The sequence below is a fragment of the Lytechinus variegatus genome, chromosome 6, assembly GCF_018143015.1.
Source record: "Lytechinus variegatus isolate NC3 chromosome 6, Lvar_3.0, whole genome shotgun sequence".
NCBI lineage: Eukaryota > Metazoa > Echinodermata > Echinoidea > Temnopleuroida > Toxopneustidae > Lytechinus > Lytechinus variegatus.
The window spans coordinates 12,410,093-12,531,988 of record NC_054745.1 but is presented as its reverse complement, the minus strand read 5'-3'; the positions used below and the strand labels follow the sequence as shown (position 1 = coordinate 12,531,988).

Sequence of the window (121,896 nt, the reverse complement as noted above, 5' to 3'; positions counted from 1 at the left end):
AGTTATATGCACATCCTGGTTTGTATGCAGATGAGGAGACTGATGATGTCATCCACTCACTATTTCTTTTGTATTTTATTACCGGTATATGAAATATTCTGATTTTCTCCTCATTGTCAAGTGAACTGGAGATCAATTCCTCCCTGAACATATATTAGCATTGCTTAATACAATAAGATTCAGTCAAGTCGGTCCCTATGGTCATATCTGTAAAAAGATTAAATATTGTATAATTCAAATAATAAAAAACAAAAGAAAGTGAGTGATGGACATCATCAGCTGACTCGTTTGCATGTCACTGAGTTGTGCATATCACTGTTTTGTGAAAAATAGATGAAACTTAAAAATGCCATAACTTACTTATTTTATATCCGATTTTGAGGAAATTTTCAGCATTATGCAAGTTTGATTTTTCTCTATTTATTCAAATCAACATTTTGCTGGGGTGGACAAAGAAATGGAAGACCAAACCACCTCAATGTGACCACAAACTTGCTTAGTCGATTGCAATTGACACACTTATTAATGAACAAAGATAACCATGTTTTCTTTTTATTCTTTTATTTAATATATATACTGCAACCATACGAGACAGGTATCCTATATTACAGACACATACAATGTAAAACATACAGGAAATATCTTGAAAAGAGGATCATCACCACTCTCCTTTTCTCCTCCATCTTTGAATTATAAGGAGAGAAAAGCTAATTAATTAAATTACATTGTTTTGAATCACGATATACATCAGAAATCTCCATGATATTTATAAGGGAAAAGTGCAATCACCATTGTATACATGTATTAGATTATCCAGGAAGTAATTTGACTTTCTTAAATAAGCATTTCTGGTTGTGAGAGACTCTTTCTGTACAGTCATGTATGTAAAAAAAAAAATGCTCCACTAGTAGCAGTCATAAAAAATGTCGATGCCAGACTGTCACGCAGAGAGTTGCAACTGATATGATCACTCACTACAGAGCCAGCAAGGTCAAAATGTTCTCTAGATATGCTGCAATATTCATGTAATATACATTGTCTTTGAAAGCTCAGTGTGCTTCTCTTCAGTTTAAGGCCTGGTCACACCGCCCGAGCGTTGTTGGAGTGGTAGGGAGAGAGGGTTGAATTTCGCTCACAAAATTGGGGGCAAAAATCGAAAAAAAAAAAATACTTTCGAAATCGAAAATGGTGAACGGTAGCGAGCGGTGATTATTTTCTCTCCGCTCCACGACCGCTCCAACAACGCTCGGGCGGTGTGTGACCATGCCTTTACAAAGGACATTGTACAAATATCCTGAAGAAAATTGTGATATCAATGGATTTCCAGTTGATGTTAATCGGATCAATCGTGAGTCTTATAAAAGACGGGCCCATGAAATTGCCTGACAAATCGATTTCAGGCCTACCACCCAGTTAACAGCCAAAACAGGAGTGATTCTTTTTTAAAAATCACCCAATTATAACCCCAATTTCTCCTTTTAAAAAGGTGAAATTGGCAGGCCTGCGATATATATTCAACTTCCATTACAAATTTAGAGTGGAATCAAACCACAAAATCTTGATTTCATACCGATAGTCATTTTCTAAAAAAAAATATATATACTTCAAAACATTCAGGATCCTGTCTTTGTCTGGAAAATAAATTTTTTTGTTTTAGAAATGGAATCAAAGGATTGGTATCCTTTCCTTTAAGGCCACCGCACACCTTACGACCCGATTGGTCTGCGACTGAGTGAGGGGAGATAAATCGCTAGGTGGTCATAAGCCTCGACACGGTACACCTTGCGATCCGACTACCACACTGTCTGCGACTCACGCATGCGTGTTTTGCTTTTTTCCATAACTGAAAAAATGCGCTTACTACTGCGTATGCACGTTATTTATCATATACGCGTAGTGCAAATCTGCTGTCTGATTGGCTGGAGGTTGGATTGAGCTTGCGATCCAGTCATAAGGATTCGACACGTCAAATCCTTCTGATTTTCCTTGCGACTTGTCTCTGACTGGTCTGCGACTCTCAAGCTGACAAGAGCTATGACGTCACATCTTCCCTCACTTAGTCGCAAGCCAGTCGCCGACCAGTCGGAACGTAAGGTGTGCGGTGGCCTTTACAAATCTCGGCTCTCGCTTTGATGAATTGTGAATCATTCAGTTTAAAGATAAATTCCAGTATTGGTAACGATCTCAAAATGACTTTTTACAGAATCTTATATAATGACCACCCAAGTGTCTGTTTGTATGAATAAAAAATATGTGCCAAAGGATTCTGGAAGAAATTGTGTAATTGCTGAGAAATAAGCAAAACAAGCGCGGATTCGGTCACTTCCGTCGGGTCTTTATTCCAGCAATATTAATACACTGTCCCACGTGTGCCTATATGTGTTGGTGATCTTCAGTGTGAACATTTTTCAGCGTAGATTTTAAGAACTAAAATAAGTTTAATAACGAATGAGATCATGTATTACAGCAGTTTGTACGTCTGACTTTACAAGTTTTCATGAATTTTGCCTGAACGTGTGATTAATAGAAACAATATTTTTGCACTATAAAAAAAAAAGACAATCACAAGAAAGAAAATAAAATGAGAGCCTTGCCACATCTAATGTAGTGAAGGGGGGAGCATTACATCAACATTTCAAGATGTCAAAATCTAAAAATTTTCCTTAAATTTAATTGCCTGATAAGCAGTTTCAATGATGACTGTTGGATAAAACACACTTTGTCGAATAAAACATGCAACAAGAACGTTCATGAAACCCTACCTAGGTTACTGTGCCCAAAACCACATAGAATAGCCTGGGAGGCATTTCACAAAGAGTTTAGTGCGACTTAGAGTCGCACTTAAATGCTGACGTGCACATATGTAACACATTACACAATAACAAATTCACACTAACAGTTACAAGCTACTGAAATCCTTCAATATGATTGGCTGATGGTAATTTGTTAGAGAAATTGAGCATTTTTTAATGAAACGGGACCCTGTTGATGACTAGACACAAGCGCGCGTCATAAGCATGATCTGGACCCCGTCTTACAAAGAGTTGCGATTGATCTGATCAACCACGACTATGGAAAGCTATCAACCCCAATATCTAAAATTCATGTTTGTTCGAAACATTTTCTAGATATGAAGGTATATTCATAAATCCATTGTTTTCTTGACAATTTGGTGTGTTTGCCGTTGATTACAAAGGACATTTTGCAAATTTCCTGTATAAAAAATTATGACACTGATGGATTTCCAGAGTTACCATTGATTGGATCAATCGTAACTCTTTGTAAGACGGGGCCCAGATAAATGCAATAATTATTTATTGACTGGCCTTGAGGGGAACATCAAATATATTGCCTGCAAAAGAATCATATTGACCCGAGTCTTTAGACGAGGGCAATATGGGTCATTTAAGGGCAATATATTTGATGTTCCCCAAAAGAAGAGCTAGTCAACATTTTAATTATCATCCAAATCAGATATCTAGAGCAAAATCATGATAATGGGGATATTTCTTTTAAAAATAGAGTTCTATTGTGTCATGTTAATATCGGTCTACGCTCTGCACTTTACCATTATGACGTACTTGCAAGAGCTCGGATCCAGCATTGTCTTTATTATAACGTATATTGTTGGTGCGCTGATGCTTATGAAGCGTATCTCTTTATAAGCATCCTCAAATGCCCGGATGTGAGACCAGGGAAAATACAAAGGTATATTTTGCGTCGTCTGTGCATGCAAAGTAAATACGCGCATTGAGACCAAGGAAAATACAAACAATATACCTACCCTTCCCGATATTCAGAAAATGTAGGGCAATACGGTTTTGTAAATGACCAGCTCAGATGTCTGATACGGGTAATAATGCGTTATATACCACACAGTGCAAACAACTAGTAAGTCACACCTAAATCTTTGTGACATACCCCCTCGTGCAGAGTGATCTGGAGGTGCCATGGTGTAGTGGTTCTGATCCCTGTCTCTTAATGAGAGGATTGTGGGTTCAAAATTCTACTTTGGGAATTGATTTCCTTCAGCAAGAAATTCATGCGCATTGTGCTGCACTTGACCCAGGTGAGGTAAATGGGTACCAGGCAGGAATTCATTCCTAGAACGCACAGCATTGAAAGCAGCAGTGAGCCAAAGCTGGGCTAACAAAACACAATGGAATAGATTATTTTTTGAAAGATGATAGCTATTAATTATATTGATAATTAATTTAACAGTCAATGGTGCATGTTTGAAGAGAAAAAAACAATCGGAACACACACAAATGGTTAATGTCCAATGTATCCAGGAATCATTGTGCCAAACGTTTTTGTTTTGTTGTTAAATAGGTGCCTTGAATCAGGTACTGGGGATTTCACTTTAGTTTCACTTTGTGGAAATTAAAAAGTTAAATTAGATAAGAAAATATCTTTTTGGATGGGTCCATACTTGACTTTATATATACATATCACTTGACCAGCTTGATAAATTATCTGGGGGGGGGGGGGGGAGAATGGGTCAGCATATTAGAGGAATAAAAAAAAATTAGTATCAACTCTCACTAGAATTAACTCACCAAGTACCAAGAGAACATTTCTGGTAAATGTCTCTTCTGTTCAGCAATATCTTTGCAATGCGTGCTTTCCTTTGCTCAACAATATACATGCATTCTGCTTAAATATTACAATAAAAACTTCACAGACTCCTGAAGAACTTCACTGTCCTGTTCTTCCTAATTCTTCCATTTTACTGAAACATATTCAAAGGACGTTCAACTTTGAGAGGGGATCATAATCTCTGGATGATGAAAAGGTCAAATTTTAAAAAGCTCCCATGGTCTATCATGGAAGATTAGTCATTTATCTAGCCTCCCTAATTACAGAAGACAAAGTAATCTCTGAGGGGCTGTCCCATTCTATGTCTCTATAATGAAGTTGGCCCTACACTCGCTTCTCTGGGATAACTATCTCCGTCTAGAACGTCGAGTTGAACGAGTTGGCTTTTTAATCACGACTTCCTCATCTTCATTTTGCCCAACCCTCGCTTCTCTGTGATAACTATCTCCGTCTAGAACGTCGAGATGAACGAGTTGGCTTTTTTATCACGACTTCCTCATCTTCTTCCTCCTCTTCTTCCTCCTCTTCTTCTTCCTCTTCTTCTTTCTCCTCTTCTTCCTCTTCTTCTTCCTCCTCCTCTTCTTCCTCCTCTTCTTCCTCCTCCTCTTCTTCCTCTTCTTCTTCTTCCTCCTCTTCTTCTTCCTCCTCTTCTTCTAGATATTTCTGCCAAAGGTCACGACCTGCCGATAGATGCCACTTGATCAAGTTTGAGAAGTAATCTTTGGTCTTCTGGACTTGCTGTAGGACGTAGTTGTCCTGAATAACAGAAAAACAAGATCATTTAAGTTTGTATTTCAAGATTTTGAAAGTTTGTGTCTTACGACTAGTACAGGGTTGAATAATGGTTATCTTGGAACAATATAATACTACTGCTACTACTATTCAGATTCAGATTTATTTCCAACAGACATGACATAAATATTTTTCATACATTATAACAAATATTTACAATACATTAATGATAATCATGATAATTAACATATAAAGATAATACAAAACATTTTGTAGACAAATTATAATATATAGTTTAGATAAAAGAAAGGTATCTGTGGAAATGGGGGATTCACTAATTGGGGGATTCACACTATTACTACTATAATACTACTACTACTCTAAGGGGGTGTTGCAAGAAAATATTTGCGATCAATTGCAAATATTCTGTTGCAATTTTACAACTGACAGATCAATGTTAGCTATTATAGCAAATCAGATTAAACTTCTCGTTTCAAGGAGCAGATTGGCAATCAATCACTAATTTGCAATTAACTGCCAGACATATGATTGATTTAGGGACCAAAAATAGACTTCAATTGATTGCAAGTTTCTTGCAACACCCCAAAAGACCACCACAACTACTAATGAACCACCACTACTACAACTACACCACCACCACCACTGTTATTACTACTACTTCTACTACATGCATATATCCATATTGAGGGGATGAAAACAATGATAATTTCATGACAGTGCCAAACACAGAGATCAACTTACATCATACATCTTGGTAGCATTACTGAACATCAGCTGCACATCATCAAAGAACTGATGATACCTAGAGTAATCCTCGCTCTCACATTTCGTTTTCATAACCTGAAGGTCCATTGGATTCTTGATCAACTTCTTGTAGTTTGGAACCTGAAAAAAAAACCCAGAAAATTATGAGTTGATTATTCCCAAAACCAATCAGAATATGGTACTTTTGATCATCCAGTCTGGTCATTTTTTTTGTGGGGGGGGGGGCAGGCGTAGTCTGGAACCTCAAAACACAGAAAAATGGGTTTCAATATAGTGATATTGATTTTTTTTTACACTCCTGGGGGCCCTTTCATAAAGCTGTTCGTAAGTTAAAGATAAAGTCCAGTTGTGGGAACGATCTCAAAATGACTTTTTACAGAATTATTATAATGATCACCAAAGTGTCTGTATGAATAAAAAATATGTGACAAAGGATTCTGGAAGAAATTGTGTAATTGCTGAGAAATAAGCAAAATAAGCGCGGATTCGGTCACTTCCGTCGGGTCTTTATTCCAGCAATAATAATACACTGTCCCACGTGTGCCTATCTCTGTTGGCGATCTTCAGTGTTATCGTTTTTAGCTAGATATTATGACTTCACAAAGTTCAGATTATGTAACTGTACCAGATCTAGATCCACTATGACATATCAATACTTTACCTTGGTTTTACAGACTTTTTCACGAAATCAGTGTTTTACTGCAACTACGTTCATTTAGCTTTAAGGTGACAGGTGCCCTAATACCGTGCGGAAACGACTACGGGTATATAATCAAGCATAGGATTCTTACTAAGTACCTGTACCCCAACAAACTATATATTTTTGAAAAGCTTATGAGCTGATCTACACAAAAATTTGCACTATAGCATATTAGCTTTAGGCATAAGCAAAATATGGTCATTCAAAGTCATGACTTTAAAAATCATGATTTTTCTCTATATGAACTTTCTATGGTTATAACTTCACAACATAGAGTGTAATTTAAGTTTTGATGGAGGGCAATTCCACGATAACACCGTGACATTTTGGAACACCTATTTACTCATTAAATGTGGAATACCAACAAACTATTTATCTTTTGAAAAAAATTGGATTGTGTAACTATGACTCTAATCACAAGTAACCTACAACAACAACAAAAATGTTTAACTTCATGCTAATTAATGAATTATGCATAATTAATTACAACTGTAACACCGTGACTCAAAATGGACATGCATTTTCTCGTACTTGATTCATTTAATAAACTCTGTGAAGTTACTGAACATTTTAAAAAGAGATTATGTTGTTGAGATTCAGTAGAGACTTGACAGTAATAACCAAGTAGTTTATAGAAAAATAATCAATAAACATGACAATGATGATACATATTATAAACAAATGCACTGTAACACCGTGACTGTAACACCGTGACTTCTGGGGAGCGTTTCATCAACATTTTTGTACGATAAGTTGTCAGATCTGACATCTTTCCTTGATTTTGATTGGCTGAGAGGCAGTGTTACCATGGTAACTGTCGGATAAAACAGCACTTGTCGGATAAAACGTCCGACAAGTCCTTTCATGAAACGCTCCCCTGAACTGCATGTACAAAACGTATGTAGAATTTTCACATCATACTTCCTTAACCTATAGTAATCTAAAAGGTATCATTGAGCAATCTTTTATCAATAAAATTTATGTCATACATCAGAGTACATGTACTTAATGAGGATGAAAAATCTAGTTAAAAATTTTTACTAACAAAAACAACAAAAAATAAAACTATATACACTGTAACACTGTGACGGTTCTTGTAGGCCCCCATGTTTCATTCATAAGATACGGGAAAAATTTTTACTCAAAAAAGTTATGAACTCTCTCTAATGCAGAAAAACTTTAATGTAAATATGCAGATTAATTGAAATACAATTTTACAAGAAGACAAAGAAAAAAAAGCTTAATAGAAACACTCAGCAAACTGATATATACTTTTAATTGCAACTTTATGGTAATTATGCATGTACATGTACGTATACAAAGATAAGTTGAGCCCATAACAATTACAGGAAGAAAAATTAACACACAGCATCTACAGACTTGCATGTAGATATTCGCTCAATTTCCAAGATGTTATAGAAATTTGTAAGATTTCTTGAAGTCCTTTTTAGTTTGCTTCCTGGATTGGCATTGCAAAGTGGTACCGCTCTCTGTTATCCATAACAGGTGCTGGCAACTTTCTCACTATTTGTTTTTCTTCAACCCAACCATACTTGTCAGTGACATCCTTTGCAACAAAAAGAGTACCCCTTTCATCACTCTTATGATAGTGTATGACATGAAATTCACCGTCTTGGATATCAATCAATTGTGCCACATATTTGAGCGATTTCTGCCGAGCACCTTCATACTGCACCAAGATGCAGTCTCCGATCTTGATTGCATCCTCAGATGGTGGTGCATCAGTCATTCTTGTCGTTGATGTATCCAAACCCGGGGGGGGGGGGGGGGGGCCACTTCCATTTACGAGTGGATACCATGCGCGACCATGGGGTCTCGAAAAGCACCCTAAACACGTAATTTCCATATTCTGAAAATGCACCCCTTAACAAGTATTGGCGTATGAAACCCTACCCTTAACAAGTATAGGAAACAAATCGATACTCTTGGCAAATATTCCTGAAATGAACCCCTAAACAAGTACAGGAATGTTTTATTGTTACGGGTCCTTCGGTCGTCGGCTTTACCTTATTTGGTTTAGTACGACCCCACCTTTTACACCTCGCGCAAAACGGACTCTAAACACGAAGTGTTGGGGCAAAAAGGACATCCTTTATAAAACATGTTAATTTTGTTTTATCATCCCCGCAAATTCGACCCTTAACACGTAATTTTCCTAGCGAAATAGATACCCTTTTTTCATAATTTTCGTGTTTTTGACACCCTTATCACGTTACGTACGTAACGTGCCCTATCGTGAAAAGGACATCCTTTTTACATGTTTTTTTGGTCGCGCATGGTATCCACTCGTCAATGTAAGTGCCCCCCCCCCCCCGAATCCAAACCTGCAATAAAAGCATGGGTTTCATCTTCTTGTGGTTTTCTCCATGGTCTCTTTGTTTATACCTTTCCTGGAAACAGCCAAGCCTCCATCCCAACTGACAGAAATCAGCTGGTCACTTCAACAAACATCATTTGGCAGGAACCTACTATGCTTTCTGTGCAATAGCAATGTAGGTCACGGTGTTATAGTCACGGTGTTACAGTTATTGTAACACCGTGACATGATTTAAGTAACTTTTAATTAATTAACAAACTGACTAATTAACTTGTAAGTACTTGTATATGATAGTTATATGTGAGAATGATTTGGGCACTAAAAGATTTTTATATTGTTTGTGTAGTTTTCATAAAATTTAAAAAACATCAGTTTTTACTGTAACACCGTGACATTATTTATCATGAGAGTTTAAATGTTCGCTGAAGCATAACGCAGAGAAAATTTTGAACTTTGGTGAACCTGTTATGAAATTCAGCCCTAAAACTCAGAAAAACACATTTAGATTTTTATGAATCTTTCAATGGAACACTTGCTACACATATTTAATTTTAATGCATTTTTCACACATTTAAACAAAAATTAATTATGCTAATTTAATTTGCATATTTGGCATCTTAAGGACCAAATTTTTCGTTATTATGGACAGAATTGAAAAATTCAGTCTTTTAGCTTTAATATGATACCAAACTTGTTCAGGTTTGACCATTTCTAAAATTTGATGGTCATGTCCACTTTATCATGGAATTGCCCTGGAATAATTTTATTCTCTGACTGCTTTGTGATGAATTTATGATGGCTTTAAAAAATATTCAGAGTAGAATTGTAAAAATTATGGATTAAACAAGCAGTCAGATAATGAGAAATTCAGAAAGGACTTTTATACACAATTCCACCTGTGGGGGTACCATGCACAAAAACTATCATTATTTTGTTGTACTCTTCAAGATACACAATTCTACAAAATTTCATGCAAATCCAATGATTAGAACTCAAGTTATTACATTTTTCATTAAAAAAAACTCAATTTTGTATAATATCATGATAAAGAAAGGGCTATAATACTACTAATAATGGAAATTTGTAACACGCCATGTCTGTCACATAGTGACACTCCTGGCATATACAGCTATTAATCCTTTGATGGTAAGACACAATATAAGAGTTCCCTATTTGGCCAACAGAGGATGGTAGTCCACTTTGCTACATGGAATATCTGGGGCTTCATCCCCAAAAAATCTGGGGATTTTCTGATTTTTTTTAAGGCAGTATCAAAGGTTTTGGGGACAGATTTAATCAATTTCGGTGTGTAAAATACTACTTCCGATTTTATGAAAATATGTTTAAACCCCCCTCTTATTAAAAAGAGGTAGAATGTTGAGATAAAACAAGCTGCATGATGAAGTACACACATGAAACTAGCAAAGGAGACAAAAAATTAAAATCATTAAACAATTTTTTTTTAGGGCACCTGTCACCTCAAGAGTGACTAAAAGAACGACTGGTGATCCTTATGGTAAATGATATGTTCATTGGTGATTACTTAGCGTGTAAGAAATGTTCACCAGTCGTTCTATAAGTCACTCCTAAATTACAAACAGCTTTATGAAAAACCCACCTGGTTCAAATATATTTTTCTATTTTCTTGTAGTTTGGAACCTGAAAATGGGTTGGGTGGATCAAGTGTTTCAATATAGAGAAATCATATTTTTTTACAATCCCAATCCAAAAATAGAATTTTTAATCATATTCTTGTAGTTGGGAACATTTAAACACACAAGAAATGGGTTGCTTAGATTTAATATTTCAAAATAGTGAAATAGGGACTGTGATTTTCCGTTTACAGGTTAAAATCAAAAGGGAAAATCTCTTTTTGGTCCTTTACTTTTCAGGTGAAAATTCATTCAATTTTTAATAACTTGGCAAAACAGAATTCACGCTTTTGCACTGCAAATTTTCTCTGACAAAGGAATTTTCACTTTAGATATTTCTGAATGAAATTAAAGGTAAATGCAAGTTTTGGTAACAATATCAAAATGAGTTCGTACAGAATCCAATGAAATGACCACCAAAGTGTCTGTTTGTATAAATAAAACGTATGTGCCAAAGGATTCTGGAAGAAATTGTGTAATTGCTGAGAAATCAGCAAATAAGCACAGGATTCGGGTAGAGCGTCAGGCCCGACATTCAAAGCAATAATTATACACTGTCCCATGTGCGCTTATCTGTGTTGGGATCTTCAGTCTGAACATTTTTCAGCGTAGATTTCAAGATTTCACAAAGTTCAGTTATGTAACTGTACAAGATCTAGATCCTCGATGATACACTGACAATTAAGCCTTGTTTTACAGACTTTCTCATGAAATCAGTGTTTACTGCAACTACTGGAATTTCTCTTTAAAGATTTTCAACTGGGGAAAACAAATAAATGGAAAATCATGTATACCAAACAAACCCAACACAAGGTAAACTAACCTCAGATTTAGTAGGTGGTTGTCTGAGTGGTTTGCTGTCTCGGTATTTTAACATCTTGGATATCACACCATCCGCTGCCTGTACAGAATAATTAAATATAAGAATCCTTACTTTCTTCAAATTGGCAACATCAACTTTCACTATTGCATCTTCCCATGGCATAAATGTAATAATTCAATATCACTTAAATTCAGTTTGGTTTATTTTTTCCATATCTCATAAAATATCAAATACAATGTGGCATCCATCAAAAGACCATAAATCATTAATGATAAAATAATACAATACATCACAATAATTCCATATAATTAAGACAATGGTTATAAAATTGAACATACCAAATTGGGGAAAGATATACCAATAAGATTAGGATATGAAGGGCAAACTATTAAAAAGCTAATTTATAGTTTCCCTATTGATAAATTATAATCATAATCCTGACGCTTTCAAATTTCTCTGAATTACTTTTTAGTCTCATAAACTTTTGAGACCTAATTTTGACGCATGGCTATGCGATTATGAAATTATGCAACATTATGTAAGTGTGTGCAGTCTCAAAATTGCTCAAAAATGGGATTTCATGTACAAAGTAAATATAAAATGTGTTTTAAGCTAAAATTCATAAATTTTGCTTTTATTGACAACAGTCATTTGATGCAATTGGGGTGCTGGAAAATTATATTCGAACAAAAAATTAGCATTTCAGGTGCTTTATTTAGTGAATTGGAGCAAAAAGTATGATTTCATGAATAAATTAACATAATTAATTCATACAAACTAAAATATATGAATTCAGTATACCTCAATGTCTAGTTTAGGTAATCGCTTCGGAGGAGGGGCCTTCGCAGCTGGCTGTTTTTTAGCCTGCTGTCGGGTCCGACCTCTCGTGGATTTACTCTGCGACACCCTTTTTCTTTCCCTCTGACGCGCCCTCGTCTTGCGCAATCCTGCATTGACCCCTCGCAATGACCTCTTAAAGTTTGGATTATGGTAATCGGAATCATCATCAGACTCGTCCTCCTCACTATCTTCCTCCTCTTCTTCCTCCGAGCTTTCGGATTCCATCTCAGCGTAATTTCGGTTCCTCACGGCTCGCACTGTGCTAGGCTGTTGAGATATGATGAAAAGTGGGATGGGACGTTCAGCACTTAAAAGTTGATTACAAAATAATCAAAGTTCTTGAATGTATTCCAGGAACTTGAACTTCAACAACTGGGCCCCATCTTACAGAGAGTTACGATTGATCAAATCAATCTCAAGTTATGGAAACCCATCAATGCCATAATTTTTTCTTTAGAAAATTTGCACAATGTCCTTTGAAAACAAAGAGAAACACACTGAATTGTCAAGAAAACAGTGAATATATGAATTTACGTCATTTCTAGAAAATAATATTGAACAAACATTTATTTTAGATGTTAACGTTGCTGGATTTCCATAGTTGCGACTGATCAGACCAACCTTAACTCTATAAGACATACCCCTGTTATGGGGAGTGCTTGTAATCAAAGCTAGAAGGGGGGAAGTTATGAATAGATGAAGATTTGAGCCCTGGGCCCTGTTGTACAGTTATGATTGATCCGATCAATCATAACTCTATGGAAATCCATCAGTGTCATAATTTTTTCTACGAAAAATTTGCACAATGTCCTTTTTATGCAGAGAAGCACAGTGAATTTTCAAGAAAACAATGAATGCATGAATATACATCACAGCTAGAAAATATTTTGAACAAACATGCGCTGCACCCTTGCGGCCGGGGTCCAGGGCCCGCCTTAGGGCCCTGGAAGCTCTGGGTTTCTAGATGCTCTCTGGTGCAATCTGACCCTTATTTTGGGGCATTTCACATGTTTTGAAATAAACATTGTTCCCACTTTTTTAACATTAAAAATATCAAATATGCATTTTCACATTGTAAATAAAAAATGAGGGGACAAAAGAAGTACCTGTTCAACAACAATAATAAGGATGAATTATCACTATCGGCTATCATGGCTATAGGCAGGTTATGTTCCACTATAAATCCAGTAAAGAAAAGCTCAGCGCTGGTCCCTTGCTTGGTGAAATAAAGACAACAGGGTACTAGTGGAGCTCGAAGATCTTGTCATCGCAATGTCCGTAGGCCTATGCCGTTTGCTCCCGAACGAAAGTGCTTCCGAATTATCATCACGACCTCCCTGCTAAACTGAAATGTCCACGCTGCAAATTGCGCAAAATGCATGGTAAATTCCTCTTTCCGACTTCCGAACACACAGGTACTGGAGACTGTATTCAGTCTTATACTTCTGAGACCATTTCTTGGTCTTCTTTTGTTGATTTTCTGCCATTTCGTGTCAATATCAACCCATCAATACGCTGAAATCACACACCGATATTCCACCGCACGACTCGACAAATCCAGTGGCCACGAGCGCACACGCCTCGCGAAGCTAGCCGGGCCTATCGGCCTGGTGCACAGTGGATTCCCGTTGGGCATATCACATGCACCAGCTTTTCGCTGCTCCTTATTTGTCTACTTTTCACACAGAATTTAGTAGCAGCGAACGTAATGGAGTTACTACATGCTAAAGTTAGCAGACGATACATGTCCTTCCAATCCAATTTGATCAATGCAAAAAAATCGTAATTTCGGGAGGATAAGGATGGTAATCGTAAGGGCAGGAGTTGGGATGAATTTTTGGGAGCCTCCCGATGAAATCAGGAGGGTTGGCATTTCTGTACTTACTGCGCATGGTGGATGCATCCATTCTCTATGAGGGAAATCAGCTGGAGCACTATCCATTTTCAATTTTCATATGGGCTGATCCTCCCTAACCCTAATAAGCATACTAGAATAGTCCAAACAACTTTGCTTACTGCACAAGCTGGACACATCCATTATTCAGTGAGGGAAATCAGCTAGAGCATTAGTAATTTATTTATTTATTTTATCATTTATTTTTATACGGAAAGATTTTTCCTACCCCTATCAAACATAAAGGAACAGTCCAAGCCACTTTACTTACCATGTATGCTCGACATTTCCATTCTCCAGTAGGGAAATCATCTAGCCCACTATTCATTCCTTAGTATCATATGGAATAATCCTCCCTACCCCTATCAAACATAATAGAATAGTCCAAGCCATTTTACTTACTGCACATGCTGGACACATCCATTCTCCAGTAGGGAAATCATCTAGCCTACTATTCATTCCTTAGTATCATGGAATAATCTTCCCTACCCCTATCAAACATAATAGAATAGTCCAAGCCATTTTACTTACTGCACATGCTGGACACATCCATTCTCCAGTGGGGAAGTCAGCCAGAGCAGGACGTAGGCAGAACAGATGGAATGGCTGATTACACTTATCACACATAATGACCTTATCCTCGTTCCCTTTCCGTCTGCAGATCTTGCACTTCGCGTTCGCGGCCGACTTCTCCCACTTGACGGAGATCTCGTAGATGCAGAGTAGGACGTGGAGGCGCGAAAGAGTGGTAGCTTTGTTGACAAGCTCACGCCACTTCACGACTTTCTCAGACTCGCTTGGTTTCTCGTCTGCAAAAAGAATCAATCAGTAAAGTAAGGAAATGATCTTTCGTCTATTATGATTCCTTGACCTTTGCTTTCCGAGGTAAATGACTAGTTCACTTTCTTGTGCCCATTGCAATCAAATGCAGAATACAAAATGACATTCAATATTTAAAATAGAAAGGGGCTTGATTTTCGACGAGTCTTATGATGCCTTAAAATGCATCATCATCATCATCATCGTCATCATCATCATAATTCTCATCATTATCACCATCATCACCGTTATCATCATTCTCATCCTCATCATCATCATCAATCATCACAACCTCCACCACCATCATCATCATTCTCATCATCATTCTCATCATCATCATCCTCATCATCATCATCACTATTATCTCAAACAGGAATATTTGAACTCTGACCTTCTTCTTGGTTTCCGTCTTCATCTTCATAATGGTATCCAATCTTAGGTTTAGGTTTGGTGGGAGCCATCTTGCCTTGAAGGAACTTCAGATTCACGCAAGCCTGACTCTCAATCAAGAGTGGTTTCTGAAATAAAAGATAGAAAAATTAAAACTCCATATTTCATTGATCAAAAGAGACACCTGAGAGTAGCAATATTCCAAAAATTTATTTTGCTGATTTGATCGTGGGCCCGGCAGCCACTGTGCAGTGCCAGATCGACGAGGCTCTATCCCTTTAATGTTGGAACACTAAACAGGGTAGCAGCAACTCCCATCTTTAAACGTCTTTTGGTCTGACGAGGCTGGGTTTTGAACCCCGATCTCCCGGTTGTGAGACGGATGCTCTACCAACTGAGCCAACACACCGGGAATAATTACGCAAAAAGATATTACAAGGCATTTCTTAAGGCACTCGGATCTTTCTCAACAATCATTGAGACGGCCTTCACCTCTTATGTGTACTACGCACTAATGCTCACTCAGTGCCGCGCGAACTTCGCATTCCACACTCAAACAAACATTGTTTCACCGTTTTACAATAATTGTTTTACCATTTTACAATAATAATACAATATATGAGAGAACTTAGGCATTATTTACCAAATTTCTGGTCATTATAATCCAAAAACAATCTATATAGTCAGAAAGCTTGTGAAATTCTCTACAACTTTGCTGTGAAACATTTCTCCTCGGAATGTTGCAGTGATAAGTTACAGCAAGTTGAACAGAGCAAGTCCATTTTGTTTACCGCTCGTGATCCCTCCCTCAAAATAATTCAACTCCGAGTTAATAATGAAGAGGGCCAATTCCAATGCACACCTCACTCATAATTAAGAACGGTTTCTGAAATGAGAAATCACCCAGTAGTTTGAATACTCAAATCGTGATCATATTGGCCCGAATTCTGAAGTCAGGTTTAATTAGACCATGGTCTAACACTGCTAACATTATGGGAAGCCAAAAGTGTCAAAATTTTTATCAAGTTTTATGTGTCTTATGTTTACTGTGCTCTTTCCTGATTCATCGATTGTGAAGACAATTATCTATTTATACTTCCTAGACAATTATGAATGATTTGAGAGCCAAATGAGCTGAAATATGACATCTCTACCGTTAGTGATTTATGTAGCAATTGGCTATCCATACTTAAACCACAACTTTAAACCTGAGTTTAAAGTACACCAGACTTCAGAATACGGACCATCGAGTTCAGTATCATATGTATCCCATGATAGAAAACCATGAATTACAATAAAAACATCTTACCAGTTCCTTTAGCTTGGTAGCATTGTCCAGCTGTTTCTCCCACTTTTCAAACTTGGTGACCCCTCCAAGGTTCCCCTGTCTGATGTGAGTCTCTATGTCCTTAAGATCTTCTTTGAAGGAGTCTAGGAGTTCCCTGGGACCATCAGAATCACGAAGTTGTTGACTAGACCTGGATAAAACAATCAAAACAGAGATGATATGGCTCAGTGAATAAATCTGGATTTCCAATCACAAAATCTGAGGCTCATATTCATTTTGATCTCTTTTAAGAGTCTACAGGTTCTCTGGGAGGGTTGGGTTCGCAAACTCTGGACCAGACGTTGATCGACTTACAATCAAAATGTTTAGAGGTTTTATGGCTTAGTGGATAAGTCTCCAGACTTTGGATCACAAAGTCTGAGGTAAAAATTCATAATGATCTAGATAAAATGATCAAAACAGAGCTGTTGTGACTCCATGGATTTTAAATCACTAAGTCGGAGGTCCAAATTTATTGCAATTTTCTTTCAAGGAGTCATAGGAGTTCCCTAAGACCATCAGAATCACGAAACTTTTGACCAGACCTAGATAGAACAACCTAACCAGTTAGAGATGATATGGCTAAGTGGATAAATATGGATTTTAAATCACAAAATATGAGGTCCAATTTCATTTCAATTATCTTTGAAGGAGTCAGAGTTCCCAAGGACTGTTGGAATAATGAAGCTGTTCACCAGACCTTGATAAAAACAACCAAACATCTAGAGGTGTTGAGGCTCAGTGGATAAGTCTCTGGATTTTGAATCATAAGGTTTGGGGTTCAAATCCCACCACAGCACTCACGTACATAAACAGCGCAGTTAGATAATGATGAAAAAAAAAACAATCAAAATGTTAAGAAGTGTTGTGGGTCAGTGGATAAATCTTCAGGCTTTGAATCGAAAGGTTTGAGGTTCAAATCCCACCACATTGAAACAGAATTTTGACATTGATGGTCTTCCATAATTGAAATTAATTGAATTCATCACACGTACTTGTATAAGCTCTCCAAATAAATTATCAATTTTATCAGTCTGCCTTTCTTTGCTGAATTTGTAACCTATTCAATATTGCCACTTTTTTCTTCAATACTGCTCATCAAATCTGGGGCAAAAATATAAACTAATTGAAATAATGAATTTTAATGGTGATTTCTCTTTTCTTCAAAACTTACCTCCGAGCAGCTATGACAAGTTTTGAATACTCGCTGTAATGTTTCTTAATCTCAGCAAAGAGGGCGCTTTCTCGAATTCCTCTGTTGTCTAGAATCGTCTGTAAGTTTTCTAATTCCTTGACGGTGTCATACTGGAACCACATATTCTGACCAATCTTTGGAACGCTGTTCAGAAAAACAAAATATTTAAGGTCAAGTTCACCTCAGAAAAATGTTGATTTGAATCAATAGAGAAAAATCAGACAAGCACAATGCTGAAATTTAATCAAAATCGGATGTAAAATAAGAAAGTTATAGCATTTCAAAGTTTCGCTTATTTTTAACAAAGAAGTTATATGAACGAGCCAGTTACATCCAAATGAGAGAGTCGATGATATCACTCACTCACTATTTCTTTGTTTTTTATTGTTTGAATGATACAATATCTAAATTTTTACTAATTTGACGATAAGGACCTCCTTGCTTGAAGCACAAAATGTAAAAATAATGGAATTCCACGTGTTCAGGAAGGAATGAAACTTCATTTCACAAGACAATGACGAGAAAATGAAAATATCTCATATTTCATATAATAAAATACAAAAAAAATAGTGATGTCATCAGTTCCTCATTTGCATACCGACCGAGATGTGCGTGTAACTGTTTTGTGAAATGAAGTGAAACTTTAAAATGCCATAACTTTCTTATTTTACATCCGATTTTGATGAAATTTTCAGTGTTATGCTTGTTGAATTTTTCTCTTTTTATTCAAATCAAGTTTTTGTTGGGGTGGACTTGTCCTTTAAGTTACAAATACATATTCCGTTAAAGACAATAAAGCTGAACTGAAATAGTTCATTTTTTTTTTAATCAATGTAAATTCCAAAGGCCTATTAAAAACCTTTGTAATATTTTGCAAAACAGTTACAGTGGAGCTCAAAAGTTAGTGAACCCCACAGTAAAATGAACATAGTCAAAGTTCTGCCATGCTTTGGATATTTTAATGTGAATTCGGGTGATAAAATAAATGTATTACATTTAAAAAATTGTTTTTCTGGGCTTCTTGAGTGTTGTTGTCCACATTCAACACAGCAGACGGAAAGGGAACGAGGATAAGGTCATTATGTGTGATAAGTGTAATCAGCCATTCCATCTGTTCTGCCTACGTCCTGCTCTGGCTGACTTCCCCACTGGAGAATGGATGTGTCCAGCATGTGCAGTAAGTAACACAGCACAAGCACAACCGTGTATGTAAAACACAGTGAAATGGAAATGAGAGAGTTGATGACACTTTCTCACTATTTTGTATTTTGTTGTTTGAATCAAACAACTTTTCATATCTAATAGATTTGAGAATAAGGAGACTATTCATACATCATAATAGGTTGCAACGGATAATCCACATATTTAGGAATCAGACTGTACACCATGGCCCCATCTCACAAAGAGTTACGATTGATCCAATCAATCATAACTCTATGGAAATCCATCAGTGTCATAATTTTTTCTACAGGACATGTGTAAAACGTCCTTTTTAAAGAAAGGAGATCACACCAAATTGTCAAGAAAACAATGAATTTCTGGATATGAATTCCTATCTTGACTAAAATATAAAAAATATAAACATGCATTTTATATGTTGACTTTGCTGGCTTTTCATAGTTGCAATTAATTGGATCAATCGTAACTCTTTATCATAACACTGTATCTCAGTATGCTGTTTCATTCTTTAGAACATTTAGCTACTTTGAGAACACTTTGACTGAAATGAGACTCACGTTTTCTCTTTCCAAACCGGTTTCTCCTCGTCTCCTGAACCCTCATCGACCTCCATCGCATCATCGTCATCATCGTTAGTCTCGCAATCGGACTGAGCGATGGAATAGTCCATGTCCTTTGCGGCCCACCCCTTCTCTACGAATAGTCCAGGGACGACTGAAGAGAAGATCCAGTATCGACTGTGATTCCTGTCGTAGCCGATCGGTTGTTTGCGTAAGACCAGTTTGGCAGAGTCCATTCCCTCCTGAAGAATAAAGGGAAAAAGTAATCACATCTCATTTAAAAAATATCCACTTCTAAAGAGGCACTTCATGCTGAGAATTCTTAATTTTCAATCTATAGACAATTCTAAATCAAACAAACAAAAAGTCTGAAAATTTCATCAAAATGGACAAGAAATAAGAATGTTTTTAATTTTTCATCATTTTGCATTACTTGGGTGAAACAGCTCTATGCAAGTCCTCATGAATATGCATGTCTTCATGAATATGCAAGTCCTCATGAATCTGCTTGTCTTCATGAATATGCAAATCCTCACAAATATGCAATGAGCAAGCTGATCATGTGATCTCTCCACCAATTCTTTTCTTGCGTAGACATGAAAGCTAAAGCCGTGGTAATAATAATAGCAAGGCCTGCCGGGAGAACAGTTTACAGAACTGAAGTGGCTTCCCTGGGTAAATATACCTATATTATTATTATTATTTTTATTATTATTATTATGAAAGAAATTAAAAAGTCATGAAACGACCCGACAACTGCTTTCTCCTTTTCAAACATATGACACGAAACATGAAAGGGTGGATTTAAGTCACTTTAAGGACAAGCCCACTCCAAGTTGTTATGAATAAAAAGAGAAAAACCCAACAGCAATCCTGGTTGGTATGCAAATGAGAAGACTGATGAAGTCACCCACTCACTATTTCTTTTGTATTTTATGATATGTAATATTCTAAATTGATCCTCATTGTCCTGTGAAACAAAGTTTTCTCCGCACTGAACATGTGGAATAACCATTGTTCTATCATTTTATGGTTCAGTCAAGTTTGTCCTTATTGTCAAATCTGTAAAAAAAATGAAATATGGTATAATTCAAACAATAAACAACAAACGAAATAGTGAGAGACATCATCGACTCCCTCATTGGCATATAACTGCGTTGCGCATATAACTGTTTTGTGATAAATAAGCAAAACTTTTAAAAATGTCATAACAATCTTATTTTACATCAAATTTTGATGAAATTGTCAGCATTATGCTTGTTTGATGTTTCTCTATTGATTCAAACCAACATTTTTTCTAAGGTGGACTTGGCAGGAGTAAAAATCCTAAAACTGGCAACATATGAAATATGTACCTTAAATGTCTTTTCAAACTGCTCCTCTTCCTTCTGCTTCCTGAGTTCCTCTTGTTCTTTCAAACGTCTGGGGAAAGAAAGAAGGATGATATGAGAGGTGAAAGAGGGAAGGAAAGACAGTAGTAGAGGAAGAGAAAACAAAAGAGCAAGGGAAGGGATAGAAGGAGAAAGGAAATATTTAAATACATATATATAATCTCTATGCATGTGGAAGGTTTGTTATTAATTTTTTGTTGGGCTAATACAACTGTTTCTTTAAAAGGTATGTATTTTAACACAACTATGAATCTGTCAAAGTTTGTTTTTGATCTGATAACATGAGGTGGGTTGTTCCGAAATTGTGGTGCCATTTTCCCAATGGCTCTATATCCTGATTTATACAACTCGCTTTAAAGATAAATTCTAGTTTTGGTAATGATCTCAAAATGACTTTTTACAGAATCTACTATAATGACCACCCAAGTGTCTGTTTGTATGAATAAAAAAATGTGTGCCAAAGGATTCTGGAAGAAATTGTGTAATTGCTGAGAAATAAACAAAATAAGCACGGATTCGGTCACTTCCGTCGAGTCTTTATTCCAGCAATAATAATACACTGTCCCACGTGTGCCTATCTGTGTTGGTGATCTTCAGTGTGAGAATTTTTCAGCGTAGATTTCAAGATTTCACAAAATTCAGTTTATGTAACTGTACCAGATCTAGATCCTCGATGATATACTGACAATTAAGACTGGTTTTACAGACTTTCTCATGAAATTAGTGTTTACTGCGACTACTGGCATTTCTCTGTAAGATTATAAGCATCTTACCTCTCCTTTTCGATCTTTTCTTGGACCTCTTTCTCTGCTTTGGTTTTTGCTGCAAGGAGTCGTCTCCTCTTGACTACAGAAGCAAGGTCCAGACACTCCTCTTCCTCTTTCTTTGGTTCTACTTTCGGCTTCTTGCTGGCCTTGGAAGCTGGCTTATAAGACGCATCTGAAAAAGATAAGGTTTTGAATTTTGTGTTCAACATATCAATTCTGGGAAAGAGAATGGTATGGTAAGTAGAGTCACAAGCTTAAAACATTTGCAGGATGTTTTGTTTGAAATTATCAAATCATCATCATCATCATCACTACCAAAATCTTCACCACCACCAGCACCACTACCATCATCACCATTGCCACCACCATCACCACCATCCCCTCCACCGCTATCACTACCACAATCACCAGAATCACCCCAACCACCACCATCACTAGAATCACCATCACCACCTCCACCACCACCATTACCAGCATCACCACTATCCCCACACCACACCACCATCATCACCACCACCACCATCACCCCCACCACCACCACCATCACCACCACCATCACCCTCACCACCTCCACCATGATCACCACCATCACCACCACCACCACCATCACCCATCATCATCCTGAAGTCATCTCCTACCTTGTTTTTCTTCACTATCTTCATTCTTCTCAGCCGCTGCTTTTGCTTTCTCCTCTTCTTTCTTCTGCTTCTCCACCTCTCGCTCTTCCTTCAGTTTCTTCTGCTCTTCCTTCAGTTTCTTCTGCTCTTCTTTCTTCAGCTTATTCTTCTCCATCTGAGTCTTGACCCTATCATTCCTATTTGACAAACAAAACAAAGAGAGATAAAGAAAAGACATGATTGATATAGGGATACAGCTGCAGTAATGCATGTCAATTAAGGTGACACATTTTCTCTGGCGACAATTGCTCCAGGCTTTATTTTGTCTAAGATATAGGGTTAGGGTTGCAATAGGGTTTTATGTTAGGTTTAGGATAGGGTATAGTTTTAAATCCAGGTTCAAGTTGGTCATTCCATTAGTGCATGGACTTAATTATTGCCATGGCAAATGTCATGGACATGAGGATGCCAAAGGAGGGGAGGGTGCATTCCAGACAGCTCAAGGGACGGTTTAAGGAAGAAGTGATGGTAAAAGATACAGAGAGAACATCTCTCTGATGCTCCAATGGATAAATTTTAAGTTAGAAAGGGCCTTAAATTCTCAGGAGGCAGAGGGCAACTCTCTGTAGCTTATTCAGAAGCGTGAGTACTCTTGCTGAAAGAAATAACGTCAAGGCTGTGATTTCAACCCAAAACCTTCAGATCCTGTCGGTTCCAACTTAGGAGGCAGAGGGCTATTCTCTGTAGTACATTCAGAAGCATAAGCGCTCTTGCTGAAGGAAATGATGCCACAGCAGGGATTTGAACCCCAAATCCCCAAGTTTCAGGTCAGGAGACTAACACCCTGGCCCACAGTGCTTCAAATTTTTACCCCTTGTTTGGGGCACGATATTTCTGAGACCTACACAAAGATGAATAAGGGCCTGTCACATAAAGCATAGCGATTGATTATGATTGATTATTTTACAATTGATCATACACAATTAATGGATGCAATCAATCATATGAATCAGCCCCAAGATCGATCGCTAAGCCTCACTGTTACTGGGACAAGTATATTCTTGTGGAGCGTTGTGGCCCAGTGGATTAGTCTTCTGACTTTGAAACAGAGGGTCATGAGTTCGAGTCTCAGCCACAGCATAATTTCCTCAAGCAAAAAATTTATCCATATTGTGCTGCACTCATCCCAGGTGAGGTGAGTGGGTACCCGGCAGGAATTTATTCCTTGAAAAGGCCACCGCGCTGTAAAAGGCCACGGGGCTAAAGCCAGGGTAATAATTTCAAATTGAGCGCATAGGGACGCATTTGGCAGTGATATGCGCAATATTAGGAAGTTGGTATTAATATTTGTTTAGCGGGATTAAAACAAATAATCAATTAACTCTCCCAATCAGTTATATTGGGAGGATAGACCTGCGGGTCAAAGTGATTCAGCTCGCTTTTAGCCTCACAGGTATAGGTGACGCCAAACAAACAATAAAATTAAAAATCAAAACCTACCATAGAGTTGCTGCCTGGCGCTGTTTCTCGTCCATGAATTCAATGACGGCGTAAGAGGCCAGGATTCGATGACATAAGCAAACCATGATCGTCAATTTCTCTGTCGGTTCCAACTCAAAGAATTCGCAAGATTCCAATTGTTCAATCAGATCTTGAGGCTGGAAGGGAATGTAATCAAATCAAAATCAGAATTGCATGGATGTTGAAGTTTACAAATATCGGTTTGTAATCAAAGTTGTGCCATCAATGTGGCTGACAATCAAATTATATTCTAACCGCATTCAAAGGCTGCAAATGATGTTATTAAACATAGAATTCCATTCAAATTTGTGAACTAAAATAATAATTTGCAATCAAAATCCTGCACTCAAATTTAACTTGTAATCAAATTATCTACCAATAATTGTTAAAACAGACCCTGAAGCTGTAAAGGAATGTTATCCAAATTGGAATTGCATTCAAAGATGTAGTCACAAATATTACTTGCAATCCATACCCTGCACTCAAAAGATGCAATCAAATAATTTTTCACTCACTTATAATTCAATCAAGTCTTGAGGCTGCAAGCAAACACTATCAAAATAAGCATTGCAATCATAATTGCTCCCACCATCCTGCATTCAGATGTAATTTGCAATCATTCATAATCTGCACTCATTGAAATAAATGGAATTGACAGAATGCGCTCCATACAAACTTTTCTCCAAACATTTTGCATCGCATGGATATTAGATACCACTGCTGCATTTATCACTCAGAATGCCATCAAAAGAACTTGCATTCACTCGCAAAATGCAGTCCAAACTTTGCACTCACCACATCGACGTCATCGTTGTCTTTGATGTCACTGCTGCACTTACTACTCAGATCATCATCACTTGTATCAAACTCGTCAGACTTTCGCAGACTCAAGCGGAGCAGCTCGCTGCACGTATGCATATTGACTGGAATCTCGGAAAGAGATATGTCCAGTTCTGTGTAATCCTGAACGGTATACATGACAAACAGGTAAAAGAAGGTTGGAACAGGTACATGGCAATTAGATAGGTTGAATTAAAAAACTAAGTACATATGGAGTTGAAATGAATAGACATAACCGTGTATAACCCAGAATATCCAAAATAATAAATGAGTACATTTAAAAAAATAAAACAAATGTATTATATAAGATGATGTAAATATGACATTCTTTGCCTTTGCATAATTGGAGTCAATGTAAGAAAACTTGTGTCCAATCTTGTTTAACTTGAGTAAGCAAAGACAAGAAACATTAAGAGAAGCTCTTGCAAGTCGAGGAAAAATACCCCTCTTCTCCTCCTCTTTTTTCTTCTTCTTCTTCCTGATCTTCCTCTTCTCCTTCTGTCTTTCTTCTACAAGATAGAAGATACAAGATTTTTTATTTCGTCTTTGCAATATAATCATAAAGTTGCTTTCCATTGGTATAAGAGCAAGACCTATACAAAAAAAACAAACAAACATAAATTACTTATAAAGAAATATTTAATTTACAAAGAAAACTGTCCAAGTAGTCCAACAAAATACTTAACATAATAATTGTTAATCTTCTTTTACCACTCCTTTCTCTTATCCTCAGCCTCTCTTGTTCTTCCCTCCTTTTTCCCCCCTCCTCCTCCATCTTCCCCTCCTTCTATTCTCCTCCTTCTCCCCTCCTCCTCCTCCCCTCCTCCTCCTCCCCTCCTCCTCCTCCTCCTTCCCATCCTCCCCCTTTCTCCTCCTCCCCCCTTCTCCCCTCCTTCTCCTTCTTCCCCCTCTTCCTTCTTCTCCTGCTCCTCCTTCTCCTTCTCCCACTCCTCCTTCTCTAGATTTGATTTGATTTCTATTACTTCCCCCTTCTTCTTCTCCTCTAGATTTGATTTGATTTCTTCTACTTCCTTCTTCTTTCTTTCTTTCTTTCTTTCTTTCTTATTTCTTTTGCTTCTCCCCTTCTTCTCCTTCTCCTGCATAGAAACAATTCATCAATGGAATATGGGGCACTACAAATATTATCATCATCATGATTTTTACCTCAGCGATTTTATCCTGAAGAAGTGTCTTCAGTAGTATAACAAGAACCCTGGCAAGATAAGCAAAACCTTCCTTTCCACAAACGAGAGCTTTCATCAGAGAATCTGCAAAAAAAATGTTAATTTATATTTGATTAGAATATGAGATGAGGAAGATAGCATCGTTAGCCAAAGATCAAATATATGTAACATAATTTTTGTAACAATATGAAAATGAAGTTTAACAGAATACACCATATTAAAGGTATTGTTCAACTTTGTGAGCAGCAGATTTAAAAAATTCTCAAACCAAGATGAAATATGTGCACAAGTGCATGTATTAGAACTAATAAACCTTGAAAGCATTAATTATCGAGAATGAAATGCTAAAACTACAAGGCAAACCCTGATTTTGTAAATAGGCGTCTTATAGACACCTAAATAGTACACATAAGTGTATGGAATGAAAGTAAGATGGTGTTTCCGGTCACTTAATATTTCAATTTTTGAAGCACTTAATAATTATTTTCAACCGCAATTTTTCTGGGCTTCATTTTTGTAACATATCACAGACACAGGTGACTAGTGTGACCTTCTAGCTCAGATTTTTTAAAGTCAAAACAATGCTAACCAATCACTTTAATGATGTGCCAAATAAAAAGAAAATAAAAGTATGTGCCAAATCAGACCTGTCAACCTTCTACAGCCTTCTACAACTCAAAGAAGTATTCTTCTAAGGGAAAAAAGTATTTTTTTGACAAAAAGAGTATTTTTTAAAATTTATCTCGACATAACAATGGCCAGCCTGTTGTAGTGAGATCGGTGAAAAAACAGGTGAAATGGCTCTACTTGAAAACTTGATAATTCACCCTTTGGAACATGTGCTTGTAGGCAAGAATTTACTTGTTCTTTTCATGCAACAGGTTACTGGCCCGACAGTGATTTTTAATGGTCTGGGACTGTCGGACCGGTGCTAGTGTCACATGCTGTGTATAATACATACTCCCATGATTGGAAATTTAGAAAAATTAACAAATCATACAAAAAAGTATTGGTGTATTTATAGCAAAAATGAGGAACAAAAGATGTGGTTTTTAACTATGGATATGCGGAGCGCTGTGGCCCAGTGGATAAGTCTTCTGACTTTGAAACAGAGGGTCGTGGGTTCGAATCCCAACCATGGCGTAATTTTCGTCAGCAAAAATTTATCCACCTATGATTTAAGCTTTCAATACTACCTCCAGATTTCCCATATAACATTATAGTAAAGAGAGACAGATGTTTTACACACTTTTTCATGACCATAACCATCTTTCTCAATGGACAAATTTACAGCCCATAGGGTGTATACAAGAGTCATTAGCTACTTTATTTCCTTCAGGATTGACTTCTGCTAATTATAGAATGCGATAAGAATTCATAAATTGATTCATAAAATAGCGAGTTTTCGCAATTGCAACGGGACGGATTCTATGGTGGAAATGCCCATTAAATCACAGGTCTTTGACGAACACTGGTGAACAGGGAAAGATGATCGTCGTAAAATTCTTAGCTAACGAAATATCGCAAAAATGTTGTTTGTCCAGAGTCCAGTGGCGGCCACATAGAAACGTTGATAGCCTAACAGAGCACTAAGAGCAAGCCCAGTCAAATCTTTTGGATTGCTAGGTTAAAACATTTATTTCAACATGTAAGCAATGCATTAGTACAAGATTAGGCATTGCTGCCACAATACCGGTTGTTGCAGGGCCTCTGTTAACGCTAACGTTGTTTCTGTGTGGTCAGTAGTCAGTACAGGACGAAATTGCCGTTTTGATACACCAATGCTTTGACAAACATTGCTGTGTCATGAAGGGCTTTAGACCATACATTATCTATGTTGCAGAATCTGTCCCCATTACAATTTCGAAAACTCCAAGGCCCGTATTCTGATAGCAGGATTAACTTAAACTCAGGATTAAAGTTGTGGTTTAAGTATCGATAGCCAATTGTTACATAAATCACTAACAGTAAAGAAATCATACTTCAGCTCACTTGGCTCTCAAACCATTCATGATTGTCTAGGAAGTATAAATAGATGATTGTCTTCACCATCGATGAATCAAGAAAGAGCACAGTAAACTTAGGAAACATACAACTTAATAAAAATTTTGATACATTTGGCTTCCCATACTTTAACTACAACTTCAAACCTGAGTTTAAGTTAAACCTGATTTCAGAATAAGGGCCCAAATGTTCATACCTGCAGTGACTGGGTAGGGATCGTTGGGCATGAGGAGACCGTTGAAACAATCAAGGAATTCAACAACCATTGCCAAGTCACCAAAGAGAGGGTTTGGTATCCCATCAGGCATCGGAACAGGCTTCGGGACCGGGAGGGGTAACAGGTCTAAGTCCTGGTCCTCAAAACGCTGTGGGTGTGGGAGTAAGTTACATTTAATGGTTGATATTCAAGTACACACTTCTTTATTTCTCTTTTTTGTTTTCTTTACAAATTCAACAACCATTAGTGACTAAGGGGGTGTTGCAAGAAAATATTTGCAATCAATGGCAAGAAAATATTTGCAATCAATTGCAAATATTCTGTTGCAATCTTAGAACCGATAGATCAACGTTAGCTGTAGCAAATCGGATTAAACTTCCTGTTTTAAGGAGCAGATTAGCAATCAATCACTAATTTGCAATTAACTGCAAGACATATGATTGATTTAGGGACCAAAATAGACTTGCGATTGATCGCAAGATTCTTGCAACACCCCATAAAAGAGGTAACAGGGTCCAAGTCCTGGGCCCCGTTGCACAAAACCATTAACGTTGCCATCCAATTGTAACTACTAAGTTAACAATCAACAGCCAATCAGAACCAAGGATTCCATGGAAATTTCCATTGGATGGCAAAATTACAATAATGGTAACTTTTATGCAACAGGGTTCTGGTTCTCTAATGCTTTTTTTTTGGGGGGGGAGGGTTGATCAGGAGATGAAGAGGGAAACATATTGTGAGGTATGAATCTCACTTTTGATGGTTGTTTGATGTTCAGGTACAAACTTTTAAAATTTCTATTCTTTGTTTTTCTTTAAGGCATGGTCACACCGCCCGAGCGTTGTTGGAACGGTCGTGGAGCGGAGAGAAAAAAATCATCACTGCTCGCTACCGTCTACCATTTTCGATTGTAGTTTTTTTGTTTTAGATTTTTCCCAAATTTTGAGAGCGAAATTCGACCCTCTTTCCCTACCGCTCCACGACCGCTCCAACAACCCTCGGGTGGTGTGACCAGGCCTTTAGGAATGATAGTTATTCAAAAAACAAAGTAAATACATGTAAAGTATTGCTTCTTTTCCTATACAGTTATGCAAAATGTTACACCCTTTCCCATGCATCAAAGATAAAAATGCATCCTTCCCTAAACAGAGTGTGAGTCAATATAAATGCGTTGTATTGTCAATTGTGGCGTTATATTCACTAAGGTGACGTCATTCGCTGCTTACAAGCTGCGTAATCAGGTACTTGTAGTTTGATGTATGAGCTAGTGTCAACGTGTCGATTGCATGAAGAACGCGCTTGATGTATTTTCAAAATATTTTCTACTAATACGTACATGGATCAGAGCTGTAGCAAGAATTTCGGGTTGGAGCCAGATGATGAATGCAATCTCTGATGGCGAATCCACATCGACTATATAATATAACAGATATTGCCTGGTCTGTCTTTTTAATAAATAACATTTCAACTCTCCCCTCCGATGCTATATTTTTCCCTCAGGAGAATATTTTCCCTCGGAGAGGAAATGTTATATTCAAACTCTAGGTAGACAATATCCGTATAATATCCCATCCATTCATATGCATCAAAGACAGAATTTGCCTCCATCCTTCTACCACTATGCGTGGAAATTGCATTGTTTTCTGTACAACATTAGTCCGCATCGCATTCTTCCCTTTTCCACAAATTCTGCCTATCCCAGGGATGAAATCATCTCATACCTTCGCCTCTTCCATCCTGAGTTTCCTCTCCTCCATCCTCTTTTCCCTTTTCCTCTCATTTTCCCTCTTCTTTCTCTCTGCCTTCAGCTTCTTCCTCTCCTCTTTCTTTGCATCCAGCTCCTTCTGTCGTTCCTCTGGAGTCATCTGCTTCCTGCATGTAACAGAATATATTTCAGTGAAAAATTGAGTGCAATTATTTCAGTGCAAAAAGAATACAAAATAACATAAATACAATATCATTGGCAAAAAAAAAACATCAAAAAGACATAGAACAGCAAAATACAATACAATCCAATACAATACAATAGGACAAAGAGGGATTACACAATATGACAAGACAATACAACCGGAAAATATTACTTCAGATATAAAAATGAAACTCACAAACATATATTTGTTTAATCACTCCAACGTTTGTATCAAAGAAATATATATTTTTCAGCATGAGCATATCAAAATATCATAACAAATTATTCAGATACAAACTTAAAAGTGAATTGAATACGAGTTAAAGCATTTTTCTTAGCCATGTTAAAAGCAAGTAATTTGTTATTCCATCACGGCCCTGTTGCATAAACCATTATTGTGACTTATCCATGCAATGGTATCTTGCATGGAATCCTTGATTTTGATTGGCTGTTGATCAGTGTTACCATGGTAGTTACCATTGGATGGCAAAGTTACCATAATAGTAACTTTTATACAATGGGGCCCAGTACTTTTAAAGCCACCGCAATCCTAACGACCGTTCGCGTTCCGATTGAACAAATCGCATTTCGCTCATTTTCTGAAAATGTGAATGGAATATATTTTATTTGAGGTTAAAATCAATTGAAAGAATACTAATACAACCATTTTGAAAGATTGCAAGCATTTATTTTCGAGTAAAGGCCAAATTAGTTTCAAATCGTAGCCAATCTTACGACGGCTATGACTTCATCATGACTAGATATTGAATTTGCTTTTATTCTAAGAAGGATGTTAGCATAGTCACAGATTTGAACATAGGTATTCGTACGATGATTTCGAACATTACACAGAAAGATATTCCAAGTCTCAATATTAGCATCAAATTCTACTACGTTTTATTCCCAAATTGAGTCGCAGACCAGTCGTAAGGTGTGCGGTCGCCTTAAATCGTAGAAGGGCCAACTTACCATCGCCTCATCTCCTTGATTTTACAGAACTTCTGCCAAACATCGTATTTGATCTCCGATCTAAGATTCTGACACTCCTTCTCAGAGAGAATCTTGGCTGCTTTCAAGAGTAGAGCGCTGTACGTCGGCTTATCATTTAACTTCTTGGCCCTGAGTAGTCTAAGAAAACATTCCAGCAAAAACAAAATTAAGGATTCGTGGAAGTGCCATGGTGTAGCGGTCCTGACTCTCACCTCGTAACCAGAGGGCCGTGTGTTCGAATCCCACCAAAGCCTAGCGTCCTTTGGGAAGACGTCTATCCACAATTTGCTATTCTCCACCCAGTTAAATGTTTACTCGGAAGGATGCAAAGCCTAAGTAGTATGCCTAGCAAAATTGAGTCTTGAAACTCTTGTTGGAATGCTCCCCAGGGAGTGGAGAAGGTGCAAACATTGTATGTGGGCATGCAAGGATCGGATGACGGGGTAATGATATATCTGTAAAGCGCTTAGACGTTCCGATGTGTAAAGCGCTATACAAATGCGGAATATTATTATTGATTCATTTTATTTCTTGAATTCAATTGGCATTTCTGGATGTAAGAGAAAAGCTGATGTTCTGTACACTCATTAGTCCTATGTAAGAAAAAAAAATGCATTCAAGGGACAATCCAGCCAGGTACCCATTCACCCAACCGGGTGGGCGTTTCATAAACCTGTTCACATGATACTTACTTTATTGCGATAGGTGGCTGCTTTGGGCTTGATACTGTCTGTGAGAGACGATCCCGAATCTGTGAGTTATCTTTGTCATAGATCGGCTTCTTCTGCCCAGATTGCGTCTTGGTGATATCGAAGAGCGTTGCCTGCTTCAGGTGTTTCTGTTTCAATCAAGAGGCAACATAAATGGGTTCATGACATTGCAGTAGCAGGCAAGAAATCAAAGCTTTTGGATCTTGGTGATATTTCACCTACACCCTTTGGTACAGAAACAAGGCGTTTACAGCATTTTACTAGATAAACCCACTAAAATCCTCAGATCACACAGCTTAATACAGTAGAGGATCAGGGGGGGGGGGCATTTCCGACCCGAGCCCCCCCCTCCTCCCTTGAGTCGTGTAAATATTTTTAATGAAAATATGTTGTTCATACACTCCCCTTTCGGAATCACACCAACTATTTTCATTGGGAATGTGTACTTTTTATGCGGAACATGGGACATAATGAGTGTCACTTTTTAGTTAAAACCATTTTTAGGCTTGTCAAATTTTCCTTGGAAAATCTGCCCCCCCTTCCCCCCTGGAAAATCCTGGGTCCTCCCCTGGCTTAATGCATACTCCTTCGAACTAGTTTGTGAAGCTTTTCATTAGTTACACATGATTTTGTGCAAAATTAAAGACCCTATCTTGTGCTGAATTATATGCCCCAATGGACCTAACTTGCACCTAAGAACATTTTCGAGTCATTCACAAAATCGCATGTAACTCATGACCAGCTTTGTGAAACATGACCCCTTCAATAAACTTTTACCTTTGCTGATGCTGCAGGAGACTTTGAAGCTTTGGTCGGTGAGGTAGTCTTTTTAACAGGAGTTTTCTTGGTTGGCGTGGCCTTGGCTGCAGCCTTGACAGGTGTCTTCTTCGGAGAAGCCCTAGGAGAAGCCTTGGGTGAAGCCTAATGAGAGATTCAAATCAAAGATTGTCCCCGTCAGAATCTAGTAAAGGTTGGTATTCTAAAATCTTACATCAAATGAATGAAATGGAATTAACCGGTGAAACACACGATAGAAGGGGCTCTTACTTCACAAGTCAATATTCCTAGGTAGTCTTTCACTTAGGCCGGTCTCGTACTGTGCGATCCAATGTGATGCGATTTTTCAAGAAATTGCATTTTGCATTAAATATGAAAGTTCCAAAGAAGTAAAATTATTCTATTCAAAGTTTGGCATATTGTGAGGAAAACTAAAATCATGTTTTTACTTTGCGGCAAGCCCTATGGTCAGAACAAGTCCAAATCGGCCTCAAATCGCAGCCGATGATCACGCCATTACGATTTGGAACTTAATTTGTTTTTATTCATTCTGGGAAGCTATAACTGGACTGAATTCAGATCTGTAATACATTATTAGTTGGAATATCCACATCAAATATTGTCACTAATTTGAAATTCGGATCGCAACGAATCGCATAGTGCGAGACGGGCTTGAGGATCATGCTTAAATGGCGACGTGCACATAACGCATAATCTTGTTGATTAATACTCAATAGCGCACGTCTTCAGCATGATTTGGTCACTGTGCTGTGATGCCTTTTATAATGGATGCAACTGGGAATCTAAGACTGAAGACTTAGACCTTTGGGAAACAACCTCCTCCCCCTTGCAGAAAAGGGATTCAGTACACTGCTTAATACAACTTCCCATGAGTCCAATAATCACCAAATTTAAGCATTTTCAGACCAGAATATGCAACTTGTCCTATTTACATCTTCTAAGTCAAATTAAAAAACAACAACTGTATTTCCCCCCCAAAAAAAGTGTATTTCATTATAAACTGCGGGGCGCACTTGCTCATCGTGGCGCTCAAGCTGCATGCAAGCTAAAATGAGCATTGCTCTTGCAGATGAAAAAAAAAAAACAAGTTACCTGAAACTGCATTGATCTAATAACCATATTTGTGTAAGTTTTATGAAATGGAGACATATAGAGATGATTTTTCTCAATAAGTTATGATTTTATAAAAAATTTATTATTTTTTTTACAAAAACCTATTTTTAAAAAAAAAACATGTACTGTCGTATTATGGTTGCAAAAACGTACTAAATACGCCAAAAACGCACTAGTTGGCAGGTCTGATTATGTCCAAGTAAAAAAGTATTTTGTGATCCAGAAAGACTTGACATGGGCTAACTCGCATGCATTTCTCTGTAAACTAATCAGCATACTTTGAAATGCACACATAACAAGGCGATGAAAGTGAATGCCTTGAGAACTCACCTCAAATGCCTTAATTTAAATAAAAGAACGCAGTGTGAGGGTTACCTAGTGCATTACCACTGTTCTCAACATTATTCCAGTACCTTTCAAGACAATGACACCAAAGTCACAATGTCTTGACCCAAAATACAAGGTTCTTTGCCAAGGCTGAGGTAACTAAAACCTGTATAACAATGACAACAGAAGCTATGTAGCATTGAACAACAAATCACCCACTATCAATGTAATTATGTTTCATAAAACTCCATCAAACCATATTTCGGCAAGATGATTATTTTAAAGATAACATACACTGACCTTGACATTAGTCTTCTTGAGCTTGACTGCTAAGGTTTTCTTAGCAGGAGTCTTCTTCAGAGGCGCTTTCTTTGGTGTTTTCTTGGGCGTGGCCGCGGCTTTCTTGGGAGTGGCCACATCTTTCTTGGGCGTGGCCGCAGCTTTTTTGGGTGTTGCCAAAGCCTTCTTAGGCGTGGCCGTCTTGCCAGAGACACTCTTCACTGGACTGGATTTCCTTGGGGTTGCTTTCCTTGGGGTTTCCTTCTTAGGTGTAGCCATTCCCTTTTTGGGCGTGGTTGCTTCCTTTTTAGGCGTGGCCACCTGCTTTTTAGATGTGGCAGTTTCTTTTTTAGGTGTGGAGCTGACTTTGACCTCCTCCTTTGATGACAAAGTGGTTAGTTTCTTTGCAACAACTTTCACTTTCGCAGTCTTTACACTAATCTTCTTCCTTGGGGTCGCCGTCTTCTTCTCCGCAACCACTTTCTTTACACTTTCTTTTGGGACATCATTCTTTGTGGTCTTTTGTGCTTCAGTCTTGACCTCCTTAACAGGACTTGCACTTCTTTTCTTTTCACTGTCTCCAACCTTCTCTTGGCTCTCACCAACTTCACTATCCTTTCCAGAGGAGTCACTTTTTGGCATGGGTTTAAAATGATCTGTTAACTTCCTTTTCGCGGGAGTCTTTTTCTCAGACTTCTTTGGAGACTTAGTTGGTGAAGTCTTCTTGGAGTTCGATGTTGGCGTTTTACTCTTGCTCGCCGATTTACTTGGCGATTTAATCTGAGACACTAATTTGCTTAAAACAAAATCATCCTCATCATCGCTGTCTTTGCTTGATTTGTGCTTAGTCCTTCCACTATTCAATTTCTGCTTCTTGTCCTTCGATTCTGAGGAAGACTTTTCTTCCTCGGAATGTTTCCTCTTCTTAGCTTTCTTTTCTCGATCCTTTTTCCTCTCCTTCTTTTCCTTCTTCTCCTTAACATCCTTTTCTTTCTTTGACCCTTCTTTAGCCTTCCTGTCCTTCTTTTTGTCTTTCTTATCCAGGGAGGGGGTCATCTTTTTAGGCGATTTGCTTGATGATCGCTTCGCTGAGGCATTCTGTTTATGAGGAGGTGAACTATACGAGTGATCCAAAAAGATCTTTTCCGGTGAAGGGGTAAACTGAAGTGGCGTGATCTGGACAGTGGGGTTTGGTCCCTCCCTGATTGTTGATTTCTGCCTCTTTAATGGTGTCTCCGGTTGCTGGTTTGCTGCCGACTCGCGTTTGACGGCAAGCTTAAGACCCGTTGCAGATATCTATGGTGGGAAAAAATGAAAAGATGATGTGAGCTTTAAAGACTTGGATGGTGGTAGGACCAGGCAATATCATTAGTGGATACATGGCAATGACCCTGATTACACTAGTTACTTCAGGGTACCCTTTTACAAAGAGTTGCGATCGATTTAAATCAAAGTCAAATTGAAATTGATAAAGATCCTCTATTAAAGGTCAGGACCAACCAAGAAAGATGTTGACTTGAATAAATAGAGAAAAATCAAACTAGCAAAACGCTGAAAATTTTATCAAAATCGGATGTAAAATAAGAAAGTTATGGCATTTTAAAGTTTTGCTTATTTTCACAAAACAACGATATGCACAACTCCAATGAGACAGTCGATGACATCACTCACTGTTTCTTTTTTTTTTTTTGAATTAAACAATATTTCATTTTTTATAGATTATTCCCTATTTCATATAATAAAATACAAAAGAAATAGTGAGTGGATGCGTCATCAGTCTCCTCATTTGCATACTGACCAGGATGTGCATAAAACTGTTTTGTGAAATTAAGGAAAACTTTAAAATGTCACAATTTTCTTATTTTACATCCGATTTTGATGAAATTTTCAGTGTAATATGCTTGTTGGATTTTTCTCTTTTTATTCAAATCAACTTTTTGTAGGGGTGAACTTGTCCTTAAAAGGGGCATTGAGCTCTGGTTACAGTGTATCTCCTGCCATAGACCAATAGACATTAGGGTGGTCTTATGAGTATTTTATTTCTATGAAAGTATTATTGCACGAATCAGGATTGTGTTCGTAATTTCTGTTTTACAAATAAGATGGTCATTCAATCTCTCACGCTCTGAATATTTGATTTCTTTGAACGTGCTAGTGTATCGATGTCATGAAGAATACATGGAAAGTGTTCATCTGGATAAGGCACTATGATAGATATGATCCAAAAGCTGGATAGAGCTACGATGCGCTCTTTTGAGGCAAATAAACAGTACTCCAAAAAGCCAAGCATGGACAAAGTTCCACACTTTTTTCTCCTGTGTGCGCCTCCCAGGCCCCCCTTGAGACACCGGCCGTCGACTGAGCGATCGTGCCGAAAATTATAATCAACAAAATTGTATAGTAATTTATTTCATGCGAATCACTATTAAAGGGGAATGAAACCTTTGGAATAATTAGGTTTGTGTCGAAACAGAAAAATCAAAGACTAAGAAAAAAGAAAGTATGAGAAAAATCAGACAAATAATGAGAAAGTTATGAGCATTTGAATATTGCAATCACTAATGCTATGGAGATCCTCCCATTGGCAATGTGACAAGGATGTGTGATGTTGCATGTGAACAACTTTCCCTTTGATGGACTATAAAATGCCCCCAAAATGTTTCTTTTTGTTATTTCTTATGGTGATACAAACTCTTTATCCATGATGTATTCTTTAAAAATCTGTATTACATGCCCTCCTATAGAAAGAACACATGATCTAATGACAGATGTGATAAAAGAGGCAAAATATACTAAAGTAAATGGGAGGGTTGTTCACAAGTGACATCACACATCTTTGTCACATTGCCAATATGAGGATCTCCATAGCATTAGTGATCGCAATATTCAAATGCTCATAACTTTCTCATTATTTGTCCGATTTTTCTCAAACTTTCGTTGGTCTGTTTCTTTCATGTTTCTGTTTTCACACAAGCTATCTTGTTCCAAAGGTTTCATTCTCCTTTAAGCGATTACACTAACTTGTGAGTAATTAGTATGCGAAATCATACTTTTTCCTCTAACTCCCTAAATAAAGCTCTGAATGTTCTAATTTTTGGTATAGAAACTCTTTGTGGTGTTCTTAGCAAGTGTACATGAACAAAATTGTGATATAAAATCTTTTCCTTATGTATTAATTGTTTTTTGCACTTCCGTATGCATTTCTTTTTTTTCACTGTTTTTTTCAATGAAATTTGTTGAGGAGTCTTCTGAGATCATAAGAAGCATAAAATAAATACATTTAGACTAGCAGAACTAAAAATAATCATACATTTATTATTTTTTTTAGTTCTTCTTTTTATTGAAAACACAATTTGCATTGATATGACATGTACTTACATCATGTTGTGTAATTTCTGAACCACATACCCGGGTGAAAGTTGCACAAGACTTGAAAGTAATGAGTCAGCGAGCGGCACGATCAAAAAAATTTTGTGCAGCGAAAATTTTGTGCGAATCATTGAGGGGGGCCTTGGAGTCCCCCCCCCCCCGGCCTAGATAGGGTTAAGTTGAAGAGTAAAATATCTTATTCATGCCTACCCTTGTTGGGGAAAGAAGGGATGGAATAAGTCGACCAACGAGGGCGTGCTTCCTGACCAGATCATCGTGAACGATCCATGGACTGTTTGGTTTGTTGCCTGCTTGAAGAGCGCTGCTTCGTATAAAGATTTCCAAGAGATCTCTCGGTGGCAGTGGGGTGCAACGTCTGTTGAGATCAGCAAAGAAAAAAAAAGTTAAACCTGTCTTAGTGGCCACCAAAATTGTCTCCCATTTGAAACAAAATACATGTTCAAACTAATTGCTCAATCACATTTCCGGTAGGGCGGTTCAAAACAGCTGTTTTATTCATTATTATTCAAACCACCGAAATGTAGCTTGTTAAAAAAATGTAAAAACGGCCATTTTCGACTCGCCGTACGGCCGCCGTAGAGCAAATGTGACCAAGGTATAACTGAAGGATGCATTGTTGCTTTCCACATGATCTAATGAAAAGCATAATTCAAAAGCATACATGTATGTGTACATGATTAATCAAGACCTAAATGTTGATGCTTATCTAATGCCTCATTACATGAAACCCCCGTTTGGATAAAGATCGCAGTTCAGATTGCAAACTGCGGTGTTATACCCCTTTTTCGTTTGGATCTCCCAAATATCATTTTCAAGCCCTTATTACCGCGCTTGGCAAGGTAATCCAGGGGTAATCCCCGCTGTCTCAATTTCACCTCCACAGGCCAGTATATGAGCGTTGAGCAAAGGACAAAAAGATAAACAACAGCTGTGCTATTACGTAAGACTTCTCTGCCTTTAGTAGGACCTTCGGAATGAAATTATTGTATTCGATATTTAATCACGTTTTCAAAGGCATATTGTATTCAGTAATCCAATGTTAGTCCATTTTCAATTTCGAACGAAGAAAATTGACCTTGAAATAAGGAAAGTAAGCGAATAAAAATGACAGCATGTTTTGCAGAAACCGAGATCAGCGCTGCGCATGCATCCCACCGTGTGTGGCCCCCTGCTGTGACTGTATATGCCGGGCTCTTGTTTTATCTTCGACCAACGTCAAGAAACAGGTGTTTTGATACTTAAATTGCTTGATTGGGGCATGTTAGGGTTTTTCGTACTTCGAGAAGAGAATTGATGAGAAGGGAAACCGGGGTATAGTGATCTCAAATGGAAGTTTTTCGTCATGTTGTGCTCACTGTTGCGAACGCCATGATTGGCTTTCGTAACTGATCTCATTTTTTTTTTAACATTCACAAATTTTCTAAGATCAATACGATATGACCTGATTCGATCACTCTGATTACGCCATGTTTCACAAAGATTTAAGTATGACTTTGAGTCGCGCTTAAATGCCGACGCATACATGATATGCAACACGCCATCTTATTGATTAATTGATACGCAGTAGTACGCGTCCTCTTTGCATGATCTGACCAATGTGGTCATGTCTGTTATACTTCATGAAACTAGGCATTTATGTGCAACTCTAAGTCATACTTATATCTTTGTGAAACACCCCCCTGGTTTATAAACTGGGGTTGGACTCACATAAGATCAGAGCCAGGAATCGAGCTGATAATTTTCTCCTCATTCTCCAGCTGGATGCTGTACCTGTATAACAGGCTCTGAAAGAAAAATTTGAAAAAAAAAAAACAAACGTTGCCAATTTGAATGTCTCAATAGTGATCAAATATTCACTGCATTGCAACTTAACAGCAGACAGTGGTGAAAATACATTCTAACTATGCCGTAGCTTCTACTTCATTCTACAAAAGAATGTTGTACTTGTACACTGCACTCTCAAAATAATACAGCCAAAAAAGGAGATAGCAAATTCCGAGGGCACAGAAGGATTTGTCAACTGTCACTTGAAAGGAAAGCTCTTAATTTTTCACCTCAGCCTCAGGCACATATGGTCACCAAAAGTGAGATGATTATACCATATGAGGCAATGAGTAACACATTCAGGGCTCCGTAACACAAAGCTTAGCTATGAATTGCAAATATGAAAGAACAAATTGCAAATATGAAAGAACACTTCTGATTGGTCCCTGGTCAGTATTTTAAACCTAATGCGCGTATAACATTGGTATTGATTGGTCAGTTCATAATTGTGGGGAGGAAATCTAAAGATAACAAAAAATATTTGAACTCCTTCAAATGGTAACAAACTGGAAAATCAGAATCATTTTTTTTCCATGTCATATTTATCTTCTTCAATTAATTTCTCAAAATAGCAACAATCTGGAAAATCAATTTTTTCATGTTATATTTATCCTCGAATTATCAAATTGGCAACCAACTGGAAAAACAATCATTTTTCTTTCAAATATTATAATTATGTTCTTAAAGTAGTTAAATTGGCAACAAATTGCACAAATTTAAAAGGAGTGTGACTGTTGCCAATTTTAGGAATATTGGGATAAAAAAAATGTGTCAAAAGTAATGATTCTACATACTTGGTTCTTCTTCTTGGTCTTGGATGATAGTCCCTCATCAGACGAGTTTCCATGGTTCTCCTTGTCACTAGAGGGCGAACCACTGACACTTGCTACCTGAAATTATCAACATATGAGAAGATTTTATGTATTATATCATTTGGAATGACATGTTTTTTTTTTGTTTGAAGAATCTGTCATGACCACCACCATCTCCATCATGATCACTACCAACACCACCATCACCACCAACTATCATCTACACCACCAATTTTATGATCACCACCAACACAACTACCATGATCACCAACCAACACCACCACTATCATCATCACCACCAACACCACCACTATCATCATCACCATTAACACCACCACTATCATCATCACCACTAACACCACCACTATCATCATCACCACCAACACCACCACTATCATCATCACCACCAACACCACCACTATCATCATCACCACTAACACCACCACTATCATCATCACCACCAACACCACCACTATCATCATCACCAACACCACCACTATCATCATCACCACTAACACCACCACTATCATCATCACCACCAACACCACCACTATCATCATCACCACTAACACCACCATCATCATCACCACCAACACCACCACTATCATCATCACCACCAACACCACCACTATCATCATCACCACCAACACCACCACTATCATCATCACCACCAACACCACCACTATCATCATCACCACTAACACCACCACTATCATCATCACCACCAACACCACCACTATCATCATCACCACCAACACCACCACTATCATCATCACCACCAACACCACCACTATCATCATCACCACTAACACCACCACTATCATCATCACCACTAACACCACCACTATCATCATCACCACTAACACCACCACTAATCCACTATCATCATCACCACTAACACCACCACTATCATCATCACCACCACTATCATCATCACCACCAACACCACCACTATCATCATCACCACCACTATCATCACCACCAACACCACCACTATCATCATCACCACTAACACCACCACTATCATCATCACCACTAACACCACCACTATCATCATCACCACCAACACCACCACTATCATCATCACCACCAACACCACCACTATCATCAGCACCACTAACACCACCACTATCATCATCACCACCAACACCACCACTATCATCATCACCACTAACACCACCACTATCATCATCACCACCAACACCACCACTATCATCATCACCACTAACACCACCACTATCATCATCACCATCAACACCACCACTATCATCAACACCACCACTATCATCATCACCACTAACACCACCACTATCATCATCACCACTAACACCACCACTATTATCATCACCACCAACACCACCACTATCATCATCACCATCAACACCACCACTATCATCATCACCACCAACACCACCACTATTATCATCACCATCAACACCACCACTATCATCATCACCACTAACAACACAACTATCATCATCACCACCAACACCACCACTATCATCATCACCACTAACAACACAACTATCATCATCACCACCAACACCACCATCACCACCAAATTTATGATCATTACTAAATATTTCCCCATTACCATAACCAGAATCATGGCCACCATCACCACTATCACCACCATAATCATCACCACCACTATCATCATGGTATTCATGACTACCACCAGCACCACTATCACCATCATCATACCGCCATCACCATCACATTCAGTACACTTACCCCAGATGAGCTGTCTCGTTCTATTTTGACAATATCCCCTCTGAATCTGTACAGAAAAACGAATAGGAGAAAGCAGTATGAATGAAATGAATAGTTGGAAATAAAAATGAATTTAATAACGATGCACAACAAATATTTCATTTATCTAATCTCATCAACACTCTTAACCAAGATGTTAAATGATTTGTTTATCGTTAAACACCATGTTTGATTTTAAAAATACTTTCCATTGACCCTAGAACAAGAACAACCCAAGGAACAGTTCTACATGTATTCATTGGAATTCTACATTTGTTTTGGAAATATTAAGTTTATCATGATAAATCATACAAGTACTGAATGTTACTTACAATCGACCCTTCACTTTGACCTTGAGCTCGACCTTCTCTCCAAGAGCAAAGGTTGAATTGAGGATATGTGTAGTCTCCTGCACCAGGCTTTCAAATGAACTTGCACCTGTGATGAAACCATAAACAGATCATAATCAAACATTTTGTGATGTGAAGTTAATATAATAAGTGCCTATTCAGATATTCGTCCACATCAAGTTATAGCAGTATCTAAGCATTGTCTGGGATTACATGCAGGGTGCTACATAAGCACTTGCCCGATTGATTGGGGCAAGTAAGAGTTAGAGTCGGGCAAGTAAGAGTTAGAGTCTGGCAAGTGTTTTTGAAGTAAAGACCAAAACTATTTGCCCAAATTGGGAAAAGCAAAATTCTAACAGTACAATGACCAAAATTAGGGTTTATGTGATATATTGACCCTAATTTTGGTCATGGCAAGCAAGATAAAATCACTCGATCAAAAGAAATGCAATAACAAAGTAGATCTGTTCATGTCAAAAGAGAAAGAAGGGTCAATGGTTTCATCAAACGGCAAAACTTTCTTTTGAAGAGGTAAAACTTTTTTTCAATGATTTTGGGGCAAGTATATTCCAACTCTTTAACAATTAACTTGCCCAACTGGGCAAGTGCTTCTAAAAAGTTATGTAGCACCCTGACATGTATGCAAATTACCTTTATTGTCGATTTATGTTTGCCTTTATGTATTTGTTTTCACTATTGTATTTTTGTATTTTTAAATGTATGAGTATTGGACCCCACAGAAGAACAGGATGTGGCTTAAAGGACAAGTCCACTCCAACAACAAGCTAATTTGATCAAAAAGAGAAAAATCCAACAAACATAACACTGAAAATTTCATCAAAATCGGATGTAAAATAAGAAAGTTATGACGTTTCAAATTTTCGCTTAATTTCACAAAACAGTTATATGCACATCCTGGTCTGTATGCAAATGAGGAGACTAATGACGTATCCACTCACTATTTCTTTTGTATATTATTATATGAAATATTCCAATTTTTTTTCATTGCCAAGTGAAACAATGATTAATTCCTCCCTGAACATGTGGAATTAGCATTGTTTAAAACTATATGGTTCAGTCAAGTTGGTCCTTATTGTCAAATTTGTAAAAATTAAATATTGTATAATTCAAACAATAAAAAACAAAATAGTGAGTGAGGGACATCATCGACTATCTCATTTGCACGTCACTGAGTTGCGCATATCACTGTTTTGTGAAAAATAATCAAAACTTTAAAGTGTCATAACTTTATTTTACATCCGATTTTGATGAAATTTTCAACGTTGTGCTAGTTTGACTTTTCTCTATTTATTCAAATCAACATTTTTTCTGGGGTGGACTTGACCTTTAAGAGGGACATCCAGCCCACGAGTGGAAAATAAATAAAATATCTAGACACTTCAATAAAGTAATAAAAGCATCAAGGGCACGAAAATACTCTCACTTGTTCATCCATTACTCCTCGCACCAGGGAAAAAATTGCACGGGGGCTGGGGCATTCAGCCCCCCAGGTGGTCAAAAGAGCCTTGGAAGGTTAAAAAAAAGCCCCAGAAAATCCCTATTCACTCTTATATTAAACCGTATCCAATGTTATAGATTAAGGCAGTTGGTTATGAGAAGTCAGTAGTTCCACCCCCCCAAAAAAAATTGCCTGATAATAATAATGTGACTTATGACATGCCAAATCCACTCTGTAGAGTGCTCAAGGCGCATAAAGAGCTAAGAGTTAAATAGAAAAGTTTTTAGAAGATTTTTAAAGTTTTGAAAGAGGTACATTTTTTTATGTCTTCAGGAAGACTATTCCACAAAGTGGGGCATGCAAAAGCAAATGATCCCCCCCCCAGGTTTCTTTTAAACTTTTGGAATAACAAGGAAGCCAGAAGTGGATGAGCGCAAAGATCTGCCTGGTCTGTAGTGATTGGTAAATGAAAGACTGCATTGTGGTGCTGATCTAAGAATACTATGAAAAGCGAGCAACAAAATCTTAAAGATAATCTGATTTTTTGGGAGCCAGTGCAGCGAATACAAGATGGGAGTGATAAGAGCGTTTATTTGACAAAGTGACGATGCGAGCAGCTGCATTCTGAAGCTTATATCACTGAGCCTGCGGTAAAATTGAACAAAAGGACATTACAGAAATAAAGGCATGTACAGTGTACTATCTTTTCCGTTGAAGACTTTGATAAATATTTCCAGATAAAACCTAGGTTACGTAGATGATACCGATGCACCTCAATGGCGAGTGTAGACCAAGATGAGCTTCATCGAGCCCCCACTTACTGTGATGCACATGCTGCAGAATAGGTTTCTCAAACTGGGCCGGAAAACCATGAAGACGTTGTCTGGCGATGACCTCCGACCTTTGTGCTTCCTCAAAGGTCAGGCCGGTCTGCCCTGTGCACTGGCATGTCCACAGTGACTTAGCATACACCTCAAGTTGGTTGTCATAGTCACTGATAGATAGAGAATGGGCGTGGTCAAGGAAGACAATATGAATAAAAATAAATGGGCTGGGAAGCGTTTCATCAACATTCTGGTCCCATAAAGCTGTCAAATCAGACAACTTTTTTTTTTATTTTAATTGGATGAAAAGCCATTTTACTACTACAACTACTTCTCCCAGGCCCCCTCCCTCTTGAGATCATGGCCATCAATCGTGCTGAAAATTAGCACGCAGGTTGTCTGGGACATAATCTACAAATTTCATGCAAATCACTATTAACTGATTATGCTACATGTAATTTATGCGTAATTAGTATGCAAAATCACACTTCTTCCTCTAATTCCCTAAATAAAGCTCCAAATGTTCAAATATTTGGTGCAGAAAGTCTTTGTGGTGTTCTCAGCGAATGAATGTGAAAAAATTGCAACAAAAGTTTGTTGTACAAATGGCTGAAAAATAATTACAAATATTGGTAAAGATTTTCATGAAAATCCACTAAGATCAAGAAATTTATTAGAATTTTAAGTTTTGGATTGGATTTGTGACGTCATTAACGATCAGCTGCCCTATATGTTATCAAATGTACAAATTTTAATGTTTAAGTGGTTCATCAATTGAGCTGCTGGTCCGATAATTGGGATTGTCCCACTTGCTCACTGCAACCATCCTGCATGTGGGGAATCTACAGGTAGGACTATGGTATGCCAATGTTGTACACAGCATTTGAAAAAAAAATCATTAAAATATCACTTTTGTGACCTAAATTTCTTATTTCCATACAGATGCAACTTATTTTTCATTAGTAACTTGGGAATAATTTTTGCATTCACCAGATCGCTCATTTTTGTGTACACCCTCTATTGGTGGAAAGTAATATGGCAAGAAAATTTTCCTTTTAAAATCTCTATTTTTAATTAAGAAAAATTAATCAAAGAATGAAATTTACTTAAGAGCCATGTTGTATGATGAATAGCTGTAATGGAAACTGACAGTGTGAATAAAATCAAGACTTTGTCCCAAAGAAAAAGAGAAAATAAGCCAAACATTACCAACCTTATTTTGCCACACATGGGGATGTAACAGAGAACAAGGTTCATATGATAACCTTGTTCATTGAACGAGTTGATTGTCCCAGAAAACAAGGGACATGCTCATTAACCAAGACAAATCATGTGACTTTCATGTCTTGATAAATTGAGATTGTCCTTGTTTATGGGGATAGTTTTTTTTCACTTACCCCTGCAGGACATAGATGGCAATTACTGGGATTGTGAGTGCTAAAAATATCTTTAGTGACCTCAACTCCCCCCTGTTCAATGACTATTTTTCACAACTTTTGCCGTCTCCCAATAATCTTATGATGAAACCTGTTTATTGTTCACATTGACTAGCACACTTGATTGGTGTCGGCACTTGACTAGCTAACCTCGCACTAGTGTGAGTGCTAGAGAAATTCTCGCTTTAACGTATGTTGCACAGGTGCACGCACTTAAAATGAGTAATAAACATATTCTGTAAGTAAACATCACGCTGAGAATCCATTTACATCATCATGATCACGCAAGCCATCCTGCATAGCCTCTGATAGCGATTCGCCGCGATATTGACATCAACGCATTGACAAGCGAACCGACTTGCCCAGCCCTATTTTGTGCACATCCGCAAAAACTTCGAAAAGTGTTGTATGGCTGTGCCTATCTGAGAAAATGACATTTCAATTCATCGATTGATTTTTACTTTGTAACTGTTTAAAGCTGCTCGCATATGACATTACAACTCAATAACTCTTTTATTCATTGAATGTTAAATGGATTTTTCTTAAACCTTCGAAATGTTCGGCTTCGTTAATATTTTTATTATTTTTTCTGGCAGCCGGGTTTCTGGGGTTTTAATTTTTACAATAATTTTAATAAACAAAGTTAAGACAGTTTTTCACTTTTATAAGAGTTTGTGAAAAACTATCTCAACTTTGTTTATTAATAATAAACAATGCCACAAAAAAGGGTGAACTTTGTGGCATTATCGTGATATTGGGAACCACCGTTCACGTCTTCATACAGCAGCGCTTTATTCAGTCACACGCACGGTTCCCCATTTCCACCTCCATTCACTTTGTTAAGTTTGTACACAAGTGCACGTACACAAATCTACGAGTGGTTCCCAAAACCACGATTTGGCCAACTTTGTAATGTACGTTTGTTCAACTAACTAGGCTACACTTTCAACATGTTCACGTCGTTGACGTCAGCTTCCCTAAAATTAAAAATAAAGTTCAAGGCTGTATTACGTTAAATTAACCACACATACACATATCAGTCTTGTCTGAATAAATCATGCTTTAATTGATTGGACACAACATCATAACAACCGTTAATACGAATTTTCTAGTGCAAATAAAAAAATTGCCATTGACAAACACACGAAAAATTTCCCTCATAGACTTAACACAGGAGACCATGGGCGCGGCCATCTTGTTTTTGTCTGCGGAATTTCCGACCAATTTTTGAAAGGATACAGTTTGCTTGCAAACACTTCGTTGGTGAATGGAATGAGAAAATACGGCTCAGCCAAGGTTACTGTCTTCGATAGGCCCTTTGGAATGTAAAGTTTTTTCCCCAAAAGTGGCATTTTGGGGATTCTTCAGACGCCGGTGTTCCTCTCACAAAAGCGCTCGCTTTTAAAATCTGGCGCGAACGTCCCCGACGATGACCCGAAAATGACCCCCACTTCTGGCGCTGCCGAGTATTTTCAAGATCAATGGAATATGAAAGATCAAAACATTCAATAAAAAAATACTCAATAAAAATGAATTTAAAAAATAAATTTTCATTTTAAAATAAAAATTAAATAAAAAACAATTATTTGTAGGTACTTTAAGGCTTAATGTCAGGATTAAGACTATTTTTGTTATAGTCTAATGTTAGATTGAATGAATCATTGTGCGGCAAGTTCAAAATATTGCGCAATCCCGATTTGTTGTAAACATGCTGGAGCTGCAGTTTTCGTCTGACAATTATGACTGCAATATCGATCTCATTTCTCTTCGACGATAAGCAGATTGAACATTGTGTGTGGATAGTTAGTCAGCCGTCATTGGTTACCTCCCAATGTCCCAAAATAATAGGGGTCGAGCAAATCCTGAGAATTGACACGCGATCGCAGAAAAAATGGGTGTTCAAAATTTGTGGCAGATTTTGGCTCCCGTGAAATCAACGGAATCCATCGATGTGTTGAAAGGGAGGACCGTCGCAGTGGATCTAGCGATATGGCTCGTTGAGAGTCAAGTCACTGGAATCAAAATGATGCAAGGCAGAGTCATCAAACCCCATCTAAGGTGACTCCAATTCTCCTGTGTCAAAATCTCCTCATTCATAAATCCATATTATTATCATCGTCTTTTCATTCATTCTGGCATTCATTTATTCATCATCATGATGATGATCATTCAATTTCAAAATTCAAATGATCAAGATGATCAATGCCATTGAATTCATTCATTCTTTTATTCAATCATTATAATGTTAAACTGTTAAAGTTTAATGTAAAAATAGCAGAAAAAATAATAACAAATATTGCCGAAGGTTTGAGAAAAATTCATCAAATAATTGAAATGTTATTATAATTTCAATTATTTGATTTATGACGTCATATGCAAGCAGCATTCCTACATAGTGAATGGTAAAAAATCAATGAAATGTCATTTTCTCAAAAAATTGAAAATGGTTTTCACTGTACCTTTTGTATATATCAATAGACAAATCATTTCGCACCCGATCATGAATAGAAAACAAAATAAGTCATCCAGGAACCATACAAAATTTGAAATTCATGCATTTTATATTACATAACACATGGGGCAGCTGCTCGTTTATAACGTCACAAATTCAAAAATTTGAACTCTAATGACTTTAACTCTTTAAACGGATTTTCCTCAAAACTTCACCAATAATTTTTACTATTTTTTCTGCTATTTTCACAAAGTTTTCTTCAGGGTGAACTTCCCCTTTAATCCCTCCTTTCCTTTCTTTCTTCCTTCATTGAAATTGAATTAATTCATGTCATTGAAGACTTATAAAGTTTTAACTTTGAGAATGAATTTTTTTATTAAGATCTTTCTAGACTGAACTTATGTATAATTGAAGTTGTTGTTTTCAATCATGTTAGTCTACTGACTCTACTCTATTCATGTCTTTGTTTCTTCACATTTTAAGATTTTGTTTTGACTCTAGGAAGAGTCTTTCTCATACCTTATCGGCTTTATTTGTTTGAAAACAATTTTGGATAAATCATGTGAATGTACATTTGTGACATGAGATTTCCACAATGTAAGAATAATTTCATAATTTTCAGGAACCTCTTCTTCCGGGTTTCCAACTTCCTTCGGCTTGGCGTGAAGTTGGTGTTTGTCATCGATGGGACTCCACCAGAGCTTAAATGGGAGGAGATTGCTCGAAGGAATGAAGCCAGAGTTGGAGGAGGATGGAGAGGAAAAGATCGGAGAAGAGGAAGAGGAGGAGGAGTGAAGAAGGCCTCAAGGACCCACTTCACATCTTGGTTGAAAGAGGTATATTTTACACTTTTTTTTTGGAATGTTCATGATTGAATTGAAATAATTAATAAAAATCATGTATTTTAAGAAAATGGTTAAATTTTTCTTTGTTTGAATGGTCACTTAATTGGAAATTACTGTAATTTGTATTTTACTCTATTCCATTCACAACAAGTATGTAGCAAGTCATCTTGATTTGGTAAATCCAGAAAAGTAGACTCTCAAAGAAATATAGAAAATGTCTAAAGAGCAACTTGTCACTATTTTCGTTTGTGATTGGCCAAACTTGACTTCACTTATTGACAAATGAATTGACTATGTTCAAGATCTATTGTACCTGATTCCAATAGGTAGATGATGGGGGCACTGAGGTCTAGTGGTTACGGCTCTCGTCCTTCAATCATAGAGATGTGGGTTTGAATCCCAGCCATGACATGTTTTCCTTCAGCAAGAAATTCACCCACATTGTGCTGCACTCAACCCAGGTGAGGTGCATGGGTACCCGGTAGGATTTACATGTATCCCTTGACGCTTTAGCATCGAAATGGCGGCTCAGCTACGGCTGGGGTAGTAATATGATACCACGTATCAAAGCACAGTTGAGTATATGCACATAGTACAGCGCTATACAGTGCGTATAAAAAAAACGGGACAGATTTGAAAAGTCTATAAAATTTTTGTTTCAAATAATGATGTCTATATTTTGGTGTTAATAGATGCTCTAAGGTCTTCTCTTTGAAATGCAATTTAAAAAAATATATTTTATTCATGCTTGAGCGAACACGGGACTTTTTTGTTGGGGGCTCAAAAAGAGGCTTGCGCCAGAATTGCAGAATATGTGCAATACAATGATCAGACTTCTTGCTAATCAGGATACTTCCTGTTGACCTTTTCATTATCTGTGCCACAATTTTCGAATTATGCTGTCCAATTTCATTTACAAAGTTATTTATTTAATTGAATTATTTTGTTTTTTTCATTTAAACTTCTGTTACCTTTTCATTTTCCTTCATAAGTAACTGAGAAAAGAAGATTTTTTTGTCAACCCAAGCAAGAAGATTTGAATTATTAATTGGTAAAACTTGTGATTATTCAAATCGTTTTATTATGTGAAACAAATAATGTTATGTACCTTTAAAAGACATGAATCTATTTTTCAAGGGGTCATTAATTCCTTGACCAAGTTTAATTGCTTGACAGGAAACACAGGAAGGGATTCATGTTTTCAATGACAATGGTGTACTGAGTCAATTTTGAGGGAGCTAGATATGGCAGATCGGGTAAAATGTATTAAAACGTTGTGAGCCTGCGATGTGAGCACGCAAATATTCCCATTTTTTTATTACAATATCAAATTTTTTTTCTTGGTCATGATTTTTTTAATTGAGGGGGGGGGAGCAACCCGAGCGCCCGCCCATCTGTGTGGCTTTGTTCAAAAGGCACCATAACCTTTGTAGCACATAATGAAAGGATTTGAAAAAAAATCCATGCTCTCCCATAATTTGGTTGAAAAAAAATTTTTTAGCTTGAAGAAGGAATATTCAAAGCTAACAGAGAGCATATTAAAAAGAAACAACAGAATAATTCAAGCAAATAAATAGATCTGAAAATGAATTTTGACCGCATGATTTGAAAATTATGGCAAAGATAATGAAAAGGTTAAGAGGAAGTCTGCTAATTAGCAAGAAGTCCGAACATCATATTACTCATATTCTGCAATTCTGGCGCAAGCCTCTTTTTGAACCCCCAACAAAAACGTCCCGTGTTCGCTCAAGCATGAACAAAACTAAAATTTCTTGATAGCATTTGAAAGACAAGACCTTAGAGCACCTATTAACACCAAAATATAGACATAATAATTTGAAACTAAAATTTTATAGACTTTTCAAATCTGTCCCGTTTTTTTTTATACGCACTGTATTAATGAACATATTATTGTTATCAATTGTTTTTTTTGTATAGTGTCAAGAGCTATTAGAACTGATGGGCGTACCCTGTATACAAAGCAAGGGGGAAGCAGAAGCCATGTGTGCTGCCCTCAACAGTGCAGGGGTATGTATACATCCCTTCAGACATTAATTTATTGGTATAAAAACTCATTTGACAATAGTACTATTTCCAAATGATTTTTTTTTTTATTCCACCCTCATTGAATTTTCTTGCTGTCATCCTACCAAAAGATTATGATTCATTCATTTTGTATGACACTAAATAAAACCCATTGGCCCGTATTCTGAAGTCAGGTTTAACTTAAACTCAGGTTTAAAGTTGTGGTTTAAGTATAGACAGCCAATTGTTACATAATCACTAACAGTAGAGATATCATACTTTCAGCAAATTCGGCTCTCAAATCATTCATAATTGTGTAAGAAGTATAAATAGATGATTGTCTTCACCATCAATGAATCAGGAAAGAGCACAGTAAACATAAGAAACATACAACTTAATAAAATTTTTGTTACTTTTGGCTTCCCATGCTTACACCACAACTTTAAACCTGAGTTTAAATTAAACCCGACTTCAGAATACGGGCCATGGAGTATCACAACTATTTCATTTCTTAAGATTTTGGTAAATAGTGTATTTTTTTTACCCAGTTGTAAGTTACTTAAAGAAATATATGGATATAACACGCCAAAATTAACAAAAATGCAAGATTGAATTAAGATGTTGCTAATTTTGAATGTTTTTTTTTTATTTGCTTAGTAAGTACTTTGCAACCCATTCTTTTTTTGGAAGCAGATCACTGTCAAATATTTTTCTGTTGACAGAATATACTTAAATCAAATAAAAGGTACTAAAATCATTCAATTTGATTTGCTGATAGAAAATGTGTTTTTGTTATTATAACAAGTCTTTATGAAACGGGTGCATTTCATAAAACAACAGTTTAAAGCTTCTGAAATCATTCAATTTGATTGGCTGATATAAAAATTGTTCGAGAAATTGTGCAGCTGTGAGTTTTTATGAAACAGGGCACTGAATATTTTGTATTAATATGCCAAAATTGTGGGATATAAATACATGTATTACAAAATTATGATGATTTTTTTTCAGATGGTTGATGGCTGTATGACAGAAGATGGTGATGCATTTCTCTATGGAGCTCAAGTTGTTTATAGAAACCTAAATATGTCTACAGGAGAGGTAAATATTTCTACTATTATTGTCCAGGTATGCAATAAAAAAATTTCTGTCAAAATAAACCTTATGCTTATGATCATTTGTGGGCTGCCACCACAAAACCAATATTAAGTCGCCCCAAATGATTTTTTTGTTATCTTATTAAGCTTAAGATAGCACATCACTACATTATTTTTTTGTCTTGCCTGCATGTAGCAGAGCAAGACTACAGACGCTGCTTTTCTGATGGCGATGGCAGCGTCATCAACATTGCAATTTTAACCAAGGGGCAATTCCATAAAATATGTAAGTCCGACCCCCTATATGTGGGACCTTCGTGAAATTTCTTGTTTCTAATTTCTGGTTCTTTTGTCAGTCTGTAATGCCCTCAGATGACCATGACTTGACCAGTTCATAAAGTGAGGTAAAACTTGATAAAAATGGGGGTCAGACGTACAAAATGATTAATCATTTTATGGAATTGCCCCAAGGTTTAGTTTTTGTAATGTGATCATAACTTACAAAGCATATGGACCTAGTTCATGACACTTGGACATACAAGTAATAAAGTATCAAAGATAGTCTTGCAGGACACATTATCAAGGTCAAAGGTCATGTACGGTCAATGAACTTTGACTATGTTGTGGTATCACCATTGAAATATTAACCAAGGTCAAATTTTGAAATGGTATTAAACATTGGAACTTAAATAAATTTGTTGCAAGAAACTTGGACATAAGGGTAATCACGTATCACTGATCATTTTGCACGAGTCTCATGATCAATGTCAGTTTTTTTTTCAAAGTCAGCAATGCTGATTTATTGAATCGCATAATGCAGGTGAGACTGCCAGAGGTGTTAAAATTCTTTTTATTTCTCCTTGACTAGGTGGACTGTTACAGTATGGATGATATCAGGAAAGATCTAAACTTGGACCGAAGGCGGTTGATAGCTCTGGCCATTCTTCTCGGATGTGATTATCTGCCTAAAGGTGTACCTGGTATGGCTGACACAACATATGCTCCTGCGTCATTTGCTCTTGTGTCATTTGCTCTTGCTTCATTTGCTCCAGCGATATTTTCTCTTCCGTTATTTGCTCTTGCGTCATTTGCTCTTGTGTCGTTTGCTCTTGCTTCATTTGCTCCAGCGATATTTGCTCTTGCGTCATTTGCTCTTGTGTCGTTTGCTCTTGCTTCATTTGCTCCAGCGATATTTGCTCTTGCGTCATTTGCTCTTGTGTCGTTTGCTCTTGCTTCATTTGCTCCTATGATATTTGCTCTTCCGTTATTTGCTCTTGCGTCATTTGCTCTTGCTTCATTTGCTCCTATGATATTTGCTCTTCCGTTATTTGCTCTTGCGTCATTTGCTCTTGTGTCGTTTGCACTTGCTTCATTTGCTCCAGCGATATTTGCTCTTGCGTCATTTGCTCTTGTGTCGTTTGCTCTTGCTTCATTTGCTCCAGCGATATTTGCTCTTGCGTCATTTTCTCTTGCGTCGTTTGCTCTTGCGTCATTTGCTCTTGCTTCATTTGCTCCTATGATATTTGCTCTTCCGTTATTTGCTCTAGCGTCATTTGCTCTTGTGTTGTTTGCTCTTGCTTCATTTGCTCCAGCGATATTTGCTCTTGCGTCATTTGCTCTTGCTTCATTTGCTCCAGCGATATTTGCTCTTGTGTCATTTTCTCTTGCGTCATTTGCTCCAGTGATATTTGCTCTGGTGCTAATATCTCAGAGGGTTTAGGGTTATAGTCAGGATTGTAATAGCGGTATATAACTGAATCAGTATTTTACCTGTTGTTTCTCTGGAAGTTTAATCTTTATTTCTACTAATTCCTTCGTAGTGGTCTTATCATCACCACCAAAATAACCCTCTATATGATTTTTATTCTCAGGGGTTGGAAAGGAGGTTGCTATGCGGTTTATGAACTCTCTACCCAGCTGTGCTGATCCCCTCAATCTATTCCAATCCTGGAGAGGAGGTCGTGATTCAGATTCTCAGACCAGTGAAGAAAGAAGTGTCAAAAAGTAAGTAGAAGTATTTCTCATCTTGTCTATAAGGCCTGGTTTTGAGACACCACCATCGTTATCATCATCACCACCATCATCATTAACATTATCATCATTACCATCATCATCATTATCATCATCATCACCATCATCATCACCACCACCATCATTATCATCATCACCACCACCATCATTATCATCATCATCACCATCATCATCATCACCATCATCATCACCATCATAATCATCATCACCACCACCATCATTATCATCATCATCACCATCATCATTATCATCATCACCATCATCATCACCATCATAATCATCATCACCACCACCATCATAATCACCATCAACATCATTATCATCATTATCATAATCACCATCAACATCATTATCTTCTTTATTATCATCATCAATATCATTATCATCATTACCATCATCACCATCGTCATCATCTCACACTTATGTATGTAACACAATTTCCTTTTTTGTGTGTACTAAAAAAATAAGTGATTGGAAAATATAATTTATGATAAATGATAACTGTAAGTAGCTGCTAAGTGTTTAATCCTGATTTTAGCTTTGGTAAATCCCCAAAGTACATCTGTTGCTATTCTAATTCATGACAAGTTTATATCAATCTGGATGCCCTAGAGCATGGGAGCATTTTATCAATATGAGAGCGTTGTTGGCTCAATCAGTAACGCATCTGCCCGTCGAACCAAAGATCGTGGGTTCAAGTCCATCCCGGGCTGAAGCCAGTGCGTTGTGTGTAAACGTCTCTCCCATGTTTCATAGATGCAGGCTATGTTACAATGGAAAACACTCCATCCCTCGGATAGGACGTTAAATGGAGGCCCCGTGTAGAGGAGAGTCACGACCTTTGCATGTTAAGAACCCACTGTACTATTCGTATAAGAGTAGGGGAAACCCCGGTGTAGTGGTCCACCTGCACTCCCCCAATTAGTTATATCGCGAAGAGAGACCTGCGGGTCATAGTGATTCAGTTCGCTTTTCGCCTCCCAGGCACAGGTGACGCCAAACAAATAATAATAATAATATTCTTTGCCCGACAAGCCATGAATTTGAAAAGCTGGGAAGCATTTTTCCTGTGCTTACTGTGGGATAAAACGGGAATCACTCACTGGCTTCCTTTGAAACAGAATTATCCTCAAATTACTCTTGATTGTCTACAAAACACTGAATAAACAAGCTCCAGATTATTGAAATAACTTTTTGATGCTGTATACACCAACCAGAACACTTAGGTCGTCTGATGACCCACTTCGTCTCACATATTCATTAACTCGTACATTAGCTGGTGAAAGAACTTTTACTGTGTCAGCTTCAAAATACTGGGAATGATTTGCCTCTTATAGTAGATAGTCTCCATCAATAGAAATCTTCAAAAAGGCATTAAAACCCTATCTATTTTGTAGTTTGTAGCTTCATCGTTTTAGCATGATATGATTTATTTTTAAATTTTATTTTAAGTAATTTCCTTGTAAGCCCTATGGGGAAAAGCGCTGTTTAAGAAATGAGTATCATCATTGTTATTATTAATTGTCACTTAAAATGCCTGCCAAATCCTTTCAGTATAAAAACTCTCCCCAGGTATATGATACAGAGGATATGAAATGGCAATGTGTTTTTGTGATTTAACATGGAAGTTTATTTCGATTAAGGTGCCCGATGTTTTGTGGTCTAAATTCTTACCTTCTCTCATCTTTACAGAAAATGTCTGAGAGTTGAGGGATTTCCCAACGATGATGTCATCAAGGAATTCCTTCAGAACAAAGAGAAGCCATCTACCTGTCATATGGAATGGAAAAGACCTCTTCTACTTCACCTAATGGTAATAATAGTAATGATAATAGTAATGATAATAATAATAATAATGGTAATAATAATAATAATAATAATAATGATAATAATAATGATTATAATAATAATGATAATGATAATAATATTAATAATAATGATAATGGTAATAATGATAATAATAATAATAATGATATTAATAATAATGATAATAATAATAATGATAATAATAATGATAATGATAATAATGATAATAAGAAAATGATAACAATGATGATAATAATAATAATGCCAATAATAATAATACTTAGGTTTCGCATCTCACAGGGTACCCATTTAACACCTGGGGGCCGTTTCATAAAGCTGTTCTTAAGATAAGAGCGACTTTAAGAACGACTGGTGAACCTTTCTTACGCGCTAAACCATCACCAATACAATATACCACTTACCGCATGAAGGGATCACCAGTCGTTCTTAAAGTCGCTCTTAACTTAGGAACAGCTTTATGAAACACCCACCTGGTTGGAGAATGGCAAAATGAGGATTGACGTCTTGCCACAACCAGGGGGCCGTTTCAAAAAGCTGTTGTAAGTTAAGAGCAACTTAAAGACCGACTGGTGATCCTTTCTTGCGGTACATGATATTCCCCATTGAATGTTTGTTGGTGATTATTAAGTGCGTAAGAAATGTTCACCAGTCATTCTGAAAGTTGCTCTTAAGTCTCATGGCCGTGTCCACGGAGGATATATTGTAACTGGGAGTGCTGTTCGTAAGTTAAGAGTGACTTTAAGAACGACTGGTGATCTTTTCTTACGTGCTAAATAATCACCAACATATTATGCTGAACATCATTTACCACAAGGTAGGATCACCAGTTGTTCATAAAGTCGTTCTTAACTTACGAACAGCTTTATGAAACAGGCCCCTGGTCCATGTTAACTTATGGACAGCTTTATGAAATACCCACCAGGCCCTGGTGGGGTTCAGACACAGGACCCCCTGATGATAAGGCGAGAGTCATAACTGCTACCCAGCGATGCTCCTGCGGGTAATGTCATTTGTGGAAAGCTCCGGGGAAGCTCACCCTGGCCCATATCAGAGATGCCAAGTTCAAAGACCAGCTATGCGTGAGATTTTTCTGTGAATCTGAGTGAGATCACAGACATTGTGTACAATGTATATGGGGATAGGCTGTGATAGTTGCGTGAGACAGAGATTTGAGGGGATGAGCAAGTGTCCAAAATGCTTGAGTCTCGCGCATAATGAGTGAGACTTGGTAGCTCTGCCATATTCTGAACTCGGGTTTGAATTCATTCCAACGGTTTGCATACAACAAGCTGCATGCAAGAAGGACTATACAAATAGTATAGTAGGTTTCCCGGTACACCATGTATCTTTCTTGGGCAAGTGTTGGTCCTGAAAAGGACCACCCATTCTCGACAAGTGTGTTCTTGTTGTCCTCAGGAAAATGAACACACTTGTCAAAACATGGGTGGTCCTTTTCAGGACCAACACTTGGCCAAGAAAGATACATGGTGTACTGTGAAACCTACTACACTATTCTTCTTCGTCATGGAAACCTTCAGAAGTTACAGGACTATACAAAGTTATTTGATACAGAGGTACATGTACAGTATTGATCATGTCTCATAGGATCGTATTTACATTTTTTTTTACAGCAATTCAATTTGGTGAAGATGGAATGGCCCGTTGTGTACACCCAGGAGAAGGTCGTTCCTCTGGTGACCTTGTATGACCTCACCCATTTGACCTCTGACCCCAAAGGTCGTCTGCATCCTGCCTCTATTGTCAAGCTCAGAGTTCGGCAAGGTGTACAGTGTGTAGAAGTCAAGTGGCATAAACCTGGTGAGTGCTTTCATGCAGAAAGAGACTTACTACTCCTAATGCAGTTTTACCTCAGTAAAGTTTTCCTCAATAATTGAAAGTTATTCTCTTCACAAAATTATTTTTCCAGAGTACAGGGCTTGAATTCTCCCTGCTGCACGAAGGTCATGACCTTGGATGACCTCTAAGTTGACCCCAATGCATTAATGAATTTGCATTCAAATCCTACTATTAGGTATTTCTTTTCAACAATATTTGTGATTATTAATTATTCATTTCAATGATATATATTCCATTTTTAATGTATTGATTTATTTTGATTTATATGTAAATGCATCACTATTCGGCTTGGCCGCCATGATGTATGAGTTTTATCAAATAAACCATTTATCTATCTACCATTGATATTCTTTGTGCCCTTATTAATTGTCCCTATTTGAATGAATTGAATAAGTTATATTGACCATGAAGGAAATTTTTTTTCCCTGGTTTACACACATGTAGATACATTTGTGTTTTAATATAAAAGTGTGTAAAATGAGCATTGCCCTAAAAATGTTGTAATATGAGGCCTCAGAGTAGAAGCTACCAGATTGGAGTGGGTTTGTTTATTACTTTAAATGTTAATAAAAGAATTAAAATTATCAAATAAGACTACAAATAATTAATTGCTCTGATTAGATGAACAAGAAAATGAGAAAGAATTCAATCATTATTTTTGAACTGATGGATTGGATTGGCAAAGATTTCTTTTTTCTTTTCTCTCTTCTTTCTTTAGAAGAGCACAAGGAAAATGATGAGGATCCTGATTCCTTTTACACCACGGTGGAGGAGAGAGAACGGTTTGCATCGGCCCATCCAACGATGATGCAAGACTTTGTGGTCGCCATGGAAACAAAGAAAGTTAAAGGTAGGCAGATAGCTTCCAGTGTGCAATTTTATGGTTTTCCCACTTGGGTGTGTGTACTTATCTAAGCTTGGTCGGGTTTTCTTTTTTTTTTACAGATGATGTAAGTCATATTCAGTGAGTGGCATTTGGAGATGAAATTTAGTTAACTGGTAAAATGTGAATTTGAAAGATGGAGGATGAATTTGTTGAAGTGATTGTGACATCTGCATAATGGGTGATTTCAAGTCCGATGTTGGCATTGGTGTTGGTGTTGGAATTTGGATTGCTTCCCCTAGCAGAGTGAGACTATAGGCGCCGCTTTTCCGACGGCGCCGGCGTCAACATCAAACCTCAACCTATATGTAAGGTTAAGTTTTTGAAATGACATCATAACTTAGAAAGTTTATGGACCTAGTTCATGAAACTTGGCCATAAGGTTAATCAAGTATTACATCCTATCAGAGTTTCATGTCACATGACCAAGGTCAAAGGTCATTTAGGGTCAATGAACTTTGGCCATGTTGGGGGAATCAACATCAAAATCTTAACCTGAGGTTAAGTTTTTGAAATGACATCATAACTTAGAAAGTATATGGACCTAGTTCATCAAACTTGGACATAAGGTTAATCAAGTATCACCAAACATCCTGCATGAGTTTCACATCACATGACCAAGGTCAAAGGTCATTTAGGGTCAATGAACTTTGGCCAATTTGGGGGTATCTGTTGAATTACAATCAAAACTTTAAATCTGATTCATGAAACTTGGACATAATAGTAATCAAGTATCACTGAACATCCTGTGCAAGTTTCAGGTCACATGATCAAGGTCAAAGGTCATTTAGGGTCAATGAACTTTGGCCGAATTGGGGTATTTGTTGAATTACCATCATAACTTTGAAAGTATGTTGGTCTAGTTCATAAAACTTGGACATAAGAGTAATCAAGTATCACTGAACATCCTGTGCGCATTTTAGGTCACATGACCAAGGTCAAAGGTCAATGAACTTTGGCCATAATGGGGGTATCTGTTGAATTACCATCATAACTTTGCAAGTTTATTGATCAGACTTTTGAAACTTGGACATAAGAGTAATCAAGTATCACTGAATATCCTGTGCAAGTTTCAGGTCACATGTTCAAGGTCAAAGGTCATGTGAGGTCAATGAATTTTGGCCACTTTGGGGGTATTTGTTGAATTACCATCCTATCTCTGTAAGTGCATTGGTCTAGTTCATAAAACATGGAAATAAGAGTAATCAAGTATCACTGAACATCTTGTGCGAGTTATAGTTTTCAAAGTCAGCACTGCTGCTATGTTGAATCGTGTGATGCAGGTGAGACGGCCAGAGGCATTCCACTTGTTTACAGATTTGACAATGAGGACCAACTTGACTGAACCATGTATAGTATTGACAAATGCCAATTCCATTTGTTCAGGAAGGAATTAATCTTTGTTTCACTTTTCAATGAGGAGCAAATTAGAATATTTCATATTCCATATAAGAAAATACAAAAGAAATAGTGAGTGGACAATGTCATCAGTCTCCTCATTTGCATACCGACCAGGATTTGCATATAACTGTTTTGTGAAATTAAGCAAAACTTTAAAATGTCATAACTAGCAAAACGCTGAAAATTTCATCAAAATCGGATGTAAAATAAGAAAGTTATTGCATTTTAAAGTTTTGCTTACTTTTCACAAAACAATGATATGCACAACTCCAATGACACAGTCGATGACATCACTCACTATTTCTTTTGGTCTTTATTGTTTGAATTAAACAATATTTCATTTTTTATAGATTATTCCCTATTTCATATAATAAAATACAAAAGAAATAGTGAGTGGATGACGTCATCAGTCTCCTCATTTACACACCCACCAGGATGTTCATAAAACTGTTTTGTGAAATTAAGGAAAACTTTAAAATGTCATAAGTTTCTTATTTTACATCCAATTTCCATTAAATTTTCAGTGTTATGCTTGTTGGATTTTTCTCTTTTTATTCCAATCAACTTTTTGTTGGGGTGGACTTGTCCTTTAAAAAGAAAGAAAAAACATTAAAAACTAATTAGATATGCTGAAAAAAAAACACTACCTGTAATTTTGTAAGCATTATAAAATCTTATTAGCTGTACTAAAATAATAATATCCAGGAAATAATGTGCATTGTCTCCCACAGATATTGAAAACCCAGACTTCAGTGACCATCTTCAAGGGCAACCTGAAAACATATCTGTTTAAGAGTGCTTTTTGATAGACATTGATTTATAGTTCAGACATGTATAATATGTTAATAGTTTTTGTTGTTTTGCTATGAAGTGCCTTGAGCATCTAATCAAGATGGAAAGTGCGCTTAAAGGGGAAGCCAGTCTTGGCCATAGAATGTTGTGTTGGGAAGGAGAAAAATCAATTAAACAGAATGATGAAAGTTTGAAAGAAATCGGACAAGCAATAAGAAAGTTATAGCTGCTTTAAAATTGAGATCACTAATACCATGTAGATATCAAATTGGCAACTGGGTAAGTAAATTATGACAAGGGGCAAGGACAACTTTCCCATAAGCCATGTACTTTATTATCAGGGATTTGTGGTTTTCTCCTAATTACCCATTCCCCTGGGGCAGTAATCTAAATATAACCCAGGTAGTATATTGTTTAATGTCCTCATGAAAGAAAAATACAATTTGAAATAAAACTTTCGGGGAAAATGACATTTTAGCCATAATATGTATTGAAGTACATGGAAGAGTAGTCCTTGCCTTAATACATCACTATGACATCACATAAGCGGCCAATTTGAAGTCTCCATAGGTATAATGATTACCAATATTTACAACTTTTAAAAATTCATAACTTTCTTGTTATTTGTCCAATATTGTTCAAACTTCCACCTATCAACTTGTCTGATTTTTCTTTTTCTTATAAAAACAAGTTTTTATTTGGGTTGGATTCCTCCTTAACAAATCTCATGTATTATTATGAATTAAGTTATAGGAGCATCCGGTCATTTTTAAGAAAATAATGACCATGTAAACATAATTGTAAACTTAATATTAGAAATACTTAAAAAATACACCTTAAGTTTGTAAACATTATCAAAAACCAATTTGCTGTACATACTATAAAAATAATATCCAGGGGCGGTATTCTGAACATTGTCTTTTCTCCATATTTTATCTTATCTCAGAGATATGACAAAATCTGGTATTCTGGTGGATGTCGTAAATTTTTGTCACAAAATTGTCATAAATTTTGTCTCTTCTCTTTATCGCGCACCAAAAATATGCGGCTTTAAATGCGCGTAATCCTTTTATACTTGAAAGCAAAAGACTTATGACAGGGGGTAGCAATCATAAATTTTGTCATATCTTTTTGTACCAAATATCCCGATATATTATTTAGATGAGATTGTGGTATTAGTTTCACTCATCATCCATGACAATTTTCAAAATTATTTTTTCATGCTACAATTAGTTGGGCCCTACATATCAATTCCTCCTTTTTTACTCTGTGTTTCTTCTTTTTCTACTTCTCCTCTAAAATCCTTGAAAGCTCCCTGTCTCTCTTTGTAATTAAGCGCATCAATATTCGTTTAGTTCCGCGTTGCCAGCAACTGTATTGGGGATACATCCTACCTGCCACGGGGCCTTCCTATTGGCTAGAAGGGCTCCCACTTGGAACTGACGATGAGTTTGATTAGTTTGCTTCCGAAAAAATGGGCGGGAACTTAGAGAGATGTGACATGTAAAAGACAAGAATACCGATTTGTGACAATCATAGCGGTGTCACATCTCGGAGAGAAATAACAAAATTTATGACAAAAGTTATGACAGTGTTCAAGAATACCACCCCAGGATACAATGTGGACAATACAGGAGCATAACAGTATAGGAAAAATATCTTGAATACATAATGAAAAACTAATTAAAAAAACACCACCTGAAATCTTGTAACCATTATTAAAAGCTAATTAGCTGTTAACAAAAAGCGCCACCTGAAGCCTTCAGAACGCCCACCATCAAATCTGGGGTCAGTAACGCAAAGCTTAGCAATCAGTCGTAGAACATTTTCTACGATTGATTGCATACATTATAATTTACAATCAATCGTGAAAATCAAGCATATCATTAATTGCTAACCTTTGTGCTACTGAACACTACAGTGATTAATTGATGGAATTCTCTGAAGGCTCTTCTGTCCCTTTAGGGAAATTAGATGTCATAGGAAAAATATGATGCATTGATATGGTCAAACAAACTAAAATGATACTAAAGAAGAAGTTCACACTGACGATATGTTGGTTTTCATAGAAGCAGAAAAATTAAGGAAAAGCGTGCTGGTTTAAGGGTTTGATGAAAATCTGTCAAAGATTAGTAGAGTAATGAACATTAGCAATTATCAGCTTAAAATCATCATTTGTTTTTAAATGACACACAAGTGAAAGTACGTGTAAATACAGTTTAGTGCCCTATAATCACGGAAAATTGACCTGATTTATTGTTTATAATGATTTTCAGCTGTATTTTTCAAGGTCATTGCCAATAAGTCAAACTATTTGTGATGCATATCCTTTTAGTACTAATTACAGACTACCATTACAGACAATACCAGTGTTTGTTGGCTTTTCATTTCTGATTTATTGCAATGTGAAGTGTGCTGATAAACCTGTATGTATCTTTTTGCATTGGTTTTGGGGTGTTTACGACCATTTTCGAATGCGTAAACGAGCTATTAAACATTTCGGTCACAAAAAATTTGAAGTATCCCATAAAAATGTAGGTAATTGTCTATCAGTATACAGAAATTGGTGTTGTTCCTCGATGGGACGAGGGGTGATCCGTGACCTTGAACTTGGCAACTTTTAGAAAAAATCCAACTTGAGGGCGCCCTACAAGAAATCGACGCACACGTTTGGGCCAATTTTTTGTAGGTCTGTTGAACAAGTGATAGCCTTCAAATATGCATGATATTGGGCTAGAAGCTAATTGAATTTGGAAGTTATGAGCTTCCAAACATGCATCCGAAATCACGGACTTGGATGCTTAACACCATTTCGGCGACCTCATGCGCAATAACGGCTGGTCAGATCCGTGCTGTAATATACTGTGCATGTTAAGACTAAAAAGTTCTTCCAATTTTCAGAAAATAAGCACTCTACCTCATCAAACTTGGTTGCAGCAGTCGATCAAAAATAGCAAATTTTTTTAAAACTTGGTTGTTCGGCCACGCATTGGTTGCTATTAAGAGAGGCCTTATCTTAGCAACCGTTTGACCTTGGGGCAAAATATTTCAGATTTTTCCGTCAGACACTTGGGGGAACATTTGGTGCGAGTTTAAAGAAAATCGAAGGGGGTAGGGTGACAAGCATTTGTCGATTTGACATGGATTGACCCTAATACAAAATATAAAATTTACATAACACATATTGAAAATGCTGAAATTACATAGTTCGGACGGCACTGTTTATTTAACATTTACAATTAAGTGCACAAGCATAAAAGTAGATGAAATCAATGATGAAATAATTGTTTAAAAGAGCAATTTATAAATTGAAATGTTTGAATAATGTAATTGAAATTTTTGAATAAATATACAATGGCAATTGAAAAAAATGGGAAAAAGTTAATCAAATTATTGTAGAGACACTTTGGTTCAAACAAAAATTTGACAAAAATGATGATGCCAATGATGTTTATATATTGCACTGTTTGAAAGTAATCCAAAGAAAAGAAAATTTGTGATCCAAGTATGTGTTACTAATGCATTTATACATTAGAAGTAAACCGGATAAGAAGAAAAATGTTCTAAGATTAGTATTTCAGCTGCTAATTAGGGCATGATTATAGTCAGTGTCAGTGGAATATTATGTTATGCTACCCTAACTTGCAATTGATGAATTCCCTGAAATTTTCAGTCGTCTATCAAAGTTTACTAATGAATTGGTATTGTGCTGCCCTAAGCCAAATTAGATATGGTTGATACCTTGGCCCCGTCTTACAAAAATCAATCGCAACTATGGAAAGCCAGCGATGTCAGTACCTAAAATTACATGATTTTGTCAAAATGTTTTGTAGAAATGATCAATGTATATTCATACATTCACTGTTTTCTTGACAATTCAGTTTGCTTCTCTTTGTTTTCAAAGGACAATGAGCAAATTTCCTAAAGAAAAATTATGACATTGATGGATTTCCAATATACTTGAGATTGATCAGATCAATTGTAACTCTTTGTAAGAAGGGGCCCTGGGGCATTACTCTATGCAACGTCTTCGAACAAATTAGGCACCATTCATCTTAGGAAAAACAAAAGAGAGTAATTATTATTGTTGATAAAAGAAGAGGATAATTACTGCAGCCTGAGGCTAGCTGTGGTAAGCTAATTAGGATGATCTGAAATCAACTAAAAATAGAAGTTCAAACTTGTTTGATGGATTCGCCTGTGGGTGTTGGGGTTTATCATTGAAAATTGAAGGGGGAAGCAATCTGTGTGTGATCTCTCATTCACCTTGCGTTGTAAATATCAAGCCTGATGTGAAAATGTACTTTTTGAGATGAATAATAACAATATAGAGAAAACATAGCCTTCAGTTTTTTGCTTACAAAGAGAAACTTGATAGTTTTGAGAGGAAAAGGACTTGTTGACTTTATATTGGTAACATAATTATTGCAATGTAGATGTATTGAGTAGTGGATTAGTATGTTATCATTTCACTGGGCCTGAACGACGAGACGACACTGTTTAGAATGTTGCATTATGGTTGAGCAACCTGGCCAGGGGGTGTTTCACAAAGATTTAAGTGTGACTTAGAGTCGCACTTAAATACCGAGTTGCGTACGGTATGAAAGGCTTGACCGCATTGGTCAGATCGTGTCATGAGGACGTGCACTAATGCGTATCTATCAATAAGATCGCGCGTTGCATATCATGTACGCGTCGGCATTTAAGTGCGACTTAAGTCATGCTTAAATCTTTGTGAAACACCCCCCTGATTTGGGTAGTTTTAAGCATCCAAAGATCTTGACTAGATGATTCAAAGCATTGACAATAGTTTTCAGACCGCCTCGAAGTTCGTCAGTTCCAGGTATTCTCTGATCGGGAAATTTACCCCGATCAGAAAATACCAGGTATTTTGGTAATGTGAAAGCAAACTACGCGTAATCTCCCCGAAAGAAAATACCTCTAAATAGTAGGTACTTGGCGAAATTACGAGAACTTTCGCGGGGATTTTTCCAAGGTCGCAGATATTTTGGCGATGTGAAAGCAAATTATGGGAACTTTTAGCCCAGCGTGTCGTTTGGCGTTGTTTGGCGCGGGAGCTGTGGTTGGCTGCTGGGCTAGTGATTTTGGATATCGCGCCTTGCCTGCTTATCAGATCATACTATGCGCATGCTCGTAACTTCAGGAACTTAATCCCGAAGGGTATGTTTCGGGGCGGTGTGAATGCAAGAATAATTAATGGGTATTTTTTAGCCGAAAACAGTTCCCGTAATTTAACGGGGATTCTTGTGATCGAGGCGGTTTGAAACCACCTATTGATTATCTGAACCTAAAGACAATGCTCCTTTTAGCTGGAGGCAGTGGCATATAGATGTGAGGGGGGTGCGAAAGGCTCGGAGAATTATTAAAAGGAGAAAAAATGAAAGACAATATTGTGAAATATGATTATTATGGCAAAAATCTATTTCAAAAATGAGTTTTAGATGGTAAGGTTTGTGGTAACACCATGCAAGTTAGTCATGAAAAAGACTGTTGGTTATCTTTTTGATAATAGCTCTAAAAGAACTCGGATGTTTTAATCACGTGAGCTTTACCCTTTGTCAGGATTGAAGGCTTAAGCCAAAATGATGGGAAGTTAATTTATCTGAGGTGATTGCTGATAGATTTTTGTTGCTTGCTCGCTCGCAGTTTTTGAAATAAATTTTGGCTCATTATTCTGATCAACCTCAACTATGGAATGCCAGCATTGGCCACATCTAAATTGCACGTTTTAAAAAAAATTTAGGTATCACAGGCCTAATTCATTCCCCATAGACTTGTGTGTTAAATTGGCACTTTAAAAAATTCATAAAAAATGAGGATGAAATTCAGGGTCGAATGTTTACTACCAGTGGATAGGATATATATCTGGCAATCCATATCTGACCAGAAAAGGGTACCTCGACTGGCTCATTTTAGAAATAAATTGGCGTGTTTGAAGACATCGTCGGGGGGAGCAAATTCATCACCTCAAACAGCAAAATAGCCCTAATCCTTCCGCCAGTCAAAATATAGTCCAAAATTGGTGATATTTCTTCCCAATTTGGGAAAAGGAAGTTCAGTAATTACCAAAAATAGAATCAGTGTTAGATGGACAATCATATGCATACACTTTGTCAATCAGCCATATCAAAATAAAAAAAATAGCAATGGGTTGGCTCGAATGAATATCTATGGCCTGCCACTAGTGATTAGGCCCGTGCAGCCTTCTAGATATGATGTACCGGTATGTTCATTCAATCATTGCTTTCTTAACAACATGGTGTGTTTGCCTTTGTATCCAAAGGAAATGTTGCAAATTTCCTGTGAAAAAAAATATTACAGCGATGGACTTCCATAGAGTTATGATTGACTGGATCAATCGTAACTCTTTGTAAGACGGGGCCCTGGCTGGATGTTTACCTGCTACTATGCCAAAGGGCTTATCACTCTGCCCTTTTGTAGGTATAGTACATCTATATCGTTTTCGCTATGAAATAAGAACACACCTCTAATCTTTGTACATTCTTCTCCATACAAGCATGGTTTCCACCTTGTAAATGCTGTGCCCACCTGCGGGCCCCCTGTAGGGTATACACATTGAAACTTGAATTTAAGAGCTGGAGTTGAACTACTTTCAATTTGTTCAACTTTTGTTTGATAAAGTCTTGTTTTGTCTGTTTCTCTTTTGTATATAGGAAGAGGAAAGAAGAAGAGAAATCCATCTTTATCTTCACAGCAGGAAGGATTGATGGCTGATGAAGCTTCCCAGCATGCATCTGAGACCAATGTACCAGTAATCTTTGACCCACAGCTTGCTCCCAAGGTCAACCCCGAGCCACCACAGATTCCAAGTTATCCTGGAATCAAACAGGATGGGAGGGAAACCACCAGTGTTTTCGATGATGATGATGAAATGATGAAAAGATTGATTAGCCTTTCGCTTTATGATGGTGGAACAAGAGCCGAAGAAGGGAATGAAAGAAGAGGAAAGGAAGAACAAAGGTGCCAGAAAGATGATGCAATGCAAAAGAGGACACACAGGCGGAAGAAAGAGACACAGAATCGCGCGAAGAAAATCAGTCGGAAAAAGGAAAGCTCAAAGGGGAAGGATAATGCAGAGGACTGCTCTTCAGTCCAACTGACCCAGGAAGGAATACCCTCTATGAAAAGTACCTGTCAAGTAGATGCTCGTTTTGCCAATGGTCTAGGAACTGAAGAGACTGTGAAGACCATACCTGACATCCTAAAAGTAGTCGAGGACATTGACAAAGAAGGAAATGAAAGGAGGAAAGAGTTAGAAGAAGAACAATCATTTATAGAGGTCTTACCGCTGTCTCAAAGACTTGGTTCCCAATCTTTGCAGGGATTCATCCCTAACTCTAGGAGAAATAGAAAAATTGATTCAGGTAGTGCCTTAAAGAATGCAAAACAATGTGCGAGTCTTTCGTCAACAGATGATGAATCAGAGGAAGGAATTGATGAAACTTTGCATTTTCCTGAGGAGACACCAGAGACTGATGGATCAAGATTGGTACACTTTACCAAGACCAAAAATAGAGACCTTAGATTGTATTCATCAAAAGCATGCGCTGAGTCTCCTCAACCTTCCATTGTTGCTGCGGGAAAATATGAAGGATGCTCTTCAGAGGGCTCCATAGATCAAAGGCAAATCGGCGTCAGGGAAGCTCTGAATATCATACCACCTAATGGCTTCAAAGACAAGCTAAAACCGACTCCAGCTTGCAGGGAAGATATTACAATAAATGATCGTCACACCCAACCTCATTCACCAAACTTAACTGATGAAGTCATAGATTTGACTGGAGACAGCCCTTTAAGTGACCAAAGAACATCCTCTGTATATTCTTCAGAGGGTGTGGAGTCTACTTCTCACCGGTTACCATCAGGAAGATTCTTTGGCATCAAGCACAGTAGTTCAGATGAAATTGATTTTGATGAAGACAGTTCCCACTCTTTAGAAGACTTTACTACCTGTCAGGAAAAGCCTGAGCCTGAAACAATTTCCTCAGTGGCCTTTGGTCATGAACAGTCAAGATGTAGGATTGGTCACAATCAATTCATGAAGTTAGACAATAGCTTGGCAAAGTTTATGAATGAGCTGAGCCTTGTCTCAAAATCTGCAACAGGATTTGCAAGCTTTTTGGAAGGTGATGATTCTGTTTTTGTCATTGAGGATGCGGAGTGTTGCTTAGAGGATGGGCAAGAGATCACTAAAATTGATGAAAGAAATGGGGACAAGATGAAGGGACTTAACAACTCTTATCAATGTTCTGCACGAAGACAGTCAAGCAAAGGCCATGCAAACCCTCCTGTGCTAGAAGGAAGTGATGTTGTTTGTGATGAGGAGGTAACTGTCAAAGTATTACAAAGTGAATCTACCAAGACAGGAGAAGTAGGAGACATACCAAAGGATCATGAACAAGATAGGACAAATAATTACCAGGACTCTTCAGACGAATCCAGACTTCCAATAGAGTTTACGCTTGAAAATGGGGAAACCAGGAAAGTTGGTGAAAAGATAGTCCATGCTGAAATAGAGAACATAGCTGTTTCTAAACAACCTCAAGGAAAGATGAAAGAGAAATCTTGTACTGGACGAATCAGAAAGACGAGGAAGCGTAAGGCAATGACAAGAAACTCTTTACTGATTGAAAATGACCTTCTAAAGATCCTTCAGACAATGAGTCCTGTAACTGGTCAGTCAAGTTTACCTGGGCAACAGGAGACTGTACTGCCATTAGAGTATGCTCATGCAGCTGAAGATCTTAGTTTGTGTTCATCAAACATAGATTTCAAACAGGGATGTTCAGGTTTATCGGCAATAACCCTTTCCTCACGTTTTCCAACATCAGCATCTTCATCATCACATCACGTAGAGTCGCAACATGAAACTATAGATTCATGCACAACACCTTCATCATCTGCATCTTTTATGTCTGGATCCATATCAACTATTACCCCGACCTTGCCAAGGACAATTGCTACTGCAAACTCGAAATGTAGCACCTTGTCCATATCTGGGGAGCCACAGCCAACGATTACCAACTCCTCCCAAGAACCCCATGTAGCTTCTCCATCCACCAAGTCATCTCATCTGCTCCGAGAACAACTCTTGTCAATGTTAAGCCAACTCACCCCGGGGGATTCTCCTTTGATGGGTACCAAAGTTATACAAAAGTCTCAAGACTTGCTCCCATCCTGCGTTGGAAGCCAGAAATCCAGTGGCGTAGGTTCGCAAAAAGTTGTCAAAGATGATCCAGCGCACGCCACAAGAGATACCCTCATGACATCAACTCAGCATAACCATTTCCAACAAATCAGTACTACTAGAACTAATAGAAAATGTGAATGTGATTCAGTGAATTCAAACGTTTGTGGAGAAGAAACAAAATCTTCCCCAAAATTATGTAAAGGAGATAAATGTAAGCCGAAGCCCACACAGGGGTCTTATTCGCGTGTAGGGGAATCTGTATCCCACAACGTCTGCAAGCCAAGGACAGAGCTCAAACCAAGAAGTCACTCACAGCCATCAGTTGGTCCTGATGTAACTACCAAGCGAAGCAGGTCTAAGCCAAGGAGCTGCTCACAGCCTGTCAGGTCCAGGACTAAGTCTCGATCAAAGAAATCTTTGAGGGGGTCTCAGAAACGAGAATCCATGCTCGCTATGGAGAGCAATCTTGGCAAGATTTTGGAAGGACTTAGCAGCCCTCTTTGAAGGAAGCAGTGATATCTATGTGTACAGTACAACACAACTTCTTAATTTGAATTTTTAAAAAAAGGGGGAATCATCAAAATCCTATGTAATATAAGAAACTGTTGCACCAATATGCCCGGCACAGACACACTAAACAGTAAGACCAGAACTGCTCATGTAGCACTTACATCCTTATCTAAGGGGGCAACATTTTGATAATGTGGTCTCGTGGAGCATTGTGGCCCAGTGGATTAGTCTTCGGACTTTGAAACAGAGGGTCGTGGGTTCGAATCCCAGCCATGGCGTAATTTCCTTCAGCAAGAAACTTATCCACAGTGTGCTGCACTCAACCCAGTTGAGGTAAATGGATAGGGGAAGGCGGGGTAAGTTGCGACACTTTTTGCAATTTGCATGTTAGAATTGATATGACTAGTACTATTGTAGAAATAAGTACCTTGCCTTTAAATTTGATTCTTGGGAAATGTTTTTCACCTACATATAACTTTCTACCCCCACACTGAAAGTCATCATGACCTTTGAAAAAACCGATGTCAAATGGCTCAACTTGCCCCATATATGAGGTAAGTTGTGCCACCGTCTGGGGGTAAGTTGAGCCACAAAAACTACGTACAAAATGTATGGGGGGAGAACCAGCATGTCAATTTTTTGTTTAAAGTCTTTTCACTTGCTAATTCTCTATAATACTTTAAAAGGAAAAGAGCAGTCATGTAAATTTGCACCTTTCAGTCTGCATTTCATTCGATTTTTATGGTTTGTTTGTTTTTTAAGATACATTACCATAAGAATTACCATTGCTCAACTTGCCCCATGCTGTTTGGCTCAACTTACCCCAGTCCGAACTTAGTGCGATAATTTTGTATCCACACATTTATTATGCATCTATCATATAAAAGACTATGACAAGAATGAAGATCCATATCTGGACTAACAATGTTGTTAACAATGTTGTTATCATGTCTTTACTATATTTAAAGACGTGTGTGTGAATAAAGTACTTATCTATTTCACACTCCTTTTTACTTTTTTGGCTGAAATTCATACTTTTCCCTCTAAAAAACTACTTTTTGTTTCAAAGTGGAAAATCATGTGGTGGGGTTAGGGGTTATGCTATGGGTCATTAATACACGACACCACCACAATGTCTGACTCATTTATTATTGGCCTTGGGCTGGTGGCTCAACTTGCCCCTATGCTCAACTTACCCCACCTTCCCCTACCAGTAGGAAGTAATTCCTTAAAAAGCTGTGTGCGCTATGAACGCCTAGCTTAGCCGGGTAATATAGGAGCGCCTTGAGCACCTAACAAGGTGGATATGTGCGCAATATAAATACCCTATATTATTATTATTATATTCTCGTGTTTGCCTTTTTAATTGTATATTTTTTCTAAGTTATTTTATGAGTCAAATCTATTCAAATTTAATACACAAGATTGATATTGTTCTGATATTACCATTCAGCATTATAAGTAAGAAAACATCATTGTTGTATGAATTTCTGTATTTTGGAAAATTATCTCCTTGGCATACTTAGTAATTGTTGCATTTTCACCAAAGATTTCATTTTTTACTGCAGGGCTTGAAATTAATTTAAATGTCATTTTTGCAATTACTTCCTTAACAATTATTAATGTGTACTCGTACTTACTGTTCAATAGGTCGGATATCAAGATAAAAATATGTTTGCCATGTTTTACAACCACCAGAATTCCGATGGGGAGGGGCTTGTTTTAACAAATGAGGGGGGGGGGGAGAAAAGGAAAAGGTGGCAAGGGAAAGCCTGAAAATATAACAATTTTCAGAGTATTATGCCAAAATATATTTAAAAAAAAAAGAAATTTATTTTTGTATTGAAAAGATCAATATTTTTGCTAACTCGTACCTTACAAATTTTGCCCCATATCTGGCCCCCTGAAAATTCATCAAAGAAGAGATTCATGAAATTTTGAAGTGTTTGATTTGTGACATGGTATATGAACAGATCCCTAAATAAGCAATGTAAATTATGTTAATTCAAGTTTAGAAGTCTGTCTTTAGTTTTAGTAAATCCACCAAAATGTGGCTATTACAATTGCAATCCTTTTCCCGTTAATTGAATGTGCATGCACTAAAACAATTATGATGTAGAGCTTTGAAAAAAAAGTATTTCACTGGATAATTTTTTGTGATTTTACTTTATTTGATATAAAACCTATTCCAAAACATGGATATATTCTTTGTGGCTTCTTTGGGTGGCTTTTCTCATGGGTTACGCCATTTAGGGTTGCAAATTTAGTTAATGTAGTTACGCCGTTTAGGGTGCATTTCTGAGGTTGTCGGACACGGATGGGTAGCATTCCATGTGGAGAGTGACCCCCCCCCCCCGGGTTCTTAGTATCGAATTTCATAAAATTATATTTAAAGATGAATACTCTGGGTCATTTTAAAGGAAATTCAAAACATCGCCTAGAGAGGGCGCTTCATTGTTGGATTTGAATATTGAGATGTTTGCAGAGAATTGGCAAGTGCAAAAAAATGTAATAATAAAATGGCTGTAAATACAAGTCTTTAAGATTTGAACTCTATATAATACTTAATCATATTTAATCCATTTCACATGTTTTGTTAGTAAGAATATAATTTAAAGGCCAAGTCCACCCCAACAAAAACTTTATTTGAATAAAAAGAGAAATATTCATCAAACATAACACTGAAAATTTCATCAAAATCGGATGTAAAATAAGAAAGTTATGACATTTTAAATTTTCGCTTCATTTCACAAAACAGTTATATGCACATCTCGGTCGGTATGCAAATGAGGGAACTGATGACATCACTCACTATTTCTTTTGTATTTTATTATATGAAATATTTAGATTTTCTCGTCATTGTCATGTGAAATGGAGTTTCATTCCTCCCTGAACACGTGGAATTCCATTATTTTAACATTTTGTGCTTCAGGCAAGGAGGTCCTAATCGTCAAACTCGTAAAAATTGAAATATTGTATAATTCAAACAATAGAAAACAAAAGAAATAGTGAGTGACATCATCGACTCTCTCATTTGGATGTAACTGGCTCGTTCATATAACTATTTTGTTAAAAATAAGGGAAACTTTGAAATGTCATAACTTTCTTATTTTACATCCGATTTTGATGAAATTTTCAGCATTGTGCTTGTCTGATTTTTCTCTATTGATTCAAATCAACATTTTTCTGAGGTGGACTTGACCTTTAAGAATAAATATGTAGAGAATCTGTAACCTATCTTGAAGGTGACATTTAACTCTGGTTAGTTCCAGAGTTTTTAATATAGCCATATAAAGTAGGCTACGTCGAAGTTAGGGACGAACCAATAGATACCCGGGGGGGGGGGCTGGAAGTTTTGGTTGATGCAATTTTTCCCCTTTCTTCTTTTTGCACCTTTCATTTGTTTACCAAGTTTTTTTTTTTACTCTGATGGTGAGTCAAGTTTTTTCTGTTCCTCATATAGCTAGTCAAGTTAATATGGCACTTTTTTTACATGCTCAAAACACCATTCGATAGAGACAAGTGAACAATTCTACTCTCCAAGTACAATGTATAAAGTGCATTTTCTAAAACAAGTTTTTGCTTTTTATCATAAAATAACTGAACTGCCGAAGGACATGGGTATATGTTTGGGAGACCATTCACAATACTGGGTCTAAGTCTATGCTCCGGCGACAATTGCTACGCTCTAAATCCCACACTCTAATCGAATGACCAACTTCAACATATACCTAACCTAAAACCCTAGTATTGCACCCTACACCCAGGGGCCACTTACATTGACGAGTGGATACCATGTGCGACCAAAAAACACGTAAATATGATGTCTTTTTCAAGATAGGGCACGTAACGTACGTAACGTGATAAGGCGGTCAAAAACACGAAAAATGATGAAAAGGGGCGTCTATTTCGCTAGGAAAGCTACGTGTCTAGGGTCAAATTTGCGGGGATGATAAAACAAAATTAAAATGTTTTATGAAAGATGTCCTTTTTGCCACAAACATTACGTGTTTAGAGTCCGATTTGTGATGTGTAAAGGTAAAACCGACGGACCCGTGACATAATAAAATATCGCTGTACTTGTTCAGGGGTTCATTTCAAGGACTACTTGCCAAGACAATCGTTTTGTTTCCATTACTTGTTATGGGTAAGGTTTCACACGCCGATACTGGTTAAGGGGTGGGTGCATTTTCAGAATATGGAAAATACGTGTTTAGGGTGCTTTACGAGGCCCCATGGTCGCGCATGGTAGCCACTCGTGCATTTTCAGAATATGGAAAATACGTGTTTAGGGTGCTTTACGAGGCCCCATGGTCGCGCATGGTATCCACTCGTCAATGGAAGTGCCCCCCCCCCCCTGGGACCCTACATCTCAAATAAAATTAAGCCTGGAGCAATTGTCGCAGACGCAAGTGTCGTGTCACCATTTGGACCATTGGGAGCAGTGGGAACTTCAACACAATCCTAGTAATCACTCCATATCTACCTTGGATCTTGGTCTCGGCTTTAATAAAGGGGAATGAAACCTTTGGAACAAATAGGCTTGTGTAGAAACAGAAAAATCAAAGAATAAGAATAAAGAAAGTTTGAGAAAAATCAGACAAATAATGAGAAAGTTATGAGCATTTGAATATTGCAATCACTAATGCTATGGACATCCTCCTATTGTCAATGCGAGAAGGATGTGTGATGTCACTGATGAACAACTTTCCCTTTGGTGGACTATAAAATACCCTCAAAATGTCTCTTTTTGCTTTTTCTTATGATGAAACAAACTCTCTATCCATGATGTATTCTTAAAAAATATGTATTATATGCCCTCATGTAGAAAGAACACATGATCTATGGATAGATGTGACAAAAGAGGCAATTCCAGTGAAATATATACTAAGTATTGGGGAGAGTTGTTCACAAGTGACATCACACATCTTTGTCGCATTGCCAATTTGCTATCTCCATAGCATTAGTAATTGCTATATTCAGATTCTCATAACTTTCTCATTGTTTGTCCGATTTTTCTCAAACTTTCGTTGATCTGTTTCTTTGATTTTTCTGTTTTCACACAAGCTATCTTGTTCCAATGGTTTCATTCTCCTTTAACTATTGGGCAAAGTTGAAAAGTCAAAATTATACACACAACGGTGTAAGCCTGTGCAATATGACATTATATAGTGAGCATTGAGTTTAACTATTGGGCAAAGTGAAATAGTCCAAATTATACACACAACAGTGCATTATGACACTATATAGAGGGCACTGAATTTAACTATTGGGCAAAGTGAAATAGTCCTAACTATACACACAACGGTGTAAGCCTGTGCATTAGTAATGGGGAGAGTTGTTCACAAGTGACATCACACATCTTTGTCGCATTGCCAATTTGCTATCTCCATAGCATTAGTGATTGCAATATTCAGATTCTCAAACTTTTGTTGATCTGTTTCTTTGATTTTTGTTTTCACACAAGCTATTTTGTTCCAATGGTTTCATTCTCCTTTAAGGTTGCCACACACTTTTCGACTGGTCCACGATCTCATTTCTTGGAACAAATCGCATTTTACTCATTTTGTAAAAATTAAAATGAAAGGCATTTTTTACATTTTAGGTTCAAATTAATTGAAAGAATACCGATATTACAATTTCGGTTGATTGCAAGAATACTTATATTACAATTTCGGTTGATTGCAAGACTTTATTAGTAAAAGCGAAATAAAGTTTCAAATCGTATACGACTAGATATTCGATTTTATTCTTATAAGAATGATAGCATACAGATATGAACATGTCATAGGCTATCTAGGTATTCGTACAATTGTTAGGAACATTACACAATAAGATATTCCATTTCTTAATATATAAGCATAGATTCTACTTCGATTCCGAAATCGGGTTGGAGCCCAGTCCTAAGGTGTGAGGTGGCATTTCGTCTCGTCTTTAATACACTGCAAAAACTCTGATGTTGATTTAACACCAGCCCGGAATCTATATCTGTCCACACCAGAGAAATGTTAAACAACACCAGCTTCGTTTTGGTCTAACCCCAGATAGGTGTTTATACAACACCAATTAGTATTAAAACAGCATCGGTTTGATTCCAAACTGGTGTTGTTTCAATACTTCTCTGGTGTGGACATATATAGTTATATATATACAGTAAATAAACACCGGAGTTTTTGCAGTGTAGGTTGTTTGTCCATGCAGTATCGGGTGCGTCTCATTGGCGAGTGGCTAGGGAGACGTTATTTTCTTTTCCTATATTTCGTTCCCGTGATTTACAGAACTCGTTACCTCGAATTGTAACAAGTTCCCTCGACAAATAACTCGACCTCTCCACTTTTATTTGGTTGAAAGTCCGGGGAACGATTCCCTCGACTTACAATTCCTTCCTTCGACTTAATAATAGTTCAGACGTGGCTTCTCAGTTGGAGTAAAATTTGTATTATGTATGGATTAAAATTCCTAAGATATTAAACTTATCACGACCCAGAGGTAGACTGATTTGGTCTGAGGAGGCCCAGTCGGAGAGAAGGTCGGAGTATAGTGCCTGTCTGGACAGAGTTGCTTTGACCTTCGTTCGACCAAGGTAGCTTGGAAAGGGTTTATTTAGAATATCGGAGGAAGGTTTGAGTAAATCTGTCCTGAGACTCCAGACGGGCAACAGTCTACGTCTTGGTCGTGATAAGATAAAAATCTTTTGAATTTAATCCATGCATGATAACAATTGCAAACCGACTAGAAACTTACGTCTGAACGAGGTTAATAATTCGTTCCTCTTCTCTGAAATTAAAGTGATTGGTTAACATCGGTTTGACTTTAAAAAAATCTGAGCTAGAAGGTCACACTTGTCACCTGTGTCTGTGATATGTTACAAAAATGAAGCCCAGAAAAAATTGCATTCGAAAATAATTATTTAGTGCTTCAAAAAACGAAATATAAAGTGACCGGAAACACCATCTTAATTTCATCCTATACACTTATGTGTACTATTTAGGCGTCCATAAGACACCTATTTACAAAATCGGGCTTTGCCTTGTATTAGCTTTTCATTCTCAATAATGGTTGTTTTCAGGGTTTATTAGTTCTAATACATGCACTTGTACACATGTTTCATCTTGGTTTGAGAATTTTTTAAATCGGCTGCTCACAAAGTTAAACAATACCTTTAAACTAATAGAGTTGAAATGGTTTGTCAAGAAAAAATAATCGCATACAAAAGCTGACTTGTGAAAACTTTTAATTTTACAAAGGAAAACAAAAAAATATAGGCCTACAATATAGATATAACAAAACTGACATGCGGAAATAATGTGAAATGAAACAGATATATGTATACAAAGACCAGTTCGTAGTTACTTCATGGACAATTTTGGTCAAATGACCTTTCATTTCTTTCATTATGATAGGCAGATTTTAAAACAAGATATTACATAGCCTTGCCTTACATAGCAGGATGAAGAAATTGAATAGACCAGGTGACTATAGCACACCCACACCAATGAACACTTTATGAAGGTATTTGTTGCATTCCTACTTTGAATGCATATCATAGTATGTTGCACAATATACTTGGCAAACAGTGAAATACCAGTCGTTCGTGGACGAATTGTTGTTTTCTTGTGGATGTAAATGAATACCACTATTCAAAATATATGAATAATCAAGACATCAAAGTTGGTGCTTATCTCATTAGATTTTAAACCACCATGTCACTTTAGTACAAATGACCTTCCTTTGATCATGCGTAGAATCTTTTGATCATGCGCAGAAAGGAACTACGAACTGGCTTATTACAGCAAACTTTGATATCTATAACCATACTATGCAGATTATTAAGTAAATTGATATGTGCTTGAGAAAAATCAGAAACAGGTCTGATGATTTTATGATTACTTCTAAATATTGTAATTGTTTTGTTTGGTCTTTCATTACCCTATAAAACATTCAAATACAAAGATTCAGAATCGGAAATTATAAACGAAGGGTATTTGTTGAAAAGGCAGTACTTATGTTACAATATGTATAAAAACCCTGAATACTTATCAAATTTAAAGTTTCTCTATCGAATTTAATATAAAGCATAATTCTGACAGTAATTATGTTATAAAAAAGAATAAGTAAATATTTTCTCTTTTAGATCAATTTTACTTTTTCTATCAAAAATAAAACTATAGTCTATAATAGTAATCTCTAAAAAGGTGTTTTCCTCAGACTGCATGGCTATTACACAAAGTCAATGAGAAACAACGGACATGTACAAATACCTTGAATGCATACTTATTAAATAAGGCAAAAACCCGGCAAAGTGTATTTACATGTGTACCCGGGGGGACAAATTTATACTGGTGTCACGCACTTATACTTTTTTTCCTTTTCATCTATCAATTACTGAAACCTTTTCATGAACAAAAATCAACAAAGATGAATGTTGTTTATTGATACAAAAAACAGAGTCTGTAATGAAATATTTGATTTATATCAAAGTGAAGTTTTGACAACTGCGTCTGTGATACAAGCAAAATATTGAACAAAGTTGTACTTTTATGACATGAACGAATGCTGGTTTGAGCAAGGGGCAGATGGAACTAAAGTGGTATGGGGATGCACATCTTTGGGAGGTAGAACTAAAGTGGTATGGGAATACACATCTTTGGGAGGTGGAACTAAAGTGGTATGGAAATACACATCTTCGGGAGGTAGAAGTAAAGTGGTATGGGATGCACAGCTTTGGGTGATGGAACTAAATAATATGGGGTGCACATCTTTGGGAGGTGGAACTAAAGTGGTATGGGGGCGGTGCACATCTTTGGGAGGTGGATTAAAGTGGATATGGGGGTGCATATCTTTGGGAGGTGGAACTAAAGTGGTATGGGGGTGCATATCTTTGAGAGGTGGAACTAAAGTGGTATGGGGGTGCATATCTTTGAGAGGTGGAACTAAAGTTGTATGGTGGCGCACATCTTTGGGAGGTGGAACTAAAGTGGTATGGGGTGCACATCTTTGGGAGGTGGAACTAAAGTGGTATGGGGCGCACATCTTGGGGAGGTGGAACTAAAGTGGTATGGGCGGTGCACATCTTGGGGAGGTGGAATGTATGGGGGCGCACATCTTAGGGAGGTGGAACTAAAGTGGTATGGGGATGCACATCTTTGAGAGGTGGAACTAAAGTAGTATGGGGGTGCACATCTTGGGGAGGTAGAATGTATGGGGGCGCACATCTTAGGGAGGTGGAACTAAAGTGGTATGGGGATGCACATCTTTGGGAGGTGGAACTAAAGTGGTATGGGGGCGCACATCTTGGGGAGGTGGAACTTAAGTGGTATGGGCGATGCACCTCTTTAGGAGGTGGAACTAAATAGTATGGGGTGCGCATCTTTGGGAGGTGAAACTAAAGTGGTATGGGGGTGCACATCCTGGGGAGGTGGAAATAAAGTGGTATGGGGGTGCACATCTGGGGGAGGTGGAACTAAAACGGTATGGGGGTGCACATCTTTGGGAGGTGGAACTAAAGTGGTATGGGGAGCACATCTTTGAGAGGTGGAACTAAAGTAGTACGGGGGTGCATATCTTTATGAAGTGGAACTAAAGTGGTATGGGAGTGCGCATCTTTGGGAGGTGGAACTCAAGTGGTATGGGCGATGCACATCTTTGGGAGGTGGAACTTAATTGGTGTGGGCGGTGCACATCTTTGGGAGGTGGAACTAAATAGTATGGGGTGCACATCTTTGGGAGGTAGAACTAAATTGGTATGGGGTGCACATGCATCTTGTAGAGGTGGAACTAAAGTGGTATGGGGTGCACATCTTTGGGAGGTGGAACTAAATAATATGGGGTGCACATCTTTGGGAGGTAGAACTAAATTGGTATGGGGTGCACATCTTTAAGAGGTAGAACTAAATTGGTATGGGGGTGCACATCTTTGGGAGGTGGAACTACAGTGGTATGGGCGGTGCACATCTTTGAGAGGTGGAACTAAAGTTTGAAAAACCATCTGTTGAAAGCAAAAGAAGGGGTACAAATTTCGTTTTGACTGCCAGTGTCGAAACTCCTCTGCCTCAGCGGGATGGCGCACGTGTATCGAATACACAGGTATATTAAGGTTGTCACTATAAGCTAGCACTGATTTGTCGAATGGTCTCTCAGTTGCATATAAAAAAGACACGCTTTTTTTGAGAATTTTCATGTTATGAATGTTGATATTTTGGGGCTAAAAATCCGTTCATGTTTTTGTGTAAAGTATAATCGTTTCCTTGCCTGTTGTAATACCAATGTTTCTTAAGCGGGTTTTTTTTCCAGAATTTTTTTCCAACTAACGGTATTATGTTTTCTCAACATTTTACCTGAATTTATATAAAGGCTCTTTGAAAGCGACCAAGGTGATGGCTTTTTGGAATACAGATTTTACTGAAGCAACAATCACTTTACCATCACTGCGCACTATACACTGCAAAATATGTGGTGTTGACCGGTGTAGAGGACCACACCAGTTATTTTACACCGGTGTTAAATTGACAGCGTTAGTAAATTTAACACATAGGTGTTATTACAACACCTTTCAGGCTTTGGTTGTTACATTTACACTCTTTGGTGTTATGTTCAATCTCTAGGGTATAAATTTAACACCTCAAGGTGTGGTCCTCTATTAACACCAACTGGTGTCAGTTTTAACACCACAGTTTTTACAGTGTATGATATCAAGATGGATTACACATTATTCTCAAAAGCTTTGGTAGTCTTGCAAAAGAAAATTTGCTCAATCTCGATTTTCCCAAGCCAAAATGTCATAATTTAGATACGGTAAGAAGAGAGATGAGATGAGGGCAACATAAGAACTGATGAGAAAGGAAGATACCTCTGATGAATGTTCTTGTTGAATATTATGGTGTTTGCTAATTATACCGGAGGACGTTTCATAAAGCTGTTCGTAAGCTAATAGGGACTTAAGAACGACTGGTGATACTTTCTAGTGGTAAATAGTATTCGCCATTTAATGTTCATTGGTGATTATTTTGCGCGTAAGGAAGTCGTTCTTTATACCGTGTTTACGTGAATGTGATCGGCTTTTGCATCGGCTCGCGGTTCTGAACCGCGAGCAGATGCAGAATCGGCAATTTTCACCACCAAAGTAGTAGGTTCAGAACCGCGAGCCGATGCAGAATCGGGTTTTTACTACGTGTAAACAAAAAGCCGATTCTGCATCGGCAATTGGCGCGCATTTTATTTACTTACCATTATGACGTACTTGTGAGCGGAAGGATCCAGCGTTGTCTCTATTATGACGTATATTGTTGGTGAGCGGATCATTTCAGGTTTTTGCCCCAAAAGCCGATTCGGAACCGCGAGCCGATGCAGCGTGTGCAAGATAAAACCAAAAGCCGATTCTGCATCGGCTTTTGGTTCCGAACCAAAAGCCGATCACATATCACCATTGGCGGCGGAAGCCAAAAATTTTAGGAGGGGACAAGCCGAAATTTTTTGACAAGCAAAAAAAAAAAAAGGTTCTCAACCCAAAAATTTTAGGGGGGACGTAGGAAAATAAAGTGACAAGCAAAAAAAAAAAAAAAAAAAGGTCATCAACGACAAATTTAGGGGGGACCGTCCCCCCCCCCCTCCTCAAATTGAGGGGGGACACGTCCCCCCGCTTCCGCCGCCTATGCATATCACGGTATGTTGCTCGTAACTTACGAACAGCTGTATGAAACACCCACCAGATATGTGAATTTCCCAAGATTGTCTATTATCAATGTCGCACAGTAAATTTCAACGATTTGAAATCAATGCAGATCTGCTCATGCGAATAGTAACCAGCCGATTTTTTTAGTATGCGATAAGGACTAACTTCAAATATGAAGATATTAAAAAGTCAAATTCCAAATTTTAGGATTGTTAAAGTGTGTTACATAGATTTTGCAATAATAAGGAATTTTGGTAAATGAAGGCAAAGAGGACAGAATCACATGATTCATCAACCATAGGACCAATCCATGCAGCGCAGTGCTGAATTTTATTTTCTATGTACCGGGGCCGGGGGGGGGGGGCACTTCCATTCACGAGTGGATACCATGCGCGACCATGGGGTCTCGAAAAACACCCTGAACACGTATTTCCATATTCTGAAAATGCACCCCTTTAAAAAGTATTGGTGTGTGAAACCCTACCCTTAACAAGTATTGGAAACAAAACGACAATTTTGGCAATCTTGGCAAATATTCCCTGAATATACCTGTTGTGTTATTAACAAACCTTAACAATAAGGTAGATGAATTAGAAATGGTATCAAGAAACCAAAACGCTGACGTTCTAGCATTAACAGAGACGTGGCTAAACCCAGATACACCATTATAATTTTTTCCCCCTCCCAAATTATGAAATGTTTTCCGAACCTCGAGTAGGAAAGAAAGGCGGAGGCGTTGCATTATATGTAAAACAATCAATGAAGCCTCGTGCCCTACAAATCGACTCACCTGATAATGTTGAAGCTATGTGGGTAATGATAAGACCAATACGTCTACCTAGACAAATGTCATGTATCATAATGTGTGTCACATATTTTCCTCCCAAGAATCATAATGAGGATGAATATTTGAATCATTACACCACAGTCATTGATGATTTATTAATGCAATATCCTGATGCAGGAATAGCCATTGTTGGTGACACCAATGATTTAAACATTCAACCTTTACTAAGAAATGATCGATTTACTCAGGTTGTTAAACAAGCTACTAGAGGCAACAACATTTTGGATAAAATAATCACAAATTTTGACCAGTTTTACTCACCTGTTTCAATACTCTCACCTCTTGGTCTAAGTGACCACAACTGTGTGCTGTGGCAACACATGAAATCATATAACAGACAATTGTCAAGGGTAGGATAGTTCGTCCATTAAGAAATAGTGGATTGAGGGATTTCGGACAATGGATCACAGGACATTCGTGGGAAGAAGTCTACCAAATGAAAGATCCATCCAAAAAATGTGAGTTATTACTATGCGAAACAATGGCAAACTTAGACCGGTACTTACCAACGAAAGAAGTACGTTTCTACAATGTTGATAAACCATGGATAACTCCATATGTCAAATCATTGATCAGGAGTAGGCAAAAGGCCTTCAAAAAAGGCAACAAAACATTATGGCGCAAGCTCAGAAATAAAGTAATTCGCTCCTTATCTGATGCTAAACGTCATTATTACAGCACCCGTGTTAGTAACCTAAAAACCGACAACCCATCAGCATGGTACAAGCAAATAAAAGTGCTTACCAATAGGAATACTGACCCGGTAAATATCGAAATCCCTGGTACTGATCCCAATCAACTGAATTTGGTAGCGGATGCGATTAACAAGCATTTTGTTTCAATCGCAACTGACATTCCCCTTTTGACAAAGCGTCTTTACCTGCTTTCTTACCATGTCCATGCTCATGTCCTCATGTTCAAATTTATGATGTGTACTTAATTAAAGCTACGGAAATTGCGGACTGGTAAAGCTGGATTAACTCATGATTTACCTCTCAGGATTTTGAAAGAATTTGCATATGAATTGTGTGTACCTTTAACTGATTTGATGAACCTATCATTCCATACAGGAATAGTACCACAACAATGGAAAGCAGCTCAAATAACACCAATTCCGAACTCATTACCGGCAACCATTAACAATCTCAGACCAATCGCATTAACAAGTCAATTTGCAAAAATTGCAGAATCTTTTATAGCCAAATGGCTTCTTCAAGATATCACTGACAAAATTGACTCACGACAATTCGGAAACCGATCTGGTTTTTCGACCACTCATTATCTTGTGAGTTTGCTCCACAAAATGTATGAGAATGGCGAAAAGAGCAAGAGTCTATCCACAATTGTGTGTACCGATTTCACAAAGGCTGTTGATAGGCTGGATCATAACATCCTCGTTATGAAGTTGATCTAACTCAATGTTCGACCTTGTATCATTAAATGGATTATAAGTTTTTTGGAAAATCGTCAACAATGTGTAAAATATCAAGGCACTTTGTCTAATTACTCACCCAATCACGCTGGCGTGCCCCAAGGGACTAAATTAGGCCCTATCCTCTTCCTGATTATGATAAATGATGCTTGTGAAAACACATCAGTCGATTGCTATAAATATGTAGACGATATACTTTGTTGGAATGTCGTAAAGAAAATTATCCTTCTGACTTACAATCTACATTATACAATCTGGATCAGTGGTCCTTGCCCTTAACCACATGAAGTTGGACCCTTCAAAATGTTCTTCACTAACTGTGACATTCTCCAAATATCCTCCTGCTGAGCCAAGCTTTCATATTAATAACTTACCTCTACAAAAACTTCAATATGTTAAAATTCTTGGTGTAATCGTCCAATCCAATCTAAAATGGGACCTACATATCATGGAAATCATCAAAAAATGTAACAGGAAGTTGTACATGTTTAGGCTTTTGAAGCGATATGGGCTGTCTCTATCGGATCTGAAATTGGTATACATGGGCTACATTCGTCCTGTTATGGAATATTGCACCCCAGTTTTTAATGGTGGGCTTACAAAGAAACATGTAAGAAGTTTAGAGCAAATTAAAAAAGAGCTTGTAGAATCATGTTGGGCCCAAACTACACAGATTATGCCAGTGCTTGCCTATCATGTGAAATTCCTACTCTGGAATACAGAAGGGAGAAACTCAGCCTGGATTTCGCAATATCTGTAACCAAATATCCAACATTCAGTACCTGGTTACCTCCTCCAAAAAACTTAACCATCAATCTCCGACATACTCCTAGATATCAGCAATACAAATGTAAGACAAATCGATTTCGCAATAGCCCCATACCATATTTCATAGATCTCCTGAATAAAGACATGCCCAATCAATAAACCCATTGCTCATTTGAAAGCAATACCAGCCTACTTGCAACATCAAGTTTTTTAATGAATGAGGAAATCAACTCTTTTTTTTATTGATCTTTTACAAACGTTTACGTATTTTGTTTTTATTATTTTTAATTTACTATTTCCTCATTATCTTATGTACATGTATATAAATTTTCTTTGCCAAAGTATTCTTGCCTATACACATATTTCTCATGTCAGTTTTTACAAAGTTTACTGTTTTTTAATGTTTGAAATATGTAATGAGTCTTTTTATTGTTTTTACTTTGTATACATGAACAATTCAGCCATTTGGCTGCGACTCATGTTTTTAATAAACCTTGAATTGAACTGAAATGAACCCCTAAACAAGTACATGAATGTTTTATTGTTGAGGGTCCTTCGGTCGTCGGCTTTACCTTATTTGGTTTAGTACGACCCCACCTTCTACACCTCACGCAAATCGGACTCTAAACACGTAGTGTGGGGAAAAGGACATCCTTTATAAAACAGTTTAATTTTGTTTTATCATCCCCGCAAAATCGACCCTAAGTACGTAAATTTCCTAGCGAAATAGATACCCTTTTTTCATTATTTTTGTGTTTTTGACTGCCTTATCACGTTACGTACGTAACGTGCCCTATCGTGAAAAAGACATCCTTTTTTATGTTTTTTTTGGTCGCGCATGGTATCCACTCGTCAATGTAAGTGCCCCCCCCCCCCCCGATCTCTGCGCTTGCTCGGGAGGGGGTACCGAACACGTGCAGAGATCGATCTTGATGTGAATCTGCCATCCCCTTCAGCCGTGAAGTTCTCAACATCTAACTCCAGGGAGTTTCCGCAATCACCACGCATAGACAGCCTATAACACGAAGAATCCTTTTTCAAAATCCCTTCAACCCCCAGGGGGCCACTTACATTGACGAGTGGATACCATGCGTGACCAAAAAAAAAACAAGTAAAAAGGATGACTTTTTCACGATAGGGAACGTTACGTACGTAACGTGATAAGGGTGTCAAAAACACAAAAATAATGATTTGCAAAGAGTATCGTTTTGTTTCCAATACTAAAAAGTCTTGTTAAGGGTAGGGTTTCACACGCCAATACTTGTGCATTTTCAGAATATGGAAATTACGTGTTTAGGGTGCTTTTCGAGACCCCATGGTCGCGCATGGTATCCACTCGTGAATGGAAGTGCCCCCCCCCCCCGGGCTTCAACCACAAACAGTTTTTGTCGAAAATCGATTAAAAGAGCAGTGTCGTGCCGGACTTTGAACAAAGGGCACATTGGCGATTTTTCTCTGGTCCAAAACTTCAGAAGATCTGCTATGTCCCAGTCTACTTGTGTTTTCAGAGGAATTGATGCATTGTAGAAAATGTCTGCGCAAGTGAATGCGAAAGTACGATCTTATTGGGTCCCTAATAACATGGTTTTAGCCCGGGGGGAGTCAATGCTGTACACACGCATGACCAGAAAACGCGTTTAAAGGGGTATTTTCAGTTTTGGACTCGTTAAGGGTATCAAAAACACCGATTTTCAAGAAAAAGGGTGGTTTTGAAAGACTGGTCAATGGTCAATCGCGGGGTCAAACGTATTTAGGGTATGTTTTTCCCCAAAAGCTTTTTCTTCGAGATGATATTTTGGCGACAACTTGTTTAGGGGCCAAAATGTGTAAATAAAGCCGCGAAAAACTTGTTTAGGGGGATATTTTGCACACAGAGAAAAACTCGTTTAGAGGGTTTTTGGAAATTCCTTGGTCATGCCTGTGTCAGTACAGCAATATATTTGACTGGCCCCCCGGAGGTTTCAGCAGTGGCAATGTCCAGCGCACCTACGTCTAAAAATGTGTTTTAGTGTTAACCGGAAGTTGTGGTTCATGACCGAAAAGATGAAAAAATTCAGCCAACTTCCGCTGATGACAAGGACTCTGCAAAAGAGGGTTAGCCCAGGGGATACCGAGAGGGGTCCTTTGAAGATAGCCATAAGACGCACAATTCTGTTGGGGACCGTGGTTACGGTGAAGGCTGCGGTGACTGCGAAGAAGGTCAGGATAAGCTTGAACTGCCCGGTGTGGTCATTCTGATGTGAGGCATTGACGATGCCACCTCCTTGCATCTCGCCATTCGTACTTGGTCCTGGGATCGAAGCTTCAGGGAGCGTACGGTCGGAGAAAGTAGTGCTAAACGTAACCCGGTTGGAGACCGAATAGTCTCTGACCGGATGGATTCGGTTCATATCGAGGATCAACTGTCGGACAACAACGAGGAGATGAATGTAGATGACAAGCATAGTTGACAACGGTACGAAGTAGACTAATATCGTCGACACGAGAAGACGCGTTAACGAGAGCTGAACATCGCATATGCGCCGATTGGGGTCGTAAAAGTAGGTACCGTTAGCATTTTCGAGGATGTTGGCAAATGCTGTCAGAATCCACATCACGACTACGAGCACGACGCAGAACTTCTTCGTTGCGTAACGCTGGTGCCTGAACGGATGGATGATGGCCACGTAGCGATCGACAATGATGAGGATTAAGGAGACGACGGATACCCGGACACCCGTAACCGATATAACCAGGTGTACACGGCAGATGAACCGCTGCCAGAAACTGAAAGAAAACCGTATTATTGTGGCTAAACCGATGATCATATCTGCTAAAGACATTGACACGATGCCGACGCAGTTACTAACGGGGAGATTGAAATGCTTGTTTGTGGCGACCATGATGTTCAGGGTGTTTAAGATGAGGGATAGGACACTGCTCGCCAGGGAAATACCGATCGTAATTACGGCGTTTATTTGCTGCATTCGCGCAGTTCCCATTTGCACAGGGTTGGTTAGAGCAGTCTGCATCCCTTCAGTCTCACCTTCTTCAGTCATCATGGTTGCCGAAATGTTGGCGTTGTAGAGGTCCATGACTGTGTTAAAAGAAAGGAGAAGAGCGCTAAAAAATAGAAATCCTAGAACATTACCGATTGATGCTTTAAAAATATTGGCCAAAGTCGTTTGACTCCCAGGACCAAAATGGCAAAATCCAATTTAAACCAGTTTGATTTCCAACTGGTTTCAATTGGTTTTAACTGGAATTTAACAATTTCCCGTTGAAACCAGTTGGGCAACTGGAAATTCTAACTGGAACCAATTGGGTATAACTGGAAATGATTTCTAACTGGAACCAGTTTGGTAACTGGAAATCCTAACTTGAACCAATTGGGTAACTGGAAATTCTAACTGGAACCAATTGGATAACTGGAGTTCGTAGTATGTTTATATTGTCAGATAATAATTACCACCATGATTCCTAGTATATATGTTTCAAGTTCTTGTACTTCACCTGCTTTCTTCTGTTATAATTTGACATTTCTTGTGAACATTATAGACTCTAGACCCGTACAATTGTCTTTACACTGTAAAAACTGTGGTGTTAAAAATGACACCAATTGGTGTTAATAGAGGACCACACCCGGAGGTGTTAAAATAACACCCTAGAGATTGAACATAACACCAAAGAGATTAAATGTAACAACCATAAGTGTTGTAATAAAACCCATTGTAAAACTAACACCACCAATTTAACACCGGTGTAAAATAACTGGTGTGGTCCTCCATGTGCACCGGTTAACACCACAGTTTTTTATGTGTAGTTTCGAAAACATTGCCAACTTCATTTACATATCATTACCGTATTACATTTCTTTAAAATTCAACGAGCTATGTTCCCCGCTCTTCAGTTTTCTCCGTATTGGTTTAAATCAGTGACTGTTGTGTATTACTGCTCTTCTTTCACTCTATCCCGTCCTTTTATCTTCCTCCTGCACCCTTTCTCATCTACCTCATCCCCTATCTATTGAATCTTCTTTCCCCCTCTTCTTTATACTCCGGTCATCTTTTCCTTAATCTGTCAGCTAGGTTACCTAATGTGTTTATCGTTTTATTTGTTAATAGTACATTTGTAATGTTTGATTTGCTATATCATTCTTTCATTGTCATACTTTGTAAATCCAATGCAAATCAGCCTAATTAGCTGCGATATGCGGATATTTTTTTTTATAAAACCTTAAGCTTAATAAGTCATTTAATCTCAAATCATGACGACTTCTTCTACTTTGTAAAATGACATTTCGACATAAGATGTATTGCCAAGTCGGCTTTTATTTTTTGCAAAAAAGGATATCTTGCCAGGTCGACTTACGAAAAGTTACCTGGTGATATATATCAACTTTATTTATACAAAGTCGCCATCTTAATAAAAGGTAAATGCCATGCTGGCGACATATTGCCAAGTCGACTAAGGAAAATTCGAATGTCGACATAATGTTGGCTTGAAATGTACGTGCAAGTAAACTCCTACGAAGATATTATGATATGACAATAGAAACTGACTTTTTACAGCTCGATCGTTGTTCCAAATGAACGTTATTACGAATGTTCGCTCTTCCGAAGTTTGCATAAGGTTCTTTATTCAGAATCTTCGTTAATCAAAAAGCGAGTCCCAAGCGAGAATTATATTTCCCTTCCCAAAACGATTCTATGATAGATTTTTACAAAGTATTGGAAGATAACATCCTATTTTACCCAGTTTACTTTTCTTTTATTTCATTTCTCTTTCTTTTTTTTTGGGGGGGGGGGGCAATTGCCCAAAAGCCCTCCATCTGTACACCAGTCATGCCACAAATGTTGGAATTTTCAAACACTTTTGTTCTTATTTTTTTTCTTTTCCCGAGCCCGCGAACCTTTTCGTATATTGCCTGTTTCGGAATAACGAACTTTCGGAATAACAGAAACCTACGATCACCACAAGTACATACCAAAGACATATTAAGATGAATTATTTGATACCCCATCCGATTCTGTGTTATAATGGACTTGGATTGGGTAAGATCATGGATGGAAAGTACACATTGTGAATGGGTCCTTTTGGGGTTGTTTCAATCTATTGTACTTCTACATGACACCTCCCCCCCCCCCCCACATAAACAGAATCAGGTAAAGAATGTATCTTTATTCGACATGTGTTTATGTGTCTTTCATTTTCCTTGATAACACAAGTGTATTTTAGATGATATGTATATAAGAAAGAGACTGCAAAGAATTATATTGTACCATTCTGTACCATATATGCGCTTTCCTCTTAAACAAATATTACATTTGAATAATTATGTAAAGTTGTGGTTCTTCACTGTCTCGCATATAGTCACCGATTTGTCCAATGTGTTGAGAAAATTTCTCTTTTTATTTGTTTGTATTTATGTTTTATTCATTTTCTCACCGATCGATTTTCTTTGCGGTTGGGCGATGTAGGATGGTGGAAAATTGTTTGAATAAACTCGCCTGCATACATTTATGGAACGCTCGCATTTTTCTTCCCAATTTAATCATTTTTGAATATAATGATAAAGAATATATCTACTTTTTAGGAAGCTTAGGCAATATGAAACAAAAACCGGAAGTATTGCATTCAAAACCTTAACACGCCTTTTAATGAATGCGGGCTATTATAAAAGAGTTCAATCATGTTAGTGAAACATTTGAGCACCTCGTAGAATAAAAACGCTATCATTATGATTGTCATTTTATTCATATTTTGATGTAATTTCAATTTCTTATTCGCTAACCTGGTTCCTTAATCACCCCCATCTCTGTCATAGTGAGACAAGGGGACCAGTCATTTTGGAGTGGGATTTTAATCTTTTGAGAGTGGGTGATAGCTCCTGGAGTGAACTGTGCTTATTTTTTTTTATACAATTTCACTCCAGAAGGAGCTATAAAACACTCTCAAAAGATGCAAATTCCAGTCCATAAGAGTGCACTATAGAGTGCATGATTATTAGGCCTATATTATTCATACTGATATAAAATTATATGAAACACAAAACAAATCGTGATGTTAGTCTTTCGCTGACTCATCAGGGGCCCGTTGCAGAAAAAAGTTGCAATCAAACGCTAATCTAAAAATCATGCGCAACTTGATTTTCAATCAATCAACAGCTTGCATTTTTGACTTGCGATTGATTTTTTGACTTGCGTTTCAACGCAAATCTTTCTGCAACAGGTCCACTTGTGTATAAACCATGGAGCTAACAGAGCTATTAATAGCTCTCTGGTATAAACCATCTACACTCTTAAAAAGGATTGGTCACAATGACCAATCTGTTGGTTAATATGTGTCCGACCGATAAAATTGGTCAATATCAACCAAAATTTTGGTCGATTTGAACCAATAATTTGGTTGCTTTTCACCAATTTTATCGGTCGGACACATATTAACCAACAGATTGGTCAATTTGACCAATCCTATTTTAGAGTGTACAAATTCCGGTGAGCAGAAGGAAAAAATAAAACCCCTTTCCGATTTCTTGAAGAAAATTAATCGTTTCAACCAAAATTTCCAGTTATTGGCGGATGGTGTGTTTTAAAACCATAAAAACAGGTGATAGGCGTGTGGTTCTAAATGGTCAAAGGGCCGATTCACGCGTGAATTTTGAATGATCATTGTAATGATGATTACTATTGTAATCGTGACTCTGATTAGCTTTCGCGATTCTTCCTTATCATGTTCTGGGCTCCGTAACACAAAGGTTTGCGATGAATTGCAAATATGAAAAAACCGCTCTGATTGGTCCCTGGTCAATATTTTAAACCTAATGCGCGTGTAACGTTGATAATGATTGGTCAGTTGATTTAGCGATTGATCGCTAATCTTTGTGTTACGGAGCCCTGGTTTGGTTTCACACGCACTCATCAGCCTTATTTATCACTGGAATCATTGAAAGGGACGGTAAAATGACTTGCTCGTAATGGCTCAGTCACATTAATATGAAACTGATTTTAAAAAAACCGATCGATAATGTAATAGATTCGGTCGTCTTCGACTCGGTTTGGTTGATGTGTCTTGGCCTGAATTGAGAACTGGGGCCCGTTGAAGAAAGAGTTGCGTTTAAACGCAAGTCAAAAAATCAATCGCAAGTCCGAAATACGCGCTGTTGATTGGTTGAAAATCAAGTTGCGCGTGATTTTTGGAATTGCGATTGATTGCAACTCTTTCTGCAACGGGCCCCAGGGAAGGAACAGACAAATGCATCAACAACATGCATACTTTATTGATTATTTTAAGAGGGAAGTTCGCTTGGTTTTTATGAAAGAAATGACGTTTAAATATAAGACAGACAAAAGATGATAGTCACGCACACAGAGCTGCTAAATTGATAATTTGATTGCATTTGAAGGTCAGTTACACCCCAGGAAAATGCTGATTTGAAACAAAAGAGAAAATCCAACAAGCATAATGTCGATTTTTTTTATCAAAGTCGGATGTGAAAAACAAAAATTATTATAGTTTGAATTTCCGCTTATCTTTTTTTTTTACAAAACAACTCACCTCACGCACAACTCACCGTCAAATAATTAGAGAGTCAATGACGTCCATCACTCACTATTTCTTCTTTTGTGTCGTTTGAATTACATAAAACTTTTTTATTTTTTACAGATTTGACATTTACAGGAGTGAACCTCAAAGTGTTAAAACTATGGGAATACCACAATCTAAAATCATTTTACCCAATATTGGTTAACATGGGAACATGTATGCTTGCTGGATGAGTAAAAATGATACCAAATACTTTGTAAATTTTACGCAATGTTGCGTTGAAATTTACCCGTTGAACTTGCATTCTACCCAATATGAAGGAAATAATTACGCAGCAAACATGCTTTTCCCTTTCTAATCTAATATTGGGTAAATGTTTACTCAACCTTTTTTTTGGAGTGCATGTTCAGGGATGAATAAAACTTTGTTTTGCAGGGCATTGAGGAGAAAATTCGAATATTTAATATTTCATAAAACAAAATATCAAAGAATTAGTGAGTGGGTGAGGCGTCAGCGCCCTGTTGCTCAAAATATAAATAATTTCTTATGTAAATGTCAAATTGACACCACCCCCTTCCCCCTCCCACCTCCGTTAAATAAGGGTTAAGCAGAAAATTGTCATTTGAGAAAGCAATGAAAATAACTTTAGCAGAGACTAATAAGCTTCTTTAGCACAGAATTACAAGCTTAGCTCATTAGTCTCTGCTAAAGTTATTTTCATTGCTTTCTCAAATTAGAGTTTTCATCAAAAGAACTTTAACATATACCGCTTGACAGCCGAGTCTTTTGCTCAAAGGAAATCTTTACTTAATGAGTTTCGACAGTGGTTTTCATCATGATGGACCTATTATTTTCTTGCTTTAACAAGCTTACGGCCTGAATTACGTAACGTCTGTCACCAGGAGGTCGTGATATCATTTTTTGCGAAGAGCGAATGGCTTATTTTATTATTTTAAGATAGTTATGAGTTCATTTTTTTAATTGCGGAGGAAACTGGCACCCCTTAATGTGAATGGAAACTTATAGTCTACACTATTGTTTTCTATTTCTCTGTTTGTGGCTCCAATTACGATTAATTTGCTATAGGAAAAGTTGTTAAACATAATCTGAATACAGAAGAAAATGGAAAGCTGCCCGAGATAAGCGAAAAATAACTTATGGCAAATACCAGTCAAAAGTTGAAGATTGCAGTATCATTTGAGCTTGCCAGAAAATACATTTATTATAAAGATAAAAGTGAAGGAAAATAAACTGCGCAATTTGAAAAGCAGGACAATCACCCAGGTTTTCTCTGCCAAACAATCGCGTAGCCAGGATTTCATTTTGGAGGGGGCGGTGAATGCACGCGAAGCGTGCCAACACTTTTAGAGCGCGCGTAGCGCGCTCCCTAGCGGGTGGGTGCAGGGGGGGAGTTTCCCCCTCCCTTCGCGAAGCTTTTAGTGTTTCATAAATTAAAATGAAAAGAAGCCGTTTGTCTTGTCTCTAGTACCTCCAATTCGGTTGACTATATTGCGATTTCGAACCTTGTTTTCAAAAGTGATTGTGAACGCACAAGAAGTATACAACGGAGGAAATAAAAATGATAACTCCGCGCGAAGCGCGGAAGCTAAAGCGTTTTATCAATTTTCTTGCCATAAAAAGGGTCCCGAGAAAAGGGTATTCTCAAAGATATATTGAATACTTTCTTTGGAAAGATCAGATTTGATTACAAACAATTTAGCAACAGTGCATATTTTAACTCGCAAAACAGAGAAGATTGGTAGAGGAAGATATTTCTCCCCGCGCAGAGCAATGAAACTCTGAAATTTCAAAGGGCGAACGTTTCATCGAATGTAGATATCTCTAATAACCAATCGGCTCTGATTCAATTGATTTTCTAAGATTATTGAATTTTATTACAAAGGAAATAGTGCGCAAAAAGTTGAAACATCTGTGATTAATTGAAATTATCTATCTATATAAAAAAAGGATGCCTAATTTTTTTTACTTATCCTGAAGCGCTTCATTTTGAATATAAAGAAACCTACGTGTCATTCAAAATTTCAAACTGAGGGCGCAAAACAGGACAGGAGATGAATGATAACAGGGAAATGACATGAAGTTTAATACAATTTGATAAAAAATATTGTATTTTTTTATTTATTACGACACGAATTTCATACCTTCCTCTTTTTAAATTAGGAACATGTTTGCCCCCAAATTATGGTTGTTTAGTAATGAGCTGAAAAGCGGGAGAAGTTGACTTTATGGAGGTGACGACAGAAACTGATATAAAGATTTTACCCACTCGGAGCCGACCAGACCAGAAGTTGCGCGATCAATTGAAAAAAAAGATAGCTTCATATATTTTACTTCGGCCTAACCTTACTCAAAGTCATGCCCTAATGTATACAATTTTAACTTTAACTGGCAAGAAGCACACAGCTGTGGTGGAAAAACAGGCGAGGTTAGAGAAAAGGTGGGGGAAACAATGGAGAACTTCAATATTGTCATTTAACCGCGCGCAGCGCGGAAGCAAAATTCATATATAAATTTAGAGCAAGAAGAGTGACGGAGTTTCTCTTTTGAGAAAAAAATAAAGAAAAAAAACACAAAGCTACCTTTCCTCCCTTCTCTTTTCCTTTTCTCCTCTCTTTTTTCCCTTCTTTTTTTTTCTTTTTGGGGACGTTTTTTTGGGGGGCGACCGCTCCCGGCCCCCCCCCTGGCTACGCGCCTGCTGTCAAATCCTATGGAATCACAACACTTCTAACACAACATGACGACATGGTTTTGAGGCTGGTAAAAAGCACAATAAATCCTATTTTGAAGCATGATAATCGTAGGTACTGTAGCTCCAGCAAAATACTCAGTTGGCAATTAAGCGGCTGAAAATGCATCGAGTTCGCATTGCTGTTTTATAACCATTTGATTGGACTATGATTTGCTAACTTCACTTTTGGGTCCGGGCTGGTTTTTCTATATATTTTTCAACTCTTTGAAAAGTTATGTCTAATATTTCATCAAGTGAAGAAGAGAATGAAAGAGAAAGTAAACAAAATCGTAATGTGTTCATCTTTTTTTAAATTCTATTCGCACGTCTTTTTTCGGATACCGTATCCTTTTGAAATTGAAATATGACTTATGTATTATAGTACGAAATCATCTCGAGAATCAACGTCTACTGGTCATGATTACAATAATGGTCATCTACCAATACTTTAGGTGTTATTCGTTCTTCAGCTTTTCTCACCGAAAGTTAAATACTTCTTTGAATAACAATCTCCATAAATATAAGCTAATCTTAAATTTGACTATAAACATGGGTACATATTGGACAAATACAAAAATGAGAAAGAACATTCATGAAAGTAAAAATAAAAATACATCGAAAGAGATTGTCAACAGGGGCCGTGGAGACGGGGGTGGGATGCGGGGGCTTCACTTTTTTTGCCAAAACCGTGTACACAAACGTTTAAATGACTATCTAATTATTATTTTTTTATGGTGGTAGTAGTATCAGTAGTAGCAGTAGCAGTAGTAGTATCAGTAGTAGTAGCAGCAGCAGCAGCAGAAGTAGTAGTAGTAGTATCAGTAGTAGTAGCAGTAGTAGTAGCAGTAGTAGTGGTAGTAGCAGTAGTAGTGGTAGTAGTAGTAGTAGTAGTCGTAGTAGTAGTAGTAGTTGTAGTCATGGTAGTAGTAATGGTAGAAGTAGTAGTAGAGTAGTAGTAGTAGTAGTAGTAGTATTGTAGCAGTAGTAGTAGCAGCAGCATGTAGTAGTAGTAGTAGTAGTAGTAGTAGTAGTAGTAGTAGAAGTAGTAGTAGTAGTAGTAGTAGTAGTAGTAGTAGTAGTAGTAGTAGTAGTAGTAGTAGTAGTAGTAGTAGTAGAAGGAGTAGTAGTAGTAGACGGGTAGTAGAAGTAGTAGTAGTAGTAGTAGTAGTAGTAGTAGTAGTAGTAGTAGTAGTAGTAGTAGTAGTAGTAGTAGTAGTAGTAGTAGTAGTAGTAGAAGTAGTAGTAGTAGTAGACGGGTAGTAGAAGTAGTAGTAATAATAATATGGTTCGTTTATATAGCGCAGCCGCTATAATTTCATGTACTCTACTCCCGGGGGAAGGGGGCACTCGACCCAAATAGTGGTAGGGGTGCATGTGCGGCGGGCGAGACAAAAAAAGGGGGCCTTGGAGCGGGTTTATTGTAAAAAGGAGGGTCCTCGGAACTACAAATGTTTGTGAAAACGGGGGTCCTAGGAACGGATCGCCAACGCGTGAGTGCGTATGCATCCCTATGGAATGGGTTTGCGTGCATGATGCAGCTAGCCCGGCGGCACGGCCGCCGAGTGCGCCAGTGGCGTAGCTAGGATTTTTTTCCCGGGGGGGGCACTGGGGGTCTTTGCTTTTTCAGGGGGGGGGCACCGGCCATTTTTCCGGTGTGTGTGTATGTGTCCACAAGGGCGGATCCGTCTTTCGCCAATAGCGGACGGGGCCCAAATTTATCTTCACCTATATCAGTCACTTGTTAGTTTTATTCTTATAAAACAAAATAAACATAAAATAATCTCATAAGCCTTATAAAAAGTGCGAGCGCGAAGCGCGAGCGATTTTTTTTTTTTACTTTGATGTATTTTTTTCCTGAAATTAAATTTCTGGGCAATGTTATGTGTGATCCTGAACAAGATTCGTATGTACCCCCAAGCGCTAACATAAATTTTTATCAACTGTTCTAGCATTATCGAAAAGGGACCTGTTAAGGACTGCTTACAGTTACCCACGAAGATGGTATATATTTCAATAATGCGAGCGCGAAGCGCGAGCAAATTTTTTTACATTCCGACCTTAAAAAATGATCATTCTAAGCACTTTTTGTATTAATTGATGGGAGAGGTATGTAACTAAACAATTGATGCGAGCGCGAAGCGCGAGAGGAAGAAAATTGAGATTTTAGACCTAAAAGCGGGACACTCTATTCATATTTTGTAAGTCATAAATAGGATATAGTCAATTGGGTATCATTAATAATGCGATCGTGAAGCGTGCATGAGCAGAAAATTATTGATATTCTGATGTAAAACTGGATAATTTAAGTTTATTTTAAATAAAGAACATGCACGCTATCGCGCATGTTTAATATTTAGATATAAAATCTGGGCATTCTGAATACATTTGTTTAATGGAACATTATGGAATACACGTAGACAATATGAACTTGGCAAATCAAACAATGTGACCACGCAGCGTGAGCTTAAAATGCTGATATGCAGACCATAAAACAGACATTTTACAGAGCACTTAAATTTGTAAATGAAAAAAAATGAAAGCTCGATGTCCGAGCTAACTATGTTTTGCATATTGACTTCAAAACTTGCTCCACATCAGCCTATTGAGCAAGATATGCATCCCATCAAACAGGCAATTATGGCGCGAAGCGCCAGCAAAAATTTACATAGTAACATGAAAATATTTTTTCTAATTGCTTCTAAGTCTTCCCCTCACATTATTTCATTCACTAGTCTTCCTCCTCTTATTTTCCTCTTCTTTTTTTTCTTCTGTCTTTCTTCTTCTTTTCCTTTTTCTTTCTCCCTTTTTTCTTTTCTTTTTTTTTGCTCTGCCAATTTTTTCTGGGGGGGGGGGCACCTGGGGGGCACACCAAATCTCAGGGGGGGGGGCACATGCCCCCCCAGGCCCCCCGTAGCTACGCCACTGGAGTGCGCTCGCGCAGAGGCGATGGTCGGACAGTGCTCTGCGGCCGCTTTTCACCGGAACGGCGTAACGAAAAATATGCGAAGCCTTGGAGCGGAATTCTTTCTCATTTTTTTCTCGATAAGAAGAAAATGCTATGCTTTGGAGCGGCTTTCTTTGTTCTTTTTCTTAATAAGACAAAAATGTTATGCCTTGGAACGGAAATTTGAGTGTAAAAATGGGAGTCCCCTCCGCGGCACGTGCACTATGCATTATATACTGAGTGCCCCCCCCCCTCCCGGGACTGTACTGCGCTTGATACTTGGTATCATATTATTACCCCGGCTGTAGCTGAGCCGCCATATAGGCGCTAAAGCATTCAAGGAATAAAATAATATTACCGGGTACCAATTCACCTCACCTGGGCCAAGTACAGCCTTCGCCAATAGGGGGGGGGGGGCGAATTTTTTTCAGCCATATTTTCCCCGATCGGCCACTCGAAGATGATTTTTGGTTTCTTTGAAGGGGTAGTCCTTATAGTCACTTCTTAGCTTTATTCTCATAAATCAACATAAATATATATTATCATAATCCTTATTTACATAATGCGAGCGCGAAGCGAGAGCAAAATTTTTGGGAAATCTTATGTATTTTTCCCTAAAATTTGAACATTCTGTGCAATGTTTGTTATCCTGAATAAAGATGTGTATCCAAGTAAATAATTACTACGAACGCGAAGCGCGAGTAGAAATGAACTGATGGAAAAGGTACCTGTTCAAGACTGCTTGCAGTTAGCCATGAAGACGTTACATATTTGACAAATTAAATAATGCGAATCGCGAGCTAAAACTTTTTGACATTTTTACCTACAGAATGGAAATTCTAAGCACTTTGTAAATTAGATAGAATAGGTATGTAACTAAACAACTGATGGAAGCGCGAGCGGAAAATTTCGAGATCTAGACCTACTTAATTATCGAGACATTCATGTTTCATAAATCATGAAAAGGATGAATAATTGGGGATCTTCCTTACACTACTAATGTGAGCGCAAAGCATGAGCAGAAAATTTGTATATGTATACGTTTTGAACTGATCGAAAAGGTACCTCTTAAGGACTGCTTGCACTTAGCAATGAAGACGTTACATATTTCAACAATCAAAAATGCAAGAGCAAAGCGCGAGCTGAAACATTTGACATTTCTACATAAAGAATGGAAAAATGAACAGGATAGCTTACTAAACAATTCACGCGATCGCGAAGCGCGACCAGAAAAAAAATCGAGATTTAGACCTAAAAACGGAACACTCTATTCATTTTTTGTAAATCATGAAAAGAATGAGCAATAAGGGATCTTCCTACCTTAGTAATGCGAGCACAAAGCGCGAGCAGAACATATTTGATATTGTGATCTGAAACAATGATTTAAAAAGAGAACAAGTTGGGTATCTGAATAAACATGCGCGCTAGTTTCATATTTAGACCTAGAATCTAGGCATTGTATAAATACGTCATTATATCATGAAAATCAAAGCGAGCGTGAAGCGGGCGATGAAACTATTTGTTATTCCGACTAAAAAAAAGAGTCAATTTCAGCTCTATATTTGAAGCACTTGTGACGTGGATATTGTTCGCACTTAACAAAGAGCTGATAGTTGTCATAATTATTACTATGAGTTTCGACATAAGACCAGGGGCCCGTTGCAGAAAGAGTTGCAATCAATCGCAACTCTAAAAATCATGCGTGACTTGATTTTTCAACCAATCAACAGCGCGCATTAGGGACTTGCGATTGATTTTTTTAAATTGCGTTTAAACGCAACTCTTTCTGCAACGGACCCCAGGACATCCTTAGGTCATGTTATCTTATGAAAATGATAAATATTCCTCTTGCTAAGCGCGAGATGAAAAAGGGACAATTTAATTTTTAAATCAATATCTTATTCATTAATGCCTAATGAGGGCGCGAAATCTGATGATATTATGGCCTAAAAACTGGACATTTCAAGCACTTTTGTAATCATTAATAGGATGCATCAGTTAATATATTTCAACCATTAATGCGAGTGCAAATCACGACCAGGTTTTTTGATACACTGTCATGAAAAGGGGATTTTAAGCAGTTTGTTGTATAATCAATATTGAGACATATATAACTCGCCAATCAAAATGCGAGCCTGCAGCGCGCTAGCTGATACGTTTTGACATGCAATCATACCTGAAAAGGGATATTTTGACAACTTTATGGAATACATGAAAATAAAAGGTACCTGATAAATCAGAATTTGCGAGAGTGCAGCGCGAGCAGAAATTGTTAATATTCAGACCATAAAACTGACATTTTTACAGAGCACTTTTTAAAAATCGATTCGTAAATCACACAAAATAATGAAAGTTTGAAATCTGTTCTGTATATTGACTTCCAAACTTGATATTTAATCTCCATATTGAACAAGATATTGAATCACTTAACAGGCAATGCGAGCGCGAAGCGCGAGCGAAAACTTTGTATACGTGACATGAAAGATTCTTTTTATTTTTGACGAAGTCTTCCACTCATTCTATTTTATTCACCCGTCTTCCGCCTCTTCTTTTTTATCCTCTCTCTTCCCTCGTATTTTCACTTTCTTTCATTCTTTTCCCTTTTTTGCTCCGCCAATAGGGAGGGGGGCGGGCCCCTCGCCCCCCTGGATCCGCCTATGCAATATGGTAAATTTCTTGCTGAAAGAAAACATGCCATGACTGGTATCCGAACCCACGTCACTCTAATTGAAAGACGCGAGTCGTTATCGCTAGACCACGACGCCCCCACAGTAGTATAGAGCAACGAAAAATATTCCTACTTAACTCCTTCTAACTCGCCGGAGCACTGATAACAGCAACTACTACTACTTATGATGTTAGCTACAGCTATACTTACTTTGGTGATAATAATATATCATTAGAGATACGAAGGATAATGTTAGTAATAATGACTATCACGATTAAAAAAAACCAATAATGAATGATACACGTAACTTAAACGTGCAAAGGCCTTGAATAACATGCATGAATATCAAATAACAATAAACGAGAATAGTCGCATTAAAACTTGATAATCATGATTATGATAACAAATATTTTGTAGAAATACTACACATTCTGTATAAAAAAATGATTACCAAGTTTAAACCCATAAATTAATTAACTAATTAAAATTTGTCAAAATCAACTAACTAATCTTATTTGTTTTATCATTATTGAATGGTTAATTTCATACACTGAAAATAGCAGCCTAAGAACTAAACCTCTGACTTTACAATAATAACAAAATAGTAAAATAATGCATCCAGCGGAATACTATAATCTAGTCTATTTAATTATTTTGTTTTAGAGTAGACTAATGACAATTCATCAAGTTTCATACCTGTAGTATCTTCGAGTCCAATCTGTCCGATTTCCATCACCAACTGACTTACTTGAAGAATACCCTCTCAAGATGGTCATCCTCCCCCAGAGGTCAGCGAGAAATGCCAGTGTCTATCTCCTGTACGAGCATTTTATGAACCAGCGCGCGGTCTGTAAATTTCTCAGATCAGCATATGTGTTGAATGTGTGTGCATCCGAAGTACAATGCGTTCCAGAACAAATGAAACCACATTTCAGTTTCATTGTTTGCCGTCACAATTATTTTTTTAATGACATTTACATGAATGGAATGGTATGCTCTCTTTTATCATTTCAGCCAATCTTGACATTAATAATGCACGCATGACTGAGTTAAAACAATAACGCGTACGAGTCAATTTTGAATGCGCGGTGATGTTATCTTGCAGTTGACTTGAATGTTATGCTTGGATTCTTTCTAAATTTTAAAAAGTGGAACGCCTCTGGCTGTCTCGCCTGCATTTACGCGATGCCATATAGCAACAGTGCTGACTTTGAAAAAAACTTTTAATTATTATTCACAAAAGAATACATTCGAATAATATACTACGTCCATTGACCCAACATGACCTTTGACCATGATCATGTGACCCAAGAAGTGATCGGATCAATCGCAACTCTTTGTAAGACGGGCCCCAGACATTGGAAACAACATAAGCATTCATTGTAAATACTGATTCTGTTAATTAAGATCAGAAACCAAATAAAAAGGGGAAATACAAAAATATACGATAATTGATTAGCATGCATGTTACATGGCTGTCGGAAGTGTATAAAGCAAGTGGGAGTTTGATGCATTTAAGAAAATAAAGACAGAAAAAAGAAAAAGAAGCAAGAGAGCAAAATGATAGATAAAAGAGAAAGAGACGGAGAAAATGATTAGACGATGCAGCTAGGGGCAGCGGAATGACAGATGGAGGGGGAGACCAACTTAAACAAGAAGCCTTCCGAGCCAAAAAGGTTTTTTTCTCGCCCCTTCCCCCTCAAATATGTTCCGCCTCCCCTGTGAATTGCAGCGACAAATGAAACGACAGAGAGAAGTTTGAGATACAAAGTTATCCAGATTGTTACCATGGTAACGTTGAATTCCAATAGCAATGGCTCCATATCCCCATCATTCAGGTGTCGAATAAATGCCAAATATAAAGGTCTTTCCTTCCCCAGCTCGAATAACATTCACCATTAGCCTAATGTTTGCTGCTTCGTTGGGGGAAAAGAAATGGTTGTTATTCGACGAGTAAAAATTAAGCATGTTTTCATGCAACTTTTTCTCAATCATGCGTGATTCATTATTAACGCATCAGGTGTCGTATGAAAAGAAAAAAAATTGTTTAGTTATGAACATTGTTTTCCGAATAGATAGCAATAACAGCTTGAAAGAAACTCACTCAAAATCGAAACTTGCTCGCGTAAATGGAAAAAAAATAGACGCACCACTTTCCGTAAGAAAGTATTGTTCCACCTTCGTCATTGCGTGTATTATGGAGGTTGAGATTGACTTCAAAAAAATGAAGGAAAAGAAACATGCCTGTCCGTTAATATACATTACATGAAATAAAATTGATGAGTATGAATATAACCACCCCCACAATCACACAATACCGTTTCGTGTGTGTGTGGGTGGGGGGGGTTGGAGGGGGGGGGCACGCTGTATATCAGTGTATGCTGATTATGAATAAAAGCCCCCACAATCACAGAATTACGGTTTCGTGGTTTTTTTTTTTTTGGGGGGGGGCACGCTGCATATCAGTGTATGCTGATTATGAATGAACGCCCCCACAGCCTCGTAATTATGGTTTCGTGTTTTTTTTTTTTTTGGGGGGGGGGGTGGGCACGCTGTATATCAGTGTATGCTGTTAATGCCATAGTTTCACCAGAGTGATTTGAGTCGCTTTCGCAATCCTAACACTAACCCTACTGCAACCATACATTGCAAAAACTCCGGTGTTGATTTAACACCAGTCCGGAATATATATCTGTCTACACCAGAGGCGTATTGAAATAACTACCTGTTTGGAATCAACCCAATGCTGTTTTAATACTAATGGGTGTTGTATAAACACATATCTGGTGTTAGACCAAAACCAAACTATTGTTGTTTAACACTTCTATGGTGTGGACATATATAGATTCCGGGCTGGTGTTAAATCAACACGGGAGTTTTCGCAGTGTAACCCGAGATCTTCGAGGAAATAAAGCCCGGATAAAATGTCCTGTCGCCCAGATTTTGTTTATGTCAAATTTTAAATAAAACAAATGGCCCATATTCGGAAGTCTAGTTTAACTAATTAAACCATGGTCGAAGTCAGGGTGAAAGTTATGAGAAATCAAAAATATCAAGATTTATACCACATTGCATCCTTTTATGTTTTGAAGAATAAAGAAAACTTTTGTGATCAATATCATCACAGGGTTTGTGACTGCATTCTTGGAGTGAGAAATAAGCCGACAAAATCAACTTATATTCTAAGGGGGTCTTGGGTCACATTATTTTGACTATCCTAGATAAAATGAAATTAATGAATTTTACATTACATAACGGGCACCTGCTCGTTTATGACGTCACACTGCAAAACTCCGGTGATGATTTAACACCAGCCCGGAAGCTATTATGTCTACACCAGAAAAGTGTTAAAGAACACCAGTTTCGTTTAGGGCTAACACCAGAAAGGTGTATATACAACATCAATTAGTATTAAAACAGCATCAGTTTGATTCCAAACTAGTGTTGTTTCAATACTTTTCATGTGTGGACATATATAGATACCGGGCTGGTGTTAAATCATTACCGGAGTTTTCGCAGTGCACAATTCAAAAACTTGAAATCCTGATAACTTTTAATTTTTAATGGATTTTCCTCAAACCTTCACTAACATTTCCCCTCTATTTTTTTTTTACAACAAAGTCTTGGTTAGGGTGAACCTCTTCTTTGACCCCGATTTTAGAATATAGACAAATGGCCGGGTTTGATGACACATCGTCTCATTTTACCTGACAAGTAATTGAAAATAAATAATCATGAGATTATTGAGGGTTTAATGCCCGGTGCAGCGTAAGATTTGGTTCCACCGGCGGATAGGGTATCCGCAGTTATCGTTCATACTTGGAACCATATCCGCCGGGTGAGACGCAATTTGGTGTTTGCAGATTATTTCTGTTCCTCGGTGGATTTGGTTCAGATTGACCACGTGTATTAATATGACGTCACCCTCGGCAGCGCATGCGCGGTTCTGCCAATATAGGGTGGGGGTGATTTAGTGACCAAATAGGCCAATGTACAGCCACCAGAGAAGGTGGATGGAACTATGTTTCCTGACGTGACGGTGGAATGCGACTATTTTTCTGAGGGGTGCAACCCCGAAGGAAAATGGTCGCATTCGCGTCACTGAGGAGATAAGATCATAGTTTCACAAAACCTCCGATCGAAGACCGTATAATTTATATCCGTCATTGAAATTAAATAAATCAGATAGGAATGTAGATACAACTGAATGAATAACTATCTTTGAGAGAGTATTCATTTATTCTTTTTCTTCTTCTTTAGCTTTGGCCTTTGGATTGATCACATACACGCATTGTACATGCACATCATTGGGTTAAGCCCACCTGTAAATATATTTTAAACTATTTACGTCTGACGTCACGGCTCGATCGGGTTACTAATACTATTCCCAGGTTGTGACGTCAGATGCCGGGATTCGTGGCATTCTTGCCAATTTCGTGACATTGCTGGAACTATCTTTGGTCACATGACAGGGCTTAGACAAATCATCTGTCTAGATTATTATTATAATGACGGATATCATTAGAGATATCGCGCGCGGCCTTCATGTAACACGTGATGTATACGTTACGTGTATGAACGATATCTGCCGAAGAGAAATTAGTACTGAATCCGCCGGAGTTGTAACACGATCCGCCGGCGGATTGTGTGCCTATATATAGTACCGTATCTGCCAGGCACCAGATCCGCCGCTACACCGATCTTATTCATATTAGCTGATGAAAACCCAGAGTTGGCCTAGATAATTTTTCGCTTCACGACACGACGTACAGAGTGTCCAAGAAGTTGGTAAATGCATTAATGTAAATAAAGGGTAACAAAAAGTACAGAACAGAAGGATAACAGTAAAATAACATTAAAATGACAAAAGAGGGGGTAATGAATGGAACGCCGAGATTGGTGAGTACAATAGGAAACGATTTGGTAACTTAAGGTAACTTAAAGGTCAAGACCACCCCAGGAAAATGTTGATTTTAATAAATAGAGAAAATCAAACTAGCAGAACGCTGAAAATTTCATCAAAAGCGGATGTAGAATATGAAAGTTATAGCGTTTTAAAGTTTCCCTTATTTTTCACAAAACATGTGATATGCACGACTCAGTGACATGCAGATGAGTCGGCCGATGATGTCCATCACTCACTTTTTCTTTTGTTTTCTATTGTTTGAATTATACATTTCATTTCTCACAAATTTGATAATAATGACCAACGGCTTTACTTGACTGAATAATATATTAAACAATGCTAATTGCACATGTTCGGGGAAAAATTAACCCTCCTTTCACTCGACAATGAGGGGAAAATTGAGAATATTATTAATAGTGAGTGGATGACGTCATCAGTCTCCTCACTTGCATATATATGTGCATACAACTGTTTTGTGAAATCAAGCGAAACTTAAAAATATCATAGCTTTCCTATTTTGCATCCGATTTTGATGAAGTTTTCATTGTTATGCTTATTGGAGTTTTCTCTTTTTATTCAAATCAACATTTTGTTGGGGTGGACTTAATCTTTAAACTGTGATTTGTTACCCTTTACTTACTTTGTTGTTATTACGATTTTTTATGGTTTTGCTCTATTTTGTTTTGTTTGTTTCAATACATATATATGCCTGATGATCAGGCCCTACTGGCCCCAAATACTGATAACGAAAATATATTAATTCATGTAAACTAGGCACATGAACGATATCAAAATCATAATCAGAACATAATTACGAATAGGTCCATGAAGGAAAGCCGGCCGTGTTAAAAAACGAGTAAGGGGTAATTTCTTTGGTCACAAGCAAAAAAAGGGTTTTCTTACTGATTGTCAGAATGCCATATTTCCCCTTAAATATTCCCCTTGGAAAATCATGAATCAACCACTGACTATGTATAAAAAAATGATTAGGATTGTTGGCAGGGTTAATTGTATTTCTAAAGATTACCGCACGCACACCTTACGACCGGTCCACGTACGATGGCGATAACGGAACAAATCCCAAGTTGCTCGTATTCTGAAATATGAATGTGAAGTATCTCTTTATTTGAGGTTCAAATTAGCTGTAAGAATAATTTTGGAAGATTTTTTGCAAGCATTCATTTTGGAGTAATCGTACTATTGATATGACGTCATTACGACTAAACAATTCTTTTTATTCTAACAGTGGTTGAAGCATGGATTTCAACATAACTAATTGGATGATAGTTTCACAACTTTGCACAATAGGATGTTTCATTTCTCAGTATAAGATGAAATTTTATTAATTTTTTTAATTACGAAATTGGATCGCAGACCAATCGTGAGGTGTGCGGTGGCCTTAGGAATATTGTACTGGTCAATATTTCCGGGAAACTATACGTGCCTGACGGCAAAAAATGTCAACTAAATCCTTTTTCAGATTCAGATTCAGTTTTATTTCCAACAGAAATAACAAATATTGATACAAATCATTTTCATAGACTATAACAAATATTTACAATACATTAATAATAATCATGATATCTAACATATAAAAATATAATACAAAATATTTTATAGACAAATAATATATATCCTTCCCCTTTCTCCTGAGGTGATTTTTTCTCTCTTATGATAAGGCTTGTGCCGGCGCCTGTGGATAGACCCCTAATTGCAATCTTCAGAAGTTAAGAGTTACATTATACATGCAATTTTAGGCTTGCTAATTGAATAGAAGTACCCTCCGGATCTTATATTTCATTTCCTGTCATGTTGTTCTATTGTGTCCAAACAAATGAAATATATCAAAAGCGTGGAGATCGTGAGAAGGATAACCTTAAAAAAATCTAATCAAGATAGTAAAAGCGAAGACAGAAGTGGTTTAGTCAGATAAATGGTATTTCATCAAGGCCGTTATCTGTAGTACGTGACATGTTTCTTTTTCGTTTCTTTTAGATTAAGGTCGCGCAGCCTCAGACCATACCAGGGACCCGTTGCACTGAGAAAGGGTTGCGTTTAAACGCAACCAAAAAAAAAAATCAATCGCAAGTCCCGAATGCGCGCTGTTGATTGGTTGAAAATCAAGTTGCGCACGATTTTGAGAGTCGCGATTGATTGCAACTCTTTCTGCAACGGGCCCCAGGTCTGCACAAACTAACAAATGATTCACAAAATGATTTGGAAAACCAATGAATGTTATCAAAATTACCTTCATTTCGAGAATAGGTAAAAAGCTTTCAATACTCTAATTGACCATCTCTCTAAAACTCACCTGCTCCCACTAATAATTTAAAGGGATGCTCCGGGCTGAAAATACTTGCATCTTGATAAACAGAGTAAAATTCACAAAGTACAATAATGAATTTTTTCATCAAAATCGGATAACAACAAAGTTATTGAACTTTATTTGTTATTACTTGAAATCATCATTGTTTCATTCTTTCGTACATTTGTAAATGGTGTGTCTCCATGTCTCTAGTGAAAGTTTGCGGAAATGTCATAAAAGATTTAGAAAGGTATTAGAATTTTTATTTGTGAAGTCATATAGGAGTAACTGTCCCATAATCATGTCATATAACATACTTTAATTTCAATAAAAAAAGGAAAGGCTGATGATTATTACTCAAATTTGTTGCGGCAATGTTTCTTTCAGGACCAGGAGGGAAATGACCTGTCTGTTGACACTGAAGGGAATATTTTTTTTCTTAAAGAAAATAACCCTTGACTGCTTTTTTTTACTATTTAAAGGACAAGTCCACCTCAAAAAAAACTTGATTTGAATAAAAAGAGAAAAATTCAACAAGAAAAACACTGAAAATTTCATCAAAATCGAATGTAAAATAAGAAAGGTATGACATTTTAAAGTTTCGCTTAATTTCACAAAACAGTTATATGCACATCTCAGTCGGTATGCAAATGAGGGAACTGATGACATCACTCACTCACTATTTCTTTTGTATTTTATTATTTGAAATATGAAATATTTTGATTTTCTCATCATTGTCATTGTTTTAACATTTTGTGCTTCAGGCGAGGAGGTCCTAATCATCAAATTCGTAAAAATTGAAAAATTGTATAATTCAAACAATAAAAAACAAAAGAAATAGTGAGTGAGTGACATCATCGACTCTCTCATTTGAATGTAACTGGCTCGTTCATATAACTATTTTGTTAAAAATAAGCGAAACTTTGAAATGTCATAACTTTCTTATTTTACATCCAATTTTAATGAAATTTTCAGTATTGTGCTTGTTGATCTTTCTCTTTTTATTCAAATCAACATTTTACTTAGGTGGACTTGACCTTTAATGATATATAAGCTGCTCGCATATAAAGTCACAAATAAAAACAATAAAATCATAACTTTTAGACTCTTTGATGAATTTTCCATAAACAATCACCCATATTTATTCGTGTCTATTTTTTCTCTTATTTGCACAATAGAAATCATTCGTCAGGGTGAACTCCCCCTTTAACGGAGTGCGATCGATTTTGTTTTCAAAAGTCTGACAAGGAACCAAAGGTCATCAACCAAAAATAGTGGACATTTCGTCGTCATGGTCGTAGAAAGATTTGACAGGCGAAAAGGGGGAGCAAATAACGCTCATTATTTATGGGGTGTGCATTTTGCATTCTACACACCATTAGACGTTTAAATTTTACGGTGTGTGCCCGCACATTCCGCCCCCCCCTAGATCTGTGCCTCTATAGGCATAGATGAAAGTCAAGAAGCATATATTTACTGCGTTAACGTGACATTTGCTCCGGTGACAACTGCTCCGCTAAAATTCCACACACAAATAGAACGCACAACACTTGAACATTGCATTAAACACCATACCCTACACTGCAAAAATTCGGGTGTTGATTTAACACCAACGCGGAATCTATTATGTCCACACCAGAGAAGTTTTAAACAACACCGGTTTGGGTATTAGTCTAACACCAGATAGGTGTTTATAAAACACCAATTAGTATTAAAACAGCATTGGTTTGATTCCAAACTGGTGATGTTTCAATACTTATCTGGTGCTTTTAAGGTTTGTTTATTTTTTTCAAAATGAATTACCATAAGACTTACCATGGCTCAACTTGCACCATGTTGGCTGGCTCAAGTGCCCACAGGCCTTTATATATAAGAATAATTGTAGAAGAATTGTGAAAGCAGTTACATTAATCTATTAGTTATTTCCTCTTTAAGAATAGCCTAGAATGATCAAGTACATTCCACAGCATGTTTGTAAAGAACTTTCCAGAATGTCTTTTTATTATGCAGGCCTTGCCTATTTAAAGGCCAAGGAGTTTTATTGTTGAATAGGGAAAAGCCAAACAATAGAATTGTATTGGTAGTGGAAATGAATAGGCTTAGGTATTTTGTTTACACTGTTGATTTCAATGAGGTCATTCAAGAGTGTTCTGGATTTTGACTGCTCCTGAAAGGAGAAAGTTCTTTTGGAAGACAATTCTAGAAGCTTGTAGATTAGTCGAAATTTGAGAATGATCTAGAACACTTGTAATTAGTATAAAAGCTGCAGATTTTTCAAGATGATCATCACATCATATTAGATCACACCATCACATCATATTAGAGCAGGAGATCACATCACATCATATGAGATCACTTCACCAGATCAGATCAGAGCAGTTTATGCATCAATGAACTGTTTGCAGTTATTTTGAGAAATTATCAGTTCTCATCGAGATCATCAACATCATCAACCTGTTCAATGAACACGCTTCAACCCATGGATTGCTGAAATTGACTGTTAATCATCATCAACATCGTCTTCACGGACATTTCAACTCGTTGCAGTGACTCTTATTATTCATCGGACTTCAACCTCAGTTTCATCATCGCCATCATTGTGAATTTTCGCCAGTCAACTGGGATTTTTATCATTTGGATTATTACTTGGATATAGCATCATCACTTCGGGATTTTACATCGGACACTTCAAGAGATTTATGTAAGATCATTATTTGTTTTATTTATGTATAATTATTTCCTGTAATAAAAAAAAGAGGAAATTAAACACAAAGAAGAAATTAAACACTTGTTATTTGTTGCAGTATCGTAACAAATAATTTTGGGGGCTTGTCCGGGAAACGGAAACCAAATTTGTACAAGCCAAGGCAATTTGAAACAAAAACCAAATTTGTATAAGCCAATTTGAAATTAAAAACAGTTTTTCAGGAAACGAAAGCCAATTTGAGACGAAAGTCAATTTGAAACAAAAGCCAATTTGAATTGAAAACATTTTGGAAACTTTTGGAAAGTTCTAGAATATACTGTACTGTGTTATTACTTGCTTGTATTTGTGTATATTCACTATGGCTACATTTGATGTTGAAGAATTTCTTGCAATGACAGAATTGTCATATGATCATTTGAAGTCACTGAAGAAAGATGATTTGATAACAGTTTGTGATCATTTGGGTGTATCTCTAGCCCCAGGTTTAAAGAAGGCAGAGATAATTGACTTGTTAGCTAGTCACATGAAGCTTACAGAGGAATCTGAAACTTCTATCAATATTTCAGATGATGCTCAGATCCAACTAGCAAATATTGAATTGGAAAAAGAGAAAATCAACCTTGAAAAGGAGAAAATAAACATTGAAAAGGAAAGAATCAGAGAAAACATTGAAATGGAGAAAATGAGATTGGAGTACCAGTTAAAGTTGAAAGAAATGGAGTTAGCTCATGCAAATACTAATACTAACTCTGTTAAAGATAAATCTCCCCAAGGCTTTGATGTGGCGAAAAATATTCGCCTTGTGCCAAAATTTGATGAAGAGGGAGTTGATACATATTTTGTGTCATTTGAAAAAGTGGTCAAGAGACTGAATTGGCCCAAGGAATACTGGACTCTTCTCCTCCAAAGTGTTTTTGTTGGAAAGGCTGCAAAAGTCTATTCTTCGCTCTCTGAAACGCAATCATGTGACTATGCTACAGTGAAAGAAACAATTCTCAATGCATATGAGTTGGTACCAGAAGCGTACAGACATAAATTTAGGAACATGCAAAGACAAACAGGCCAGACGTATGTTGAATTTGCTAGGGAACAAGAAATGATGTTCGATAAGTGGTACAGATCACTGAAAGTTGACAAAGATTTTGTTCACCTTAGGGAAGTTGTCCTCCTAGAAGAATTCAAAAAGAGTCTTCCTTTTGGCATTAAATCTCACTTAGATGACCATAGAGTTACTGAAGTCAGTAAAGCAGCCATAGTAGCTGATGAATTTGAGGTCACACATAAAGGTAGTGGAGATAGGCCTCCTTTCAAGAATTATTGGAAAAAGAAAGGTAAAGGGTCATTTGAATCCCACAATAAACCTAGTGAGGGAAAATATGCAAGCAAGGACAAAGACGCTAACAAGAATCAGGCTAGTGGGGGCACAGAATCAACCAAAAGGTCTGAGAGTCGTAGTTCCAAAATTTGTACTCATTGTCATAAATCGGGACATTTGAAAGAATCATGTTGGAAATTGGTTGGAATGCCAACCAAAACTAAGAAAGACATGGGTTTTGTCAAGCAAACAAGTGTTCCCTCGATGGAGTTTGTTCCATCAGAGCCCAATCAAGATGTTGAGAGTGTTTCTCTGGTATTTGCTGATAAAGTCAAACAGGTTGATGAAACTTTTAGAAGTTTTTTGCATGATGGTGAAGTATCCCCTTGTTCGACTGGTGCTGCTGGTAGGTCAGTGGTGATCCTTAGGGATACAGGGGCTGCACAGTCCCTGATGGTGCCAGGGGATTCGGCTCTTCCTCCGGAGAGTTCAGAGAATGCCAACGTCTTAGTTCAAGGTATTGGCCCAAATTTCATGTCGGTTCCTTTGCATAAGGTCGACTTAAAGTGTGACCTAGTTAGTGGTCCTGTGACTGTTGGTGTCGTTCCAGAATTACCCATGAAAGGTGTTGATTTCTTGTTAGGTAACGACTTGGCTGGAGATAAAGTTGTTGCATCTCCAGTGGTTTTGGAAAAGCCCGTTGAGGTAGCTGAAACTGAATTGTTGCAGGAAGATTTTCCAGGGATTTTCCCGGATTGTGTTGTTACTAGGTCTCAGACTCGTAGAGCTGAAAAGGATGATGCGGAATCTGCTGATGTAGAGGAGAGTACTGATGTCTGGTTAGCTGAAACCTTTTTCAAGGATTTGAATGGGGATAGTGTTGAAGGCTCTGTTGCTAACAATGATAGTTTGTTTAGTAAATCCTCCCTAGTACAGGCACAACAGGCAGACCCAGAATTAAAAAGCTTGTCACAGAAAGCATGTTCTGAGGCTGAGGCTGATAAGGTTCCTGAGTGCTTTTATGTCAAAGATGACATTTTGATGAGGAAATGGAGACCTCCCCGGAGACCAGCTGATGAAGATTGGTGTATAATTCACCAGGTTGTAGTTCCTCCTTGTTACCGCACAGATATTCTGAAAATGGCTCATGAGTTACCTATGGCAGGTCATGTCGGTATTCGGAAGACAGAAGATAGAATTATGAGGCATTTCTATTGGCCTAAGATGCACAAAGATGTTGTGCATTTCTGTAAGACATGTCACACATGTCAGATTATTGGTAAGGCACAGCCTTCTATCAAGCCTGCTCCATTGATACCCATTCCTGCATTTGATGAACCTTTTACTAGGGTTCTTGTTGATTGTGTCGGACCCTTACCCAGAACGAGGTCGGGTCACAGATTTCTCCTGACGATTATGGACTTGTCTACACGGTTTCCAGAGGCGATACCTTTGAGGAGTATCACTGCAAAGACAGTGGTGCAGGCGTTAGTGCAGTTTTTCACTAGGTATGGTCTGCCCAAGGAAATTCAATCTGATCAAGGGTCAAATTTCATGTCAGGAATATTTCAGCAAGTTATGAAGGAGTTGGGAATAAAGCAGATCAAGTCCTCTGCTTATCACCCACAGTCCCAAGGAGCGTTAGAACGCTATCATCAGACTTTGAAGACCATGATTAGGGCTTATTGTGAAGACTATCCCGATGACTGGGATAAAGGGATCTCATTCCTACTGTTTGCAACTAGGGATTCCCCGAATGAGTCCACAGGTTTCAGTCCATTTGAATTGGTCTATGGTCATGAGGTTAGGGGTCCCCTAAAGCTTATCAAAGAGAGGTTTATGGTTCAGAATGATGATGTAAACCTTCTAGACTATGTGTCAAAGTTTAGAGAAAGGCTCTCAAAAGCTTGTGATGTGGCTAAGGAACACTTGAAAGAGTCGCAGGGAAAAATGAAAGCTCAAGCTGACAAAAATGCAAAAGAGCGAAGTTTCAAGCCTGGAGACAAAGTGTTAGTGTTGTTGCCTTTGCAAGGTGAGCCCTTGAAAGCTAGGTTTAGTGGTCCCTACATAGTCAAAAAGAAATTGAATGATGTCAACTATGTGATCAGTACCCCTGATCGAAGAAAGTCTCAAAGAGTTTGTCATGTAAACATGTTGAAAGAATACTTTGAGCGAGAGGCTAGTCAGCCAATAGGTACAACACAGGTCAAAGAAGAAGAAAAACATGTAAATGTACATGAAGAAGAATGTTATGGAAAGACAGATAATGAATTGTCTTATACAGATGTATCCAAGAACGAACCATGTGGTATAAAGTTATCTAACTCAGAGATGTTAGGAAACATGGATGAGGCATTAAAACACCTGCCTGAAGATCAAAGAAATGATATATCTGGCCTGTTAAGAGAATATGAGAATGTATGTAAAGACAAACCAGGTCGTACACCTTTAACTGTACATGACGTAGACATAGGTGATGTAAGACCTATCAAACAGAATCCTTATAGGCTCAATCCAAGCAAGTTGGAAATGGTGAATAAGGAAATACAGTTTATGTTAGATAATGACATAATCGAACCGAGTCAGAGTAGTTGGAGTTCCCCCATTGTAATGGTTCCAAAGCCAGACGGCTCTCAGAGATTTTGCATTGATTACCGAAAGGTAAATGCAGTAACTAAGACTGACTCGTATCCAATTCCTAGGTTAGAAGATTGTATTGATAGGGTTGGAAATTCTGCCTATATCACAAAGATAGACTTGCTTAAAGGATATTGGCAAGTGCCACTGACTGACCGAGCCAAAGAGATATCAGCCTTTGTTACACCTGAAGGCTTGTTTCAATGCAAAGTCATGCCTTTTGGAATGAAAAATGCACCAGCAACCTTCCAAAGGTTGACAAATCAAGTGATTGCCGGACTTGACAATTGTGTCGTATACATAGACGACATCCTAGTATACAGTGATACTTGGAATGATCATCTGAATCATTTGCGAGCACTGTTTGACAGGCTGGACAAAGCCAATCTAGTAGTGAATCTGATGAAGAGTGAATTTGCCAAGGCAAAGGTCACATATCTTGGTCATGTGGTTGGTCAAGGGCAAGTGCTACCAAGAGAAGCCAAGATACAAGCTATCTTAGACTTCCCAATTCCCACAACTAAGAAAGAATTGCTCAGATTCGTAGGTATGAGTGGCTTCTACAGGAAATTTGTTCCAAATTTCAGTACAGTGGTTAGTCCTCTGACAAACCTGCTGAAGGCAAAAGTGAAGTATGTTTGGTCTGACGAATGTCAAAGATCATTTGAGAAATTAAAGGCCATTTTGGTGAATGAGCCTGTTTTGGCAGCTCCAAACTTCACAAAGCCATTCAAAGTAGCTATTGATGCATGTGATGTTGGAGTAGGAGCAGTATTGCTCCAAGAAGATGAAGAAGGCATCGAAAAACCAGTGTGCTACTTCTCTAAGAAACTCAATCGGTTTCAAAAGAAATACTCAACTATTGAAAAAGAGGCCCTGAGTCTCGTACTAGCCCTTCAGCAGTTTGAGGTGTATCTAACCAATGGAGAGATTACAGTCTATACAGATCACAATCCTCTTGTGTTTTTGGAGAAATTTAAAACAAAGAATCAAAGACTGTATAGATGGAGCCTAATGCTCCAACCATTCCCTTTGAAAATTGTACACATAAAGGGAAAGAATAATGTAATTGCTGATGCTCTATCAAGAGTATAAAAAGTGAAATTATTCATGATTTTGACCAAGTGTGTCATTTGAAGAAAACATCTTTGATGTTCATTTATTTTAACATGTTCGTTAAGTACTATATCTTTGTACACGATAACTGTAAATGATTTATCAAGATGACTTTGAGCAGTTAAAAGAAAAAAAAAACGTAATCATAAAGAAACCTTTACTACGGTAAAGCTTTCTTTTCCCCGGTGGGGGAGGTGTTATATATAAGAATAATTGTAGAAGAATTGTGAAAGCAGTTACATTAATCTATTAGTTATTTCCTCTTTAAGAATAGCCTAGAATGATCAAGTACATTCCACAGCATGTTTGTAAAGAACTTTCCAGAATGTCTTTTTATTATGCAGGCCTTGCCTATTTAAAGGCCAAGGAGTTTTATTGTTGAATAGGGAAAAGCCAAACAATAGAATTGTATTGGTAGTGGAAATGAATAGGCTTAGGTATTTTGTTTACACTGTTGATTTCAATGAGGTCATTCAAGAGTGTTCTGGATTTTGACTGCTCCTGAAAGGAGAAAGTTCTTTTGGAAGACAATTCTAGAAGCTTGTAGATTAGTCGAAATTTGAGAATGATCTAGAACACTTGTAATTAGTATAAAAGCTGCAGATTTTTCAAGATGATCATCACATCATATTAGATCACACCATCACATCATATGAGAGCAGGAGATCACATCACATCATATGAGATCACTTCACCAGATCAGATCAGAGCAGTTTATGCATCAATGAACTGTTTGCAGTTATTTTGAGAAATTATCAGTTCTCATCGAGATCATCAACATCATCAACCTGTTCAATGAACACGCTTCAACCCATGGATTGCTGAAATTGACTGTTAATCATCATCAACATCGTCTTCACGGACATTTCAACTCGTTGCAGTGACTCTTATTATTCATCGGACTTCAACCTCAGTTTCATCATCGCCATCATTGTGAATTTTCGCCAGTCAACTGGGATTTTTATCATTTGGATTATTACTTGGATATAGCATCATCACTTCGGGATTTTACATCGGACACTTCAAGAGATTTATGTAAGATCATTATTTGTTTTATTTATGTATAATTATTTCCTGTAATAAAAAAAAGAGGAAATTAAACACAAAGAAGAAATTAAACACTTGTTATTTGTTGCAGTATCGTAACACAAGAACTTACCCCAGTCGCACTTAATGCGATGATTTTGCATCCACACATTTCTTATGCATCCATCATGTAAAAGACTATGACAAGAATGAGAATCCATACCTGGACGGACAATGTTGTTCTTATTTCTTTATTATATTAAAAGATGTGTGTGTAAAAAAAACACTATTTCACACCCTTTTTACATTTTTGGCTGAAATTTGTATTTTTCCCTCTAAAAGTATTTTTGGGTTTCAAAGTTGAAAACAATGTGGTGGGGCTAAGGGTTAGGCAATGGGTCATCGATACTTGACGCCACCACAATGTCTGATGCATCCATTTTTGGCCTGGGGCTGGTGGCTCAACTTGCCCCTATGCTCAACTTACCCCGCCTTCCCCTAATGTTCTGAATCTTCGTATGGACACTTATGTTCAAAGCTCTGATTATGCTATCACCCTTTATATAACAATATCAAAATCTAGCCGGGATGACGTCATAGCAATGGTACGATTAGCTGCGATCCGACACCTTTTTGGTCCTTACTCCAAATTAAAGGCTTGCAATCATCGGGGGGAGGGGGGGGGCTTCTTAAGTTTAGCTACCAGTCAATTTGACTATTAGCGCCATCATAAATATAAATAAATACTTAGAAATATACATGTATATACAAATAGTGGTTTCTTTCAATTTCTTTTGTCATTTTGATTCTTTTCTCGATTCCCCTCTTTGAATTCAGGTACTTGTATTTAAGTCGAGTAGGTGCATCTCAAAATTAAATCCAGGCTTTTAATAAAAAAATATATACTTAGATATAGGCTAGTAAACATAGTATAGGGGGAAATGACACAGAAAGAAATTAGAAGAAATCACAGCTCAAATCCAAAATTTATGTATTAGTGTACTTTCAGGTAATTGGAGACTCAAATAAAAAGTGATTTTTCATTCAAATTTTCAACAAAAAAAAGACAAAATGCAATTTGTTCCGAAATTGGATCTTGCTCTAGTCGTAAGGTGTGCGGTGGCCTTAAGTAATTGTTCGTAATATAAATCACAACTTGATAACATAATAAATTTCAAAATAATGATTTTATTTCTGATTTTGTACCATGACATTCCTCTTATGTAAAGTGAGTCTCTCATAGAGGTACGGGGAGCAGTAGCAAAAAAAAGAGCTTCAAGCTCGTAGGGGGGGGGGTGGCAAATAGGTATTCAAGCTCGTCAGGGAGGCAAACATGTTTTCAAGCTCGTCAGGGGGGCAGGGATACGTCCTTTGCATGGGTTGTACTCGTCAGGGGGGAAGACTGCCCCCTGCCCCCCCCCCCGTAGGTACGCTAGTGACGGGGAGGTACATAACCTCAATGTCTGAAATAAAAATAATGGTTAGAAAGTAATCTTGATAATATTTCAATAATAAAACTATAATCACAACTGGGGCTGATCATAACTCACAATGTGGGTTATCTGTATATTATTTTCAATTAAATTAGAAATATATATTTCGATCTGTTTTCGCCAATACTATTTACTCATTCATTTATATAACATTTATGACTTAAATTTTACATTTTTTCTTTTAATTTTTAAAATCGGAATAACAAAGTTATTGCATTTTGAAGATTTGCATTATACCTGTGAAACAGTTCTCGGTATGTCTTCATGAATATTCAACGAGCACCTTGATGATGTCATGTCCCCACTCCTTCTTTATGTATTTTATTATATGAAATAAGGCTTATGCATTTTTTTCTGCCAAGAACTTAACGAAATGGATTGAGAACTGATTTAGTGCATTAGATATCCATTGCTGCAGCTTATTTCACTATAGAAGAGAAAAATTATTCACTCATGTATGAAACAATATCATCAGCCCATAATGAATATTCATGATGACGTGTATATAACTATTTTCACAAAATATTGCTAAACTTTAAGAATTCAATAATTTCGTTATTTGTTGTCAGATTTTGATGAAAATGTTCAGCATTTCGCTTTGTGAATTGTACTCTATTAATTTAGATATATATAATTTTCATAAAATCTATTTGTCATAAAATACATCTATTATTACAGTATGTTTACAGACGAAGGTGTAATTCCCTAATGAAAAAAAAGCCTGTGGCGGGATAGGTCTAATGATACAATAAGGAAATTTTATTATATATATACCATAGATCTTCCTTACTTTATTGGGACGCATGACGTCACTAAATCCAAAAATAATGAGAGGTATATACTTAAAGGACAAATCCACCCGAACTTAAATTTGATTTGAATAAAAAAATAAAAATCCAACAAGCATAACACTGATAATGTCATACAAATCGGATGTAAAATAAGAAGTTATGACATTTTAATGTTTCATTTAATTTCACATAACAGTTATATGCACATCCTGGTCGGTATGCGAATGAGGAGACCGATGACGCCATCCACTCACTATTTCTTTTGTATTTTGTTATAAGATACTATTCTAATTTTCTCCTCATTTTCAAGTGAAACAATGATTAATTCCTCCCTGAACATGTGGAATTAGCATTGTTTAATAATATATGGTTCAGTTAAGTCGGTACCTATGGTCATATCTGCAAAAAGAAATATTGTATAATTCAAACAATAAAAAACAATAGCAATAATGAGTGATGGACATCATCGACATATTAATTTTGCATGTCACTGAGTTGTGCATATATATCACTGTTTTGTGAAAAATAAGCGAAACTTTAAAATGCCATAACTTTCTTATTTTACATCCAATCTTGATGAAGTTTTCAGTGTTATGCTAGTTTGATTTTTCTCTACTTATTCAAATCAACATTTTGCTGGGATGGACTTGATCTTTAAATAATTTTGAAAAACAATAACTTATATAGAGTAGCTAGGCCTGATCGCTCAAAAAGTTGGTCCGTGTTTTTTTTTCTACTATATCTCTCAAAGTTTGACAAACTAAATTCCAAAGGGATAATGAATGGCCCATGGGAAGCATGAGTGCTCGGGGGGGGGGGTGCATGTGTTGTTTACCATAAGGGAGAACCCCCTGGAAATATGGTAGGTATGATAAATGATAGAAATGTAAGTTGACTAGATGAGTTAATAAAAATGCATAAATAACTTGGTAAAAAAATATGTCAAACTTTTATTGTAATAATAATAAAAATAGCCGGATGATTTATATTGCCCTTTTGCCAAACAGATGCAAAGCGCAACTATGATGACCCCTTCCTTGGCTCGAGCGATGTACCATTCCATCAGCGGCGCTCAGTGCATTCTCAAGGACTCAATCTTACTGGGTACCCATGTACCTCAGAGTGAAGGACGAGTGAAGCACAGTTGGATCCATTTTCTTGTACGAATTGATCACTTCTTTTTTGTAATTACATGTTGGAAATATGCCGTGTCGGACATTGTGAAAGCTGACTTGAAATCACCGTAGAGGGCCCGCTCGCAATTCTCTCCAAATACTTCAGCAAGCAAGGTAGAGAGTTGCTGAGCACGAATTGCTTGTAGTGGCACAGAAACTCTAGATTAAAAAGGGGAAAGGGGAAGAAAGCAAAACCATGGATTGATTAATCTAGATACGAAATATTTATACAGAGTGATTTCATGACTGGGAGAACAAAAGTCTGACATTTTATCGCATTTTACGCCTCCACGCCCACGATGTTAGTTAATCATTCTCATCATTTTTGACAGCCTCTAATTTCCTCTGATTATAGGTAACGGAAAGAGTAAACTCGCAGTATGAGCAAACCACTGACCTTAAAAGCATTGACAATAAATATGCATTGTTCTAAATGTGTCCATTCTATCTTTGTAATTATTCAATTTGCCACTGTGACGACCAATATCCTTTTGATAGCTGAATATTTAAAAGCTCAATTAAAGA

The 121,896-nt window shown here is 37.4% G+C and overlaps 4 protein-coding genes across 4 annotated transcripts in view; 1 reads left to right on the top strand and 3 right to left on the bottom strand.

Moving 5' to 3' along the window:
- Positions 1-3,470: 3,470 nt before the first annotated feature.
- Positions 3,471-47,798, bottom strand: LOC121416840 (tyrosine-protein kinase BAZ1B-like). Its single transcript, XM_041610358.1, has 30 exons — positions 47,588-47,798; positions 44,910-45,082; positions 42,612-42,717; positions 42,262-42,307; positions 40,510-40,605; positions 39,599-39,675; positions 38,081-38,246; positions 34,523-35,797; positions 32,762-32,905; positions 31,967-32,112; positions 31,254-31,412; positions 30,097-30,247; positions 28,355-28,523; positions 26,135-26,238; positions 24,926-25,093; positions 24,110-24,267; positions 22,631-22,806; positions 21,999-22,164; positions 21,190-21,256; positions 19,832-20,076; positions 18,075-18,239; positions 16,883-17,051; positions 15,575-15,701; positions 14,896-15,173; positions 12,432-12,737; positions 11,631-11,708; positions 6,094-6,237; positions 5,183-5,355; positions 3,922-3,977; positions 3,471-3,478 (listed from the first exon to the last, which is right to left on the bottom strand). The coding sequence occupies exons 1-30, from the start codon at positions 47,698-47,700 to the stop codon at positions 3,471-3,473; spliced, it is 5,409 nt and encodes a 1,802-aa protein (XP_041466292.1). The 5' UTR covers positions 47,701-47,798.
- A 224-nt stretch (positions 47,799-48,022) lies between these two features.
- Positions 48,023-71,575, top strand: LOC121417019. Its single transcript, XM_041610558.1, has 10 exons — positions 48,023-48,406; positions 49,423-49,636; positions 51,584-51,673; positions 52,679-52,768; positions 53,633-53,744; positions 54,636-54,768; positions 56,488-56,608; positions 58,254-58,440; positions 59,198-59,329; positions 68,251-71,575. Exons 1-10 carry the CDS (start codon positions 48,240-48,242, stop codon positions 71,289-71,291), a joined length of 4,287 nt encoding a protein of 1,428 aa, XP_041466492.1. The 5' UTR covers positions 48,023-48,239; the 3' UTR covers positions 71,292-71,575.
- A 16,144-nt stretch (positions 71,576-87,719) lies between these two features.
- LOC121416514 (histamine H2 receptor-like) lies at positions 87,720-102,765 on the bottom strand. The gene is made up of 2 exons (XM_041610006.1): positions 102,597-102,765; positions 87,720-89,091 (listed from the first exon to the last, which is right to left on the bottom strand). The coding sequence occupies exons 1-2, from the start codon at positions 102,631-102,633 to the stop codon at positions 87,977-87,979; spliced, it is 1,152 nt and encodes a 383-aa protein (XP_041465940.1). The 5' UTR covers positions 102,634-102,765; the 3' UTR covers positions 87,720-87,976.
- Positions 102,766-120,796: 18,031 nt separating this feature from the next.
- The window catches only part of LOC121417017 (glycine N-methyltransferase-like), a 12,674-nt gene continuing 11,574 nt past the window's right edge, over positions 120,797-121,896 (bottom strand). The window contains exon 5 of the mRNA XM_041610557.1: positions 120,797-121,530. Coding sequence (XP_041466491.1) covers positions 121,368-121,530 — 163 coding nt within the window. The 3' untranslated portion in view covers positions 120,797-121,367. The remainder of the gene's footprint in view (positions 121,531-121,896) is intronic.

Excerpts from the sequence above, each read along its gene's own strand:
- LOC121416840 (XM_041610358.1), bottom strand. The coding sequence starts at position 47,700 with ATGCCACTTTTGGGGAAAAAACTTTACATTCCAAAGGGCCTATCGAAG. Across the intron at positions 42,718-44,909 it reads TCTGCAGCATGTGCATCACA|GTGCAAGTTCATTTGAAAGC; the intron begins GTAAGTGGGGGC and ends GTTTCATCACAG. Across the intron at positions 38,247-39,598 it reads ATTCCTGGCTCTGATCTTAT|ACGTTGCACCCCACTGCCAC; the intron begins GTGAGTCCAACC and ends TGATCTCAACAG.
- LOC121417019 (XM_041610558.1), top strand. The coding sequence starts at position 48,240 with ATGGGTGTTCAAAATTTGTGGCAGATTTTGGCTCCCGTGAAATCAACG. Across the intron at positions 51,674-52,678 it reads CTGCCCTCAACAGTGCAGGG|ATGGTTGATGGCTGTATGAC; the intron begins GTATGTATACAT and ends ATTTTTTTTCAG. Across the intron at positions 56,609-58,253 it reads CTCTTCTACTTCACCTAATG|CAATTCAATTTGGTGAAGAT; the intron begins GTAATAATAGTA and ends TTTTTTTTACAG.
- LOC121416514 (XM_041610006.1), bottom strand. The coding sequence starts at position 102,633 with ATGGAAATCGGACAGATTGGACTCGAAGATACTACAG. Across the intron at positions 89,092-102,596 it reads TGGACTCGAAGATACTACAG|TCATGGACCTCTACAACGCC; the intron begins GTATGAAACTTG and ends CTTTTAACACAG.